Raw genomic sequence first — 120840 nt, 5'->3', positions numbered from 1 at the left:
GTCCCTCATAGATTTATTATACATTTAACCACATATTTTCAAAATCTAACAATTTTTTCGCATTTATGTATTGCCAATTTTTTATTATTAGAAATTAATTATGTTGCACGTTAGTAACGATGTGAGATTGACATGTTGGTTTGATATTCTAATACATATTACACTCACAATGTGTTAACGTGATCAAATTGGATTCTTTGCATTCACGTAGTCATACGATCATCAATCTTAGCTTCCAATATTTTTTCTCAACTTCTATACAATTAATAATATAAAAGAAGAAAAATCTTTAGCCATCGGATCTTGATTGTGTGATCAAATGCGTGAAGCCTCATTGCAATCAATTCAAGTCCTCAGGTGACACTAAAGTATCATAATTGTGCAATTTTGGTTCCTAAGCATAAACATTGTCACAAGCTCTCTCTAACGTCTATGCCTTGGGAATCACCATAATATAATGTCCTTTCATTGTGGATGAAGTATCCTTAAATAGCAAATGGACTTTTCAATGCTGAATTTTCTTGATAGACTCGCTTATGTGAGCCAAACACAACAACTAAAACTCAAAATTCTAACCTTACAAAAGCCATTCAAGCGAGCTCAAATTGACCAGCTTAAAGCAAGTCATGAGCGCTTTGAATCTTTAACTAAGTGACTTGCTTAAGCAGACCAAACATTAATAAGTTAAAGTAACCTTAGAAACTTTTTTAATTTTTTTTATAGCTTCTTAATATAAATATATAATTCCTACATAATAGATAAAACAAAGATCATAAAGATAAAACAATAAAACTAAATTTTTAACTATAAAAAACATTTATTCAATAATTAACCACGTTAGGCTCAAACATATATAATTCAAAAACATAAGAGATATACAATAATTACACAAAAAAATATTACAAAATATAAGTATAGGTGACAATTATCATAAACTTGTACCCTCTTTAGTGGTTTATGACGTGTTTGAACACTTTTAGTTGTCATATTTAACGTTGTTTTTTAATTGTTTTAGAACGATTGTACTGAAATTACAACCTATAGCCCTTTTAATTTATACTATCCAAAGTCCAGTTTTCACATATGATTTGAAGCTACTAATTTTAGCTTTCTCATCTTTTATTGATTTGAACTGATTTCTGATGTTTCCATTGCATTTCAATTCTAAACACGGTAATCAGTTGTGTGTTGTTTTTCTTTTTCATCATAAAATTAAAGGACAAGCTTTTTTCTCTCTAAGAAATACTTTAAAATCCCCAAAAAAATATTGAATATTAATGCATATTTTAAAATAATTCAAAATATTGAATAAGATGCCATTTTGAATCATGCCTTTGTCGCAACTTTTTTTTAAGAGTTTCTGCCACCAAATTAAAAATCTTAATTTTGCTATGAAAAGTAGTTGTAAGCAGCAAATTAATGAAGGGCGTGAAACTGAAACAAGAGGAGCAAGTCATCCCACAAATTGAAAAAGAAGGCCTCGTCAATGGAAATTTGATCATGCATTTAATACATTCATCTAACTCGTTGCCGAATTTCTGTTCTTTAATTTTTGGTATTAGGGCTAACCTGCCCTTACCATAATCTTACGAGTGGAACTGCCTAAAGCTTTGCCTAAAACGATTTTAATCTACCATTCAAGCTTGTTAATTTGTTACATTTTTTTTTCTTTTTTAAGAGTTTAAATGACCGTTTTAAAAATTTCGTTTAATTTGAAAAACTTATTTTATATTTAGACTTTTTTATTCTTTACAAGCCCTAAAGAAGAGTGATCACCTACCTCGTGGCCTAGCAAACTCACGAGAATATGTTGTTCTTGATAAGAATTTTGTTTGATGGAAGATTAATAATAATCATTTTATATAAAAATAAGGTGAACGTCGATTATAATATTAATAATTTATATTATATTTTTACAATATTTTCTATTAGTTTCCTTTATATTTTTTTTTATAAAAAATCAAATACATTTAAATAATTTAATACTACAATAATGTAAATGTTTTTATACTATTATCAACTATAATGAGATTTTTCACCTTTAATTTGTATTAATTAATTACTTAAAAATTCATACATATAAGACATATATTTTTCTAATTAATTACTGTGAAAATTAAACACGAGAAACATTATATAAAATTATTAAAAAATTAATTTAAATACATTAATACTATATAAAACTGGTTTACATTATTATTCAAACACATATACGGTAATGCATTGTATACTTAGATTATCATCTTTTGTATATAATTATTTTAAAAACTATACTTAAAATAATTTTTATTAATTCATTTATAATATAAAACTTTATAAAAATAATATATGAAGACTAAAGTCAATTATTAATCTTAAAATGATACAATTTATTATTACAAAATGCCAAAACAGAGGTTGAAAAAGAAGCAGCAGAAAAGCTGCCTTGGAGGGAAAACTGCATAGGAATTGAAAGGGCACTCATGTTTAATTAGGACCCTATATTTGATCTGACAACAAAACTCATCTCTATAATTAAACAAGTTAGATGGATAAATTAGAAGATTACTTATCCAATTTACCTTTGTTAGATTTTCTCCTATTCATTGGTTGTTACCTAAGTGTACCAGAATCTTCTTCCTTTTTTATTGCTTTCTCTCTCTTAAGTCTTAACCATATTTTTCTTTTGAAATTTTCGTTCACAATTTAAAGTTCAGGTTCTTTTTCTCCATCTGACATGACCCTCGATCTTCCCACATCACATTCACCATTTACGTAATACAAAAATCAATGGGCAGTATTTGTTGGTAAAGATATATTCGTTTTTTCCTTTAAGGTTGCGTTCATACCCAGTTGTTCTTTTGTCCACGCGAGGGACAAGCAGATACGCTATTCAAACTGTTACCACAACATAACATCATCAAAATCCCACGGTTCTGTTCACTCCATTTTAATCGAGTCACAAGGCAACTCGTGATCATGATCATATAAATGTAAAGTTGAATTCCGTTTAATTTGCTTATTTTCATATTTCTTATGATTCATTATGTCCTATTAGTTCTTTTTTATTTGTGTGTTTTTTCTGTACTATTACTCGTGTAGAATGAATCTAACTTGGTAGGTCTTGTATGATTTGATTTGACGTGTTGCATGTGAGTTTTATGGTGTCTGGTTTCGGAGAAATTGTTAGATAGTTCTAAACCACCACTTATCTATGGTTCTGGTCAATCTTTATGTTCGGACTATGATGGTCCCGAACCACCTATAATTTCTCCAGGGATGTTGGTTTTTTGCTTATCCGTGATGGTTGTGTTTGTAGGCATAAACTAGAAATGAAGCTTGTGTTTTTCTGGTGGGCATGACATGAGATGGAGGATGATGATGAAGAGGATCATATCTAAGTGATCTTTCTCTGTCTTCATGATGGAAAGAATAGTTAGAAGGTTTTTCAATGTGGTAACAAGAGAAGAGAAGGGTATGAAGCCTTTGCTCCAGAAATGTGGTTTGGCTTTGGCTCTTACCTTTGCTGGATTTCTCTACTCTCACATCAGAACCAACGCTACTTCTTCCAGAGAGCAGCACCCTTCAGGTTTGCTTATTCAACATATTAACAGTTTTCGGTTTTGTATGTTATAACATACATACACAATTCCTCTAAGTGATGTTTTGTATGTATAATATGTGTTTTCAGGTCATGGAAAGGATGATAATTTTGGAAGAGGTAAAAGGGTTGCATCTAGTTCTTGCAGCACTGTTTCAGAAGAAAATGTTTTGGATAATGTAAGTTGCATGAGAAAGAGTATCTTTCTGGCATGGTTGTTATTTCAACCTTTCCATTTGAATTGTTGATAGGCTGTGTATAATTTTTTCCTTCATTTTTCCCATCTAGAACTGTTAGATAGTATATACTATTGGCTTGTTTATTATCTTGTAGTATTGTTGATTGGATTTTGGAAGTTTAATATCATGATTTTGAGAAATTAAAACCATAAGTTTTTAAATTTTGTTTTTATTTTCATTTACCAAAGAAAAAAAACAAACAAGGATAAGAGAAATATTTCTTTTTTTTGCTGGTTTCCCGTTGAATTCATGTGCTTTATGGAAAACACTTGTGACCTTCTGCGCAGAATGTTGTTTTTCCTTCTGAATATCTGTGTAGAAACTTTTGTGGGGGGAAAAACAGAAATAAACTAGTACAGGGAGTTGAGAAGATTTTTGGAAAGTCAACTGAAATTTAACTTGATGCTTCTCTGTTTTCATTATGCGTCTAAGTTTCTAAGATACTTTTGTTTTGAGCAGGTCAATAGATTTGCAGCTTTAATCTTCTGATGACATATCATCTGCTTGTAATTTTCAATTTACAAATTAAATGGACATAGAAAATTGGTAGAAAATCCCTAATATTCTTTTGTTCAACTAACATAGGATTGTTAAATTTCTTCTCTACCAGGAAGAAACATGCATTGGCAAGGTGATTAGAAAAAATTCCCCATCGGGTCCCTCTCCAAGAACTAGACAAAGCGGAGAGAAAGATGAGTTCCTCCTTCTTGAATTTAATGATCTTACCAAGGAAGCAGACTTTGGAGCCAACATTTCAGGTAGTTCTTTTAAGGAGTTAGATTATCCAAAGAAAAAGAAAGAGGTTGAAACGCCAAGGTCAAAATTAGGATCTCCTATGGCATATGCAAATCTTGACAAAGATGATTGTGAGATAGAAATCAGGAAACTCAGGAGCATGATCATAATGCTTCAAGAGAGGGAAACAAATCTTGAGGTTCAACTGCTTGAGTACTGTGGCATTAAAGAGCAAGAAGCAGCTGTGATGGAGCTCCAAAATAGATTGAAGATAAGTAATATGGAGACAAAGATGTTCAATCTGAAGGTTGAGACCCTGCAGTCTGAGAATCGGAGATTAGAGGCGCAAGTTGTTGATCATGCAAAACTGATGACTGAGCTTGAGACTACAAAAACAAAAGTTAAGTTTTTGAAGAAGAAACTTAAGTATGAAGCTGAACAAAATAGGGAGCATATCATGAATCTTAAACAAAAAGTAGCTAAGTTGCAAGATAACGAATACAATGCTTCTGCTAACGACCAAGAGATTCAGATAAAGCTGAAAAGGCTAAAGGATCTTGAGTGTGAGGCAGAACAGTTGAGGAAATCTAATTTGAGACTGCAGTTGGACAATTCTGACTTAGTTCGAAGATTGGATTCTACTCAGATCCTTGCAAATGCTGTTCTAGAAGACCCCGAGGTAATAAGATTACTTAGGTCATGTTAGGATAAACTTTTTGATAAGCACTTAGCAGAAGAAAATAAGAAGCGAAAATGCATTGAGTTTCTCCATATACTAAAATTAACTTATGCACTTTAACTTTTGGAGAGTCAAATGAAAAAAGCTTCTATAAAAGTTAAGTGCATAAGTTGATTTTAACTGGGCAACAAGCTCAATTCATTTTACCTTCTTATTTTCTTCTCCTATAAGTACTTATAGAAATGTTTATCCAAAAACAATCCACTGTTCTTTAAACTTGAGCACAATTTCACCTTTTTGCTTTTGGATGCAGGCACATGCTTTGAAGGAAGAAGGTGAGCGTCTTCGACGAGAGAATGAAGGGTTGACGAAAGAACTTGAGCAACTACATGCTGATAGATGTTTAGATCTTGAAGAGCTAGTTTATTTGAGGTGGATAAATGCTTGCTTGAGACATGAACTGCGAAGTTATCAACCCCCACCTGGTAAAACAGTTGCAAGGGACTTAAGTAAAAGCCTAAGTCCAACATCTGAGAAGAAAGCCAAGCAACTTATACTTGAATATGCAAGCAACGAAGGGCGAGGGAGCGTTTCTGATATGGACTCTGATCAATGGTCCTCTTCCCAGGCTTCTTTTCTCACAGACCCTGGAGAGCGTGAAGATTATTTTCCTCTTGATAATTCATCTGAGCTCAAAGCAACCAACAACACAAGCAAGTCAAGGATTTTTGGCAAGCTTATGAGGCTAATACGAGGCAAAGAGAGCCAGAATCAACGCGATCGAGCTACATCTAAAGAAAAATCAATGTCTCGAGAAGACAGCAATACCAACTCTCCACATTTCAGCTTGAGTATATCAACTGGAACCGAGGGTCTTAGGAGCGAGAATGCAACTCCCTCTGCCACATCTAGAACTTCCTTTGATTTTAACCAGACAATGAGTATGAAGGAAGAAAGTAGTAGAAATTCAGATAGCCATACCCCAGGAAGCTCCAAGAATCTCAGTCCAAGGAGAACAAGATCAGTAGATTTCAAAAACCACCTTCGTTCTTTCTCAGAATCCTCTGGCTCGGAGAAATCTAATTTGGTCAAATATGCTGAAGCTATAAAAGATTCCAGTGGAACCCTCAAACAAAGAACACATAGAAGATCAGCATCGATTAGTTCATTTTAACTTATTAGCTATATGCAAGGATCTTACCTTATTCTAACAGTTAATATTACAGATTAGCAGGTGATTTAGTAATCAATCCTGATGTGCATTCAACAACAGCGTTAGGAGCTGTTCAAATAACCATGTATTAAATAAGGATGCATTTATAATCATAGGCAAGTATTCATGAACATTTTAACGGCTATTCACTTCAGAGTATGACAACATTTTAATTTCTGGTGATTCATTATGATTCATTCCTCTTACTGTTTGTTGCTTCTTTTCTATTTTGGTAATCTCTTTAGATCAATTAATTATATGCAAAATACAGTTGAAAACTATTGAGCTGTGAGAATTCATATTATTAAGCTCCCTTCATCCTGCTTCTTTGCAAGAAGAAGGGTAAAAATTGAATTAGACTTATGTTGCTTTTTCATCACAGTGCTACTTGGACTTGTTCAAAAGTTGTCGCTGTTGACTATTCAATCTAGTGAGGCAGATTGTGAGGCGGAAACAAATGTTAGTTTTTTTTTCCTCTTAGCAATTTCATGTTATTTTTATTGTACATATTCAGATGGGTTATATAAAGTATAAACTTCTAATCCGAACCCTCAGGATATTATTTAATAGCCTGGTAAGCCACTCTAGTATAAGCACATTAACTAGATTTTTAGTTTGACCAAATTCCTTATATGACAAATTCACCAAAAAAAAAATCCTTATATGGCAATTCTGTGATCTTTGTGTTGCATAAATTTCTCCATGATTGGATTTTCGTTTATGCTAGTCCAAGTCTAACTACCAAAAATAAAAGAATGCAAATCTTCATAAACAGTTTATATGATGATAATAAGCAAACATTTCTCTATTATTATAAAATGGTTTACAAACGAGTTTATCTGAAATTTCTCAAGATCTAAAATACATAGAGCACAGTTTTTTTTTTCCAAACTAAAGAAAAACAGCAAACTTTTGAATCACTTTCACGATGTGTAGTTGTACTTGTACACAATAATAATTTCTAACAACATAAATAATGACGAGTCTTTATGTGACAAGAGATATGCCTTGTAGAATTAATGCATCAGCTAGAACTTGGTTAGCAGCTTGTGAAGGATGGACACTGTCCCAAAACACATACTGTGTGGCATTAGAACAAGTTCCTGGTGATTTTGGATTACACAACAAGGATGTTGTCTCTACAGTCCCGGTACCACAGCATCCTCTGTTTGCCTCCACAAAACCTATAAAGCATCATAAGATTGGTTAGAAAGAAAAACATCATTTTACTGCAAGATATGAATGTTAATGTGGCCATATTTGAATAAACTTCTCTATAAGCACGTACTTGCAAAAAAAAATGAAATAAACTCCTTCATAAACCAAAATTAACTTATGTATAAATTAGAATCAGCTTTTTGGAGAAGCTAAATGATTTTATCTTCTCTAAAAAAATAATTTCAACTTATGCATAAGCTAATTGTAGCTTATAGGAGAAGCTTATTTATTTTTTCTTCTCTTAAAAGTACTTATGAAAAAACTTATCTAAACAAGACCTTATGTTAAATAATTAATTTTAGTCAAAGTATAGTCTACCAGATTTTGAAGGGGATTGAACAAGGTCATAGAGAGGCTTGTAAATGTCGAAAACCGCAATCTTAAGACCAGGAAGTTGCTTTTGAAGACTCGTTGCAGCTGAGTTGAGCTTCTTGTTAAATCCTTGAGCATCAGTGTTGATTCTTGAGACACAACCATTCTCATGGAAACCAAATATAGTCCTTGCAGCAGGTAGGCAACCCAATGGTGGGAGTGAAGTCACTCCAAGTCTCCTGCCTCCCAATCCATACAAGTCCTGCGTCCAAACAAAAAAGCAGCGGAACCATTAATTTCTCAACATTTGAACTATTTTGAATGTGCATTGGGCTAGATCTGTATCAAACATAGGAGGTATATCGCTCAAAAGATTCAAATCTATTGGACTCAACTCCTCCATGCTTATATGGGTCTCAAGTGTTTTTGAGAGTTTCTCTACTAGAAATATAGAATTTTTTTTGGTAAAGACTCTCAAAAACAGTTCTAACCTTATATCCAAACAGACTTATAGACTTATTACTTGTCTTTATAGTTCTCCAACAATATATATATATATAAATAATCACAATAGTTTAATAGAATACCTTAACAAAACTTGAGAATGAACCAATTAAGTAGGACGAATACTGATCAGGAGTGTAGACTTTGTTGATCCAAGGATTGACATAATAATTTTGCACAAAGTCACTGCTTCCAGCACTGAGCACATACAACGCATCCTTGATGATTGAGGCTGCTTTTTTACTGCCAGCTACCTTGGCCAGCTTGCCTTGGTATTCCTTGAAATAACTCAACTGTTGGGACAACGGAATCGCGTGCTGCCAAAAAAGGAATAAAAGAAATTGTTAAAATCAGAATTCTTGTAAAGTAAAACCATATGTTAATTATTCATTCCAAACTTACATTCAAAGTAGCAGCATTTTCATCATAACCAGATGCAGCTGAAGCAAAGTTTGCTCCAATAAGGAGGTTTTTCCCTGATGCATGTGGGCTAAGATATGCTGGAGCATAGGTCTTGAAACCCAATGTGTCAGCTGCAAATTAAGAAAACATTCCAACAAAAATGAAACTTAAATGCATAAGTATATATATGAGCAGTACAACATCTACTACTACTCTATAAACCCACCAGGATCGGTCTAGTGGGAGTTTGAGTAATTATTCTAAGGGTGTTAGGTTAAAATCTCGTTATTGTCATTATACACCCAAAAATATACATATTTTTTTTATTTGTAGGAATCGAAGATAGTGTTAAAGAGTTTATATGAACTCACCCATCCTGCTCAATCAACAGACTACTTTGACAAATAATATACATATACTCCATTGTCATCTAATCTAAATAGTCACAGGTTGGATATTTGATGGTTTAAGTTTGTCTTACCAGTGAAATCAGTAGCTAATTTGCCATTGCAAAACCTCCCAGTAGGTTGGTGGTTAACAAAGTCCCTCCCATAAGGAGGGTAATCAGCCTTGAAAAGGGTGGGAAGATAGTCATTGTTCCCTACATCCACAGCAGAATCACCAAAAGTTATGATTGCAGGCACAAGGGTTGTTGTGTCTTGTGCATACACACAACTGAGGAAGAGAAATGCAAAGAGTAGAACAAGTGCTCCAATAATGTTGATCATCTTAATAATATTTTTGTTCCTTTGGATATGCATTGAGTGCAGCAGAAAGTGAGAACTTATATGGCAACCGAAAATGACGCCTATTGAAGGAGGAGGATGGGAGTTAGGCACGGCCATTAAATGTGAACGCGTAAAGTGGTTATGTGTATACCTTCTCCATTGATACTACTGATTTTGTTCGTTACTTGTCTCTTCTGGTTAATTAACTGACTTAACTCATTTGCTGAAGCTACTTCACTTCACTTGGTTTGTGTGTGATTTGTCTCTTTAACTAATCAATTACTCTCTCAAGTCCATATGATGACTTTTAGTTTCTTTCATTTACTATGGTAGAGCTAAGTAGTTGAGATTTTGTGCGAGGGAGGTGTGTGGTGATGAATGTAATGAGGGAGGATCGACCACATGCGCATGAGTTATTTCGGTTGTTGTACAGAAAAAAGGTCGAGTACGTACTCGCTTCAACTTGCCATGTATAGTGTACCTTTTTTCTATTTTTTTTTCTTGGAATAAAATTGGCTAGATGCATCATGTTAATAGTAAGAGTTATGATATTAGTACATCCATTTTGGGTGCATTAGGATGAGAATAAGAGAGTTAAGAAGAAATGAAAAAAAGTAGAGTGAGAAAATAATTAATGTGATAATGTGATGGATGAGTAATAAAAAGAGAAAGAGAAAAAATAAAATGAGATAAAAGAAATACAAAAGAAAAAAAATGAACATATGAATATGAATAGTATTTTTCTAATAATATTATTTTGATCTTGAATTAAAAAAAAAACACTTGTTTTTACATGTGTTAGACACTCACTTATCTTCATGTAAATGAATGCATTCATCAACTTATTAATAATATAAGGAATGCTAACAATAAACATTTTAATACAATTCTATTATTACTTAAAATTTATTAAAAAAATTATAAAATAAAGAGAGATTCGTTAATGAGAAGTAAAACCATTAAAATTTTAATTTTTCATAAATTTTAATTAACAATAGAAAACATCTTTGAAAAAATGTGTTCTATCAGTGATGAATTCAAAAAAAATTTAATCGTCTATAATATTTTCACACAAAATATATTGTAAGTTTTCACAAAATATATTGTAAGTTTTCACATGATAAAAAATCTAAATATCTAAGTTTCTACAAATCTTAAAAAATAAAGTGGATTTCATTTTCATTCTAAAAGAATCTTTTTATGGGAACAAAAATAATAATTATTTAATATATACAATTAAATAAAATAATTAGTGGGAACAATTGTCCCCTTAATGTACAATATGCATCCGTCCCTACCTTTGATAGCATTTTAAGACACTTTTAAATATTTTCTTTTATTGATTAAAAATTACAAAATCATAAAAGTTATTCATAAAACAAGACGTTAGATACACAATTTAATAGTTTTCAGTAAAATTCAACCTTTCCATAAAAAATATCTTTTAAAGTATAAATAGTGTCATTAAATATAATTTCACTTAAACTATTTATTATTTCTATGACATTTTTTAAACAAAATTTAAATAATATTATCAATTAAAATTAATTAACTAAATTATTTTTTATTGATATTGATAAATTAATTATTTGATTCTTATAAAAGAAAAATATCGAAAGTAGTACTTGATAATAACTGGAGATTAACATATATGCATCTCGTGGACAACAAGCATACGTAACACCTCGCGAGTCACGTACTTATAGATTATGTTTATTAAAATTAGTTTATATGTTAATTCAAAGTTTATAAGTTATAAGTTAGGAGGTGAAAAATTAGAAGATAGTTGAAAATTTATAAATTAATTGATTTAATTAAAAGCATTTAATAAGACTAATCGATAAATATCAAATGACTTAAAATAATATATTTAATTATATGTATAGTTTAGTTAATAAAAAGTGGAAATTTTATGAATCGAATCGATAAAATAAAAATCATATTTTTAGGAAACAAATTAGGTTATATAATTTTTGAGAAAACATAGAATAAATCAACAAATAAACATAAAGTTGATATGTCCAATGAATTTTTAACTTTATATAATTAGGAGCAAGTAATGATAATTGGTTAGTTGATTGCTGTGTGTAAGAGTGTGTAAACTTAGATAATGAAATTTCTTATTGACAGTGAATAAAAAAATATAAAAGGGTTTTAAGTTGAATAAAAGAGTAAAAAATATTTTCAAATAAAATAATAAAAATAAAATTAAGAAGAATAGAAAATTAATAACTTACAAATTAACTTATTTTTCATAAGTTACTTCTGGTAACTTCTAAAAAGTAAATTCATATATCGAGCTTATAAACTCTTGAAAGATAATAATAGAAACTTTATTGGCCTATAAAAGAAGAATACTCTCAAATATCAGATATGAAAAGAAACATTACTTGATATTTATGCTATTCATATGCTATGCAGGGTTATTTTTGTCCTAAAATTTGGAAATTCTGGAATCTAATTATGAAAAAAAATTGTGGAGGTTACAAAGCATAATCACGTGGATTTTAGATCCTTTAAAATATAATGGTGTATTATTTGATAAAATAATAAAATTATTGTTAAAATATAGACCACCCATTCAACAACTTTCAATGGGATATATACATATATATGTATATAAATTAATATTAATATTAGATGTATCATATGAGAATTATCCTTCTTAACTATTAGATTAAAATGAAAAGTTAAGATTAAAATATTTTAAATTAAAATTAAAATTTTATTTAACTATAAAATCTCAAAAAAATTATCAAACAGAAAATAAAATATTTTAAAATTTAATTTATATTATCTTAAAATATCTTAATTCTATCACCATCATAATTTTTTCTGTTATAATTATTATGATATTTACCATCATAATATCATCACTATCGTGATTGTCCTCCCAGCATGACACATTGGTGATAAAAATAATCATGTTGGTGTTGGTGGTAGCAATGATAATCTTGACATAGATTAATTTTTTTTTATAAATGACATAAATTAAATCTTTAAAATGTTTAATTTTTTGCTTAATATTTTTTAAAGATTTTATAGTTAAATAATATTTAAATTTAAATTTAAAATATTTTAATTTAAATTTAAAATCTTTTAATTGAGATAAATTATTTTTATTATATATTTTTAAAATTAAACATGAAAAAATATTTATTTTATCCCGTATCATAATTTTTAACAAGCACCCTTCATGTTTTTTCAGCTCAATCAAGTCCTTGTGACCCTGTCCATCTTAGCTTTTTCTTTTTTTTCTTCTATACACACATTCAAAATTACATTTACTCGAAAAAAGAGAGGCTCTATATATAAATCAAATCATACACAACTCAACTAGACACTAGCTACTATAGTAACAATAATAATACAGACTAGAAAAGCCATATTTTTAATAAATTTCTCACGTTATTACAATCACATAAATATATATTTTTTAATTTAGTAATATATTCCTAAATTCTAATAAAAGCTATTTAATATTAATATATATTTCATGATTAACTTGGTTTGAGAACAAAAATGTAAAGAACTTGCATATAAGATATATAATCCTATCCTTTTCGCTGATAAAACAAGAAAAAAGGTTATTCATGTGCGTTGCTACTCTAATCAACTAACTATCAATAATGCGGGCACAAGTGATAACAGTAAATCATGAAAATATATATTTATCTCACGTATTTTCATAATTTCTAATAAAAATTAATTATCACTTTTAACGAAAATTATTTCATATTAATATTATATTAAAAAAACTCTTACCAACGATGAACTATATGAAAGTATTTGATAAGTCACTTTAGTTAACTTATAATTAGCTACTTATAAGTTTTTTAGAGGAACTAATTTATAAGTTTATTTAATTAAAATAAGGATATTTAATAAATAAAGTTTCTCATTAACTTTATTTTTGGATGCTATTATATTTTTGTGTTCATTTAAACCTTTAATATTCTAATTATTACACTGCTTATTCTATTTATTATAATTTTAAATTCACAAAATATTATAAATTCGAATAAAAATTTATAAGCGATTAAAATTAACTAAAAACAAAAAATACTTTGAAAAATGTTTTTGTCTACAAAAATAAAATGTAATTTATATAAAATAATTAAATCATACAGACATACATATTTTCATATCATTTTATATTTACCGGCCAGCTTAACAATTAATTTTATAAAATAATTTAATTAAATAAACTGATTTAATAACTTTTAATTTTCAATTAAAATTATCTTTAACTAATGAGTCATAATAATATATAGAGTGGTGGACTATATAGGATCAGAGCTCAGAACTTGGATCCTGAACAAATAGAGTTGGCGCCAGTTGCCATCAGCATTTACTAGGTTGCCTTCACCACAGAGATAGGACAATGTTTGGCTCACTCTACCGTTAAATTGGATTCATATCACAGCTACAACACCAACAAACACTCACCAGAAAAATAAAACTTTTTAAATTTCTAGGATTAAATTAAAATAAAACAGATCGAAATGAAAAAAAACCAAAATTATATTTTAAACATTATTCTATATTAAGAAGTAAGAAAATTAATAACAGAGTGTGCAAACTTGTATGAATGAGTAATTCTTAGCTGGGTAGCCCACTTAAATTATTTTATGAGCAAAGACATGCATGCATGTGACCATTTACAGATTTGTAAGTTTTTTTTTTAATGTTATAAGTTTGGTCAACGCCTTACACCAGAGTAGTCCAGCTGGTAATACACGTTCAGCAATAAATACATTAAATTAATATATGCTGGTTGCCCTAGTCCTCAGGCACGAGACATGCATGGATCATGGATGGGAAAGGACTACTCCTTCATTAAGATGTTTGGTGAATTTATGGGGAAATAATGCAGATTAGCACTCGCTATTTATCGGTTTTTATTACCCAATTTTAGTAACCCTTGCCTAAAAGTGCATGTGTGCTGCTGTATAAACAATTACTATTGCCACAGATTCACATGATCGGAATTTTAGTCTCTCTGTAGCCGCATGTACGTTCCTGGTTTAATTTTCATCGAAGAGATTCAAAAAACTTTATCATTTAATTTGTTAGTCGTGCATAAAAAATCACGAGTGTCTTTTAACTTATCGAATCATAATCTCAAATACTAATCCAGCTTGTATGAGATTGCTGCTGACAAAACAAAATTTTGCACACGGATGTCCCATTTTATCTTTAAGCATTTTAATTTTCAAAATATATTGTTTAAATCACATAATTGCTTTTGAGAATTGAGTTCAGCTTTTCTGCAGTAAAATTGTGTAGTATTTAATGGGACAATTTTTGTTTTTTACCAACTACGTGTATCTTTCAAGTAAAGCAATACTACTTGAGCTTAGGGAAACCACCATTAATTCATACAAATAAATTTACATACATTTTATTATATCAGATTTAATTAATTAACGTATTATGTTTAGTGTGGTAAAATAAAATCAAAACAAAATGTCATGGGACAATAAGTTACTACACTTATTTGAGAGAGCCAAACACTGTCGGGCATTGGGTTCAACAAGAATGGCATGATTTTGCAAGGCCATTATTTATCATGGTTTCTTGTCTGCTAAATGCTAGTAATAAAATTATAAACTCTCTTTAAATCTGAGTAATATTTAGCAAGGCGAATTAACTATACAAATTATATTAATAAAAATTAAAATATATAATTAAGTTTAGAAAGTTTGTGCATCTTGAAATTATTTTAATCCCAACCCCCTCTCCTCCGAAAACAAACTTCTTAAGATTCCATCTTGAAAAAGTTTTCACTCAATAGGCTTTTATCATAATATATGTTATTTTAAACAAAAATGTTTATAGAGAAGGTTTCCATGCAGAAAAAGTAAACACTGTACCGGTGTGTGCCATTTTTCAACGGTTGCAAGCTGGGGGAAAAGGGGACGTGGTGGGGAACCAAGACTATGGTGTAGTTGTTAATTAATTTCCACTTCCTCGTTTTTTCAAAATCCTACACTATATATATGGCTACATTACACCATTAACATTGAGCATATGACTTGACTAGTACTAATACGTTCTTCTCATTAATTTGCCTCCTTCAGTTTGATCATTAATAAAAATAATTATTAATTATATTTTATTTATTTATTGTCTTTAAATTTTTTTTCTGATGAATCCGAAAATAATAACCAAAAAATTAATTTGTGTTGAAAACTTTGACTTCTTGTTAACACCACTTTGCAGTCACACGTTTTTGCATCAGCATTTTAATTTCTGACTTGTTACCAGTTAGGACAGTTTTGTTTATCAATAAAATATTAAAGACTCTTAATTAAGTAAACTGTGATAAGATTAAATAATCTGGAATATAAAAGTTAGATAGAAGTATATATGATAAGTTGTTATATTATTCAATATTTGATGTTTATCAGAGAATAATAATACATTAATACCTTAAAAAGTTACTTCCAAGAATCAAAGTTTCAAGTTGTAATTTAATTTATTCGTTAAAAAATTGTAATTTTTAATATAAATCTTAAAAACCTAAAAATAGTTGCAATTACAGTTGTCAACTTTTTAAAACCTTGTTACTACCTCGCTAGAGAACTCTCTCCGCTAATTGATGCCACAGAGAATTCAGTGAATATACATATACTATCATCAATATTCTCCATGGGAAAACATTGTTTTAATTCTTTGACCACTTGATCCATTGTTGGCCTCTTAATAGAACTCGGAGCTAGACAAGCCATTGCAACATGTACAACTTGCGATGCAGTCTCAGAGTCATATATTCCCTGTAACCTTGGATCCATAATACTATCAATTTCTCCTTCATCAGCTAACATGGAATTTACCCACTGAACTATGTGAGTATTCTCGTGGGTTTTCAAGATAGCAGGGTGCCCTGTGATAATCTCTAATAGAACAATTCCAAAACTATAGACGTCACTTTTTTCAGTCAACTTGTTTGTTATTTGATATCTGCATGACAAACAATGAAGCTACTTCAAACAACATTTCTATCATATATATACCAAAGAAAGCTTAAAAGATCGAATAATATTATATTATTGCATGCATGCAAGGGTTTATCTTTTAATCATGAGAAAATATTCACTTTTGTTTTGATTCCTCATAATGATAATTTGTATGATTAAACTTACTATTTTTTCTGTGCGTTGTTCGGGGTACGTTTAAATTTAAGTTAGATCTATAAATAAAAATAAATTTAAAGAGAATAATATATGTTTTTATTATTAACAACGAATATAAGTAAAAATAAATTTAAGAGATAAAACTTTTTAAATCAAGTTCAATTTTATTTTATTTTAACCATCATAGGATTTAGGGTATTTGATTTTCCGATTAAACTTAAGTATTTTCACAAGTTTTTATTTGTTTTAGAAAGTTATAATATTAATCCTTAATTCAAGATGTAATTATAATTAATTAAAAAAACTATCCTCTTTGAAGAATGTATTATGAAAAATTGAACTCATATTTTATCTCACTAAGCTTAATATGTATTGGGCTATTGGCAACTCAGCCACTCATTGGATACTACATATTTTATTGACATAGTATGTCAAAATTTAAAAATCAAAGTCAAATTCGGATTGATTAAGATTAAAATTTATTTTTCTAAAAAATATATCTTTAACTTGATCTAATGTATATCAAGATTTGGAATTTAAATTAGAATTACTTAAATTTATCTAATAATGTTTAAAAAATATAAACAAACAACTTTGTACTCTTATTAATGTCTTTGAATTAGTTGTGCATGCATAAAGCTAAAACTTAAAATTTTGACAACTTACTCAGGGTCCATGTATCCCGGGGTGCCTGCGATTTTTGTTAGTACATGGGTGTCACATTCATTTGAAAAGATCTTTGACAACCCAAAATCAGAAACTTTAGCGTGGAAATCTTCGTCAAGTAAAATGTTGCTAGTCTTGACATCTCTGTGCACAATTGGAGGCTTACAATATTTATGCAGATACTCCAACCCTGCACATAAAATGTACAATAATGTTGTTAACCTTGTAGCTAGCGTAGCGTCAACAGGAAGACCGGTAAAACTTTCCACCCCAATTAATAAGTTCCTCACCTGTTGCTGAATCCAGAGCAATTTGAAGTCTCTGTTTCCAACTTAGCAAAATTTGGTTTTTATCTGCATGAATGGCCATGGAATAAAATTTAGTGATACTGGGAGTTAGTTTTCCATACAGTTATGTTGACAAGCAAAAACATGTGTTATGAAAGGTATATATAGTTTGACAACTACTATAAAATATTTTTTATTTTTCTTAAAACAAGGTATCCCAGAATCAAAAGTCACGAGTTTTTTTAAAATATATGTTTCAGTTTTGCAAAGTAAAATTGTCATCAGTTTTCTAAATTAATTAACCATTTAAAAATCGAGATTAATGATAAATATGAAAAAAATAATCATGATATTACAAGTAAAATCAATTAACATTATAGAGAAAAAATATTTAAGATAACTTACTAGTTTGCATACAATGTTAAGTCATACTTTGAGTGTATTAAGTTAAACTTTTATGGCGCATATCATATCAAATTCGAAACCTGAAAGATGGTTTGCCAAGTCTCCGTAGGCCATGTATTTATATATGAGCGCCGTGGCTTCATTGCAATATCCAATTAGAGGAGTCAAGCATGTATGGTGTACTCTAGTGAGAATTTTTGCCTGCATATCAGATAGAGTCAATATTCTTTCATCTTAAGGGACTTAAAGATATTGTGGGTTAAATTCAGTCGTGACCTATAATACCTCTGTCTGAAATTGCTGAAAACCTTGAGTTGAGGGAGAGAGAATCTTCACTGCTACTTGTGTTTCACCTTTGAAACCATAGTAGACAGTTCCATATGCTCCTTTACCCACAACCTTCTCAAAGTTATTGGTGATGCTTAGAACCTCTGCGTAGGTGAATTCTTGTTTATTTGAGTTCACATACTCAATTTTGTTGAAACAACTCAGCTTCTTCGTACCCATGACACCTGATGAAATAAAGCAGAGTGTATTTGGTTAATACACTTTTATCTTTTATCAATGTTGGAGATCCCACATCAACCTGTCACAAGGACAATATATATAAGTGAATGATAATCTTTATCAACTCATCCCATAAATGGTATCAAAGACTAATTCTAACAAGTGTTCTTATCCATCACCTATAGATGTCAAATCTTGTATATAAGTTTCATGTTTGGTTTTGAGTCTGACTTAATCACTCAATCAGAGAGTCAACTTGTGAGTTGAGAGTTACTTATACACCCTATTTTAATAATATCACTAATTAATGTGAGATCTTCAATTTTCTCATGCCAAGGACTATATATTTGTGAGTGATCCAACAATTACTATGAATTTATTCAAGTTTGAGTCTAACTCAAGTGAAAAATTAACTCATGATTTTGTTAATTTCTGTAATAATTTAAGTTCTTTAAAATTAATATATAGAATAACTTTTTAGAATTTAGATTTGGGGTCTAATTGAACTTTCAAAGCTAGTTCACCGTGAGATTGTTACTGCAATAATTAGTTAAAATTAATATACTTAGTAATTTTTTTAGAATTTAAATTTAAATCTAACTCAATGTTAAAAACTAGGTCGATAAGGATTGCATGGATCATATTATTATTAGTGAATGTAGAATTTATAATACATCCTCTTGCTTCAAAGATGGGACACTGAAGCATCAAGTTCATAAGACTAAATATGTGTGGATAGTTTGATAACAACTGAAAAATAAGTGATATGGCAGACCCAATATAAATTCATTTCACTTTAGAATTTGTATTTGAATTTAACTTATTTTTAAGAGTTCACTTTAGAATTTGTATTTGAATTTAACTTATTTTTAAGAGTTAAATGATAAAGTGAGGATTGTTACTTATTTATATATCCTAAGAGATATAATAATAAATTAACGGGAAAAAATGACTGTGTATGAAAATTAAGTTATGCTCATAATAATAATTATAATTTGGAATTTTTGTACCTCCAAATCAAGTAGAGGAGTTGTTATATCGTACCTTGTAGTCGTCGTCTTCTTAAAAAAGAAAGTGATACTATCGAAAGAATGATGAAGGCTCCCACAAATGTTACTACCAACGGAATTACTACCTTCTTTCTCTTGCGGCACGTACTAGAGGTGCAAAGATATGGATTTCCCTCAACACTAAACATAAAAACTTCTGTGTGAGTTAGTAGTTAAATGAACAAATAAGCAAAAGCAAAAGCAAAAGCGAAGTGAAAAGAAAAAAATTACCAAAAAGAGGAAAAGAAAAAACAATCAGAGAGGACATGCAGGGTAATAAACTAAAATGGTAGACTTAGTCAACGTATGGTCCATATCTTGAGTTGTTGACCGAACATTTTGGAATAAGTACGTGGGTCTTTTCAATCATACAGTCCTCACTTGGGCTGTGTTTAATATAAAGGCCACAAATAAAATAGATAAAAATAAAAAAGAGAGTAAAAATATGTGAGAAATAAAGTGATAAGTAAAATTATTTGATTGAAAAAAAATATACAAGAGATGAGTAAAAATAGAGGAAAAGTACTATAGGTAGACCTTACCATTTTTAAACTTATTTTCATCTTTATCATTTCTACTAAACCAACAACATTCATTTCTATCTTGTCAATATTATTTCCATCCTTAGAAAAACTACTACCTTAACGTCGTACATCACTCATTGTGTCACTAAGAAAGACCTGTAGTTTACATAAAGCTTGGAGAGAAAGGCAAAGGAGTATAAGTTATATGTATCCTGTAAGCTTTTTTTTAATTTTCTCATTCTCAATATATTGCCACAATCATGGATGGAAATTTACATGACTCTGCAACAAACATGTAAGCAACAGGTTTCAACATTCCGGGATTGTTTGAGGAACAATGGGGTACCCTTTAGTAAGATACCTCCACCTAACTAAGTCGTCCTAGCAGGGTAAGATTTTGTCTTTGCTAGTTTAGTGATACTGTGATAGTGATGCTGCTCAAACATAAATTTCATATTTTCAACTTTTCTTTCTTTCTTCATATTTTTATTTTGCTACATATACCATATTTCCATATGATGCATTGTGCTTAACTTTGGTCATTGGTCACTAAATCACAATTCATTATAAAGAGTGGAATAGTCAAACGAAGCAAAAAATGGACAACAAATTAATGGACCAAAAAATATGAAATATTGTATTGAAAACCTTAATTGCAAATCTGCCTTTTCCTTGAGAGCCTTAGGAATTGGACCCGAAAGCTTGTTCCCTGTCACATTACTGCAAAGATTGTGAAATATATATATTGCCTGAGTGTGTAGCAGGCAAAATTATAAAGTTTTTTTTTTTTTCATCGGCGGCAAAATTGTAAAGTTGAAAGGCATTATTAGAAAGATTCCAAGCTTACAGAATTTTTAACTTTGGCAATTGTGCCAGAAATTCTGGTAAAGATCCTTCCAGTTCGTTTTGTGACAAATCCCTGGAATATAGAGAGTAACATTTGGATAAAACTCGTTGTTGTTAAGATTACAGAAATTATATTAGGAGTTGGGCTGCAAACCTAATTAGTCAATATGTTAATAATTGAACAGAGAATCAATGAGCGATAATAATCAGTACTTACAGGATTTCTAGTTCGGTAAGGTATGAGAATGACATATTTATCTGCCCCTTCAGATTGCTTGAGCTCAGGTTCCTGCAGCTCGTTGTTTAAGATTACCATAATATGTGATCAGACTAGTTTTCTAATACTAAGTGTGTGTGTTTGGATTCTTGAATCATCCAGAATCAGGTTCAAATTAATACCAGCTAAATACCGTGATTTCAGCTAAAATGTTCACATGTTTGGTTCCATATTGAATAGTTGATTTCTAGTCAAGAATTGATTGTGTGTGATTGTTTCTACATCCTCAAGATCACATTTGTGTGAATATCATGTTTGGTTTATGTTTGAGTTTAAATGATTTAAGTGACATTTGTTTAATACTAAATTTTATAACTAAATTGTTTTTAGAATAGAAAAATTTCAACAATAAATGATATCACTTGAAAATTAATTTTAACCCAAATTAATTTTACAAAATCAATTTCAGAAATACTCTTCTAAACATATACTAATTATACAATATGTGTCACTGTGATCTTATTAAATACTATTTTTCTTTTCTCTCTAGTGGCATCAATGTGTCCCTTGCATTGCAACCTTGTTGGTGTTTGACTTGCAGTAATTAAAATTGAAGTTTAGTAGAAGGATAATTAATTTGTACTCACAAAGATGTGATTCTTGGAACGGTGTTGTAGGAGCTGCAAATGAGACCATCCCATGCATATTGCTTTGGAACACATGGGTCTCCTTGCCAATTCAATCTAGAGATCTGGTACGCACTTTTGATGTCCACAATAGCACCAACTAATAAAACATGGTGCAAGTAAGTAATATATTTAACACATACATTATTCAAGAAGACACATATGGTATATCTAACATGAGAAAGAGAGTATTAATTTTTAGCAATATAATTATTATTAAGATTTAATGTTAAAAAGTCATATAATTTTTTAAAAATTTCACTTGATTCTAAATCTTGATTATAATGTTTCACATATTCCTCTTATATAATATCTTCTCTACTATTGTAATTATAAGCACATCCTACAAAGATTTCAAACTTATAAGTACGTATGTAACATATTGTTGTATTGATAGATACCATCTCTAGCCTGTGTGGGCAAATCAAGTTGTGTTATCAACTTATAGACCTCGAAGGCGTTGAGGATAGGTGGAGCATCCGATTCTGACGTGGCACTAACATTGAACAAGACAGAACCAGAACTTGTTTTTTGAGGCGCAATGGTGACAGGCTTGAGGTATTCAAGAACCAAAGGTTGTGTGAGAATGGTTTGGTAGTTAAGGGTGATATTAATGATTCTTTTTTTACCAATGGGAAGTTGCTGAATTTCAAGAAAGTGAAAGTAGACGTAGTACTCATAAGGTTTGTCCAGGGGCGCATAAAGATTGTCATAGTCAAATTGTAAAGGGTGCGAGACGTTTGGAGATTGGACTGCAGTTCTTAGTACTTGGGAGGGCAACTTATAAATATCACTGCTTCTTCTTCCACTGTCCAAGTTAAGAGATTCCATAACCAAGGGATACCAACCATTCGTATCATCGAGGTCACACCGCCATATCCGATCATACACGTCATCTTTGTACCTAAAGTAACTTTAATTTTTTGGAACAAGAAACCAAACGATTATTTAATTTATTGGCTATTTTATAGTAAATAAACTGAACCTTTCTATGAGAGTTATTTTTAACTTTGAAACAATGGAGAAAAGGTGATCGAGCAAGAAAACAAATTGAAGTTTGAAATTTCTATTGAATGAAAAGTGGAAGAAAGGAAAATTTACCTAGTCAGCTTTCAGTTTTGGTGAACAAGAATTTTAATTCTAAAAGAAGAGGTTCTAAAAATGGCTAAAATAATTTAACAACAAAATTAAGGACTAAAACTTAGAATTTAAAATTTTCAGGGACTAAAATAAAAAAATGAAAATTTTATAGAAACTAAAATTTAAAATCTTTATGAGAACTAAAAACTGAATTTCAAAATTTTGAATCACTAAAATTGGCATAAAAAACATTGAGTAACATGGCATTACAAGGCCTACCCGTGACACTTTCTTGTGGTGACATATGGTACCTCCATATAAAATGTTAATATGGACATCTATCTGATATATCAACAATTTTTTTTAAAAAAATGTCAATTTAATGTCAAAGAATAAAAATACTGACGAAAAATAACAAAGGACTAAAAGTTATCAAGAAAATATATGAGGAACAAAATTAGAATATCAAAAACTTGAGGGTCAAAAACTTAATTAGTCCAAAAACTGATACCCCTAATGTCAACTTAAGACTTATTTGGACAAATTGCTCCATAAGCAGTTATAGAAGAAAAAATAAGAAAAAAATGAGATAAGTTTCTCTTTAAGTTAAAATTAGATTTTGTATAATTTAAAAAATTAGTTTTGGAGAAGCTAATATAAGAAAACTTTTGGATATTAGCTTATACATAAGTTACTTTTAATTTATGGAAAAATTTATTTCATTTTTCCTAATTGCTTACTTTTTTTCTCCTCTAAGTATTTAAGGAAAAATTCATTCAAATTAAAAAGACCCTTAACCATATATTGGCAACCTCAAGGAGTTGATACTTGATCGAGGAGAACAAGATACTTGAGTTCAAAAAAATTTCTTGCCTTAAATTAAAGCATCATTCCATCCTCCTAAATTTTAAATTACCCCCTAAAAAAAACTAATTCTACTGGTTTAAGTAAAAATTTCTTTTTGGCCGTGAATATTAGGTCATTTCAGTAATCGACTAAGGGAAAACTATTATAATCGGTATCAATTTTTGTTTGGATAAATTTGTTGAAAAGTGAGTTTAAAATAATTAATTTTGTTAGATGCAACAAAAAAGTTAACTTTTATATTAGAAAATAAAGTTGAAAGGAAAAAAAAAAAACTGTTAAGCAATAATCATAAGTTACAAATTTCCAGATTTAAAAAAAAACTTATTTTTTAGAAGAAAAAAAAAGTTTCTTATAAAATTCGAGTTGATGTCCCAAATATTTTTAAGTCACCATGACATGATCCATGGTATCCACGAGATGTCTGAAACATTTAACTTTATTTTATAAAGAACTTATTTTTCATAAAAACAACTGAAATTGAAAAAAAAAAAAAAAGAAGCTTTCTTGGGTTGAAATGGTCTAGGGCATGCAATGCATATAGCTAACCAAGAAAGTTTAAAGAGTGATTACTAGTCTCCATAAGGTGGAGGCAATGCAGAGGAGCCAACGTCAATCCTTAGCTGAAGATATAATAGTGGTTGTGGAGCAGCGGTGGGAGTGTGATAAATGGAAGTGTTCAAAGGTCTCAATTCCAATGAAGCAATGCAAGGGATTGTGGGGCCACTTTTAACAAGGCACACATCTATGCTTTCACTTGACACAGTCTGAATAATCTCCGTGAACCAGTAAGTGTCGGCGTAATCAGTGAGATTAACTTTGTCCACAAGATTGACTCCAATGTACATGTCAAAAGAAGGAGCTTCATTTTTGCCATCATAGTTTCCATATGAAAAGAAAGCCCTTATGAGATACTTGCTACTGTTATTTTTACCATGCTGTGGTTTCAGGGTGTAGCAGTTCCTCTCTCCTTTTGGGAAGCATCTCAGTGTGTTCAACTGTCTCCCATAATCGCGATAGTTTAAGTTCACATTCGATGAAACCATATGATTGCTTCCTGTTCCAACATAATCATTGTCTGTCTCAAACCAAATTCCAGTTTCGGTGTGGGAATAAGCTGCTTCTGATCCACAATCAATGCTTATGAAACCTGATAATTATATATGTTCACTCACATCAGAAAGAATGTAAAGTTAATTAATCTAGGGTGTCACTGATCTTTTTTTTCCCACTAAAATAAAAGATAATGTCAGGAGTTTACAATCATTTACGCATCCTGCTTAATCAACGAAAATTCACTCAAGAGTATTACTGGTCTAGTAAGTAGTAAGTAATAAGTAATATAATCTTTGATATTTTTGTCATGAAGAAGCAAAAACAATAACTTTAAAAAAAGTTCCTTCAAATGGGAACCAGATTAGTAGTTGCGGTAAATACCGGGGTTGTTATTTTCTAGTGCTGAATTGGTATGAATAGTGAAAAGTGAAACCAAGGCAAGCCATGCCCATACGTTTAAGATGACAATCCGTCGTGTTTCTCTTTCCATGTTATCTGCAGTCACGCATATATGGAAGCTTATGTTAGTCACAAACTAGAACAAAAAAGCAGAAAAAATCACAACGAATATCAACTCACCAAAAACTTGATGCACCCTATATATAGTCTTTTTGTATGAGAGTGAAATAAATATTAACCATTAATATTTAGATTTTAGCATATGAATTATCAGAATTATCAAAATGCACAAGGCTTTTGAATTTCTAACAAAATCGCATATATTTTTTTTAATGGTTTCATAATACTAAATTCTAGCATTTCATATAAGGTTGGCATCAATCATAAAAAATAATTTTGTACAAAACTAAAAAAATATTTTTTTACGAAGCACATGTGATTAGAGAGAGACATAATAGCTGGGATGATAAAAAAAATTTTGAGTTCAATCATCTCACTAATATAACATTTCAAAAAAGAAGTCCTCAAATCCTTAAAGAATATTTAATTATATTTAAAATCGTAGCAAATTTATATTTGCATATATAACTGTTTTCCACATTTGTCTCATTTTTTTTTGGAGAGAAAATCTTGCCACAAAAATTTCGTTAGTGATAAGAGCAAAAGAGTATTGAGCATTGACTTCGTCTTGTGTTAGTTGCCAAGTCGCAAGAGTAGGTGCACAACATTTATTGATGTGCTTTAATTTGAAGAACAGGTCAACTGACTTAGTCAAGTCAATCAACAAGAGCAACAGGAAAGAAAAAGAAATTAATTACTCGAGCAATGATTTGACATTTTATTTGATACATTTTCTTTCCTATCAAATTATGTATTCTCTCCTATTCTAAATATAAGAAAACCCATTTTTTTTTTATCTTATCTTCTTTGTCTTAAATATAAAAAAATTAATTAATTTTATCTTATTAATGTTATTATTTTAATTGATATTTTAGTTTCAATAATTCATTTTTATTCTTGATAAATTATTTTTTAATTGAGATTGGTGTGGCTAAATATGATTAATTAATTTTCTTAGTTAGTGTGGATCCATTTTTCTCTCCTTATATTTGAGATGGAAGGAGTAATACATGGATAATGATGAAGGAATTACATTAAATGTGTTTAGTAGGAAATATATCTTCTTATAAATTACCATTAGAGTTAAATATGGATATCTAAAATAGTTTTATACTATCATTTAATTATAAATTATCGTTTGAATTATTTTAAAAGTAAAAAAACTTATTATATATAATAAATTGTAATTAAAGATTGAGTAAAAACTTTTACGCTGTTAATATATAACCCTTTTTCTCTTACTATTATATAAAAAATGTTGTTATCTTAGTTGTTTTTATAAATTTTAAGTTTTATTAACTTTTTTTTTACATGTACCTCTTTAAAACAAGAGTTTAATGGTCATACATGAAAAAATAATTTCACACTATCAATCACAATTTATCAAAGATATGATTTTTAATATAGTTATTATAAAAAAATCAACTAATTTATTATATATACATAATGATTTATAATTAAATGATAATATAGAATTAGTTTAAACTATTAAAATAAATTGATTTGATTTTTTTTTGAGAAATACTATACTTACATTAAAATGTTATTAAAATAAATTGATTTATATTTTAAAAGTAAAAAAACTTATGATGTATAATAAATTGTGATTAAATGATTGTGTAAAACTTTTTAAGTTGTTAATATATAACGCTTACTCTTTTACTATTATATAAAGAATGCTGTTATTTTAGTTGTTTTTATAAATTTTAAGTTTCATTAATTTTTTTTACATATACCTTTTTTTAAAACAAGATTTTAATGATCATACATGAAAAAAATAGTTTTACACTGTTATTTAATCACAATTTATTATGATTTTTAATGTAGTTATTATAAAAAATTAATTAATTTATTATACATAATAATTTATAATTAAATGATAATATAAAATTAGTTTAAATGATTAGTACATATATAACCTTTTTTTCCTTAAAATAAATTGATTTGATTTTTTTATGAGAAATACTATACTTACAATCTATATCAAAAACACTTCAACTAATATAAGCAACTTTAATAAGAATGCTTGGTTATATTCATGGGCGGATCTTTTTTTGATCTACTAACGGATTTTCTTTATAAGAATATTTTGGAATTAATTTTCATTTAGAGATAAGTCATAAAAATAGTTACGATTTTGTAAATTAAAGTAGTATAAAGATTTAATTCCAAAATTGTCCACATTTGATAATTTTGAAAAAAATTTACCCAAAATGATAAAAGAAGTCACATTGCACGTGTAGTATGTTTTGTATCAAGACTTTGGCTTATTTTAATTTGAATCATTGTTTTTTCGAAAATAGAAATTAAAATTATATTATTCTTTATTATATATTCGTACAATATTCATAAAGTGTTTTTTTTGTACTTATTTACATTCTTCAATTTAAATTGTAATTGTAATAATAGTGGGGACATGACGACCCTTGTCATCTAGGGTAGAAAAATTCTTTAGAAAAATCTTATTAATAATGTTGAGTCTAATCTTGAAATTGTCCCTTTAAGAAACGATTTACTTAATTGTCACCCTCAGTTAAAGAATCAAGAGACCGTATAGTTTCACATTATGTGAGAATTCCTTAGATAAGGGAAAGAAAAAACAAAAAAGGAAAAACATTTCCTCTGGTTGCAGGACTTTAGCTACAAATATTATTTCATACAACTTACAAGAATATCTTAAACCACCAAAGCATATAAATTAATTAATGCAACTACAGCTTTATAGCTTATTATTCCCTCTACTCCATACGAAACTAGTTGGCTATCATGGTAAATTATTGGCACTTCATGGCTCCAATTAACTCTTCACCACTTCAGCTTTGCAGGGAAGTACTGCAGCAAATAAATGCACTTTAGTACAAATTACAAATTCGATGATTTAAAAAAAAAAAATTGAAAGAAAAGGATACTAAAGTTTCCAAACGGTGCTGACCTTTTCAATGAGGGACAGATAGTACGGTCTGACCCTTTCAACATCAATTCGAATTTTGCTCTTGCTGTAAAGGTCATATTTGCTGCAGGTATATATGCAGAAGAAAGTTAGAGAAAAAATTGATAAATCTTTGCACACTTAATTAATATCCAATCACCATTCACCAATATATTTAATTAATAAAAAGATGTAGTGTTACTTGAAAATATGGAGCCATTTCAGATTCTCAAAATCCTCATCATTCATCAAGTGCTTATAGGCTCCTTCCTTATGTAATGCTGCAAAACAAATGAATGGAACGAATAAGATTGCAAATGGATCAATTTGATAAGTTATGAACTTATAATTAATTATATGTTGGACAAGGGAGCTTTTGCTTCTAAGTTGTACTTACCATAGAATGAATGGTATCTTATAATGAACAAAGCCGCAGAGGGCAGTGTAGTATCATTCTCCTTTGCCACCTAAGACAGCACCCAAAGTTTTGAGAATTTCCTCCACAATTTATGAAATAATAGCATTAAATAATTCTACGTAAATAAATAAAAAAAATTACTAGGATTTTCCAAGGGCTTACTAGATACATGTAGTCATCGTGTCCCCATGACATCATCACATTGTTAAGTCCACATCTCTCTGAGTAAATCCCATATTTAGTGTTGTATGCTGGATTGTTGTAGTCTGGATTTTCCTTAAAATACTGAAGTGGGAATGCAACACATGTCAGGTGTTTAATTTTAATATTTTTTTTTGTTTTCCACCCAAAAAAGAAAATGAATTGACAGATTTACCTTGTGGTGAACAATGGACTCATCAAATCTGCAACCAACAGGGAATATGTCCCCTGTATGAACATATTAAATATTAAAGATTAGTTCATGCTTTAACTAGAAATTGCGAAGAAGGCATGTAAGATATGACCTTTTAACCATAGGTGTCAATGCTATATAAATATCACACATACCTACTACAGCCCATTGAGGAAGTCCTCCAAAACTAGGCAAATTCAGCACCTTGCCAAGATCTGCATTGAAGCAAATTGGTAAATGCTTGTGGTATAAGTGGAAGTTTTCTTGCAATTTCCTATCTTTCATTTCCAATAGTCCATATTAAAACCAAAAACACAAAAACTATTTCATAGCAAAAGGATCTTCAAACTTTTTCAAGTATAAGGAGCAATGCATGTAAAAGGGTCATTAGAATGTAGAAAGTACCATGGATAAGGCCAGTTAGGTGCAACCAATCTTCATCAGGGTAGTCCCTCCTTATAGCTTCGGCTGTCTGGAGCAAGTGTTCAATCTGAGGTTCATCCAAGTCAGGGTCACTCTCATCCACCACTTCATTAAGGAGTTCACAACATTCCCATATGCTCATCTCTACCCTGTTCAATTTTGCGTACTCCTCTCTCATTTTCTTCACCTGTATAGGTATGTATGTTCAATTTAATACCATGCTTCACCCCTTTTCAATTTTAAAATTACTAGTCAAAATTGTGGCAAACATGAGTTGAAATTTGAGATTTGAGATTTGAGATTTGAGGGGAGGGCATGGTAAATGCAATTTTTGTGGTAGATGCTTACGAAATCAATTGATTGGTAAGTGTGATTTTTTCTGTAGAAGTTCTCCACTCCTTCATGCCTCTCACTTTCAGCATCATTATAAGCCCTGTTTTACAGTAGATTATCACTCATAAGATAATTCTAGCAGCATTTTCACATATGCACACATCTAACCAGTTTTCATTTTGAGAATTTTTAGTGATCCCAAGTTAATCGCAAGTGAAATTACAAGTAGTATCTTGTTCATTTTTTTTTTTACCAAAAATTCTGAGAAAAGACTAATAGCTCTAATCGTTTACTTGCATTTATAATAATGGAAAAAGGTTGTTAACAAACCAAATGTGATTATTTCATCCGTAAAAATAGTTTACCAGTATGAATTTGAGATATTCCCTAACATGTTTTTTTAAAAGTAATATACTGTGGTTTATTTTGCCTCAGTTTTGAAGAAAATTACATTTTTTTTAAAAAAAATTGTAAATATTTTAAAGTTAGAAAATTTCAAAAAATGATGTAAGGTATCTTAAAATTCATCATAAAAACGAGTCACGGTATATTGCTATTAGTTTTGGGGTGGCATAAATGAATTCTATTTTTTTTTTGTTAAATAGTGAAGTCTAAAATTGAATGGCAATACTTCATAATTCCTTTCTTTTTCGTTATTTATATAAATATAAATATAAATTACTTACTTTTTTTCAAAAGGGGTAGAGTTGTTGAAGGGCTTGATGGGCCTAGCCCAAAGGTCAACGATATTTCAAGCCCATAAGGAAAATGGGCAGCAATCCTTTTATTTGACCAAAAAGAAAAAAAGAAAAATAATCAGTTTGTGATAACTGATTAGGATGAATTCCTATGACCAATTGTGAGATGAAAAACTTTTTCCATCCCAAAAGTAAAAATAACACAAAAAGGCTTAAAATCTCTAAGAAAACGAAAGGGAAAGGAAGTACGAGAAATTCAAGTCTAGAATTTGAAGGAGTACTCAATATTTTTGTTTTCACTTTTTCTACTTTAATACTAAATATATATTTTTCTTCGGTTTAGCTAAAAGCCTAAAACACATGGCGCATTATACCAAGACAAGATATTCCATTCGTCATCATTTATCACGGTAATAAGTCAATAACACCCAAATTAACTTAGTCAGTTCTTCAATAAAGATTGCTAATAAGTCCATAAAATGAGTGATATTTCGTAAATAATGATTATAAAAAAATTAACGTTGACAAAATTATTGAAAAAGTTAAAACTGGCGAGTCGCTTTGTCCTTATATATATATATATATATATATATATATATATATATATATATATATATATATAGGTAACAAATAAAATTGGACGAGAATATTAATGGGTGAGAAAATAGGTTATGGAGATTGAAACCTAAACATGTGCCCAAATGAGTTGGTCTGTGTTATCAGAAATCCACCATCCAACACCAGTTCTCTCTCATTTATTGGTTCAGTCTTTGCCTCTACTTCAGCCCCTGCAATTTTTAAAAACCTATTAACTGAAAAAGCACACAATTTGGAGGACATTTTTGCACTTCCAAATCAAAAGTACGTGTGCTTCAGGCCGAAAAAAGACAGATTTTGCACCAATTACTATCACAACACAACGGTACAAAATTCATGGAAAAATACACAGATAAAGCCATTCTTTCTTAAACTATAAATTAAAGGAACGAAACCTCTTTTCACTTTCTTTTTTTTCGGTCATTAACTGATAATTACAAAGATTACACTTTTCTTATGAGAAAAAAGTTTAGCTTAAATGAAGACATGCCCCTTGTAAAGTCAGGAAAAACTACCAAACCTATATTGCCAATATTACACTAAAATATAGAATTTTTTCTATAATTCTCAGAGAATATTAACAATAGTAATAATAATATATTTTGCTTAAAAAAAATAAAGATTACAAACAAACAAACAAAAAAATTTACCAAAGTGATCAGATTGCTCAATGAGGATAGTCATGTTGACTCCAAGGGTTGGCAGAAAGTGAAAGAGAATAATATAACAAAGAAAAGAGTTGGAAGCACAAAAGGAGAAGAATTTTGAGGTGGGTTGGCATGGTTGTGGAAAGGTTGCTTTGCTATTTATAAGTGGCCGGAGTGTCCTTGCCTGAGAATTGGGAGATACCAAGTCCTTCCCTGAAAATCTTGCTTTTTCATTTGATCATTTTCTAGTTTTCCATCTTTGGTACTAACATCATGTTTATCCATCTTTAACCCTCCCTTTAACATAAAATAACTACTATATTTACCACCAAGTTAAAAAGCAATCTAAAAGAGGACAACACACTCCCATCATTCCATGGAAAGAGTGTGATTAATTGGTTGCTGATCGACTTTGGATTTGTTGTGAGTAGTAGGTACATCAATATAGATTCAAATTGACTCTTACCAATGATAACATACTAATTATTATTTCAAAAATATAAATAGGTTTATTTTAATATTTTTGTCTTTCTAATTGGGACTGTGTATTTTTTAAAATTAAATTTTTGTTTCAAAATTTAGTAAATTTGGTTTTCTTTATTAAGTATTTTACTTTAAAAATTTGTATTATTATTTTTCTTCAGGCATGAAATAATTTAAAAAATTAGGTGTAGAAAGTTAAATAATTTTTTTATAAAAAGGTATAAGATGTGAAACTATCTGAATCTAGATCTAGATTAATACTACTACAGTTAACACCAAAACACATTATCATAATAAAATTAATCCAGTCAAATTTCCTATATTTTAAATTTATTTATGAAAATAAATGAGAGAGGATTTCATATGTGGTGGCCCACTTTGGCTGATTTCTTGTCATAACTGAGTCAGCTTGATTTGGATCACATGATATATCCCGGTATGTGGGGCCCAGTGACGTGGCATCCAGTCAAATTTGTATTACACGTGTTGTTTTTATAAGGCGCTTCATAAATCACAAGTTGATACATCGTTGCCATTTTTCACCACCGTTCGTTTTTGTCAGTCCTCAGTAACCGGACACGTGTCCTTCTTCCAATCCAACACGTTGATTACAATGCATTGAAGCCTTACACGTCCGAGGATATAATCTTAACTCTTACGTGCGTGTTTTGTACATCAATATATACAAACTAAATATAATTATATAATGATAATAATATTAATTCAATAAGATAGGATAGATAACAATAAAGATAAATGCTAGCTAGCAATAGTGTACAGAAGTAATGGAACGCATATACATACGCTGTATAAGTTGGAGGAAGAAATGGAATATATCAGAGTTACTTTGTTTTCAATTTGATTTGATTTGATAAGGCACAATGTAGTTGAATATATTACGTGATAAAGACAATCGCGTGAACACAATGAGTAAATGACAAAATGAATAGGATTCTGGCTTTTCCAACTTGTGGACTTATTAATTATCATTTTTTTTAACAAGCGAACCAAGAAGAATGGGGAGAACGGATTTTTTCTTTCTTTTAATCATCTTATCCAAATTAGTAATAATATATCTTATTTTCGATTCTTCTATAAATTTTTCTATTACTCTATAAAAATATTAAATAAAAAATACATTTATTTAACGTCATAAAGATAGTAAAGCATAATAAATATTAGTAGTTACCTTACAAGAGAAATTAAATGAGAAAATTAGTAGCAACAAAGATATTATTAATGGAGAATTTAAAATTATTCTTATCCAAAATTAAGAGCTTTAAATTCTAGAAGTACGATTTCTTTTTGTTGTCAAATTCGATTGTTAAAAGCATTCAAATGTGAGCTATTTACCTCCATTTTTTCTTTTTAGGGTTTTGTTACCGACAGTTTTGTTGATATGGACCAATGCTTTCATTGACACGTGATTTCAACGATTTTTTCTGCCGATTTCAACGTCTTGGTCTGTGATAAGCTTTCCAGGCAAGAAGAGGAGAGTGATTTCAATAGAATAAAGAAAATGTAATTAAAGAGTGGCAAGATATTTTAATAGATAAAAATAATATTATATTATAATTTACAGTAAAATTTTTTGTTATAAACAAAAATATAATTTATATATTGAAAGATATTTATTTATTATATATTTAATTATATACAAATATACATTTATCGATCCAATATACAACATAAGTTAAAATACTAGTTAAATTTAAATATAAATTATGCAATTATCACAAACAAACATTAATGATAGACCAAGTGAATTATAATCCGTTGGCTTATAATTCAATATTTACATATACAAGAGAGCATCCTCGATCTGTGTGCAGCCTACTAGCCTAGCATATGTGTTTCCTTCCCTGCCCTTATCATATATTGATTAAATGGAGTGATCAATCAAGATAAGTATGTATTATGTGTTTTCTTCCCGGCCCTTATCACATATACTAATATTGATTATATATAATAATGAAGTTATAAATCAAGATAAGTATCTATTGAATGATCATTTGTCACTAATGAATTTGGTAAGTAACTCTGTCTCGGGTGAAAAAGTTATCCTCCAGTGACACTTTATTTATTTTATGCTTGATTAACTGACTAAGACATCTCAACTAAGATAATCTTTGGCTACTAATCTATTTTATTTTCCTTCCTACTTCCCACACTGAAAATATTTTGGTATACAATAATCGTAGTAAAGCTAAAATCTATGATCTCATTCATATTATCTACCCACACTAAACCTCCAATTGATAGAAAAAAATATTAAGATACAGAGCTTTGCTTTCAAGAATGATATTCAAAACTATCACAAAATAAAAAATATATCAAGGAAAAAGAAAGAAAGAATAAACCAAGAATTTCATCTTTAGTGTCATAAATAGTTCTTAAGTTGATATATTTCACTAATATTAATTAGACACTAATTTGAAGGACTTTTTAAATACTTAAAAAGTTATTTAACATAATTTCTAATACAAATTATTTGAATAATTTTATCACTTTATAGACTACTGAAGAGAGTGAGTAATATTAAATTAAGAAAACTATATATCGTCAATCGTGGATTTCTTATCAAATAATTTTATGACCAAGTTGACCAAACGCATGAGATATATTAATGTCACTATTTACACTTGCAACGTAAAATATATGACAAGTTGCATGCTATTATATATCCATAAACTCTATCGTTATCACGAAAGACATGGTAATGGATTGGTGGTTCAATGTGCCTTAAAATCCCAGCCATGTGTTGGTTCCACCGTGCATGTTGGCAACAAAACGAGGGGTGGATAAATTAAATTAAGCAGCAAATTACTACAGAAGTACTCCGTATGTAGAAAGAGAGTGTGTAAGTTGCAAATATTAATTAATTGTGTCACTTTCAGCAATCTGTGATGAGGTGCTCAAGAGGTGACAGTGGATATATATATCCGGCACTCCACCTCCTAATACAACAAGTGAAGCTAACTTGTACAGTAATTTCACAAGAGGATCATATATAGTTCCTGCCATCAAAGATACACCACAAAAATTAATATATTGCAGGTTTGGTTTTAGACTATACAGCACAGAAAATAGCTGTCCACAAACACAATAGGTTGCTTTCTCACACTTGTGCCTTTTTTTATATATATATTTTACGACCAGACAGCCAAATATCTTTCATTTTTATGGTGTTTTGTGTAGTCTCCTGGAGAAAATTAATTATCGGTTACATCACCGCCACCAAGTCACCAACATTACATGCAGGGGAAAACATCATTAGACAACAAAAGAACAACACTGCTGTTATTTAATAAAGATCCTCTATTAACTAAGCCATCACGGTCTTAAGGCATAGATAAATTCCTTCCTAATTACTGTTTAACCTCTTCTTACTGGCGCTAGCTTGTCCAATAAACTCGGTTGATATGTTTGATTTCTCTCTAAAGTACGTTTGTCCATTTATATTTAGTCTAAAATCAACTTTGAATTTATTGAAGCATAATATTTTATTTTTTAAATAGGATTTAGTAAATAAGTTGATTTTCTATATTTTAAAAGTAAGTCAGTTTTAATGGATGAACTTAGTCAATAAGTGGTTTCTATTTTTAAGGAGCAAGTTAGTTTTGATATTCTGTTTTACTAATATCTTGTTATCTAATTAGTTTATCTTTTATTATTTATTGTATCGCTGCTGAGAACAATTTGAATTAAAATATAATAATTCTATTTCCTCCACATACGTATTGTCTCTCTTCTCTCCTCTGTTTTTTTATAATTTTCTCCACAAAACCAACAATTGGTATCAGAGCCTTATTCTTACGGGACCTATACCATGGAAGGTGAAGCAAGTTTTTTCCACATAACTCTTCCAATCTTTGATGGAGAGAATTATGATATTTGGGAAGTGAAAATGCAATCCTACATGGAGTCTTTAGATTTGTGGGATGCTGTGGAAGAGGATTATGAAATATATCCGCTGTCTGAAAATCACACCATGGCCCAAATTAAAAATCACAAGGAAAGAAAGATGAAGAAGACAAAGGCGATGTCATGTTTGTTCACTGGCGTTTCACAAATGATATTCATCAGAATCATGACTCTTAAATCACCCAAAACAATTTGGGATTATCTGAAAGAGGAATACGTTGGAGATGATAGAATACAAAGCATGCAAGTGCTTAATTTAAGAAGGGAATTTGAGCTTCAAAGGATGGAAGAGTCAGATACAATCAAAGAATACTCAAACAAATTGTTGGGTATTGCCAACAAGATAAAGTTGTTGGGAAGTGATTTTGCTGATTCGAGAATTGTAGAGAAAATTTTGGTAACGGTGCCGGAGAGGTATGAAGCATCTATAGCTTCATTGGAGAAAACAAAGGATTTGTCGAAAATCACATTGGCAGAAGTGCTACATGCCCTGCAAGCTCAAGAGCAGCAAAGGTTGATGAGGCAAAATCGTGTTGTCGAAGGTGTTTTGCCCCCCAAACATCATGAAGTTGGTGAAAGCAAAAAGGATTTTTTCAAGAAGAATCAACCAGCAAGCAACGAAAATAGTGAAAACAACCAAAACAAAGGTAAGGATAAAAAGAAAAATTATCCACCTTGTCAGCATTGTGGCAAAAATGGTCATGCACCTTTTAGATGTTGGAGGAGACCAAATGCAAAATGTAACAAGTGCAACCAGATAGGACATGAAGCGGTGATCTGCCCCAACAAAAATCACCATGATAAGGGAGCTCAGATTGCTAATCAAGACAAAGAGAACCAATTGTTTGTGGCCACATGCTTCTTGAGTAGTGAATCAAGTGAAAGTTGGTTGATTGATAGTGGTTGTACGAACCACATGACATATGATAAGACTTTATTCAAGGATTTGAAGTCAACTAATGTCTCAAAGGTCAGAATTGGAAATAGTGGCTATATTCCAATAAAAGGAAAAAGAACTATTGCAATTTCAACGTGTTTAGGTATCAAATTAATATCAGATGTTCTTTATGTACCTAACATTGACCAAAACTTGCTAAGTGTAGGTCAGTTGATTAAAAAGGGATTTAAAGTGTCCTTTGAACATCAACATTGATGGCTGAGAAGTTTTAAGGGTTAAAATGAAAGGTAAAAGCTTCTCATTTGATCCAGCAGAAGAGGAGCATACAACCTATTTCACTCAAGTCACACCCACAGAACTCTGGTACAAGAGACTTGGTCATTGTCATCTCGAAAGAATGTTAAACATAAAAAAAAAAAAGAAATATGCAAAAGAAAATTTGAAGAAGTTTCAACTGGAGGAATGCAAATCTGTTAGTACACCAATGAATCAAAAGAAGAAGTTCAACAAGAAAGAAGGTGTTGATAACATTGATGAAAGATATTATAGGAGTTTAATGGGATGTCTAATGTATCTCACTACAACAAGGCCAAACATTCTATTTGCTCAAAAGAACAAAACTGGAATTTTTGTTGACAATCAAGTAGTCATTGCTATTGCAAACAATCCAGTGTGTCATGGGAAGACTAAACATTTCAATATCAAGGTCTATTATTTGATAAAGATGCAACAAAGTGGAGAAGTAAACTTAATTTGCTGCAAGTCTAAAGATGAACTCCAGTTTTAATGTTTACAAAGTCACTACCTATCAACAAACTTGAACTCTTAAGGCAAAGAATTAGAGTTTGCAGTTCCAAAAGTAAGGAAGAGTGTTGAAGATATACTTTTGTAACTGCATAATATTTTATTTTTCAGTTTCTAAATAGGATTTAGTAAATAAGTTGATTTCCTATATTTTAGGAGTAAGTCAGTTTTAATGGATTAACCTAATCAATAAGTGGTTCCTATCTTTAAGGAGCAAGTTAGTTTTAATATTCTGTTTTGCTAATATCTTGTTATCTAATTAGTTTATCTTTTGCTATTTATTGTATCGTTGCTGAGAACAATTTGAATTAGAATACAATAATTATATTTCCTCCAGATACGTATTGTCTCTCTTCTCTCCTCTGTTTTTTATAATTTCCTCCACAAAACCAACAGAATTGAAAACAATACCAAGAGGCAGCTGCTATATCACTTCCCCTCTTTACTTATTCACTCTCCTTTTCAATTTGTTTTCCAAAAAATGTTCTCATCATTCCCTCTTAGCTGCTTATAATAACAAACAAAAATTTTGTCAGCGACCTGTATTCTTCTGGCAATCGATACCCTGACATACATAATGAGAAAGAAACTCTTAGCTTCATCTGTATTCCTCTGGCAATCAATACCCTGGTATGACTATTTTGTCAGCGAACATTTGAAGAGTTTTGTACCTGATCGATCAATGAAGCGGGACTTATTGGATGTATGAATCCATAACTTAGCATGACTTTTGAAGGAATTATACCATCCCACAACGATATCTATAAATTGGCATCTTAAAAGCATAAGCAACAACCACGAGATCCAATATACAGGGAATGATGCAAATATGTTAATAGGAGAGTGTATTTTTTTTTCTTCTAAAAAGGACAATTTTTTGAAAACAAATTAAAGAGGAGAGTGAATAAGCTAAGAGGGGAAGTGAATATAACAACTGCCTACCAAGATCACTTTTGCAAGACCAAATTAATTTAAACTTAATTTTACAAATTTTAATCCAAAAATGTATACATTAAAATAACTCATGAAAATCACTTATGACATGCTCATAAGTTATCTTCAAATAAATTCTCTAAAATAGCTTATAAATTAAAACAATTTAACCTTTTTTTTATTATTATAATAAGAACTTATACAGAAATCCTTATTCAATACCATCTCTAGTCTTTGATTGGGACAAATAGCATCTCAATTCTAATTATAAAAAATAAGTTATTAGGTTCACTTTCAATCCTTAATTTATCATTAATGCACATCCACTCATTGTACATGAAAATATATGCATTTATTGAGTTATTATCCATATAAATTCTTTAGTTAAAAAAAAGTCTTTAAATATGAATAGTATTATTAAATATAATTATTACTTATATATTTAATTTTATGAGTATTTCTAATATAAGATTTAAATTTATGACATTATTAATTTAAATTAATTATTTAAACTACTTTTATAGATGTTAATAAACTATACAGAACGAAACCGAAAGTAATATGTCTTTAACTAAATTCACTGTCAAGTCTTAGATTAAGTTAATAAAAATTAAAAAAAAAAAGCGACAAAATCATTCCTCTAGAAAAGAAAAACGATTACTCGTTCAATAACATACCCCCAAATTGTTCCAAATTCAACTCCTTTTTCTTCAATAATATATTTTGAATGGATCACTACTACCCTATTGCTTCCGTTCCGTCTTTAATATATTAAACTTTTGGAGTCAAAACAAGCTTAACATGTTTCTACTATATCAAGAATAAAGAATAAAGAATCTATAAGACAATTCAATCTATTCCCTAGTTGACGTACGCAATATTTATACACTCAATTGATCAGCAATTCAATTTCCCGAGGTGTTCAGGGAAAACTAGGATCAATGCAAGTCCCTGCGTCAACGTAAAATACAGAAAATGTTCAATGCGAAAAGGACACTAGTTTCGTTTACCCTTACAAGTTACAATTGCTCAATACATTGTCTAGAATGAAAAAACAGGAGAACTTAATCCTATTTCAGTGATAATATCTACATTTATGGTGAAGACAGGAAAAGAGCAACGCATTTTAGACCAGAGAATAACATTAAGTTAATCATGTTTTAGCAACGGCCGCTTGTTAAGGAATAATATAATTTTCCTCCACCTGTATAAGTATTAATAGCCGTTGCAGTATGTCTTTTATATCAAAATTTCATTCTTTTTGCTGGTCCTTGATCAATTATCGGATCAGCAGTAGGAGCTTGCGTTTCTGCTGCTTCTTGAGTTTCAGTGCCTTTCTCCGTTTCTGCAGTTGGAGGTGGAACATAACCTTCTGGAAATGGTGGTGGAGGAGGAGCTGGTGGTAACTGCAGCAGCAAGATAATACTCATTTCTCACCAATAATAAAGGATGAGAGCTTAAAAGTTGAGAGAAGAATGTCATAAAATTCCAATAATGTGAACAGTTCATATTTATCAATCAAAACACAACTATTTGTTCAATTGGGGACTTGGGCCTGTTAGGAAAAACCTCTTGTGCATCATCACAAAAGAGCAAAAAGGACAACATCTCTTAAAGCATGCTTCTACCGGCAAAATAAAATTATGACAACACAGCAAGGAGAAAAAAAATAATCTTAGATCCTCCTAGCAAATTATCCAAGTTATTTATTAGTCAAAATATTTTTCTTATGGCCAGATCCAATCTCATCCCTATGGAAAGGAAAAAAGAATTTCATGTTCTTCGGCCTTTTGGGAAGAAATAATTAGGAAAACCCTATTGATTGCACTTTTCTCCAGCCCCTATTGAAAAGCAAGAAAAAAAGACTCTAATAATATGATCCGGACGATTCTCTTGGTTCTTTGTGAAGTTAATACTTCTCCTAATTATTCAAATTATTAAATGCATTTTGGCTTCTCAATATATTAAATGCTTCTGTTTTTCATGTAATGCAGTCTGTTTCAAATAATTAGGTTTAGGATAATTTAATAGGAAAATAAAGAATTATTCAAAAGATGAAAGAAGATTTTTTAGATAGTAAAGAAGCCCAGTATTCACAACTGAGTGCACAGATATTCAAGATACAACTTATAGTTCAACCCCTGTACCCCTCTCTTTTATATAAAAATAGTTGTAATTTTAATAATGTGCACACAATTGTTTAATAGGGAAACATGGGAAGGATATGTTTTTCAACTTACCTTGCGTTGCAAGGATGCAAGAATATGATCAACTCGCTTAACTTCCTTTATGTCAATTGTCTCCTTAGCAGTCTTTGATTCCAACAATGCAGTCTCATTTTCAGAATCAGCTGACCCAGCTAAAAGAATCACAATTCAGTTAATGTGCACAGAAATATGAAATGCAACAGTTCGGTGTTTAAAAACCTCCAAAAACATGGCTTACAGCAGGCAGAACCAACGTGTAAGGGGAATAAAATGGGTATAAAAAATAGATGGTAAAATAACAGCAGCAGAGTTCCCTTCTGTTTTCAAGTTGCAAAAGTGACATACTGACATTACAAATGGCTTAAATAATACAAGGGATGATAAAAACTGAAAATTGAACCGAACTGAATTAAACCAGAAATAACTGAACCTATTATAAAAGTGATGAAATGTAGACAAAGGAGACAATAAATGCCAAAAGTTCTGGCAAGACTACAAGGTTGGTCGCCTCCATAAGCTATATTAATAGTTAATGAAGTCTTTAACTATTGATAAAGGGCATAAAAGAGAGTACGAAATCTGGGAGGAAATGAGTGTAACATGCTTTAAGTGTAGCTTGACATTTTGATGTTTAGTATATGATAATTAAAATCTATTGACTCATTAAGTTGATTTTTAAAGAGGAGTGTATGAAGTAGCCCCGGAAACAGCCTCTTTGCATATGCAAGGGTAAGGCTACGTACAATATCCCTCCCTCATACCTTCGCATAGCGAAGAGCCTCTGGGCAATGGGGTACGCTAGTAGTAGTGTATGAAGTAGCCATTAAGAACAATGCAGTGTGCATGGATTTGAACTAAGCTGAATCAGTTTGGGGGTTCAAACCCAATTCTGAACTGTTTAGAAACTAGAAACCACTTTGGGAGTTTAAACACCACCTTTGAGTTAAAACTGGTTCTGAACTGTTTTAAAACAGTTTTGAACCAAACTGGTTTCAAACCCGTTTTGAAACTGCTTTCTAAACTGAACTAACTTAATGGAAAATGAACCAGTTCGTGAACCACTAAAATCAGTTCAATTCTAAAAACCAAACCACATTTATGGTTTGGTAAGGTTTTCCAGCCCGAAACAAACCATGTCCACCCCTAAATGATATATCATAAACCTGAGACTAAGATTTCTAGCAATTAAAAAACAAAATTTAGCCCATCTCACTATCCACTTTGAAAGGTTATTCTCTTTAAAAGGACAAAAGGAAGGAGGCTACAAAGACTGTATAGCAGCTTGCCTTAATCAGAAATTAAGAACAAAATACTACAGCTATAAAACTTTCATAACATCATTTTTCAAACTCTATCCAGTTTCTGTAACATTTCTGGGAGCAACAGTGTCTTACTTTTCCAAAACATAAAACACAACTATAATCTCCACTTACCATATCCAATCTTCTCCAACTTTGAGGCAGCTGTAGTAAAAGCCTTTTGTATGTAATAAAGGGCCCTTCCCTGCAAAATCAATGACAAAACCAGTATATTGAACAAAACCTTCTCTCCCATAATAAAAAAGCACTGGCTAAAAGCAAAACACAAAGTTTGTGGAATAAAGCCTTTTAAGTATAAAAACTAATCATAAAATATCTTGATGTAGTGCAGCTGGAAATTCAAAATGGTGAGCCTCAACACTTCAAATTTCAAAACAGTTAAAACCTAATACAGTTTGGGTACAGAAAACAAGATGTTAAATTTCGGGATTGAAAAGGCTTTTCTCTAATTTTCACAATAATGTAGGATAGGCAAACAGAAATACTCCTTAAATTAACAGATACCAAGAATAATATGACTCCTCTTGGCAGGATAATCCCTAAACAAAATGCTCCTCCTCTGTTCTACATCACACGATCACCAACATCCATATCTGATTCTCAAGTCTCATGCAAGCAAGTTTATATATAAAATTCCCACAAAATAATGAAAGATCTCTTAAGTTTCTACTTATAATAATATAACAATCCCTAAATAACACACACAATAGCCCTGCAACATGCTTTTATCTTCTATGGTTCTACATCACACAATCACCAACAACCATATCTCAAGTTTCATGCAAGTAAATCATTCCAAACAAAAAAAAAACCCTACCTAACCTAAAAACAATGAAGAAATGTAACATAAATAGAGCATGATCTCACAATTCTGGCGGCAAAAACATTGCACAGTTGCGGTGCCTGGTAAATGGAACCATCGAGGACGTAATACGCGAGCATAGGTGTAACTTTGTCGGGGCTATCTCTCTTCTGCTTGCGAATGACAAACAGGTGCGGCTCCATAACTTCGCTGAGCATATACTCCGTCCCCGTCATTTTCCTGAACAACAGAAAATTACTCAAACTACAATCCACAAAACCGAAAAGAGAGGAAATTAGGGTTTTTTATTTACTCACGAGAGTTGAGAGATGTCGAGGGGGTGAACGGAGCGCATGCGGAGCTGCTCGTTGTTGCAGGTCCAGTCGTAGAAAGGGGAGAGTGCGAAGTAATCGAAGACCAAGTTGCGATCCAGAGGGAAGCTATTGAGCCAGAGCTGATCCCGGAAGCATATTCCGGTCATGTCTGTACCCGGAGGCTGCGGCGCTCCTCCTCCGCCCTCCAACATTTGATTTCCCGGCGCCGTCGCCATCTTCCACTCCCGAGTAACGGACACAGCCTTTTCTTTTACTCGGTTGGGGAACAAATACAAATACCTTCACTGCATCACAATATAACTACTCAAACTGAAAGGGGAAACAAATAAAAAAAACCCGCAAGATTTGGGCCCAACTTTTTTTTCTTTTACTAATTTCACCTCCTGAATATTTTATGAACATTCAAATTGTTCCCGTGTCTTAAAAGAGCCCTCATATAGGGCTTCCCGATATTCTTGAAACGATTCATCGTGCATAAATATATGTAAAAACTATGAACGAAAACAATGATCAGTTGATGACCCAAGGAGATCACAATCTCATAGGCTTCACTGTGTAAACACAAAGAATAAGAATTGATTTGCTTAAACTTAAAAAAATAAAATAATTTTAAAATAAGTATTTTTTTGAAAAAATATTTTTCATAAACAAATAAAAAATATTTTTTAAAGTAAACATAAAAAACTTTTTTTAATAAACACACACACCCAAAAAAATATTTTATTAAAATAAATGCTTATTTTGAAATAAATTTAGGCAGACTCATCGGCCCACGGCTAACGTGGGAGACCTCTTTAGGTCTCTCTCTCGTTGTGGGAAACTTTCTTTAACACCATTGGATTTATTATTATTATTATTTAAATAAAAAGGGCTATAATTTTTTTAGCTTTTATCTTTTTTATTTTTTTTTAACTTTCCCATATTCTCCTTGAGCTTCTCCTTCTCTCTAACCTAATTTCTGCTCCGACGACAACACCAACACCGAAGCCAATGACGGCGGCGGCGACACCACCGCAACCTCCTTTCATTCCCACCAAAGGATTGGGAAGTGTAGTTTGAGTTGATTTCAGCTTCTCCTGAGCAACAATGCGAAACATTCAGCCTCATCGATTTTCCACTCTTATCGAACCACCCAACAAAACCCCAACCTCGAAGCCATTCTTCCTTCCCATACCTCACCGAACCATTCCCGAGCCTCGAGGCCAGGACCTTGACTTCATCTGCGTCGCACACCGCCACGTCATCAACTCTCACTGGGAAAAGCTTCTCCCTTTATCCACCTCCCTCACACCCTTCCGTCTCAAACACCTCCTCCTCGCCCTCCAAAACGACCACGTTTCGTCTCTAAAACTCTCCACTTGGGTTCTCAAACACAACCCCTCCTCCCACACCCTCGACACCCACTCCATCCTCCTCCACACCCTCTCCAAACACCGCCAGTTCAAAACCACCCAAAAGTTCCTCACGCAAACCCTCTCTTCACACCCCCCTCACACCCTCTTTGATGCTCTGTTGTTCTCCTATCGTCTCTGCAACTCTTCTTCCCCTCTCGTCTTCGACTCCCTCTTCAAAACCCTCGCCCACACCAACAAGTTCCGCCACGCCACCCACATTTACACCCTAATGAAAGAACACGGCTTTTCCCCCACCGTCCAATCCTGCAACGCTTTTCTAAGTTCCCTTCTTCGCCTTCGCAGGGCCGACATTGCTTTAGCATTCTACCGCGAAATACGTCGTCGTTCTTGCGTTTCGCCTAATGTCTACACCCTCAACATGATCATTCGTGCTTATTGTATGTTAGGGGAAGTGCAGAAGGGTTTTGATATGTTAGAGAAAATGATGGACATGGGTTTGAGTCCTAATGTTGTGTCTTTCAATACTTTAATTTCGGGGTATTGTAACAAGGGGCTGTTTGGATTGGCGTTAAAGGTTAAGTCTTTGATGGTGGAGAATGGAGTGCAGCCTAATGTGGTTACTTTTAACACTCTTATTAATGGGTTTTGTAAAGAGAGGAAGCTGCATGAGGCTAATAGGGTTTTCAATGAGATGAAGGTTGCCAATGTGGATCCCAGTGTTGTGACTTATAATACTTTGTTGAATGGGTATGGTCAGGTTGGGGACAGTGAAATGGGGGTTAGGGTTTATGAGGAGATGATGAGGAATGGGCTTAAGGCCGATATATTGACTTATAATGCTTTGATTTTGGGACTGTGTAAGGATGGGAAGACAAAGAAGGCTGCAGGGTTTGTTAGAGAGCTTGATAAGGAGAACTTGGTACCCAATGCAAGTACGTTTTCTGCACTTATTACTGGGCAGTGTGTGAGGAACAACTCGGAGCGTGCTTTTCTTATTTACAGGAGCATGGTGAGGAGTGGTTGTAGTCCAAATGGGCAGACTTTCCAGATGTTGATATCTGCTTTTTGCAAGAATGAGGACTTTGATGGGGCTGTGCAGGTTTTGAGGGACATGTTGGGAAGATTAATGAGTCCAGATTTGAGTACCATGTCTGAGCTCTGTGATGGACTTTGCAGGTGTGGGAAAAATCAGTTGGCGCTGGCACTTTGTAGTGAGATGGAAGTGAGGCGTCTATTGCCAGATGGGTTTGACAAAGAAAAAATAGCCATCACCCATCCAGAAAATGAGACAAGTAACTGAACTCCGGTATCCTCTTTCAGAGGTAATTCTGTTAGAGACACTTCGGATGGTAGATGTGGACAATGGATACCTCTCTCAACGGAGATTTTAACTTAAGTTTGCTACGTTATGGGGGATAAGTTCCTTCCACTGAATTTAACTCCTATTGGTGGTACTCATCAGGTTGCTTGAAGCTGTACATAGTACTTTCTTAACTTGTTGGTTGTACTTGTTTGTATCATTCATATGCTAAACTCTAGAAGTTTCACTGTAAAGAATGTTCCATTAAATCAACCACAAAAGATACAGATTTTGAGGTTGAGCTGCATTTGCTCCAATTGACGATGCTTCAGATGTGGACAATGGATACCTCTCTCAACGGAGATTTTAACTTAAGTTTGCTACGTTATGGGGGATAAGTTCCTTCCACTGAATTTAACTCCTATTGGTGGTACTCATCAGGTTGCTTGAAGCTGTACATAGTACTTTCTTAACTTGTTGGTTGTACTTGTTTGTATCATTCATATGCTAAACTCTAGAAGTTTCACTGTAAAGAATGTTCCATTAAATCAACCACAAAAGATACAGATTTTGAGGTTGAGCTGCATTTGCTCCAATTGACGATGCTTCAGATGTGGACAATGGATACCTCTCTCAACGGAGATTTTAACTCAAGTTTGCTACGTTATGGGGATAAGTTCCTTCCACTGAATTTAACTCCTATTGGTGGTACTCATCAGGTTGCTTGAAGCTGTACATAGTACTTTCTTAACTTGTTGGTTGTACTTGTTTGTATCATTCATATGCTAAACTCTAGAAGTTTCACTGTAAAGAATGTTCCATTAAATCAACCACAAAAGATACAGATTTTGAGGTTGAGCTGCATTTGCTCCAATTGACGATGCTTCAGTTGTTCTTCATTACTAATTTTATGATAGGTCAGTTAGTTATTTAAGGGATAGAGGCCTGTATCTCTTGAATATCCAAGGGATTTGTTTGTAGAGATACACTCAATCAATAAGAAATTTTGTCTTTCTTCCTTTTCTGATCCAGTTTCTATCATACTATGCAATAGTTATTATTTTAAATCAACTTGCCATCAGTGTGGAAAGCACAGGCTATCGTATATAAAAAAGTATGCTATCATTCTATATGAAACTTCCTCTTTCCAACCGAGGCGAGGTAAGCACGGAGCTGTCCTGTAATGTGATGGAAAAGAAACTGATAATGAATGTGCTTGATCACAAAAAAGTCCTGCCATTTATTAGTCTTCTCCGAGATCTCCCCATCTTACATTGTGCCTTGCAGCAAGGTAATGTGCTCCAACTGGTCCTCTGCTACCGTAGGGGTAGAGCTCTGGAGCAATCTTCTTGTTTTCAATTTCTTTTAGCAAAGGAGTGAATAGTGCCCAAGCTGCATCTAGCTCATCGCTTCTAATGAACAGCCTTCGCTCACCTTCAATGGCATCTAAGAGTAACCTTTCATATGCATCTGGTATTTCTCTTGGATACCTATACAGAAATTGAAAGTTGTATATTAATGCCCTTATCAAAACATGATTGTATTTCGTCCAATACTATGACCATTCTTAGCTGATGGAATTTTATAAGATTCTTAATCTATATTTCACAAGCAAGAGGTATCTCCGAGGATAGTTATGAAGAAGGAAATGCCGAAACAGACAAATTATTAACAAATAACAAGGGTCAGAACAATAACTTCTATGGGAAAACCTAACTCCAATATTGCAGGGAAGTGTAACTTCATATGCATCTAGTATTTTATAAGATACCTTCATTGAGAAAAAAACAATTTTGACTTAAAATTTTCAATTTAAATTGAATTTAATTCAGTCAACTCTATGCAGAACATGTCTAATAGATCTTATACCTTGCCCGGAAAAGCAAATTCAGGTCACTTCTGTCTAGTCTCATTCCAAGACCAGGAACTTTATTGTTGATCTTCAAATATATAGCTTCGTCGGGTTGTACACGAAGCACAAGCTCATTTGTAGCTTTGTCCAGATCAGTTCCAAAATTCCTCTTGTACAAGTTACCTGGGACGTGTCTGAATTGTACTCTGATTTCTGCACTGGATACATTTTTTTTTGGGAGTTTTTTTGTTCGTAATAATTCCAAAGAATGCACAGCAAATTCAAAGACATAATTTACCTAAAGAAAGAAGAAATATTGCATACCGTTTAGTATGGAGAGCCTTGCCAGCTTTCATAAGAAAAGGAACCCCATCCCATCTGGCATTGTCAATAAAAAGAGCTGCTGCTGCAAATGTTGGAGTAAGACTACCCTTTGGAACAGTTGGATCATCTGTATAAGCAGGATGTGATTTACCACCCTTGCTGTGGCCCTTATATTGACCAACAACAACATTTTCAAGCTCGAGTGGTCTCATTGATCTCAGAACCTTAACCTGAGTTGAGACCATTCTCAGTAATCACTGAACATCATTATATTGGCTGAAATCTTTCCATAAGATTATAGGACATTTAGGAGGACTGAATTGAAACAGTAACGAAATATTATTATCTAGGTATACTATGAATCGACAAAAGGGATGTACCTTTTCATTTCTGATGTCCTCAGCAGCCAAGCTGACAGGTGTTTCCATTGCAAACAATGCTAGTATTTGCAGAAGATGATTTTGCATTATATCACGAATGATTCCATAGTGATCAAAATAACTAAAGAAAAGCAAAAATACTGTTCAATTAGTTGTGTGAATTATCATTTCTCTGGAACATCATCAAGAAACATGTATGACATAAAATTGCTCAGTACTCACCCTCCTCTTCCTTCAGTTCCAAAATCTTCAGAAAATATTATCTGCACATTGCGAATGTAATTCCGGGACCATAGAGGCTCAAAAACAAGATTTGAAAAGCGAAGCACTGATAGATTCTCCACGAGCTCCTTACCCAAGTAATGGTCAATCCTAAAGAATTTCCAATGAGTCCAAGCTTTTGACTTTAGCTTGTTAAAAAAAAAAAAAAACCAAATGCACCTGAATATTTGGTCTTCAGTGAGGTGCTGCTTCAAACTCTTTGTTAGCTCACTAGATGATTCAGAGTCACGACCAAATGGCTTTTCAACAATAACCCTTGTCCATCCATCTTTTGAAGAAGCTTTAAGACTAGCGCATCTCACCACATCCACAAATATGTTTGGAGGTATTGACAAATAAAACAATCTGTTTGATAGTTTTCCACCCTAGAAAAGGCCATTGTCAAATATATCTAAGCATAGTTTCAAGAGCAATTATTCGTATAAATTTAATTCTGGGAATATAAGATGCCTTAAATTTTATGATTGATAATATCACCCTTTTGTAGCACTACGGTTTTAATTTTCAAATCACCATCTGCTCTAAAGGTTTGTGCACTCTATTCTACACAGAAGAAAGATCTCCTAAACTTAGGACTCAGGCTTTGAAGCAATATTGAATTGTTTTCTGAAGCCAGTTCGACTTCCAGGGACTACTTTCAGAAAGTAGTTGTGACACACCCTAGTAGAAGAGATTCATGTTTAGATTAGGGGTGTTTCGGTTTTTTGAACATTTATATTAAATTTTAAAAAAAAATAGCATACAAGATCAGATAACATGATTTATCTAATTATCTTCCATTTTTTTCTAGTGTTTGCTTCTGGTGGAAAATGTCTTCCAATTTTTTTTTTCATTTTCTGATCTAAGGAGAAGAAGATGGTAAATATATTACCTCTTTCTCTCTCAGCTTGCTACCCAATTCAGAAAAGTGGTCCTCGGAGTTGTATTGACCAGAATGGTAAAAGCATCTTTTTAAGAACTGATCCATTTTATCTTGGCAATTTTCCCTGCATGTTAAACTTGTATCAACATGCATAAAATGAAAGGAAGCATGGAAAAAGCATAAGGTGAGGTTTTACATCATGTTAGCATAATAACATAAAGGCTAAACTGTACACATGTTTCAATGATAGACTCGAGAAAAGATAAAAAAAAAATGAAAAGAAGTTCATTGCACTTTATCAGTTACCCATTTACTTAAGCCTTAATCTTCTTTCTCTTCAACCATGATTGGTTACAAGATTGTATCAAATAGTATTGCTGCAATGACATTTACCTCGTATCAATTCTGCATGTTAATGTCTTGCTAATCATGTTCCTTAATTCTTCATCGGTCATTTTAGTTCGAGCAAATCCAAACACAAGAAAATTCTGCATAAAGATTACAACCATGCAGACCCAAACTTAATGTTCCAAAACATTTAAATCATCTAAAATATCTCGAGGAGTGCTAGTGACACACTCTCTAATACACTTCTAACACACTCACTATTATTGGTTAAAATTTATTGAAAACTAGAAAATCAGAAGGAAGACTCATTAAATAAGAAGTGAGATTCACATAGATTTATAATTTCTAATAAATTTCTACTAACAAACCAATAATAAAAAGTGAGTTTAAAAGAGTATCTTAGACAGTGTGTCGCTAGCATTTCTCAATTCCCCAATGTTTGAAGTGTCATTGCCAAATGAAACTAAATACTACGACAATCGGACCTTAGGTAGCCAATCTTCATAAAAAAGAGCAAAGAGTGCTGGAAAAATCTTCTTTTTAGCAAGGTCTCCAGAAGCTCCAACAACAGTTATACTAAGGTTGGATCCGGTACATTCTGAGTCTGGAAAGGGAAAAGGTCCTTCAAGTGGTTGGGGCTTGCCATCTTCTTTGGCTGTTGAACTTCCAGCTAAACCTACTTAATATGTGAATATGTGAATATATGATATATGACTTTAGCTAAGCGAAACAACTTTGATTAAATACAAATGCAGAAGTTGTCAACAGTCATATAAACACTTAAAGCAAACAACTAAATGGGCCTGCAACATAAGATGTGAGTTCAGTGCAATAGGATGAAATAAAAAATATACTTTACAAAAAAGTACAGTATGATTATTGGAATCATTATGACTCATAGATCCAATCTTGAACTGAAGCTTTAATCACAATGGCACTTTATTACATAGGGGCCGCAAGATGCCAAGAAGCTAAGGGAGAGAGAAGACCACAACATGTTGTGACCCCTTGGCAATAAGGAATATGGATTTTCCTAACTAGAGAAATATTAAAATTATAAAAATTGATGAAAATAACAACACATTTTCTCTCAACATGAAGTCAAGCCCAACTCTAGTCAAAATTTTCAGTATGATTTTATTTTTGCATTGGTAGAGGCAAATAGTATACCTAGTTTAAGTATGAGGATCGAAAATGATAGGTTAAAATGTTGTCCGTAGAGCAAGGGAAGAAGCTTCCACATAAAGACTATATATAGTCTGAAGTCTTTTTCTGAATAACACTGTGATTATCAAATCCAGGCAATTCAACAATAAAGCTTATTGTTTGTCAATGTGATATCAGCTGGCTTACAAACAGAACATGTTATGCAATTGAAGAATAGATGTTCTCTAGATAAAATTAAATTTTACTACAAGGATAACGAGGACACTAAGAAATTTCTTAATCCTAACTCTACTTCAACCAATTTGACACAATTTTAATTGAGAAGGCTAATCAAGCACCACAGGGAAGAACAATTGCTAGATCAAGCAACAAGGCAACACTATAACAAATATTAATAAAACAAAATGAACCAGATCATGTAAAAATGAGGATGAAGAACAAACCATCATTAGAAGAAACAGCATTTAGCGGAAGCCCATTTGAGGATTTGAGCAGAAAATGGTTTCTAGCTGAGTTTCCAGGGCGAGTGCAAGAAAACCATAGTGGTGAATGAGAGTTTCCTGTCACTGCAGTGAGTTTACAGACAAGTTTTGGTTCATTCCTGGATGCATAGGACGTGACTATGGTTAAAGAAGGACACAGAATACTGGCCATGCTAATTGGTCTTCAAGATTTCACAAGAAAACCATAAGAACGAAGTGAAAATCCTAGGCCAGAAACAGGTAAGTTGAGTTCAGTTTATATAGTTAATCGTTGAATTAAAAAAAGAAAAAAGGATAAATATCTTCTAAGTGTTATGATTTATGAATGTGACATTATTCCAAAATTGCCCTTTGGGCTCGTGAAACGACCACATCATCAAATGAAAGCGGGTGACAAAATATCATGAACGAGAGGCCCAAGTTTTTCTTACAATTTTTAATTTTAGTTTTTCAAATATCCAAAATAACAATGTAAACCTTTTCAATCATCGGCAATAAAAGAACCAGAGGGTCCATAAAATTAAATGAATGATATGTATTCGGTGATATGGACCCAAAAACAAATGTCTTAGAAAGATGGGCTAGAATTGCTTTTGATTGTACTCGGAGATTTTCTTCCTACATCTAATATTTTTTTCAATACACCCACTAAGCCTCGTATTATATTAAAAATATTTTACGAGATAATTTAAAGTTAATGATTCATGTAAGTCTTGAACGTATGATTTTAGGTTATTGACATAATGTTCTAATCAACTAAGTTAATAGATTAATTATATTAAAAAATAATTAACATCGATATATATATACCATTAAAATTTCTAATATATATTTAATACACATATAAATTTACATAATAAATTTTGTAATGATTAATTTTGATATAATAATATTTTTTTACATATATAAATTTTAAATATAATTTTATATATAGATTTAATAAAAATTTATATATATAAAAAAATATATTATTAGATCATAATCAATTATTTCAAAATTTATTATGTAAACTTATATATATATATATATATATATATATATATATATATATATTAAATATACATTAAAAATTTTATTATTATATATATCGATGTTAATTATTTTTTAACATGATTAACTCAGTTAGTTAGAATATCATGTTAATCAATATAGATATATATAACTTGTCAATCCATATGGCCTCACATGAATTACATACGAAGAAGAAGTAAAAAAGATAAAATCAATTTTTTTTAAAATATGTTACATGTAGAAAAAATAATCTTATAGTCTAGGTATTTAGCCCATACTCAATTTTGAAAAATCTCTCTTCATCATAGTTATAAATTATAAATGCAATATTTTTTAGTTGTACATAACATATATGTTTTTTGCTTGAGAGAATCTTGTTTTGTTTGAGTAAATCATTATTATTAATGATAAAATTATTCTTTTAAGTATTTAAAAAATAATAATTTGAACTGAGCAAAAAAAAAATATTCGAATTCATATTTATGTAGGAAATTTAAAAAAAAATAGTATGACACGTAATAATTATGAAGGGTTTGACATGTGGCACTAATTTTGACAGATTTATGTTACAAAATGAGGAAAAATAGTTAAAAATGAGAATCATCATTTTTTTTTACATGATATACTTATATCCAGAACATAACAGTAAGACTAGAGCGGAGATATACTTGTATCTATAAATGTAAATATAAAGAATAAATAATTGGATTAATTGTTTATGTATTTTTTTTGACAGATGGATTATTTGTTCTTCTAAGTCTAGATACACATTTTTTCTTTAAGGATAAAGTGTTATAGGAAGATAAATTATGCGTATGATTCATCATTCATCGGAAATCTTATAGATAACATATCATACATAATTTAATATCATATATGTTGGTACAAAGTAAAAAGTATCTGATAATTTATGTAACTATAAATTAAAGTTTTACCTGTCCAAATTTGATGAAAGGAATTTTCTCTCAGAAAACATAGAACAAATCTTTATAAATATAAAAATAATCATTCAACTTCAATTTCAAACATTGAATTATTTATAAATATAAAAATAATCATTTCCATTGCTTTTCTTATTTCCTATTACAATAGAAAAAAGGAAAATCAAATAATACTGTATTGATCATCTTTATTTTTTTATGCATTATTCATCTTTAATTTGTTTTGCATTTACTTCTTAAGTTTTCAATCAATGCAAATCAACGACACAATCCATATATTGAATTAATTAATCTTTCATCACAACAATATTAAAAACGGTTAACAAAATATCCGATGGTTTGTGAGCTTCAATTCAACCGATTGGAGGTTACAAAAGAACTTAAAGTTTTTGTCAACTATAAAAGTATTGTGGTCTTGATTTATATAGTTTTATATGGATAAATATGAAGAAACACGAGGAAGCAAAATATACACACACAAAATATGTCGCACAAAAGAAAAATGACACAAATACATTAAAAACGAGTCTTTAAAATTTACCTGAAAATTAATTAGAACAACATCTTTAATTTAAATCAAACACAGTCAAACTGTTAACAATAGTTCTTTCTCTGATCCATCGCGAAGCAGCAATGAATTTGCAGCAAATTTATTTAATCACAAATCTCTCGCTAATTAGCGAGGGATTTGCTAGGAAACTTTTCTCTAACTATTTTTTCTTGTTAAGTTGCGATTTTCTGGTAGTGGTTGAAGCTCATACTTAATGCTTTGATCGGGACAAACTTATTCCTTGCAAAGGGACATCAGGATAGTTTGAAGAATGTAGGTCTAAAGCTATTTTCCTATAAACATATATTTTCTTTAGTTTGTGTAGCTTTGCTGAAAAAATGGCACATGCAATGATACAAAGCCAAATGACTTGTGTAAAAGAAGAACATTGAAGTCGCTAACTTTTGGCTTTTTCTTCATTCATTTTTAAGCAACAAAAAGACGCAAACATAGGGATCTTTGTTTGAGAGCGAAAGACCAAGTTGGCGTCAGTTGTGGTTCATTTTGTGCACTACTTTCTTTGCATCCACAGAATTAGGGAATTTCGGTTCAGTGGCTTGCATCCATCTAAAGAAATTGCTTATTGTAATGTTAACTTATACTACAAGTTCTTTGAATTGGTCTTTGCCACTGAGTGCATCCCATGTTCATATTATAGAAGTTGACTTGGAAAAGCTTATATCTTTAAGAGTTTTTTTTAGTAATGATATATAAATGTTTCATTATTTTAAATAGGTTTCATTATTCATTTGGTCTCTATAATTTTATTATTTATACCTTTTAGTCCTTATAATTCAAAAGTAATTTTTTAATTCCTATAATTTACATTTTAATTTTTTTAGTCCACGAACTTAATTTGAAAGTGATTGTTTTAGTTCTTATATTTTATATTTTTATTTTCTTTCAGTCTTTACCATCAAAATATAAGTAGTATTATCAATTACAATTAACTACAAAAATATTAATAAATAATTTATAACTAATTTATTATAAAATAATTTGTAATAAAAAATAGTTGATAATTTATAATTAATTTGTAACTAGTTATTTTTTATATTTTTTTATAGTAAGGACAAAAATTAAAGGTAATTAAAATACAAATTATAAGGACTAAAAAGATCACTTTCAAACTATAAAAATTAAAATATAAATTATAAGAACTAAAAAGACTAATTTAAAATTATAGGGACTAAAAAAAATTAAAATGTAAATTATAGGGACTAAAACAATCACTTTCAAACTATAAGAACAACAGATACAAATCGTAAAACTATAAGAGCTAAATGTGTAATTTAACCTTTTAAATATTTTACCAATATCTTTCATTTTTTTTATCTCTTTTTTTCTATCACATTATATAACCTATCATATTTATATATATTTTTTTCTATGATTAGGTGTTAACACAATGAGTGTCTATGTAACATTATTGTAAGTAGCTATGACGTTACTTCGGTCATTGTAGGCTAGGAATTAAGAGCCGGGTGTAATTTCAATCTTAGAGAAAATTCAATGTACAACTTGCTTTTCCTTTTTTCTTATTATATTTCCTCTTTGAAACTGATTTAGTATTCCAATTTCCAAGGTCTCTAGATTTCAAGGCAAAACTACTAGGTAGAATTGGCATGCTTATGGTTAAATGGTTGAAACATCTCGAAGATAGGTTTCTAAACAATTATTAGTTACTACCTTTCTTTTGTGTAGATATGCTCACTGCTAGGTATGACTAGATCACAAATGAGATCTTACGACAATCACAATATATACAAATACAGAATAGCTCCCCATGCATCTCACAGATGATATTGATCGATAAAATTTGCAGCAATTATTTTTAGATGTGCGGGAATTATTATGGCTAGAATATCATATCCGTGTGGACTCAATGACAAATTTGACTGGAGGAGTCGCTAGCATATTGCTTTGTTCACATTCTATAGTTTTGTTGGAATAATGGCACAAACAAACCCTAAGGTATTATTTATAAGCATCTGACTTTTTTCGAGCCTTTGTTTCGAAAGAGATGGAATCTTTAATTCCAATCATTGATAAAATTCAATCTACAACCTTGCTTTCCATTTGTTCCTTGTCTATTTGCTCCTAGAAAATCAAAGTAAATGTGTTTTAAAATATAAATCTTCCAATGTATGAACTTGCATGAGTGATAGAGAAATCGATCTCTTGATAGCTTTCTAAGCACTTATAATATCTTTTACGTGCACATGTGTATGTGCTAGCTCACCGCTAATCGTGATTAATTTTACACATTTCCCCCCTTAATTATATATATTGTAATTGAGTTTGTAAATTATCATTCATTTTAATTCTTTCTCATTACACTTTTCTACTAATATTAACTGCTAAAGTGAATGTTTTAATGGAAAGGACTAATTATAACGATGTTTTATACTAATTTTTTTTTTTGTAAAATTAGACACTAAAATAATAAATATTTATGATTTTAGGAATTAAAGTTTAAATAATACCAAAATGACATATAAATATAGTATCAAAGTCTTCTATAATCTTTTTAAACCCGTTTACTTTGACTCAACTCGAGCACATAGTTGTACCCCGCGCGTAATCTTGACATATAAAAAGCTTAATTACTCTGCTGGTCAACTATAGAGAAATTCTTGCCGACGTGTCTTTTTAATTTTTAGGCATTTCTTTAATTAGTTGACCTATATAAAAGTATTACATCTATATTTTAAAATAGTTTTCATTTAATTTTTTTTATAGAAATTAAAAGTATTAAATATTTTAAAATTTATTTTTAACTATATTATATTTTTAGTTTATTAACATTATTTTATTTTACTTAATGACAACATCAAAAAATAAAAAATAATATTTTTGTATTTTTAATTATTTAGAATAATATATAATTTAAAATAAAGTAAAAATATAAAATATGAATTATCTTAACACAAAAAATATCATTTTTTAATGAGAAAAAATCATTTAAATATTAATATGTTTATTACAAACACTTCAACTTAATATATTTTTAGTTATTATTTATTATTAAATAAAGATTTTTTTATACTCCTTTTGCATTAAACCCAAATTTACACTTGTATTGGAGACTATTAATAAACACGTACCGAGACATATAATTGAAAGAGAGATAAAAAAGAATAATAAACAATAAAGTATATAATAAGTCTTCTATTCAATTGCAAAGTGAAAGTGTGATGTATCCTATTTTTATTAACTTTTATTCAATTAGTAAGCACATTTATACAGTACATGCATACTATAAAGTAAAAAAGAAATGCTAAGTATTAAAATATAGTGTGAAAAAAATATGACTCTATTACCGGCACTGTTCAATAAACATAGTGTAAGTTGTGGGTCTCATATACTAAAAATACATTTTTTTAAAAATAAAGTTTATATTAACGCAATGCCCAAGAAAGGTTGTGTAAGACAGTATCTTCCAAAGAATTTCTAAACCAACAATTACTCTCACAAACTACATTGCCGGGTAAACTACTGCGGCATGACTTTAGCAGTATAAAATGATTATATGACACTCATCTTTCTCTTCCTAAGCAAAACACGATACATCAAACAATGATGGGAATGTTATTGCAGTTTCTTTATGTATTGTTTGGGGTACTTATTTCTGTGGTTCTGGTTCAAGCACAGGATCAATCAGGTTTGGTTATTAAAATTTGAAAACTAGCTTAACTATAGTTACATTATCATGTCTTCAAAAAATAATACAACTTAAACCTTTTCTTTGTTTCTTTCTCTCAGGATTCATTAGCATTGATTGTGGTCTACCTGAATCCTCAAGCTATACTGAGAAGACCACAAGCATATTTTACATTTCAGATGCCAAATTTATAGATGCTGGTGTAAGCAAGAGTATTTCACCAGCAGAGAAGAGTACTCATCTACAACAGCTAGCATATGTGAGGAGTTTTCCTAGTGGAGAGAGAAACTGTTACAGAATAAATGTAACCAGTGGTACTAAATATTTGATCAGAGCTACTTTCTTTTATGGAAACTATGATGGCCTCAATCAGCCACCACAATTTGATCTTCATCTTGGACCTAATTTATGGGACACAGTGAGCTTCCCCAATGCATCACTCAGCGAAATCAGTGAAATCATTTACACCCCATCACTAGATTACATACATCCATGTCTTGTTAACAAAGGTCAAGGGGCTCCATTCATTTCAACCATAGAATTGAGGACTTTGAAAAATGCTTCCTATGTCACAGCGTCAGCTGAATCATTGGCATACTATCGGCGATATGATTTAGGTTCCATCACCAACTTAGTATACAGGTGAGTCCATTGTGTTGAGTCTGATTCATTAGCTCATTTATATTGTGTTACAATTTCATTCATTATAAATTCAGAAAGAAGGCCACTGGATCTATCTGCGTCAATAGTAAATTGCATGATTTTTAGTCATATGAAAAAGAGGAAAGGGAGACAAAAATAAAGACATTAGAGGAAGTTGTTAAGAGGGATCTCATAGTGAATAATATATATGAGGATTTGGTCTCTCACCAACCTACTAGTGTCATTTGATCCATATAGCTGATCTCACCTAATGAAATAAGGCTTTTGTTGTTGTTGTTCATTTATTATAAATAAATATATCACACACTGATTAAAATATATTGTGGTATACAGGTACAACTATGATGTTTATGACCGCATCTGGGTGCCACATGGATTCAACCAGTGGACACAATTAAGCAGCACACTTAATCATGATATATTCCAGAATGATTACAAATTACCAGAAGTTGTCATGAGCACTGCTGCTACACCAATAAATGCTAGTGCTCCATTTCAGTTCTATTGGGATCCAGATAATGTGAATGAGAAATTCTACATCTACATGCACTTTAACGAGGTTAAAATTCTGGCAGAAAATGAAACTAGAACATTCAATATCTTCATGAATGGCAAGTTATTCTATGGACCTCTGACTCCTGGATATCTGACGAAAAATATCATATATAGTACATCAGCTTTGACCGGAGCTACAAGGTATCTATTTTCTCTTGCTAAGACAGGGACTTCTACCCTTCCACCCATCATGAATGCCATGGAGATTTATAAAGTAATAGATTTTGCTCAATCAGAAACTGAACAAGATGATGGTATGCTCTAAATCTGGACATATGCTTTTTATTGTCACTTGAATTTCAACTATATGCATAAATTGACTTCAAATTATTTTGAATTATTTTTTAATATCAAATACAAGTTGATGCTATCACAAACATCAAAAACGCTTATGGGGTGGATAGAAATTGGCAAGGAGATCCATGTGGCCCAGTAGCATACATTTGGGAAGGTCTAAATTGTAGTTATGATAACACCCCAAGAATCACATCCTTGTAAGTTAATGATTCATAAAATAAATCATGCATAAATTCATAAACTCAAACCATCAAATGATAATATATTTGGAAATGCAATCAGGAATTTGTCTTCAAGTGGACTGACCGGACAGATATTATCTTTCATCTCCGAGCTCACTATGTTACAGTATTTGTGAGTACCTCATCTCATTTGGTTAGCAAATGATGGAACCAAATCCATTCAATTTGTAACTTTTTCTCCCCTTGGAGTTTTATAATTGTAATGTTTGCATTTTCTTCTTTCAGGGATTTATCAAACAATAGTTTAAGCGGGTCAGTACCTGATTTTCTGACACAACTGCAATCACTTAAAGTCTTGTAAGTTTAATCCCATATCCTTCATCAGTTCATTTTCGTTCCTTGTGGAAGAGAAAGGGGTGTCATATTCGTCCTCTTTGCACAGAAACTTGGCGAAAAACAACCTTACTGGTCCAGTTCCCGGAGGACTTGTTGAAAGATCAAAGCAAGGTTCACTATCATTGAGGTTTGCATCCAAAATATATTTGATATTGAATATTGTAAATTAATTTCTCTATCATAGCATTATATTGTTAGACTCAAGAATTTGAAATTAGGAACTGGAAGGTTTAATTGAAAGAATTCTAGAATTAATATAGAATTTGTAGTACAAAACACGGCCTTAGCTGCAACAGGGAGTCTCCTCCTTTGGACAAACTTCAGCAATTTAACACATAATGAATCTATTTAATAAATGTACACGTGACTGTCATACTTCACTTCATAAGTGTCAGTGGGTTACTAAACAGTACACATATAACTGTCTTATCATGTATATAGTGAAGACTGTTAATCATTTGAGTTTTTTTCTTTCCCCTGATCTTATATTAATGCAGAATGAACTTGAATTCAGATTATTAACATTGCAATTTCTTCACTCATCTTCGCAAAATTATTTTCTTAGAAACTTTAAATAAGAAGTACCAGCAAAAGTTATTTCTCTGATTTTATTCTTGTATGAATGATGCTAGCCTGGATCAAAATCCAAATCTATGTGAATCTGATCCATGCATCCAGCAGACAAATAACAAGCAGCCAGATGGTGATCAACAGAAGAACAAAAATAATATAGTTATCCCGGTAGTAGCATCAGTTGCTGGGGTTTTGGTGCTCCTAATAATTGTAGCAGCAGCTATAATCTGTGGCCTTAAAAGGAAAAAACCACAAGGTAAAGCTGTTGCTAACTACCTTTTTTGGTTTGTTTCCATGTTCTGATTTCATTATACTTTGTAAAAAACTAAAACCTATATCCATGTAATTAGCATCTGATGTAAACATTTATGTTGAGACGAACACTCCAAATGGATCACAATTTGCATCCAAGCAACGGCAATATACATTCAATGAGCTTGTTAAGATCACCAACAACTTTACCAGAATTCTTGGTAGAGGTGGATTTGGAAAAGTTTATCATGGATTTATTGATGACACTCAAGTAGCTGTAAAGATGCTTTCTCCGTCAGCAGTACGAGGATATGAACAATTCCTAGCAGAGGCAAGTGGTTATTACTAGCACCAAAATTTCTGTGTGAACTCAACCAAATTCATGACATAAAAGAGGCTATTAAATTGCAGGTTAAACTTCTGATGAGAGTTCATCATAGAAATCTGACTTCTCTTGTTGGGTATTGCAATGAAGAAAACAACATAGGGCTCATCTATGAATATATGGCAAATGGAAACTTGGATGAAATTGTTTCAGGTATGCTTATGCAAGTTCAAAACCTTATTCTTTTTCATTCAATCAACTTACCCCCAAAAGCTTTCATGAGTACTAAACATTATTGATTTGGTTTTGCAGGAAAAAGTAGTAGGGCAAAGTTCTTGACATGGGAAGACAGACTCCAAATAGCATTGGATGCAGCCCAAGGTTAGAAAGGAAACTAAATATGTAAATTTCTCCATCAATTTTTTTATTCTTCCCATCTATTTGTGTTGAGAATTTGATATGATGGCATTAGGACTGGAATATCTGCATAACGGTTGTAAGCCACCAATAATCCACAGAGATGTGAAATGTGCAAATATTTTATTAAATGAAAACTTCCAAGCAAAATTGGCTGATTTTGGGCTATCCAAAAGCTTTCCCACAGATGGGGGATCTTATATGTCCACTGTTGTTGCTGGAACTCCCGGTTATTTGGATCCCGAGTAAGTATTTCAATTATAATATATGGTTATGTATCATTTTTGTTGGAAAAATATTCTAGACATACTAAGAAACATAACTCAAGAGTCAAGACAAAATTTAGATACTTTTCTTAACTGTGGTTGGTACTGCTCTCCAATCAGAATTGAAGTTTTACCCTGGTAATCTATGTAATCCTTCAATGCATACCTTCATTACGTGATTACTCAACACCTAAGGAAGTGTATCTAAGTTTTGTTCAAACATTAATTTTCAATCGAAAAATTATGAATGAGAAATGAATTAAAATATATGATCTGGCTGGCAGGTACAGCATATCAAGCAGATTGACAGAGAAAAGTGATGTTTACAGCTTCGGAGTTGTTCTTTTGGAGATGGTCACAGGTCAGCCAGCTATTGCAAAAACACCTGATAAGACTCACATAAGTCAGTGGGTTAAATCCATGCTTTCCAATGGGGATATAAAAAATATTGCTGACTCAAGGTTTAAGGAAGATTTTGACACTAGCTCAGTCTGGAGAATTGTTGAAATCGGAATGGCTTCTGTGTCCATTAGTCCTTTCAAAAGGCCAAGTATGAGCTATATAGTGAACGAGCTAAAGGAGTGTTTGACGACAGAATTAGCTCGAAAATATAGTGGTCGTGACACTGAAAACAGTGACTCAATTGAGTTGGTCACTCTGAATTTCACAACTGAACTTGGTCCCCCAGCTAGGTAATACATTCACTGATACCAAAAAAATGTTCCTGAAAGCAGTGGTGTGTTTCAATTTCTGTTTGCTGTACCTGAATTTATTGCAGTTTTGCATGCTCAATTCTTGTAGTCTTTTATTCAATGGATTAATTTTTCTGCTATTTTATTCTGATGTTCTGTAACCAAGCATAAGCAACTGTACTATGATCATGTTATACGTTATACATATTTTTAGGAAGATAAAAAAAATATGGTTCCTCAGTCATATTTATACTTTATCTTCCTAATATCTCATCCTTAAAGAAAAAATGTGTATAGATTAGTTAGAATAAAAAAATCCAATTAATATGATTAAAAAAAAACATGCTGGTTTGTGAGCTTCAATTCAACCGACCATTAATCCATATATTTAATTAATTATTCATCACAATAATATGAAAAATGATTTAAAAATTCCGATGGTTTGTGAGCTTCAACGCAACCGATTGGGAAGTTATAAAGAACTTAAAGTTTTCGTCAATTTTAATAGTATCATGATAAAGTATTCATTTATTGTTTTGTATATAGAGAAAAGAGAAAAGAGAAAAAAAAAATATACTAACAATAAACACCTTTATATGTCATTCAATTATAATTTATTATGATAAAATTAATTAATTTTTAAAATAATTCAAATGATGATATATGATTGGATGATAATGCAAAATTGTTTTTATCAAATACTAGATAAAAATATTAGGAAATTCAAATGCATTAAAAATGAGTTTTTTAAATACACCTAAAAAATAATTAGAACCACTTTAATTTAAATTAAACACAGTCAAACTGTTAAAGCTCATGAACATGCACTTAACGCTTCGATCGGGACAAACTTATTTCCGGCAAAGGGTTGTCTAGATAGTTTGATGAATGTAGCTCAAAATAAGTCATAAAATATTATTTGAAAGCGAACAAATTAAAACAAAAATTATTTACGTTCAGCTAAATTATAAAATGTAAAAAGAGGAATAAGTCATAAAAAACAATAAAAATTAAAATTTGTCTAAAACATGATACTCTCAAGACCGGTCCCGAGACCGATCTTTGGTGTCATGAGTAAAAATTACGCATTCATAATTATTAAAATATTATTTATCTTATTTTTTTTTTGTAAATCTTATTAATAATCTGATTGACATTATAAAATGAATAGTTAATAAAAATCCTTACAAAATTATTTAAAGTAAAACAAAATTAATTAATCTTCCTTATGATATAGTAGATCACAAATATAATTTTAACCTTTTAAATTTTGATAAACTCTTTTAAGATAAGTAAAAATGTTAAAATTTAATTAACCATATACTATGTCGCAAGTATATTAAATAATTTAATCTTGTTTTAAATAATTTTGTATAGATTATTAACTATGCTATCATTAATAACGATTTTTAAAATAATATTAATTATCAATATTTTTTACTTTAAATAATTTTGATTGATTACGGATGAATTATTAATAAATTTTACAATAAAACATGCGGGTAATATTTCAACAATTATGACGACTGTGTAAAAGAACATCTCCAATGTTTTGGAAAGACAAGCCAATTTAGCTGCCTCGTACATATTGGGTTTGGCTTTAGTGATAATCACATGAGCTAAATGATCGGACAGGTCGAAAAAGTAATCTTACATCTCCATGTTCTTGTGGGGCGTAACAAACGGAGATAATGAAAGAAAGTGGACTCTTAAGAGGAAACAAGAGAACAAGAAGAACTTTCAGGAATGAAAATAATTAATGGAAGAGACTAAATATAAAAACAGACTTATAAAAACATCATCTACTATCTTTTGCCAAAATTTGTCTTCTTTTGCAACAAAGAACACACAAATATAATCACTGCAATTCATCTTTGCATAATGTTTGATTTGACACCAACAATATTTTGGGAAATAATGACTATGGGGATTATACCAAATAAACAAAAGATTGATAATTAGAGTATATTATAAAACCATAAGAACTAAGTGAAAATCCTAGGCCAGAAACAGGTAAGTTGAGTTCAGTTTATATAGTTAATCGTTGAATTAAAAAAAAAAAAGGATAAATATATTCTAAGTGTTATGATTTATGAATGTGACATTATTCCAAAATTACCCTTTGGGCTCGTGAAACACCACATCATCAAATGAAAGCGGGTGAGGGGTTGCTTTGTAAGCTGGTGACAAAATAGGGAGTTGCTACGTGCACCCAGCATTATTGCTGGGACACCCAGCAAACAGTGAAGTGGCAAAATTGCCCTTCAATAATTCTTCTTTCCGAAGAAGTATTTCCGGAAACTTTTCGGAAAAAGCTTTTCCGAAAAGTTTCCGGAAAAAAACATCTTCCGGAAGAAGAATTTGTGAATTTCGGAAGTACCCACAAACCACTTCCGGAAGAACGTCATCCAGAAGTTTCCGGAAGAACCTTCTTCCGGAAGTTAACTTTTTTTTAAAAAAAAATTATTTGATAATATAATTTACTTTTAATGGATAAATTAAATTATAAAATAATTAATATTATTATACATAAATAATTAAATAATTAGTGAACGTATGTAACGAAATAAGAATTTTCATTTTATAATAATAAGTAAAAATAAAATAATATTTAATGCGTATGTAATGACGATTTTGCCCTTGTGTAATTTTCTTTAAATTAACGCGTACACGCTTCTTTCTACTGCGCTTTCGCTTTCTTCGCTTCTTTTTACTGCCTTTCGCTTTCTTTTGTTTTGTTTCTTCCGGTTGCTTGGTGTTCTTTCGGTGGTCCCTTTTGCAGTTTCAATTGGTGGTCCCGTGAAGTATTTAGAGATTCGGTGGTCCCGTGTTCGGTATTTGAAGTTTTGTTAGTGGCTGTTCTTCCTATTTTGTCGGAGGTACGCTTTTATGGGTATTTTTTTTCTTTTCCGGCTAGTTTTTAGAGAAGAAAAACAGTAAAAAAAAGTGTATCCGGAAGAAATTTTAGGCACTGAGGCCTATTCCGGAAGAAGTGTTTCCGGAAAACACTTCCGGAATGGGTAACTTCCGGAAGAAGGTCTTCCGGAAGTTACTGAGGCCCATTCCGGAAGCACTTCTTCCAGAATAGGCCTCAGTAACTTCCGGAACCTCAGTAACTTCCGGAAGAAGGTATTCTGGAAGTTACTGAGTCCCATTCCGGAAGAAGTGCTTCCGGAAGTGTTTTCCGGAAGCACTTCTTTCGGAATAGGCCTCAGTAACTTCCGGAAGACATTCTTCCGGAATGTTTAATTATTAGCATTTTTTTTATTTCTGTTTTATAATTTATATATATATATATATATATATATATATATATATATTTCTGTTAGTTAATAATGGATTATTTGTTTAATTAGGTATAATGGTATATATTGTGGACATTAAAATTTATAACAATAAAATTCATTTAATAATTTTTTTGTTTTATAATGGTATATATATATATATATATATTTCTGTTTTATAATTTTTTTTTATTTTTGTTTTATATATGTTGTGGATTATTGATTTAATTAGGTATAATGGTATAATATTAAATGATTTAGGTAACTTAAATGTATAATGGTACAAAAATGTTTTATTAGTTGTTTATTATAGTGATAAGTTTAGTTTAAGTAAATAATGTAGTTATAAATTTAGAATATATTTGTATTAGTTGTTAGTTAATAAGTAGTCAATTTATCGATGTGGTTATATGATAATTTTAATATAGTCGTGTATGATGCATATGTGCTATTAATATGTTTGTTATTTAAGGTGTAGTAAATTTTTGGATGTGGTTATATGATAATTTGAATGTACTTGTGTATGATGCATATGTCCTTAAGATGGACGAAGATCAATGGAGGTATGACTTTGCGATGTCACAAGAAGTTCATATGGATTATGATTATGATAATCAAGAAGAATGTGGAGTGAATGAACCACATGTCGATTGTTCAAATGCTTTTAATACATCTCAGGTAATCATAGATAATTTGAGTCATTGGTTGAATTAATGGTTTGTATGAAAATTAATATGTTAGGGTTGCGTTGTAGGTATTCGCTACTCGAGATGATGTTTTGCAATGGGCTCGAACAGTTGCCCATGAAAATGAATTTGTTGCAGTGATTATGAGATCTGATACAGAGACCGGTAGCAGAGGAAGAAGTTCATTTGTGTTAATTGGGTGTGAAAGGAGTGATACGTACAAGTGTAGAAATAAAGAATTCATTAGAAAAGACACCGGGAATAGGAAATGTGGTTGTCCCTTCAGGCTTCGTAGGAAACTAGTGCGTGGAGGGGAAGGTTGGATGGTGAAGTTGATCTGTGGGATTCATAATCATGAATTGGCGAAGTCCTTAGTTGGGCATCCATACGCCGGGCGATTGACTAAGGAAGAAAAGAAAATTATTGCTGATATGACAAAGTCGATGGTGAAACCGAAAAACATCTTGCTAACGTTGAAGGAACACAATGCCGACAGTTACACCACGATAAAGCAAATTTACAATGCAAGAAGTGCATATCGTTCTTCAATAAGAGGAGCTGATACTGAAATGCAGCATCTGATGAAGCTTCTCGAACGTGATCAATACATTCATTGGCATAGATTGAAGGATGAAGTTGTGGTGCGTGATCTGTTTTGGTGTCACCCAGATGCAGTAAAGTTATGCAATGCATGTCATCTGGTGTTTTTTATAGACAGTACCTACAAAACAAACAGGTACAGACTCCCACTACTTGACTTTGTTGGAGTGACACCAACGGCGATGACATTCTATGCTGGGTTTGCATATCTAGAGGCTGAGCGTGTTAATAATATTGTATGGGCTTTGGAACGATTTCGAGGCCTATTTTTAAGACACGATCGCCTCCCTCTTGTTATTGTCACTGACAGAGACCTAGCACTGATGAATGCAGTGAAAACTGTGTTTCCCGAGTCTACTAATTTGTTGTGCAGGTTTCATATCGATAAGAATGTGAAGGCGAAGTGCAAATCTTTAATCGGGGAAAAAAATGCGTGGGACTATGTAATGGATAGCTGGGGTACTTTGGTTGATTGTCCGTCCGAATACGAGTTCCATGAGTCACATCAGAAGTTTCAAGTTGCTTGTTCGCCTTGGCCGATGTTCGTTGACTATGTTAACGACACATGAATTATCCCCCACAAAGAAAAATTTATTACAGAATGGACAAATAAGGTCATGCACCTAGGCAACACAACAACAAACAGGTATTAACAACTGATTTTATTTGTTAGTAACGATTAATATTAAATGGTATTTAATTGTTGTATATTTTCATGTTTGTTGTGTATTTTAAATGTAGGGTTGAATCAGCTCATTGGGCTCTCAAAAGAGTACTACAAAATAGCATTGGAGACCTATGTAGTGTTTGGGATGCCATGAACAACATGATCACGCTGCAACACGTCGAAATTAAAGCATCCTTTGAAACCAGTACGCATGTGGTTGGCCATGTATATAAAAAAACCTTATACAAGAGGCTTCTTGGGATGGTTTCGAGGGATGCTTTAAATCAGATTGCTTCTGAGATTGACCGTCTACGTTATCTCGGCAACAATCTCTCTTCTTGTGGTTGTGTGATGAGAAGCACACACGGGCTTCCTTGTGCATGTGAGCTTTCTAGGTATACTGCTAGCAGCATCCCATTGGAGTCAGTCCATCTTTTTTGGAGGAGACTTTGCTTTTCAGACCAAGGGTTATGTGAGACGGAAGTCATCATCAAGGAAGAAATAGAGGTCATATCTAAAAGGTTTGATGAACTTGATGTGGCTGGCAAAGTAAATCTGAAGAGTAAACTTCGAGAAATCGCATACCCTGATCATAACTCTATGTGCCCTCCTCCATCAAAGGTGAACACTAAAGGTGCACCGAAGAAACCGATGAAAAGAAGTCAAACATCCACAAAGCGTGATCCGTCTTACTGGGAGTATGTTGATGCTTTTCATTCTGTTCAAAGCAGCAACTCTCCAGTGAAACGAAGTGCATCATGTTCTCAACTGCGTCAGTCAACAAGGATCATCCCGATGTTGGATCAATTTGCGTCATTCTTTCAAGGTTTCATTCGTGACGTTGTGGATGTGAAAGCGGACGGTAACTGTGGATATCGGTCCATTGCCGCTTTATTAGGTATGGGGGAAGATTCGTGGCGTTAGTGCGTAATGAATTGCTTAAAGAACTTGGCAGGTGGTCGCATGAGTACATGAACCTTTTCGGTGGCACAGAGAGATTTGAACAATTAAAGTTGTCCCTACTTGTTGATGGCTTTTCAAAGGTATGTTTTTAGGTTAATTTTTTTTAATAACAATGTTTAAATTACTTACATGTGTATGTTTGGTTCATTCAGGTTAGTGTGGACAAGTGGATGGATATAACAGACATGGGATATGTGATTGCTTCACGGTATAACGTAATCCTTGTATCGTTGTCCCAACAACAAAACATGACATTTTTCTCTCTTAGAAGTCAACCACCACCTGACTCTTCTGGCCACCGCATCATATGTGTCGGTCACGTGTTTGGAAATCATTTTGTTCAGGTACATTGAATATAGTTAGTGTAACAATTATGCAATGACTTCGCTGGTTCGTTTGGCACGGTCAGCGCATGATATAATGTTTGTTCATGTACAAAAGGTTTATTTGAAAGACCATTGTCTGTTGCCGCCTCCAGCGCTGTTGTGGTCAACCAATTGTTATTCTCAGGCAAAGCAATGGGCAATTCAATATATTAGTAGAATGCAACAATACACAAGCTTGATGTCATTCAAAACACACTATGTAGACCTAAATGAAGACTAAACATACATTGTTTATTTAATTGTATTCATTATGCGATATAATTTGTTGTAACCCGTTACTAACCAATTAATATTATCAACTACTCGTTTGGTTAAGCAAGGAAATTGTTGGTCCAACAAAAATCATTTACGCGTGCAGCATACATCATTGTCATAATTGACAACACATAATGACATGCATGCGTATTACAGTTTGAGCGTGACAACACATTGGCTGACTTCAGTACACATTTTGAAACTAGCAGTCGCTCGACAACACATTGGTTGACTTGACTACACATTAGCGACAACACATTGGCTGACTTGACTACACATTTACGCGTGTCTATTTTTTTGTAAACAAAGTTAAACAAAGGCTCGGTCACAACCATCTATATATATGGCAGACTAGGCTACTAAATCACACATTATCTTGCTTTCAAATAATCTCCCAACTGATACACAAACTATGGCATTTCTAGGAGAAACTAGCAGTCAGACGATTGTCAACTCAAGGTTGGCTTTCATTTATCCAAATGGATCGATTATTCACAATGATACTGGGGTTTACTTCCAAACTTCAACTCCGGTGCCCATTCGAGTACCAAATAGGTGTGATTTTGCAAGCCTAAAAACCAGAATACACAATACCATTCAGCTATCCGACAAACAATTTTTGGATGAAATTCACTACCGGAAGCCATTCACCGATACAGGTAACCAAATTCGCTTTGAGTGTATCAAATTGATAAATGATGACGATGTCAACACAATGTTAATGTGTAATGATCAATTTTCTTGTGTTGGTCCGATTGAGTTATTATGCACCGTTGGAAGAACACCAGATGGAATAATAAACTTACTTGAACGCACTATGCCTCGTATTCATGACGCGATCCTGTATTACAACGACAAATGGAACATGCCACCACAGAACAAATTTGTTGGATGCGCGTTCACAGGAAAAAATCCTAAGAAATTTCAAATTCCTTCAACATGTACCATCGATGAACTGAAGAATTTAATCAAGCAAGTTGCACCTAAAGGGATTCCCCCTCTTGGAATTCACGAATCACAAATGGTAAGACGATTGTTTTTCCGCCAACCAGCTCGGTTTGAGTATTCAGATACGGTTATAAAATATGAAATAAATGTGCTGATCACCAACGAAGAACTGCTGAAGGTGTTAGTACAATCTAACTACTGGAAAAAATATGGACCAATAGAAATTTTAGCTGTCTTTACTAAATATGTTGAAGACGAGGTCAGTGGGACGTCGCTAAACAACTGAATGTGATGTTTAATTTTTTGTTTTTTCGTTGATGTAACCTTTATATGTTTACGGCGTGTTTAATTCCCATAATAAAGTTGAATGCGTTGTTTCAGTGGTCCAAAAAATTAATTGTTAAAAGGGTTCATTTCCTATTTTTTTGGATTTTGAGGCTTTGTTTTGACGTGTTAGTTGATGGAACCGGGGAACGGGACTATTTTTTTTGGGTTCTTTGACGTCCAAACATGAGAAATGGCCGCCCTCCATTGTCTCAGGGCACTGGCACACCCACGCAAAAAAATCCCAAACATGGGTACTTGAACATGGAAAAAGGGTTCATTTCCTATTTTTTTGGATTTTGAGGCTTTGTTTTGACGTGTTAGTTGATGGAACTGGGGAACGGGACTATTTTTTTTGGATTCTTTGACGTCCAAACATGAGAAATGCCCGCCCTCCATTGTCTCAGGGCACTGACACACCCACGCAAAAAAATCCCAAACATGGGTACTTGAACATGGAAAAAGGGTTCATTTCCTATTTTTTTGGATTTTGAGGCTTTGTTTTGACGTGTTAGTTGACGGAACTGGGGAACGAGACTATTTTTTTTGGATTCTTTGACGTCCAAACATGAGAAATGGCCGCCCTCCATTGTCTCAGGGCACTGGCACACCCACGCAAAAAAAAATCCCAAACATGGGTACTTGAACATGAAAAAAAGGTTCATTTATGTAATTCTTACAAACAAAACTCATGATTCTAAAAACTTATGTTTTTTATGTAATTCTTACAAACATGGAAAAAGGGTTCATTTATGTAATTCTTACAAACATGGGTACTTGAACATGGAAAAATGGTTCACTTATGAATTATTAATCATTTTAAAAACTTTTATTTTTTATGTAATTCTTACAAACAAAACTCATGATTCTAGGTTCCCTTTTTTTAAAAATAAATTTAAAACAATCGTAAACTTCGCTTAAGGACCACAAACAATCGGAATAACAAATTATATTATAAAATAATAAACTGTGCAAAACACGTCAACTATATTAAACAAAAACTGTAATAATTACAAATATTCATGTCAACTACAACACAATAAAATAAATACAATGATCAATGGTCCGTGCGGCGTCTCTGACGAGCCCTGACCGTCCCATCAGCACTGGGTCCCCCTCTCGCAATCGTCAGGCAGTCCTGCATAATGTCATATAACTCTGTGCCTGCAGTGACTATCCTAAGGTTGAGCACACACTCCAACCTCTGTGCAATCGCCTCATATCCCTCGTAATCATCCTGTCAAAGTCAGTAAAAACATTTATTATTAAATTCAAAATAAACAACAACTCATAAAACATTAAACGCGCAAATAATCTTACCACATATGGAGGGGGGTCAAATGCCACTGGAACCTGGGGGCTGGGCGGCTGTATGTAGTCCTCAGGGTCTGCAGCTGGTGCATCCCTCTGCTGGTCAGCTGCCTGGGTCGGTGCCATGAAAGGGTGAGATATGCGGAAAAACCACTCAATGTAATTCGCAGATACCTGCCCAGGCACTAGACAAGGCTGACCCGCAGGTAGTAAGTGATCCGCAAACTCCATCCACCTGTCATCTATCTGATCGTGTGACAATCGTGCACTAACAGGCGGCGGAGGGATGCTCTGGATGTAACCGAACTGGCGTACCACCCTCTCCGGTCGAACTGTGACGATCATAGGACCCCATCTGAGCTGACCCTGGAACGATGAAATCTCCTGAAACGCCCTAACACCCCGATGCTCCGTGTACGGCAACCAGGACACATCTGTGACGGTCAAACCATCACAACGTGCCCTGTAGGGTGCTCCTGTGATGCCCTTCATGTGCGCCTTCGACGTCAACCACCGGGAAGCACGTGGGGACGTCTCCTGGTATGTATCGTCAGTCACGCACTGATGCACACTAGGGAAGTGCTCATAGATCCAGCACTACACAATAATTGAGGTTAACATAACATAAAAACATGTTTAAATCATAATCGAACCTAACATATTAATAAACACAAAATTTACCTGAATTAGCGTCAAGTACCCCGCAAGCTGTCGGGTGGTGGTCCTACAAGCCTCATCTAACTGGTCATACATATGAACCAGCGCGGCAACCCCCCAAGCGTAACCACCACTATGAGCGAGGTCCCGGAAAGCGTCAAGGTGGACCACATGCACGTATGTTGCACTCTTATTAGCAAAAAGAGTGCAACCGACAAGGTGCAGCAGATAAGCGCGAGCTGCGACAATCCACCGCCGAGCCTGACATCTGGTCTCATAAATGTCACGAACCCATCCTAATCGTACATATGCTCCACGTGTGAGTGTTGTCTCGGCTCTGGCCTCCTCCTCAGACACTTCCAGCAACTCCGTAAGCAAGAATCTGGCCTCCTCCGTAGAAAGAGCGTGGAAACTGTGCAAGGCGCCAGTGATAGGCAAATGTAGGATGGACGACACATCATCCAATGTGATCGTCAGCTCTCCTACAGGAAGGTGGAAGGTGCTAGTCTCACTGTGCCACCTCTCCACAAATGCGGATATAAGTCCAGGATCGCCAGTAATAACTGAACAATCTATTAGTGGACTTAATCCTGTGGCAGCCACCAGGCCTTCAATCTTAGGCACTGGCCTCCCAATCAGTGTCACCTTCCTCCCATGTGACATTAACTTCAAATCAGGACGTTCCTGATTTGAAGTACAAATTATACAATTATTAAAAAAATTTATCATAAACAAATAAATAAACAATGACAAATAATTAACAAATTAAAATACATGTCCACTCCACACGGCATGTGCAACATGCTCGGCAAATGATGTGAGCACTGACGGGTCTCGTGGACCACCAGGGAATCCCTCTACAGCATCATCACCATCTGACCCCTCACCACTATCAGCACCCTGTGCATCCACACGCATCTCAGGTGCCTCCGTAGGCTGCTCAGGGACATCATCAGTCATGTTAGCGACGTCCTCAGCCATATCACGTCCCTCCGCAGTCACCTAATGAACGCGTAGCCTACGGGCTGAGGCAGTAGGCCTACGCCTCTCAGGAACATCAGCAGCATCCTCATCAGCAGGTCTATCTCTGCCTACAACTCTACCTATCGCACGACCTAAACCTCGTATTCTGACCATGATCTGCAAATCATGTCGAACACGTATTTTTTTCGGTCAAAATATACACAATTTTCTTTATAAAAAAACAACTTTATTTATAAACAAATAAGACTAACTTAAATCAAATTATTTTAAAACATACACAACATAATTTTTTTAAAAAAATTAAACTTCATTTATAAAAAAAACACTACTAATGTAAAAAAAATTTATTAATAAACATCCACAACTTAATTTTAAAAACAAAATTAAACAACTTCATTAAAAAAAACACAACTAAATTATTTAGTAAACATCCACAAGTTAATTTTTTTTTAAAAAATAAACAACTTCATTTATAAAAAAACACAACTAATATAAAAATAATTCATTACTAAACATCCACAACTTAATTTTAAAAAAAAAAAATTAAACAACATCATTTATAAAAAAAATACAACTAATGTAAAAAAAATTAATTAGTAAACATCCAACTCTTAATTTTAAAAAAAAATAAGAAACTTTATTACTTAAAAAAACACAACTAAATTACTTAGTAAACATCCACAAGTTAATTTTTTTTTAAAAAAATTAAACAACTTCATTTATAAAAAAAAACACAACTAATATAAAAATAATTCATTACTAAATATCCACAACTTAATTTTTTTTAAAAAATTAAACAACTAATGTAAAAAAAATTATTTAGTTTACATCCACAATTTTTTTAGAAAATAAAATACTTCATTTATAATAAAAAAAACTAATTAATTAAAAAAAATAGTATTTTTATAAAACTTCCAAAACACAGAACTTTAATTATAAAAATAGACGACTTCATTTTTAAAGAAAAAACACTAATTTAAAAAAAATCAACAATAAACAAAAACAAACACAACCATTTTTATAAAAAAAAATAATTTACAAATTAATATTTAATAAAAATACACAATGTAAATTATAAAAAAAAACATGACATAAAAAATCCAAACCTGATTTTTCATAAAATCTATAAAACAAAATAATCAACAGAAATATAATAATTCATTTAAAAAAAACAAAAATAATTTTTGTTTAAAAAAAAAAAGAAAAAAAACCACTTTCCGGAAGAAGTGTTCTTCCAGAATAATTCCGGAAGAACACTTCTTCCGGAAATCCCAAACGTTTCCGGAAGAACCTTTCTTCCGGAATGTTTCCGGAAGAAGGGTTCTTCCGGAAAACGTTTGGTTTCTTCCGGAAGAACACTTCTTCCGGAAAGTTTCCGGAAAATGTTCTTCCGGAAGTTCCGGAAGAACCCATAACGGGTGTTCCGGAAGCCTCGCCGTCAGCCCCCTTTCCCCATTTTTTTCAGCACCTCCTGCTCTCGTCTTCTACCCTATGGTTCTGCTAACCTAAGGTTCTTTTAACCTAGCCTAATGCTACAACTACACAGTGCATAATAAAACCAAATGGAAGGTTAACGAAACTTACCTCGAACGGTAATGGCGTCCAGGCGAAAGAAGCAGCAGCTGGGCTCGCGGTGGCTTGTGGTGGAAGAGAATGCTCCCGGAAGAGGAAAGAAAAGAAACAAAAGCAGAAGCAGAAAGTGAATCCGGGAGAAAAGAGGAAGTGTTTTAAAAATTTTTAATGAAGGGCAAACTTGACCTTTCAATAAATTGTTGGGTGCACCAGCAATAATGCTGGGTGCACCTAGCATATCCCGACAAAATATCCTGAACGAGAGGCCCAAGTTTTTCTTACAATTTTTAATTTTAGTTTTTCAAATATCCAAAATAACAATGTAAACCTTTTCAATCATCGGCAATAAAAGAACCAGAGGGTCCATAAAATTAAATGAATGATATGTATAGTAATCATTCGGTGATATGGACCCAAAAACAAATGTCTTAAAAGGATGGGCAAGAATTGCTTTTGATTGGGGGATTTTTTTGCTACATCTAATATTTTTTCCAATACACCTACTAATAAAAGAAAAAAATTAAAGATATACTTACAAATTCATGCCTTATTTATAAGTTTAGGTAATAAATTTGAAAACAATTGATTTTAATCTAATGTATTTTTTTTATATATATGAATTTTTATTATATGTAAACTTATATTTAAATTTTATATATGTAAAAAAAATATTATTAAATCAAAATTAATTGTTACAAAATTTATTATGTAAATTTATATGTGTATTAAATATATATTAAAAAATTTAGTAATGTTAATTATTTTTTAACATAATTGGTCTATTAATTTAGCTGGTTAGAATATTGTGCTAATTCATATGATTCGATTGTCAATCCATATAAATTTATACGAATTATATATTGACATAAAAAAAAAGTAAAAAAGAATAAAATTAATTTTTTTTAAATATGTTCCTTGTTGTTCGGGTAATTAGCCCATACTCAACTTTAGAAAATCTCTCTTTGTCATAGTTATAAATTATTTAGTTATATATAACATATATCTTTTTGCTTGAGAGAATCTTGTTTAGTTTGAGTTAATCATTATTAATGATAAAAATATTCTTTTAAGTATTTAAAAAATAATAATTTGAACGGAGAAAACAAAAGAAAATATTATACACGTAATGAATATGAAGGATTTGACATGTGACACTAATTTTGACAGATTTATGTTACAAAATGTGGAAAAATAGTTAAAAATGGGAATGCTCATTTTTTTTTTTACATGATATACTTGTATCCAGAACATGCATAACAGTAAGACTAGAGCGGAGATATACTTCTATCCATAAATGTGAATGTAAAGAATAAATAATTGGATTATTTATTTATTTATTTATTTTGACAGATGAATTCTTCATTCTTCTAAGTCTATATACACAATTTTTCTTTAAGGATAAAGTGTTATAGGAAGATAAATTATGCGTATGATTCATCATTCATCGGAAATCTTATAGATAACATATCATACATAATTTAATATCATATATGTTGGCCCACAAAGTAAAAAGTATCAGACAATTTATGCAACTATAAATTAAAGTTTTACCTGTCCAAATTTGATGAAAGGAATTTTCTCTCAGAAAACATAGAACAAATCTTTATAAATATAAAAATAATCATTCAACTTCAATTTCAAACATTGAATTATTTATAAATATAAAAACAATCATTTCCATTGCTTTTCTTATTTCCTATTACAATAGAAAAAAGGAAAATCAAATAATACTGTATTGATCATCTTTATTTTTTTATGCATTATTCATCTTTATTTTGCATTTACTTCTTAAGTTTTCAATCAATGCAAATCAACGACACAATCCATATATTGAATTAATTAATCTTTCATCACAACAATATTAAAAACGGCTAACAAAATATCCGATGGTTTGTGAGCTTAATTCAATTTAACCGATTGGAGGTTACAAAAGAACTTAAAGTTTTTGTCAACTATAAAAGTATTGTGGTCTTGATTTATATAGTTTTATATGGATAAATATGAAGAAACATGAGGAAGCAAAATATATACGCACAAAATATGTCGCACAAAAGAAAAATGACACAAATACATAAAAAACCAGTCTTTAATTAAAATTTACCTGAAAAATAATTAGAACCACATCTTTAATTTAAATCAAACACAGTCAAACTGTTAACAATAGTTCTTTCTCTGATCCATCGCTAAGCAGCAATGAATTTGCAGCAAATTTATTTAATCACAATTCTCTCGCTAATTAGTGAGGGATTTGCTAGGAAACCTTTCTCTATCTATTTTTTCCTTTTAAGTTGCGATTTTCTGGTAGTGGTTGAAGCTCATACTTAATGCTTTGATCGGGACAAACTTATTCCTTGCAAAGGGACATCAGGATAGTTTGAAGAATGTACGTCAAAAGCTATTTTCCTATAAACATATATTTTCTTTAGTTTGTGTAGCTTTGTTCAAAAAATGGCACATGCAATGATACAAAGCCAAATGACTTGTGTAAAAGAAGAACAATGAAGTCTCTAACTTTTGGCTGTTTCTTCATTCATTTTTAAGCAACAAAAAGACGCAAACATAGGGATCTTTGTTTGAGAGCGAAAGACCAAGTTGGCGTCAGTTGTGGTTCATTTTGTGCACTACTTTCTTTGAATCCACAGAATTAGGGGATTTCGGTTCAGTGGCTTGCATCCATCTAAAGAAATTGCTTATTGTACCGTTAACTTATACTACAAGTTCTTTGAATTGGTCTTTGGCACTCAGTGCATCTCATGTTCATATTATAGAAGTTGACTTGGAAAAGCTTATATCTTTAAGAGTTTTTTTTAGTAATGATATATAAATATTTCATTATTTTAAATAAGTTTAAGTGTTCATTTGATTTCTATAATTTTATTATTTATATTTTTAGTTCTTATAGTTTGAAAGTGATTTTTTAGTTTTTATAATTTATATTTTAATTTTTTTAGTCCATCTAATTTAAAAGTGATTGTTTTAGTTCCTATATTTTATATTTTTATTTCCTTTTAATTCTTACCATCCAAATATGAGTACTATTATTAATTAAAATTAACTATAAAAATATTAGTAAGTAATTTGTAACTAATTTATTGTAAAATAATTTGTAATAAAAATAGTTGATAATTTATAACTAATTTGTAACTAATTTGTAACTAATTATTTTTTATATTTTTTGTAGTAAGGATTAAAATTAAAGTTAATTAAAATACAAATTATAAGAACTAAAACGATAACTTTCAAATATAAAAATTAAAAGAATTAAAATACAAATGATATAGACTAAAAATACTACTTTTAAACTACATAGATTACAAAAGAATTAAAATATAAATTATATGGACTAAAAATACCACTTCAAATCATACGAACTAAAAGATACTAATCGTAAAACTATAAGAACCAAATGACTAATTTAACCTTTTAAATATTTTATCAACACCTTCATTTTTTGTATCTCTTTTTTTCTATCACATTATATAACCTATCATATTTATATTATTTTTTTCTCTCTAACCAGGTGTTAACACAATGAGTGTCCATGTAACATGATTGTAAGTAGCTATGACATTACTTCGGTCATTGTAAGCTAGGAATTAAGAGCCGGGTGTAGTTTCAATATTAGAGAAAATTCAATGTACAACTTACTTTTTCTTTTCTCTTATTATATTTCTTCATTTTTTTAGGGTTTTTTAAATAAAATATAAAAAACATTTTTTCCTCATTTTGTGACACATGTTTGGAGAAAAATGTTCCCACACAAATTACGTTAGTGATAAGGACAAGGCTATTGACTTGGTCTTTTGTAAGCTTGTTAACTCGTTGGTAAGTGTATCAAATTTGTCACAAGTAGTAAATTACTCAGAAATCCGAGTGTCGAATCTACAAGGACTTTGTTTGTACTTAGATTAATACAAAGTCAATTTAAAAGCAATAGATAAAGAATTTAAAATAAAGATAAGAAAATATAGTAAACAAGATAAAGATTTAAAGATGAAAATCAAAATAGAAGATAGAGAAGATAAAGTATTTAAATTAAGATACGATAAAGATAAAAGAAAATAAAAGATAAATGATAAGATAAGAAAAGTAAAAGATAAAAATAGAAGATAAAAATAAAATAAAATCAGAATTTGATAAGGTTCGGACCTGGCCTACCTTGTTTGTCTAGGATGTATGAGTTTATGATTTTTTTTTTTTATGAATTTAGGTGATTCTATTCTACCCACATCTGTTTAATTACTTGCCTTTGATTCCTCAGAATGACAAACCTATTTTATTTATCTATCTTTCAAATTTCCTTTGCAAAGACTCAACAAATAAAATGCATGAAGTATAAATTCTAGATGTTTGCAAGAATGCATAGACATAAAATAATCATTCTATGTCTAGCAATTACTTTCCAATGAAATCCTTTCTTTTTGTTCTATTAGAAGTTACCTTCTTCCAAGTGTCTAACCCCTAAATCAATGCATGCATATCCTCTTTAAATCTTATTTAGAAGTTACCCTCTCCCGAACGTTTAACCCCTAACAGAATATAAAGATAAATAATGCAAGATAAAAACAGAAAAGATAATAGAATAGAAAACACATTTGCATTGATAATTAGTGAATACATCATACATCGCTTGACTTTTAGGTCTGTCAGATCTTAACTAGGGTTTAGTCACTCATGGTCATCGAGGACTTTACAATGGATGGGGTATAAGAACTGAGATGGGATAAGAGGAGTGAAAGAAAGAGAGTAAATTAAACCCTAGTAGAGGGGTTATGTGGTGTTTGTCTTTTTCTACTTGACTTGACTCCCTATTTATAGTTGTTGTAGTGGACTTGGGTCTGGTGGTGTAAATCTTTCTTTTTAATATCTTTTGGGTTTGTTTTGCTTTTAATCATATATAAGATTTCAATATACTTGAGACTTCATGATATTTTCATAAATAAGAAAAATATAAATTCTTATCAATTAATACAAAAATAACTATTAGATAAACTTTCAAATATATTTTTAATATATTTTTATTATAAAAATTACTCATATTTAATCGTGATCAAAACTGCAAAAGAATAGGTAGGTGTACAGTTATCGGCTACCTAGTAGATTTGTTAGCTCTGGTAATGCAACCAACGTGACTCATACTCGTATAGGACATGACTGTTAGCGCACGGCAATTTCTGGTCTCTAATGCGAAATCTCTCAGACCAAACGTAATTTGTGGTGTTCCAAACAAACTAAAGCGAAACGTGCGTTGTGAGTAGAAATAATGGTAATCTGGCTTAATTAGTCAAGTCAATAAAGGGGGAAAAAAATTCCAACACAAGTTCTTTACTAAAGTGCAGAGAGCATGAGCTAGCATCTATATATGCTATAATAGACTTAAGGAAAGTGTGTCAGGTCATTGTGTTGTACATGCATACAGATAGTATGAGGAGCGCACTGGTATGGATTTTTACCTTGAACGTTTGCCTTCAAATTTTATTTATTCCTGGTGGTGACTCAAAGCCGCATCCACGTTTCAGAGAGAAAATCACTGAGGATTACAATCCCGGTAAGCCCATAAATTTTATTCCACATATATTAACTAATGCATGGGGCATGTTTAATTTGTTCAAGATTCTCTCAACTACAAATCCACATATGCATGAGAGAAGGAGAGAAAGTATTTATTAGGTAATATTTGGCTGCACATTTTTCATTCTCTTTTTTTATAAACAAAATTGTTCACTCAAAATATATTTAGAAAGCTCACTAAGATCGGTCTAGTGGGAGGATTTTTTTTATAACTAATATAAGTATCTACTGATTTTTGCGATAACTAATCTAATCGAAGGATTTGAATAATTTTTTTTAGGTTTAAGATTTGTTATTAGCAATACACACAAAACCCTCCTTTTTCATGATGAACAAATAATGCAAGTGATCAATTGATATGGTATAATAAAATGGAGTTTTTAGCTTAATATTTTTTTAGGCTAAAATTATCAAATAGTTTCTAATTTATTTTTAAAACTAGTAGTTTAGTTTGTATTATTTTCGTCCCCAAACATTATTTTTTTTACTAATTCACACTATGGATAACTAATTCCACATATATATATATATAAGTTTATTTAACTATTAATAATTTCTTTAAAAAAATTATTAAAATTTAATATAGAGATATAAATAAAATATGGTAGCTAGTTTAAAAGGAATAGATGGTTGAGTGAATTTTTTTTCCTTTTTCTAGATGCAAGATATACTGTGTACTGTATATCTGAATAAATTTTAAGAGTAAAGATGCAGTGAGAGTCTCCCCGTCCAAGTAGTAAATTTTAATTTATTTAGAGTATAAAAATAAATTTTTATTATAAACTTAAACTTTAAAATACATTTTAAAGAAGAAAAAATAAAGTTGAATGAAACATAACTTTTTTGCTTATTTTTCTTTTCTTATCAATATTATCATTTAAATATTTCGGCAGTAATCTTTACAAACAGTATCCATTTAACTCAATTATTTTCAACATTATTTTTATTCTTAACACATCTATATATTATTTTAAAAAATTAAGTAAAATTATTATTAATATTTCAATTGAAAGAAAATTGTACTTATGTATTTATTATTTATTAATGTCTTTAATTACTGTAAGATGTTTTTTGTTGTGCTGTAACTTTACCTACACTCGTTTGACCTACGAGGATATTGTGTTATCATGACTATATATATTTTGCTTACAATTTAGGCTTTAGTGTTTGTGTGGTCTCATCAAATGTTGCATCTAGCTCAATTAGCTAATTAAAAAAAAAATTGTAGGATTTATAAGCATTGACTGTGGAGCAAGTAACGATTACTTGGACGAGGAAACAAGTATCTTTTTTAAGACAGACACAGATTTCATAGAAACGGGAGAAAACTTCTTGACGTCTTCCCAATTTATTCAGACAAATGACCCTGATTTGGGAAGACAGCTACACACACTCAGAAGCTTCCCTGAGGGAAATAGGAACTGTTATACTCTGAAGCCTGAGTATAAGCAAGGTGAACAGAAAAGTTATCTGATTCGGGCAATGTTCGGATATGGAAACTACGATGGAAAAAATCATGCCCCTACGTTCGATCTCTATCTTGGGGTCAACTACTGGATAAATGTTAACACGGCAACAAATTCCTATATTTGGACGGAGATTATTCATGCTCCCACAACAGACACCATACAAGTGTGTCTCGTAAATATTGACACTGGTACACCTTTCATTTCGTCATTAGAGTTACGACCTTTAAGCACTTCCATTTACCAAATCATGTCACAATCATATCTACACCTCAAGGGGCGGTTTGATGTCGGTGGCCCTGTTGTAAACTTTTATAAAAGGTGAACTCTATCTTGTTTCAATAATCTCTACTTATTTTTTTTAACTTAGGAATACTATGGATAGACACCCAAAATCTAGAGTTAACATTTAGTGCTATTGAGACTTTGTTGCATTGTGGAATTAATAAATTAACATTTTTCTATGGAATTAATTAATTGAGACTTTTTGTTGTTTAAGTTAGCTTTTTAAAAATTGTATGTCCAAGTAGATATACAAAAAATGGAAGCTTACGTACGTAAATTAGTTGGCCTGTTAAGAATTGGAAATGTTAAGAGATAAAAGCTTAGGTGATCCGTTTTTGCTACGAGTAATATCTTTGAAAAACAATACCCATATATGCATGTATGATCTTTTATTTATTTACCAATTCTAATTAACAGAGGAACACTTAACAAAGCACAAAAGGTGGTGATATATATTTTAAGGGATCGACAATGTTTCCTATAGGTACAAGGACGATATCTATGATCGCAGGTGGTACTGGCGCGATGTTAAAGATTGGTATAAGATCAATACAACCATAGATGTTAATAAATCTGGCAATGATATTTATCAAGTACCAGCTGAAATCTTGAAAACCGCAGTGCAGTCCTTCAATCGCTCATATGACTTGTACCATGACTATGAAATTGAATGGAATGTTCACTTGAACAAGTATTCCAGATATTATGTCTACTTTCACTTTGCTGAAATTCAAAAGCTTGCTCCAGGGCTCAGAAGGATAATCAACATCACTCTCAATGATGAAAACATACTCTCTGAGCCTATAACTCTCGAATATATGAAGCCTGTCACTATTAGTAACAAAAATGCAACTCAAGGTTTCGTTCGCTTTTCAATTAGAGCAACTGCAGAATCGGATGCTCCCCCAATTCTCAATGCTTTTGAGGTTTATGAATTAATAACAGATCTAAATTCACCAACAGATATTAAAGATGGTATGTACGTATTCCACTTATATATATATATATATATATATATATATATATATATATATATATATATATATATATATATATATATATATATATATATATATATATATATATATATATACCTGTCTATCCTGCTGTTTAACTCACCAGGAAATTTGTTTCCATCAATTTCTCGGCTCTTACACGGTTACGCATAATTGTATTTGGAAACTATAGTTGATGCCATGGAGAACATCAAACGCTACTATGGGATATCCAGAATAGATTGGCAAGGGGACCCATGCGTTCCAGAAATATTCAGATGGAGTGGCCTGGACTGCAGCTACGGCATCAATCCTAGAATCATATCATTGTGAGTGCTGATAATTAATTAAGTTACATTCTTAATTCTTGAAATTTTTAGGAGTATATATATACCGCATTTTTTATCCCAATAATACAAATAAAATATATATTTATCTAAATAATACAAGATAATTATTATTTATACCTATTATAGAAATTACTGTTCATAGGTGCACTTCTCTTTTAATTATTTTTTCCAATTTTATGTTATGAAAAATTATTTTTTATTAAATGTGTTATTTTACAGTTATTGGAGTAAAAAATTTGTATATATACTTACATGTATTTTATGTCTGTCTAAGCTGACATGTGTACGTACCACCATCGCTGCCAACTTTCATTTTCTCAATTAATATCGTTAATTGTATGATTGTATCAATGACAAATAGGAACCTTAGCTCAAGCAAACTAGGAGGGCAGATAGCCGCTTCAGTCTCAGATCTTTCAGAACTACAGTCCCTGTAAGTAGCCACTGAATTATATGTACAGATTTTTCGCATTAAATTACATGCATATGCAGAGTAAATTCTACGTACGCATGCGTTATGTTTTTTGCATCCTAGTCATTTCAAAATTGATTAAAATACTTTTATTTATTTATTTGGCTTAATTGTAAATTTAGTCTTCTTATTTATTTCAAATTTAGTCTTCTTATTTGCACTTAATTAATTTCCAATAAAAGTGCCACGTAACAGTAAAGTTCAATAAATGTACAACATGTGACCGTTAATGTTGACAAATAACACTCAACGTCCAATTTCAAAATTAAAAACTAAAATAATGAGATTGTAAAAAAAATGAGACTAAATTCATAAATTAAATTATTAGGAGATCAAAATCAAAATTTGAGACAGATAGAAGGACTAAATTTATAAATTAAGGCGATTTATTTTAAGTTTAGTTTATGACCGATCATAATCATAAAATTGTCACATAAAAGTGTAACTAAATCTATATTTTTTCCCCATTATAACTATATAAATCTATATACAATTAGTCAATTATTTTAATCAAAGGTTACACAAATAATTAAAAAACACAAACCCATAATAATTAATTCAGTTACTATGTCTACACATATTTTTTGGAACATCACCCGTGGAATTGTTACATGCTATGGTCTTCTCACTTACTCAATTAACAGGGATGTCTCAGATAACAGTTTAAATGGTTTTGTGCCCGAGTCATTATCTCAACTTGAGTACCTGAGGATTTTGTAAGTTGTATTTTGAGCAAAACTATATATTATGTTTTAAGTAATTTTGATATTTTTATTTCTGAGAATATAGAGGATCATATGATTGTCTTTCGATTGAAGAAATATAGGAGGGAATAAGCTATCGGGGTCAATTCCTGCAAAACTAATTGAGAGATCAAAGAATGGGTCACTAATATTAAGGTAAGCTTGTTATGCTTTATCTGGTAATTTGTTGGTTTATGTCATATTTTCTATTTCATTAAATCACATTTAGATTTAATTATTTATTGGTTTCGGACCTGTTTAATTGTTTTGACCTTGTACGTAAAAATTGTAAGTTTTAGTTCCTAAACAAACAAATTTAATGCGCTTTAGTCCCTAGTAATTGTCAGACATTAAATTCATACCAGTTGTTAAACCATTGGAAGAATTTCCATGTAGGATGAGAAAAATAAGATGCAAATGCAAAATATTAAGTAACTAATTTGTTTATGGATTTTCGGCTTTGGCTTGATTATACATTTTTACCACCAAATTAATATGATTTAGCGAATTTTATTACTTGATTCTTACAAATTTATTATAATATTATTCAATTTTCTAGAGTTTTATCATTTCGTTAAGTATCTGTCACATATTAAATAGAACAATGATAAAATTCGAGAAAATGAATAACATGATCCAGATAAAATTTGAAAGAAAAAAAAATTGATGCATGCTAAGATAGTACGAAAAACTATATAAGTGAAAAGAGTCACATATATACTTATAAGGTTTAAAATTATAAAATTTTGGGTGAAAATACGGTATTAGGCTTTAAGATTTAAAATTTAACTGATGTAAAATATCTTTTAAAACTTCTTTAAAATGTTTAAAGTGGAATAATGTTTAAGTCTGCAACTGTTATTGTGTAGTTTATTACCCAGCATGTTCTCTCTAATCGTTTTTTGCTTTTGGCAGGCATAATATTTCGTTATAGCTCGCTTTAGCTTTTGCTTATTTGTTCATTAACTAATCTAATTGAAATACATAAAAAATTTATACGTTTGTCGAATTTAAATGAGAGAGGTCTCAAATGCAAAATCAGAAAATTGATTCAGACCTAATCCATATTAAGTTCTTAATCATTTTTTATTAGTTCAATTAATTACTAAATCACGGAAGTTTTGTGTTAGTGTTGATGGAAATCAAAATCTTTGCACCTCGACTCAATGCCACAAGAGAAACAGGGTTGTAATTCCGTTGGTAGTAACACTTGTGGGAGCCTTCATCCTTTCGGCAGTATCACTATTTGTTTTTAGAAGAGTACAAGGTACGATAACAATTCGTATAATTGATTTGAAGGTATAAAATTGTATGATAAGGCAGGAGTACTTGGCGAAATGTTTACAAATTATTGTTATTATTATTAACTTAAGAGAGAGAACGATAAAGTAATTACGGGAAAGAAAACTTTTGAATAACCTCCTTGTCCTCACTATATATTGTTTAATATGTTCTTACTAACTGAATGTAAAGTAGTAACCAAATAGTATTGTGCTTTCTTCCATATCAGTTGTTGTGAGTATGACGAAGTTGAAGTTTTCCAACAAAATGGAATATGTAGACTCGAAGAAACAAGAGTTCAGCTACTCAGAGGTTCAAAGTATTACGAATAATTTTGAGAGGGTTGTGGGTAAAGGAGGATTTGGAACTGTCTACTATGGTTGCATAGGTGAAACACAAGTAGCCGTGAAGATGCTCTCTCATTCTTCAACTCAAGGTGTTCAGCAATTTCAGACAGAGGTATATATATATAATCCTATTTATAAAACATAATTGTCTAATTCATCATAAAGAAAAGTGATTAATTAAATTAATAATAATAAATATATCTTAATTTTTTTAAACTATCATTTTATCTCTTCTAATTGTTTGTGGTTATAACTTTGATCTTTTTTTCACTATTAAAAAAAGAACTTTTTACGACAGTTAATAAGTGCATTTAACGACGGTTAATAAATGTCATTGTTTAAAATATCATTAAAACGAAACTGATTTTTACGATGATTATTATAACAATCTTTGAATGTAGGAACCTTTCAAAAACGGTTATTAACTAATAATCGTCTTTAAATTCTCTGTTAGTGTTTACATTCAAAGACGGTTATTAGCTAATAACCGTCTTTGAATGCTGTGTTGGAGTTTACATTCAAAGACGGTTATAAGCTAATAACCGTCTTTAAATGTTGTATCAGAGGTGACTTTCAAAGACGATTATTTACTAATAACCGTCTTTGAACGATGTGTCAGAATAGACATCCAAAGATAATTATTAGTTAATAATCATCTTTGAATGAAGTGTCAGAGTTGACTTTCAAAGACGATTATCAGCATTGTACAACACTACAACTAAGCAAAATAAGTAGAGGGAGTTTATAGAGTTCAGAGAAGAAATTTGAAGAGAAAAAAAAAATAATCTAGAGGAAAAAATAAAGAAATCAGTTAGACTGAGTCAATTGGCTAGATAATTTTATAAGTGATATATGTATCAAATTTAATACATTATGTGCCCAAGACAATATTTACTTGACATGCACAAACACTAATAATTAAAGCACAACCTTTAGAAATAAAGGTCAACTTAAAATAGAGGAAACATGAGATTACAGACACAGACAGATTTAGGCATTTGATACGGAGTGGATATAGCAAATGCTTAGATTTAATTTATCTGGACCAAAAGAGTTAAGAAGCAGCCCAATTTATTGAGAACCCACTTAATCTAATTAATCCCAACCAAAAATCAACAACTAACTGAAGCTTACTAACTAATTAGATCAACCCAACTAAGTTTAACAAAATAAACCCAAAAGTAAAAATATCACAAAATAAGAAAATCCCTAATATTTAGCGGGATAAAATTTCCTAAAGCATTAACACGTGTCTTATTAAAACTCAGAAATATTAAGTTAAATAATTTAGTAACAAAAATATGTTTTTTTCTCACAAAAAATAGTTTTAATTCTTAAAATTAGTAAAAATAAATTATTTTAATTCTTATTTTTCACTTCCCTAAGAATTTAAATGAAATTTTCGTAATTTTGAGTATTAAATGAATTGACTTTCGTATTTTTAGAATTTGATATAATATGATGTGCTGCTACTCTTTTAATGATGGTATGGTTTTACTTTATTTGTGATAGCAACCTGGATAATTCTCTTCCAATAAGGAGTGATGACAGGTAAAGCTAAATATAACTGTAGCCAAGAACTTCTTTCAATAATAATAATAATAAAATAAAATAAAATAAAAACTCATACCTGCATTCATTAAGCCAAGACCTATTTTTGACTGATAAATGGCTCTCATGGACAATACAATTTTTTTGTCAATTATTTCTTCAACAAGCCTTTGAGACTTCCGATCATATACCTAATGTCAGAAATAAATAAATATTAAAATACAAGATTGATGGGCAGATAAACCTCTCATTAGCTAATAAAAAATAAAAATAAAAAAAGCTTTTTTTGATTTTCCAAACCATCGATTCTTATTTTACACTTCATTAAATAGAGGAGTTAAAAAAAGGAGTATAAAGTATGTTCAATCACGAGAAAAAAGGGATCATTCAGTCCATTATGAAGATAAACGGTGCAGTTTTAATTCAGGGCTCAAAAAACAATTATCCCTTAGCTTATAGGGGAATAATTACCTCAAGAAGAGCATTTCCTGGATTAGCTTCTCTTAGTTTATTCTACAGTCCAAACACTATTTGTCATGCCAAACAAACAAGAGCAAGAGAAGCTACAACAATCAAGACAAATATAAATAGCAGCTTCTATATACCTGACCTTCAGCAGTCAAATAGAAATAATTAATATAAATAATAATATGGATTTAACTTAAGGATCAACTTCCAATTTGGATTTTATGTATAAATAGAAATTGAAGACTTATTGCTTTTAACCCTCAATATTCTCAAGTCACTTAAGATGATGGCATGGACTCTATCTGATCTGCAGGCAAATATTCTCACAAGAGTACACCATAGATGCTTGACTCCACTTATTGGATATTGCAATGAAGGCACCAGAACAGCACTCATCTATGAATACATGACCAACGGAGACCTAGCTGAGAAGCTATCAGGTTTTAAATATGTTTATATGTAGTGCAAAAGTTTTATTTCATGCGCTTTTTGTAGGGATTAGTGCATATTTAAATTAAGTAATTTTAGCCTTTAAATAAATTGAGTTATTTTAAACTTAATTTTTTTTTCTATTAGAAATTTTTGAGAGATTTTTTTTTTAAAAAATAAAGTAATATTTCTTCTGATTAATAAACTCTAAACAAGCATGCACTAATTAATATTGTGTCCAAAATATTAGTAATTCATTTTATATTCTCCTTTTTGTCCATTATAATTGTCTTCGGTTGACCAAAAATATATATTTTAACCGTAGATATGAATATCCATGTTATAATAACTTAAGCACGGGAGGAAATCCTAACCTAAAAGTATAGGGAAAAAATCTTTTAGCTTAAGTATCATATTAAGCTTTTTATTCTATTTAATATGAGAATCATGACATTGTATGTCACCTCCTTTATTAATAGCTAACTTTCGTGTGACAACTTCATGCTATATATCAACTTGAACCTTATGGTAGCCTAGCTTTTTCCCTAAATGACTTCGGTTACATATCAATATTTTGTATATTTCACTTTAATCTACCCTATATATAGCCTATTTATTGTGTCAAGAAAAAGATAGCCTTTTATAATTCAACTTTTAATGAAAATATCAATTCTTATAACTACTTGATTATAAGAGAAGAATCAAACCAAAAGACTAATCTATTAAATTAGCTAAGAGTGCAAAAGGCTTATAATTTGAGCAGAACATATATATAAATCGTTTTATTCTAATCAAGAGGGACTCATACAATGTGGTAAGAGTATGTTAACTTCTTATAAGTATTTATAGGAGAAAAAAACAATAAACATCACTATAAATTAAAATTAATTTATGTATAAGTTAAAAATTATTTTTTGAAAAAGTTAATTTTAATTTATGAGAAAAATATCTAAACATACTTAAATGTATATTTTGGGGACATACTGGGGATGTTAATACTTTTTTTTCCATCGCTTGGATGCAGGTCAAAGTCAAACATTCTTAGGTTGGGAACAGAGATTTCAAATTGCTTTGGATTCTGCAATAGGTGAGGATAAAGGGAGACACAAAAGAAAAAATAAAATTACCTACTTTAATTCTACTATGCTACACTAAACTTGCATTACTACTACCACTTCAATTATCTGCAGGCTTGGAGTACCTTCATAATGGTTGCAAGCCCCCAATTATTCACAGAGATGTTAAGACTAGAAATATTTTACTCGACGAGAATCTCCGCGCCAAAATATCTGATTTTGGATTGTCAAGAATCTTTTCAGATGATGGTGACACCCATGTATCAACAGCAATTGCAGGCACCCCAGGATACCTTGACCCAGAGTATGTATTGTTCTCATGTCAATTACCATTTTAAATTTAATATATAACAATCCAACTTAATAATATACTTAAGGATAAATCACTCTTTTGCTTCCTGAAAGTTTAACCGTTATTACATGGGTTTCCAAAACTAAGGAAATTATAAATAAATCCCTAAATTGTCAATCATATCTATTTTTTTAAAAAAAATCAATCATATAATCTAAGCCCCTTAATTTAACTAATTAATTAGTGTTGTTTTAGTCTCTAAACATAGGTTAATATTACTACCATCACTTAAGTCATATGTTGTACATTGTCAAAAAAAGAAGTTATATGTTGTATGTAACAAATGGACTACTTGATTGAGACAGTTCTAAAGATTTTTTATTTATTTTTAATTTAGTTAGTTTCAAAAACTAAGTGATAACACCTAACACTTTTAAAGGTGAATAGGTGTTTTTCTCTGCATTTTGTTATACAAGATTGTTACTTGAAGGAATCAGAAGTGTATAAATTCTTACGAAATTAGAAAAGAACTTATAAGTGGTTGTTGTGCTTATTATCAACTTGTCATACAGATACAACACAACAAACAGGTTGAATGAAAAAAGTGACGTGTATAGTTTTGGGATTGTTCTTCTAGAGATAATCACGGGGAGGACAGTCATACTCAAAGCCCAGGTGAGAACTCACATAATCAAATGGGTAAGTTCCATGCTGGCTGATGATGGTGAAATTGATGGTGTTGTGGATACAAGGTTACAAGGAGAATATGACAGTGAGGCTGCAAGGAAAGTAATAGATGTTGCAATGGCCTGTGTTGCTCCGAGTTCTGTTAATAGGCCAACAATGAATCAAGTGGTCATGGAACTAAAACAATGTTTCCCCGTGGGGAAACTTGGGACTACGTCCACTGGATCCAGTGAAATTGTCTCTGCGGGTGAAATTAGCGGACTTAGTTCTCTAGCCAGGTAAAAAAAGGATTAAAAATTTGAAAGAAATGTATGCATTTCTATTCCTTGTTGCATTTAAGATACTTTTTACACGAACAAGGGAAATGGTGAACATATGCTATCGGTTTTTGTTGTATTGTAGAATTGGCTTGTGTGTTTATGGGTCTTTAATTTATTAGTTTTACATATGTTTGAGAAGGGAGTTTTCATTGTAATCCCAACTAATTATTCATAGAGGAGGATGCTAGTACACTTATCTGCATATCCAAGTTTGGAATGTTTGACAGTCAGTAATAACAGCTTTAACTATATTCTTGAGAGACATATCTAGCTTAGAATTTGTATGTAATTGATCATCTTGGTCGGAATTTATGGAAATTTTGTGGTCCTACTCCAATTGCATTTGCTTGTTTTTGTGTCCTTCTTGAAGCGATGGACAAGCACCAATGGAGTGATCTGGATCGATTCAAATCCCACAAACTCTAGATGGTTCCGTTTGGTTCATAGCAAACTGTTGAAAAACAAGAGGTTAGTGTTGGTTCTTTGTATAAGTTCTGTTACTCTTAAACCCACAAGATAAAAAAATAAGAAAACACAGCAAACAAGCACAACAAAGCAAGACCCAAAGATTTACGTGGTTCGACAATGTGCCTACATCCACAGGAAAGTGCAACTCCTCATCATCACATTGATCATAAAATTACAAGTTTAATACAAGTAGCAACTAGTTTTGATCTTTCTTGGTTTCTCTTTTCAAAACCTCTCTCAATCACCTAGCTCACTACCTCCTTTAAGAACTCTCTGAATTTCCTGCAACTCCTCTATTTTGCAGCCTCCAAAAACGCTCTCTCAGCATTACATGATCAAGAGTATATATACACTCTAAAAGCTAGTCCTAGGAACAAAGGCTATACTTTGGTGCCAAAACCAATTCAATTATAATAATTGAAAATAGTTATGACAACACCACTTTAAAGCCTTCTCACTTGTGTCAATTGTGATTTTGAGTCACACACCACAAATTTTCACCTTGACTCCAAATCAGCAAGTGTCTACCTTGTGATTCAGAGTTGCACTCCTACCAATTTGCTTTAGGCATCTTCAAAATTTATCAAGTCCAGGTAGTGTTTGAACTTGACACTAGAGAGGGACTTTGTGAACATATTAGCCGGGTTTTCTTCTGTTGAAACCTTCTCCACCTTCACCTTCTTGTTAACTCGTTGGAAAGTGTACCAAATTTGTCACAAGTAGTAAAGTACTCGGAAGTCCGAGTGTCGAATCCACAGAAACTTTGTTTGTACTTAGATTAATACAAACCCCATTTTACAAGCAAGAGATAAGCAATTTAAAATAAAAGATAAAGAAAGATAATAGATAAGATAAATATTTGAAGATAAAATAGAAGATAGAAAAAGAGATAAAAGATTTAAATTACAAGATGATAAATAAAAAATAGAAGATAAAAAAAGATAAGATAAGAAAAGTAAAAGATAAGATAAATAAAAGATTAAGATAAAGATAAGAAAAGATAAGATAAGAAAAAGAAAAGATAAGTGATACTGTTGGGACTTGACCTGCCTTGTTTGCCTAGGATGTATGAGTTTATGATTTTTCTTTATTAATCTAGGTGATTCTATTCTACCCACATCTGTTCAATTACTTACCCCTGATTCCTTAGGATGACAAGCCTATTTTATTTATCTATCTTCCAATTTCCTTTACAAAGACTCAACAAATAAAATGCATGAAGTATGATCTAGATGTTTGCAAGAATGCATGGACATAAAATAATCATTCTATTCCTAGCAATGATTTTCTTATGAAATCCTTTCTTTTTGTTCTATTAGAAGTTACCTTCTTTTGAAGGTGTAACCCCTATCCCCAATGTATGCATACCTTCTTTTTAAATCTTATTTAGAAGTTACCATCTTCCGAACGTCTAACCCCTAACAGAATATAAAGAATGAATAATGCAAGATAAAACCAGAAAAGATAATAAAATAGAAAACACCTTTACATTGATAAATAGTGAGTACATCATACATCGCTTGCCTTTTAGGCCTGTCAGACCCTAACTAGGGGTTTAGCCACTCATGGTCATTGAGGGCTTTACAATGGATGGGGTATAAGAATTGATAGGGTAAGAGGTGTGAAAGAAAGAAAGGAAGTAAATGATAATTGTTGGAGTGGACTTGTGTCTGATGCTAAAAATCTTCCTTTTTGATATTTTTGATATCTTTTGGATTTGTTTTTCTTGTAATCATATCTTCTTAAGATTTCTTGATATTTTAGATATTTTCTCTATCTTTTTCTCTTTTAATGTCTCATTTTCATATCTGCAAGTCATAAATAAGAAAACTATCAAATATTAATATTTAAGCCAAAGATAATTGCTAAATAAATATTTTTAAAGATATTTTTAATATATTTTTATTATTAAAATAACTCATATTTAGCAGTTATCACTTCTCAGATTCAATCATATCTCTGATGAAGTGTAGTTTCACATTTATGTGCTTTGTCCTTTCATGGTACATTTGGTGATTTGCTAAGTGAATGACACTTTGACTGTCACAGTGAATTGTGACACAAGCTTGTGCTATTCCAAGTTCATTAATCATACCTTTAAGCCAGATTGCTCCCTTCACTCCTTCAACTAGAGCCATGTATTCTGCTTCAGTAGTTGAAAGAGCAACAACTGATTGTTGATTTGCTTTTCAACTAATTGTTGTACCAAACTAAGTAAACACATATCCAGTTAAGGACTTTCTTGTATCTACATTTCTTGCAAAATCTGCATCTATATAGCATGTGATTGCTGCCTCATATGCTATCTTCTTATACCTTAATCCAGCTTTCAAAGATCCATTTAGATACCTTAGTGTCCACTTCACTAAGGTATCTAAATGTGTACTGCCAGGATCTCCCATGAATCTGCTTATAATACTTACAACATGAGCTAAATATGTAACTTTTAGATAATTAACACAATGCTCTAACTATCTAAACAAAATAATTAATGTCCCTATATATAATACTAAAATTTTTAATGTATATTTAGTGTACATGTAAATTTACATAATAAATTTTGTAACAATTAATTTTTGATCTAATAATTAATTGATTTACACATATAATTTTTTATCAAACCTATCATTTTTAAAACCTGTAATTAAGTCACAACAACTATAAACTTTGCAAGAGAGGCTTTTCTTATTGTATTATATTTTAACTATAACTAGATTTCAAACATGTGTGATTCACGGGTTCGTTCAAATTATAATTTTTATCTTTATACTTTGTATTATTTGTATTTATTATTATATTTTTAAATATATATATAAAAATAAAATTAACAATTTTAAAATATTAAGTATCATATTGAATATATCTATATTAAAACTGAGTAGAATCATTAATTAAATTTTTAATTAAGCAGATATTATCTTGAAAATATTTAGTTTATTAAAGTTTATCATGAATTGTATTTTCTCCAAAATATAAATTTTTAAATCTTTACAATAATCATAAAAAATGTATAAATTCGAAAACAAAATAGTAAGTGTAAATTTATAATTATTTGAATTTTTTAGTATTCATTTTTTTTATTATTGCGAACAATGTTTTCATGCACTTGATTTTTTGTGTTTATAAAAATTAATTTCTAAATTTTATCCTTATAAAATTATAATTTATTTTAAAATAACATTTTTTTTTATCATTTTGAAGATATTTTTTTATAGTTTATCTATGAAATTTATTTTAAATTATTACTTTTTAACTAAATATATATAAATAAGATTTGATTTGATTTAATCAGAAGATAATTTATTACATATGATTGATTGATAGAATATTAGATTAGATATGTATTTTATGTAAGGTAACATTTAAATGAGTTATCTTTATCTTTATATCAATAAATTTTGGAAAAAAATCCTTATACATTTGAGTGGAAAATTTTTAGATAATTTATTTCGTCAAAACATTATTTAATATGTAAATTATCATCCAACTCAATTATATGTCAGAATTGATCTTAATAAAATAAAATTTTGATGAATAATTTATGTTAAGAAAAGAAATCATTCAAAGTTATTGCTTTTGTGCACTTCGGTTGTTGCTTTCTGCACTTTCATTATTGTTTATGCAATTTTCGTTGCATTCTTAAAAGCATGTTCTGAAATATAATGAGAAATGCAGGAAATAATAGTGAAAATGCAAAAAGTTTTTCCAGGCACATGAAGCTATAAAACTCCTTACATGGTAATAGTCCAAGAAAGAATTGAACTTGTTCGGTATTTGTAAAGTCCTAGTCGCTTAGGAGTTAAGACCAAGAGTCATATAAATATTCTAGTCTCTCAACCTAATCAGACACATTTTATAAGGATAAAATCGTGACGGTCATTCAAGTACCTAAGTAGATAATAATTCAAATATGAAGACCTCAACGTTATTTATGGATTTGAGGTTGAAACAAGACCCATTATCAATCTATTGTAGGCTTTCCTTAATGTATTTCAATTATAATTAATTACTCTTTTCTATAAATTTTTAGGATATTTAAATATATTATTTTAGAAAATTATATATATATATATATATATATATATATATATATATATATATATATATATATATATCTTATTTGGTTTAGTCTACTATCTTATATATATTTTCAGTGACCGAAAAATTATGACATCATTGGGCACCATGTAGCAACCGAAACAACGAATGATATTAATTTGTGGAATAATAATTAAAAGTAATTAAATTTAAATTTAACGGTCGAATTTGCCACATCCTTTTCGGTCGCTGTATTAGTCCCAGTAGGAAAAGCAATCAAACCCCCCGAGGCCATCGAATACTGGAACCACAGAGTCTTATACCAACATCCATCAACCACCACAAAGTTTGCTCCTGGCGCACCCAACCACAGGTCTCCTCCGACATCCTTTTTTTCTGCGGCTGATTCACCTCTCGAAACCGACACGACCCACCCGCGTAAGCCCGTCAACCGTGTTATCCAAGTTAGGAGTGACAAATGGAATAATAAGATCAATCCTAACTTGTATGCTAATGGATTAGATCAAAATAATTTATTAATTTATTTTAATTCATTAAAAATCATTTAATAAATCTGATCCATTTGATAAAAAAATCCACCAATTAATACTATTTTTATGGATATCCATTCAATCCATCCACAAAAATTTTAAAATTTAATTGTTTTTAGTTTAAAAATTTAAAACATAATTAGTTTGACTCACCTTGATTGAGACTATTTTTTTTTATATTAGTTGAGATTATTTTTTGGCCGATGTCGATCAATAATATTTTTTGTCTGACATCAACTAAATTTTTTTGGTTGACATTGACTTTAGTTGTTTTTTGTCGATTTCTGCCAAGAACATTTTTTGGTTGAGGTTAATTAGGTTTTTTTTGTCAATGTCAATCAATGATATTTTTTGGTGGATATTAGTTAGATTTTTTTTTGAAGACGTTGGTCAAGATTATTTTTGGACTGATGTTAGCTAGGTTTGTTTTTGCCAACATCAATCATAATTTTTTTTGCTAGCATAAACTATGATTTTTTTTATTGACGTTAGTTGATGCTATTCTTTGTCAACATCAGCCTTGACTATTTTTTTGGCGGCATTTGTCATGACTTTTTTTGTTTTTGTTGACTAAGGTTTTCTTGGTCAACGTCAGCTAAGACTAATTTTTTGCAGACATGAACCAATGATATTTTTGGCAAACATCAGCCACTGACATCAATTGGGATTTTTTTGGTTTACATCAACCAATGCTATTTTTGATTGACATAGGCTAGTATTTTTCATTCAATTGATAGTTGAGACAATTTTTTGGATGATGTCAACTAGGTTTTTTACGATGTCAATCAGTGATATTTTTTAGTTGACGCCAGACAAAAAATAACCCCAACTAATGTTGATCAAAAACCCTAGTTGATGTCAATAATAAAAAAGCCTCATTTGATATCAACGAAAAAAAACCTTGTTAATATCAACAAAAAAATAATCATGATCGATGTCGACCAAAAGCCCTAATCAACACCGGCCAAAAAATGGCCACGAAAGACATCAACTGAAATAAAATCCTAACTCATGTTGATAAAAAATAGTCTCAACCAATGTTAGCTGAAAAAATGTCATCAACTGACGTTGGGCAAAGAAACTCTAGAAAACATTGACCAAAAAATTGTCCCGACCAAAGTCAACAAAGAAAACCCTAACCGATATCATCTAAAAATAGCATCAATTGACATTGGCTAAAAAACATCTTCAGCTGAAGTTAACCAAAAAAACTTTAAACAGCATCAACCAAAAAATAACCTTAACCAAAGTAGACAAAATAAAATCCTAATCGACATTGTTGAAAAATAACATCAATGCCAGCTAAAAAAAACATTTTCAGCTAATGTTTATAGAAAAATAACTTCACTCGACGTGAGTTGAAAATAGTCTCAATCATTATCAGGCAAAAAATATTATTGGTCATTCTCACTGAGCGTGTCATATTCTTTAATATTTTATGTGTATAATAAAAACTGTTTTTGCCTGTTTATAAAGTCCTTGATTTGGTCAAAGAAGAAAGCTATGTTTTTAAATATAATCTATCTTATTCCAAAGAAATTAACTAAATGATGAATGAACCACGCGTATACTGCACTCCAGTCTTAGACAAAGTCCTTAAAAGCTTTATAAAACACAGGGTTGTAGGACTTATAGAGAAATGGCTAAACATTTTGTGTTAGCAATCTATCAATTGTGTTTGACTCTTGCAGCTTTAATTCATGCCCAGGATCAATGCAATCAGGTTTGGTCCTTAGTTTCATCTAGTACTCTCCCTTTAATTCTTTGGATTAACATCTTAATTATTATATATACTTTCTATTTTTTATTTTCTTCACTGACTATGCAGTATCTCTTTTTCAGGCTTCATTAGCATTGACTGTGGACTCATGGATGAAACAAGCTACAAAGATGAAACTACTGGTATTCACTTCAATTCAGATGGCAAAATGCCACGGATACAGGTATAAGCCAAAGCTTACCGTCTGAATACAAGGTCAATTCCTTAGAGAAACAGTTTTGGAATGTTAGAAGCTTCCCTGAAGGCACAAGGAACTGCTACACCTTGTATCTTCTTCCTCGAGTAAATAGCAATAAATGTCTCGTAAGGGCAAGATTCATGTATGGAAACTATGATGGGAAAGATTCCCTGCCAAAATTTGATTTGTACCTTGGACCCAATTGGTGGAACTCTGTGGAGTTTGAAAATGCTTCTAGTGTGACAACCAAGGAAATTGTCCAAGTTGCCACCTCAGATTATATTCAAATTTGCCTTGTTAACACAAATAATGGGACACCCTTCATATCAATCTTGGAGATCAGAGTTCTCAATGATGGTACCTATGTATCTGAGTCAATACAGCTCCTGGAACGGTTTGATATAGGCTTACAAGAGGGTCAAAATGTCAAGTAACTAATGATTTAAAATCATAGCTAGATATTAGATCTGCCAAATTAGCGTAGAACAAAATACACTTGGCTCAATGTATCTGAAAAAAAATGCACTTGGCTCAAATAATGGTGCGTTGACTGAAATTTGCTTTAATTACTTTTATTTTGGATAACACTAAAAGTTTCACATTTTTTTATTTTAAAATTTTTCATCATAACTTATATCATAAAAAAGAAAGCCAATTAAAAAAATAGATAGGTGAAACCATAAAGCAAGATAAACTTAACTTGGAACAATTCAATGATAATTAAGTATTTGTTTATCAAATTGTGAATGTAACTTTTACCTACTTATTTTTCAAAAAGAGTATTTTAATTAACAAGTTACAATTTAAATATATTTTAAAGAAAGTGAAGTTATATTTCACTAAAAATATTCTCTTTCTAAAGAATAAGAGAATGTACCTTAGTAAACTATAGTATTTTCCAACATAAACGTGCTCTTTAAAAAAAATTAGCAAATCATAATTTTAATTTAATTGCTTAAAATATACATGCAGTTTGAGTAATTTGCTAAAATACTTTTATCTGCCAAACAAGAGTACATGAACAAATTGCACTCCGAAGTATCCAGGTTATGAAAATATTATACGATATTGTTACATCATTCTTCTTCCTATATAAGCGTAATTTTTTTGTCAAATAGTATTTCATTTATATATGTGTACGTTATGCGTCGACTCATTTTAACTATCTTTCACTTCCTTTTGATTTTAGGTACCCCGATGATATATATGATCGAATTTGGAGACCCTACAATCCAAATGGCTGGAAACAGATAAGTACTTCCCTTTCTGTGGCTAATGGAGGACCTTTCTCTTATGGGGTACCCTCGATATATTGTCCTTAAAACAGCAACAACAACAGAAAATGCGAGTGATAATTTGGAATTTTCCTACCAGCTAATAAGTAGTGGTGCCATCACATTTTATGTGTACATGTACTTTGCCGAGATAGAGAAGCTTCTAACTAATCAAACTAGAGAATTCGATGTTTATGTGAATGGGGGGCTCCTTCAGAAAAACGCCAGTGTACCTTTCCTGGGTCACGGTACTTTGATGTATTTATCCCCTGAACCTGAAACCAATATACAAATTTGGATGAACAGAACAAATGAATCAACTATGTCCCCTATTCTAAATGGAATTGAGGTTTATGGAAGGAAGACCCTCGATCTACCAGAAACAGATCAAAATGCATGATGGTACTTACATATCCTTTATTTTTTGTTATATATTGGCTATTTAAACATATTCTTATTGTCTCAGAACTCAAGTTTGTGGGATTCTAAGCATCCCAACAAAAAAAATAAAAAATCCTAATTACAATAGTTTTAAAAAAAAACATATATTCTCAGTATCATATAATACACGAGAGACTCTAACTAGGTGCCTCTTCAAGTTTAGTTACAATAAAGATTATCCAACAAAGAATAATTAGAATAAATATTTGAGATCAATTGATGGTTTTAATGTAGTTTATTTAATTAGTATTGGCATGCAAAATTCATAAGGTAGGCAATATATATAGTCCGTCCCATTTCTAATCCATGTAATTTTAGTTTTCTATAAACAAAAATTATGATTTTGATATTTATTTAATAATTTTAGTTATTGCCCGGCCTGTTATATATGAATGATGTGACAATCATTTATTGGAGAAGACACGAGAAGGGTTAAGAATATACTTAATTAATTTATAACATAGTTTAATCTTTTAGATCAGTTAAAATATTTTAAAAATAACAAAATTGATACAGAAAAAAATTATTAAATATGATGAGATCTATAACTTTTTGTATTTTTAATTAATATAAAAATAAATGTTTCATAAAAATATTTCAGAAAATATGCTTCAAACTTTTTGATCTCTTATGACATTTTCTAAACAATAAAGACTAAAATAAATAGAAAACACAATTAAAATTGGAAAACAAAACTGTAAATATCAAACTACAAATATGTTTAAGTGCTCTTGTTTTATTACTTTTCTATTCATGTTGAGTAGAGAAAGAATTAACCATATTCTTCAACTTCTTATAACTTGTCTTTCTAATATTATGATGTATATGCATGCTACTAATTACTTTTATATATATATATATATATATAGTTGGTGCCATCATGCAAATAAAGTCAACGTACGGCATCAAGCAAAAATGGCAAGGAGATCCTTGTAGCCCTAAAGACTTACATATGGAAGGGTGTCAACTGCAGCTACAATGGACACAACCAACCTAGAATCACATCTTTGTACGTTGGTCTGCCACAAATTAAGCCCTGTATCAACAACTCATCAATTATATATATCCATTTGAGTACTAGTTTTAACTTAATTTGTGATCAATCAAATTTTCAGGAACCTGTCCTCTGGTGGGTTGACCGGAAACATAGTTCTGGCCATATCCAAACAGAAATTAATACAATATTTGTAAGCATATATATATATATATATATATATATATATATATATATATATATATATATATATATATATAAATCTTTTATACACAAGGATTGCTAGTTTCTCATGCATTAATTCCTCACTAATTGAGTCACTTCATCTTCAATTTGCAGGGATTTGTCGAATAACAGTTTAACTGGTTCTATACCTGATTCATTATCTGAACTCAAGTCCCTGAGGATTTTGTAAGTCATATAATATATTGAGCATGATTAAATTGGTGGATATTTTCGTTTTGTTTTGAGAATATAGAAAATCATATGATTGTCTTTCACTGCAGAAATATAGGAGGGAATAAGCTATCAGGCTCAATTCCTGCAACACTCTCTGAGAGAACAAGGAATGGGTCGCTGCTTATATTAAGGTATGCATGCTTTATCTATTAAGCTATGCTTTAGTTTTATCTATTAATATATCGATCTATGTCACATATTATGCATTCTTGTAATTAGTTTTGGTAAAACTTAAGAGAAAAGTTAATAGAAGGAGGTGAAATAATTAATTAAACAGTTCACACGTCAAATATATTATTAAAAATTAAAATGACAAAAATCTTAAAATGGTAAGAATAAAATTGAAAAATAAGTACAAACTTATAAATTAACTAAAATAAAATAATTCATAATTTAATTATAAGTTAGCGAAATAAATTTGTTTATTAAACAGTAAACACTTTCATTTGGTCAGCTTCTTATATCTTGACATGTAGAGCACCCATTTAATAAATTTTTTAAGTTTACATTTTTTTATATTGTTGTATATATGCAAGTGTTGGTGGAAATCCGCATCTTTGCATCTCAAGTCCATGCCACAACCACGAGGAATAAGATAGTAATTCCGTTGTTAGTAACAGCTCTTGCAGCCCTCATCCTTTCAACAACGCTATCGTTTATTTTTAGAAGAAGACTACAAGGTATATATATATATATATATATATATATCAACTCCTCACCTTGATTTTGAAACGTTGAAATTCCATCATGAGGGAAGTGCTGGTTAAGCAGTTATAAATATACACATTAGAGGCATTAACGAATCTTTATCATAAGAAAAAATACATATATATTATCCACAGATTTTTTCATTCATAAGTTGAGTTGTTTCAACAAAATTGTGAGCGTGGACTCGAAGAAACAAGAGTTCAGCTACTCGGAGGTTCAAAGTATTACGAATAATTTTGAGAGGATTGTGGGTAAAGGAGGATTTGGAACTGTCTACTATGGTTGCATAGGTGAAACACAAGTAGCAGTCAAGATGCTCTCTCCCTCAACTCAAGGGTATCAGCAATTTCTGACAGAGGTATTAATTAATGATAGTAATTGTAATTGCTTTTAAGTACCCTCATTAATATTTTCAAGGAACTTAAGATGAATAGGAATATTGACTCTGATCTGCAGGCAAAAATTCTGACAAGAGTACACCATAGATGCTTGACTCCACTCATTGGATATTGCAATGAAGGCACCGGAACAGCACTCATCTATGAATACATGACCAACGGAGACTTAGCTGAGCAACTATCAGGTTTCAAATATGTCTTACATAAACATGCATGACCAATTAACTCTCAATATATAAAAGCATCAATTGTTATAACTTAAGCACAAGACAGAATCAATCCCAAAAACTAGTCCATTAAGTAAGAGTGAAATAGCCTTATAATGAAGTTATAACTCAAGTAGAACATTAAGCCATACAACTTAAGTAGAACATGAAGCCTTATAAATAACTTAAATTGGGGTCAAGATTTCCGTTGCTAACATTCTTTCCCATGGCCTTGGATGCAGGTGAAAGTCAAACGTTGATAGGTTGGGAACAGAGACTTCAAATTGCTCTAGATTCTGCTGTAGGTGAGGATTACGGAAGATTACAAAATAAAATTACCTACCTTAATTATGTTATGCAACAAAGTTGAACACTAGAACTTAAAGTTACTAGCACTTTAATTATATATCTGCAGGCTTAGAGTACCTTCACAATGGTTGCAAGCCCCCAATTGTTCACAGAGATGTTAAGACTAGAAACATTTTACTCAACGAAAATCGCCACGGTAAAATATCTGATTTTGGATTGTCAAGGATCTTTTCAGAGAAGGTGACACCCATGTATCAACAGTAATTGCAGGCACCCCAGGATACCTTGACCCTGAGTATGTTCTCATGTCAATTACCATTTCAAATTTAGTATATAATTAATTACTAACTTAATAATACATTATATATTATACAACATTGTCATTAAAATATTATATGAAAAAAAAAAGTTATATATAAGAGGTTGTTGGGCTTGTCGGGCAGATACTACATAACAAATAGGTTGAATGAAAAAGTGACGTGTTTAGTTTTGGAGTTGTTCTGCTAGAGATAATCACGGGGAGGGCAGCAATAATGAAAACCCATGAGAAAACTCACATAATTAAATGGGTAGGTTCCATGCTGTTGGCTGATGATGGTGAAATTGATGGTGTTGTGGATACAAGGTTACAAGGAGAATATGACAGTGAGGCTGCAAGGAAAGTAGTAGATGTTGCAATGGCCTGTGTAGCTCCGAGTTCTGTTAATAGGCCAACAATGAATCAAGTGGTCATAGAATTAAAACAATGTTTATGCAAGGCAAAAACTGAGAATACTTCCACTGGATCCATTGAACTTGTCTCTGTGGGTGCAATTAGTGGAGTTAGTTCTCTAGCGAGATAAAAGGATTAAAAATTTGAAAGAAATGTATGCATTTCTATTCCTTGTTGCATTTAAGATACTTTTACACGGACAAGGGAAATTGTGAACATGTGCTGACGGTTTTGGTTGTATTGATTATTATTGAAGTAGTTGGTTTGTGTGCTTGTGGATCTTTTGTTTGTTTTACGAATGATTGAAAGGGTATTCTCAATATTGTAATTCCAACTTATTCATAGAGGCCAGATGCATGCTAGCTAGTTCACTCATGTCTTCCTAAGTTTTTAATGTTTGACGTACGTGATTTACTTTTTGAATTGTTAATTAAGAGTTTGTAATTGTAAGTTTTGTGGCACAAAAAATATAATAAACAAAGGAGAAGAGAAACAATACCTATGCGGAGGAAATAGAATGATTTCATTCCGAATCAAATTGTTCTCGGCAGCAATATAATAAATAGCAAAAGAGAAACTAATTACATAACAAGATTTCAGCAAAACAAAAAAATAAAACTGACTTGCTCTTAAAGTATAGGAACCACTTATTGACTAGACTAATCCATTAAACATGACTTGCTCCTAAAATATAGGAACCACTTATTGACTACGTTAATATATAATTGAAATAAAACAAACAAACAAAATATGTCATTACAAAAGTAATTTAAACAAATTTAAACACTCCTCCTTGTTTTAGGAAATGGAAACTTCAATTCTTTGTCTTAAGAATTCAAATTTGTTGATAGGCAGTGACTTTGTAAATATGCCAGCCAGTTGATCTTCAGACTTGCAGTAAATTAAGTTCACTTCTCCACTTTGCTGCATCTCTCTCAAAAAATAGAGCTTTATGTTGAAATGTTTAGTCTTCCCATGACACATTGGATTGTCTGCAAGAGCAATGGTTGCCTGGTTGTCAACAAAAATTCTAGTTTTGTTCTTCTGCTGCAAAAATAAATCACATAAAATCTTCTTCAACCATAAAGCTTGATTTACCGTTGTTGTTGTTGCTATGAATTCAGCTTCAGCAGTGGATTGTGCTACAATCTCTTGCTTCATTGTGCACCATGAGAAAACTCCTACGCCTAGGCTGAAACAGTATCGTGAAGTGTTCTTCATGTCATCAATGGATCCAGCTCAATCACTATCATAGAATCCATACAACTTGAATTCTTGACACTTCTTAAATTTGACACCATAATCAATAGTGCCCTTAACATACCTCAATATTCTCTTTGCTGCTTTTAAATGTATTTCACTTGCACAATGCATAAAACGAGACAAGAGACTTACAACAAATAGAATGGTTGGCCTTGTTGCAGTGAGATACATTAGACATCCAATCAAGCTCCTATAATATCATTCATCAATTTTATCAGCACTATCTTCCTTGTTGAACTTCTCCTTTTGATTCATTGGTGTGCTAATAGATTTCCATTCCTCCATTTGAAACTTCTTCAAAATTTCTTTTGCATATTTCCTTTGACAGATTAACACTTTAAGAAAAGTTAGTGAAGACTTATAGCCATACCAGGCCTCAAATGGAGTTTTATCCTTCAAGACTTTGGTTGGAAGACAATTTTGCAGAAAAACTGCCATGTTAGCTGCCTCCGCCCCAAATGTTTTAGGTAACTCCTTCTCATGCAACATGCATCTAGCTATCTCCATCATCGATCTGTTTCTCCTTTCATTAACCCCATTTTGCTTTGGAGTGGAAGGGGTTGTGTGTTGATGTACAATTTAGGCTTCTTCACAAAATTGATTAAATTTTGCTGATGTATACTCTTTCCCGTTGTCAAATCTTAGACATTTAATCTTACAACCACTTTGAGTTTCCACCATTTTCTTGAACTTCACAAATACTTCAACCACTTCGTGCTTGAATTTCAAGAAAAAAATCCAACACATTCTTGTAAAGTCATCTATGAAAAGAATAAAGTAGAGACTAGCTTGTAGTGATGGTGTTCTTTGAGGTCCTGCCACATCAGTGTGAATTAGCTGCAACTTTTAAGAAGCTCTCCAAGCTGATTTGGGGAATGATTTTCTGTTTTGTTTACCAAATTGACAAGCATTACAATTTGGCAAACTATCAGAAAGTATTGGTAGACCTTTTGACATGTCCCTTTTTTTTCATGTTTAGCATTCTTTCAAGATGGCAATGACCAAGTCTCTTATGCTAGAGTTTCGTAGGTGTGACTTAAGTGAAATAGGTTGCATGCTCATCCTTTGTTGGATCAAATGAGAAGCTTTTAACTCTCATTTTAACCCTTAGAACTTCCTGTTGGACCTTGTGGCCTCAATAACTTACAAAGGGATAAATTAATTTTCCACTAACAAACTTTCAACCCCCTTCTAAAAGAGATAGACTTAGAATGCAGAAGAAGCAACACTCAATTTAATAATGTTCTTTAAACATGAAAGACAAAATTGATTGCAACAAAATAAATGAGACAAGGGAAGAGAGAATGCAAATACAGTTTTATACTGGTTCGACAAATTCCGTGCCTACGTCCAGTACTCAAGCAACCCACTTGAGATTTCCACTATCTTTGTAAAATCCTTTAAAACTTCTTAACCACACAGAGACAACCCATCCCTTGTGTTCAGGAATCCTTACAACTCAATAGACCCTCAGTCCCTTAATCAATTTCATTGAGTAAGAAGAATGGAAGAAGAATTCTCTCTTCAAGAGAAGAATATTACAATGAAGATCCATGGATGAACTCTTAATGGATTTGCAAGTGTTTGTCCAAGAGTTATTGAGAGAGCATTTGACAATAAAATTCTCTTGGAATCTCTCTCATTTTCTTTTGAGAGGATAAGACATTCTGGACCAGCAAAACTCTCTCTTTTTTGCAAAATTCGTGCCCAAGTCACCTATTTATAGGCCTTTGATGGCCATTGACAAATCAAATCAAAAGATGTGACTGTTGGCAGATTTTCTGAAAACTCTCCACTAGTAATCGATTACAATGTTTGTGTAATCGATTACACAGTTATAATTTGAAGGGTCATGACTTTTGAATTTGAATTTCAGGAGTTTCCTTGATGGTAATCGATTATAGCCATATAGTAATCGATTACATGTTCAAAATTCAAATTCAAAACCCTTTTCAACAACTCATTTTCATTCTTCCCTTCTGGTAATCGATTACCAGAGCCTTGCATGACTTTGAAACCCTTTATTTTCAGGCAAGGCTTGATCTTTAGTGAATCTTGAAACAAGACTTTGTTTGTTGAAGCAATCTTGAATTAATCTTGAAGCAAATACTTATCCTTTGAAGAGGCCTTGTTTTATTCTTCTTTGGCATCATCAAAATTCATATATTCATACATTCACATTCTCCCCCCTTTTGATGATGACAAACATGTGATTTCTTCTTAACAGCATCAAAGCTTGCATGATTTACATTCTCCCTCTTTCTTAAGCAAATTCTTCTTAACATTATCAAAATTGTCATGATTTACACTTCTCGGCCAGCAATGTCATCGATAAAGCATTGTTGATGTTCGAAGGACACTTTAAATCCCTTTTTAGTCAACTGACCTACACTTAGCAAGTTTTGGTCAATGTCAGATACATAACGAACATCTGATATTAATTTGGTACCTGAATAGTTTGAAATTGCAATGGTTCCTTTTCCTTTTGCAGAAATATAGCCACCATTCCCAATTTTGACCTTTGAGACATTAGTTGGCTTCAAATCCTTGAAAAGAGTCTTATCATATGTCATGTGGTTTGCACAACCACTATCAATCAACCAACATTTAGAACTACTCCTCATCGAATAACATGTTGCAGCAAAAATATAATCTTCTTCCTCCTTCTCAACAACTTGGGCATTGACTTCATGCTGCTGAATTTTGCTTCTACAAATTATAGTTTCGTGTCCAAATTGATTGCACTTACTGCACTTTGCGTCTGCACTTTGCGTCTGGTTGTTTCCAACATTTGTATGGTGGGTGACCCAATTTTTCGCAATACTGACAAGGTGGATAATTTTTCTTTTTACCCTTACCTTTGTTTTATTTGTTTGCACTATTTTTGTTGCTTGCTGGCTGGTTCTTCTTCACATATTTCTTTCTACTGGACTTAGCATGATGGTGCTTGGCTGGTAAAGCACCTTCAACTGCACCGTCTTGTCTCATCAACCTTTGTTGCTCTTGGGACTGCATAGCACTTACAAGTTTTGCAAATGTAACCTTTGACAGATCCTTAGTATTTTTCAATGAAGCAATAAAAGCTTCAAATTTTTCAGGGGCAGTCACCAGTATTTTTTGAACTATTCTTGAATAAGAAAATTCATAACCTAGCAACCTTACCTTGTTAACAATGCTAAGAAGTTTGTTTGCATACTCCTTGATTGTTTCAGACTCTTTCATTTTTTGCATCTCAAATTCTCTAATGAGATTCATGGCTTGTATTCCCTTGATCCTTTCATCTCCTTCATATTCATCCTTGAGGAAATTCCAGACTTCAAATGCTGATTTGATTGTCATGATTCTGGTGAAAATGTCCCGTGAAACAGCAACAAACAAGGTAGCCTTTGCCTTTGCCTTTCTAGCTTTCCTCTTATTTTGATTTTTAATTTGAGCCATAATTGGATTGGCTGGTAAAGGAAAAACTTTGTAGTCTTCCTCAACAACTTCCCAGAGATCATTTGCCTCCAGATGAGCCTCCATTCTTGCTGCCCAGATGTGATAATTATCACCATCAAACACAAATGGTGCTAGTGCTATGTAAGGAATTTCAAAATCCATCTATTTGATGAATTGAAGCAAAGTTTATAGGCTTTTTTTGTGTGGGTTGTACTGGTTCACTCACAAGTCCCTTTAAGAAAAAAACTCTTAATACCAATTGTAAGTTTTATGGTAGAAAAAATATAATAAACAAAGGAGAAGAGAGACAATATGTATGCGGAGGAAATAAAATGATTTTATTCTGAATCACATTGTTCTCAACAGCAATACAATAAATAGCAAAAGAGAAACTAATCACATAACAAGATTTCAACAAAACAGAAAATTAAAATTGACTTGCTCCTGAAGTATAAGAACCACTCATTGATTAGACTAATCCATTAAAATTGACTTGCTCCTAAAATATAGAAATCACTTATTGACTAGGTTAATCTATGACTGAAAAAAAAAACAAACAAAATATATAGTTACAAAAGTAATTTAAACAAATTTAAACAGTAATAATAGTTTTAGCCCTATTATCCAGAGACATACATATCTGGGTCAAAAATTGTTCTCATGCAAACTAGTATTTATAAGGGAGTTATTTTAGATATGTCCAGGACCACAAAATTTCCCAAACTTCCACCCAAGATCAACTAGGCCACCAACAAGACCTAGTTAGAGAATCCTCCGATTGCATATGGTTGTTCCTGTGTCCTTCTTGAATCGTTGAGCAAGCATATCAATAGAGTGAGAGTTAATTAATTATAGCGTTCCATCATTTCACCATCAAGAGGTTGATATAGTTCTTCTGTACAATATAATACTTCAGTGATTTTATAAATGATCAATCACTGCCTCCCATAAGTTAAACTTTTAACGAAACTGTGCAACAAGATCAACCAATTGTTAAACGTGGACAACCCCTTCAAATTAATCCTAGACGTTAGAGCGCTCAGGCACAATTATTTGGTTACAATGTTAATTATTTGGTTCTATTACTGTAATTTTTATATGAATTCATTGGATTAGATTTTTTAATTAAAATTGTCAAATATTACGTTATTATTTGTGTTAATTAAGTGTAGTTAACACAAAAAATAATAACTTAACTAAATTATTATATTTTTATTCTTTGGTTGTAATTTATGTAAATTACAATGAATAAAGAATAATGTTATAGTTTTTAATCATAATCATATTTCTTATTCAAATTAAACTTGATTAACACATAAAATTAAAAAATTAAAAACACATTGAAAAGTCAGAAAAAAATTAAGCAAACCCATTTAATTTTTTTAGGGTTTTTTTAAATAAAATATTAAAAAAAACATTTTTTCCTCATTTTTGGACACATGTTTGGAAAAAAATGTTCCCACACAAATTACGTTAGTGATAAGGACAAGGCTATTGACTTGGTCTTTTGTAAGCTGCAAGCATAGGTGTACAGTTATTGGCTACCTAGTAGATTTTTTAGCTATGGTAATGCAACCAACTTGACTCATACTCGTATAAGGACACTAAACATGCGGTTCAGACTTGGATAGATATGGATATGGACATGACTGTTAGCGCACGGCAATTTCTGGTCTCTAATGCGAAATCTCTCAGACCAAACGTAATTTGTGGTGTTCCAAACAAACTAAAGCGAAACGTGCGTTGTGAGTAGAAATAATGGTAATCCGGCTTAATTAGTCAAGTCAATAAAGGGGGAAAAAAATTCCAACACAAGTTCTATACTAAAGTGCAGAGAGCATGAGCTAGCATCTATATATGCTATGATAGACTTAAGGAAAGTGTGTCTGGTCATTGTGTTGTACATGCATACAGATAGTATGAGGAGCGCACTGGTATGGATTTTTACCTTGAACGTTTGCCTTCACATTTTATTTATTCCTGGTGGTGACTCAAAGCCGCATCCGCGTTTCAGAGAGAAAATCACTGAGGATTACAATCGCGGTAAGCCCTTAAATTTTATTCCACATATATAAACTAATGCATGGGGCATGTTTAATTTGTTCAAGATTCTCTCAACTACAAATCCACATATGCATGAGAGAAGGAGAGAAAGTATTTATTAGGTAATATTTGGCTGCACATTTTTCATTCTCTTTTTTTATAAACAAAATTGTTCACTCAAAATATATTTAGAAAGCTCACTAAGATCGGTCTAGTGGGAGGATTTTTTTTTATAACTAATATAAGTATCTACTGATTTTTGCGATAACTAATCTAATCGAAGGATTTGAATAATTTTTTTTAGGTTTAAGATTTGTTATTAGCAATACACACAAAAACCCTCCTTTTTTCATGATGAACAAATAATGCAAGTGATCAATTGATATGGTATGATAAAATTAAATGGAGTTTTTAGCTTAATATTTTTTTAGGCTAAAATTATCAAATAGTTTCTAATTTATTTTTAAAACTAGTAGTTTAGTTTGTATTATTTTCGTCCCCAAACATTATTTTTTTACTAATTCACACTATGGATAACTAATTCCACATATATAAGTTTATTTAACTATTAATAATTTCTTTAAAAAACTTATTAAAATTTAATATAGAGATATAAATAAAATATGGTAGCTAGTTTAAAAGGAATAGATGGTTGAGTGAATTTTTTTTCCTTTTCCTAGATGCAAGATATACTGTGTACTGTATATCTGAATAAATTTTAAAAGTAAAGATGCAGTGAGAGTCTCCCCGTCCAAGTATTAAATTTTAATTTATTTAGAGTATAAAAATAAATTTTTATTTTTAACTTAAACTTTAAAATACATTGTAAAGAAGAAAAAATAAAGTTGAACGAAACATAACTTTTTTGCTTATTTTTCTTTTCTTATCAATCTTATCATTTAAATATTTCGGCAGTAATCTTTACAATCAGTATCCATTTAACTCAATTATTTTCAACATTATTTTTATTCTTAACACATCTATATATTATTTTAAAAAATTAAGTAAAATTATTATTAATATTTCAATTGAAAGAAAATTGTACTTATGTATTTATTATTTATTAATGTCTTTAATTACTGTAAGATGTTTTTTGTTGTGCTGTAATTTTACCTACACTCATTTGACCTACGAGGATATTGTGTTATCATGACTATTTTGCTTACAATTTAGGCTTTAGTGTTTGTGTGGTCTCATCAAATGTTGCATCTAGCTCAATTAGCTAATTAAAAAAAATTGTAGGATTTATAAGCATTGACTGTGGAGCAAGTAACGATTACTTGGACGAGGAAACAAGTACATTTTATAAGACAGACACAGATTTCATAGAAACGGGAGAAAACTTGTTGGCGTCTTCCCAATTTATTGACATAAATATCCCTGGTTTTGGAAGACAACTACGCACATTGAGAAGCTTCCCTGAGGGAAATAGGAACTGTTATACTCTGAAGCCCGAGTATAAGCAAGGTGAACAGCAAAGTTATCTGATTCGGGCTATGTTCGGATATGGAAACTACGATGGAAAAAATCATCCCCCTACGTTCGATCTCTATCTTGGGGTCTACTACTGGATAAATGTTAACCCGGCAAAATATTCCTATCTTTGGACCGAGATTATTCATGCTCCCACAACAGACACCATACAAGTGTGTCTGGTTAATATTGACACTGGTACACCTTTCATTTCGTCATTAGAGTTACGACCTTTAAGCACTTCCATTTACCAAATCATGTCACAATCATATCTACACCTCTGGGGGCGGTTTGATGTCGGTGGCCCTGTTGAAACCTATTATAAAAGGTGAACTCTATCTTGTTTCAATAATCTCTACTTTTTTTTTTAACTTAGGAATACTATGGATAGACACCCAAAATCTAGAGTTAACATTTAGTGCTATTGAGACTTTGTTGCATTGTGGAGATATAAGTTGATCAGTGATTGGAAAGGGAGAATGAAGAGGGAAAAAGTTCGTGAGTTGAAATTTCTCACTCATATTTTTAACAAAAGTTAATAAATTAACATTTTTCTATGGAATTAATTAATTGAGACTTTTTGTTGTTTAAGTTAGCTTTTTAAAAATCGTTTGTCCAAGTAGATATACAAAAAGTGGAAGCTTACATACGTAAATTAGTTGGCCTGTTAAGAATTGGAAATGTTAAGTGATAAAAGCTTAGGTGATCCGTTTTTGCTACGAGTAATATCTTTGAAAAACAATACCCACATATGCATGTATGATCTTTTATTTATTTACCCATTCTAATTAACAGAGGAACACTTAACAAAGCACAAAAGGTGGTCATATATATTTTAAGGGATCGACAATGTTTCCTATAGGTACAAGGACGATATCTACGATCGCAGGTGGTACTCGCCCGATGTTAAAGATTGGTATAAGATCAATACAACCATAGATGTTAATAAATCTGGCAATGATATTTATAAAGTACCAGCTGAAGTCTTGAAAACCGCAGTGCAGTCCTTCAATCGCTCATATGACTTGTACTATGACTATGAAATTGAATGGAATGTTCACTTGAACAAGTATTCCAGATATTATGTCTACTTTCACTTTGCTGAAATTCAAAAGCTTGCTCCAGGGCTCAGAAGGATAATCAACATCACTCTCAATGATGAAAACATACTCTCTGAGCCTATAACTCTCGAATATATGAAGCCTGTCACTATTAGTAACAAAAATGCAACTCAAGGTTTCGTTCGCTTTTCAATTAGAGCAACTGCAGAATCGGATGCTCCCCCAATTCTCAATGCTTTTGAAGTTTATGAATTAATAACAGATCTAAATTCACCAACAGATATTAAAGATGGTATGTACGTATTCCACTTATATATATATACACACCTGTCTATCCTGCTGTTTAACTCACCAGCAAATTTGTTTCCATCAATTTCTCGGCTCTTACACGGTTACGCATAATTGTATTTGGAAACTATAGTTGATGCCATGGAGAACATCAAACGCTACTATGGGATATCCAGAATAGATTGGCAAGGGGACCCATGTCTTCCAGAAAAGTTCAGATGGAGTGGCCTGGACTGCAGCTACGGCATCAATCCTAGAATCATATCATTGTGAGTGCTGATAATTAATTAAGTTACATTCTTAATTCTTGAAATTTTTAGGAGTATATACATACGGAATTTTTTATCCCAATAATATAAATAAAATATATATTTATCTAAATAATACAAGACAATTATTATCTATACCTATTATACAAATTACTATTTCATACGTGCACTTCTCTTTTAATTATTTTTTTCAATTTTGTTATGAAAAATTATTTTTTATTTAATGTTATTTTACAGTTATTGGAGTAAAAAATTTGTATATATACTTACATGTATTTTATGTCTGTCTAAGCTGACATGTGTACGTACCACCATCGCTGCCAACTTTCATTTTAATAACGTTAATTGTATGATTGTATCAATGACAAATAGGAACCTTAGCTCAAGCAAACTAGGAGGGCAGATAGCCGCTTCAGTCTCAGATCTTTCAGAACTACAGTCCCTGTAAGTAGCCACTGAATTATATGTACAGATTTTTCGCATTAAATTACATGCATATACAGAGTAAATTCTAGGTACGCATGCGTTATGTTTTTGCATCCTAGTCATTTTAAAATTGATTAAAATACTTTTATTTATTTATTTAGTTTAATTGTAAATTTAATTTTCTTATTTATCTCATATTTCAATTTTGGTGTTCATATAATTTAATTCACGAATTTAACCTACAGATATTTTTTGAAATTCCATTGTTTCAATCCACAACTCCAAACTTGTTAATTGACTGTTATTTGTTAACGTTGACCGTTACGTGTCGCATTTTTATTAGACGTTAATATTGTGCACCTAATTAACGTTAATTTCTAACAAAAATGCGACACCTAACAATCAACGTGGACAAGTAACAGTTAACGTCTAATTTCAAGATTGATGACTAAAATAAAGAGATTGTAAAAAACTAGAAGACTAGATTTCGTGAACTAAATTATAAGGAGACTAAAATCGAAATTTAAGACAAATAGAAGGACTAAAATTGTAATTAAGCGTATTTATTTTAAGTTTAGCTTATGGCTGATCATAATCTTAAAATTACCACATAAAAGTGTAACCAAATCTATAATTTTTTCCCATTATAACTATATAAATCTATATACAATTAGTCAATTATTTTAATCAAAGCTTACACATAATAATTAATACAGTTAGTATGTCTACACATATTTTTTGGAACATCACCAGTGGAATTGTTACATGCTATGGTCTTCTCACTTACTCAATTAACAGGGATGTCTCAGATAACAGTTTAAATGGTTTTGTGCCCGAGTCATTATCTCAACTTGAGTACCTGAGGATTTTGTAAGTTGTATTTTGAGCAGAACTATATATTATATTTTAAATGATTTTGATATTTTTATTTCTGAGAATAGAGAGGATCATATGATTGTCTTTCGATTGAAGAAATATAGGAGGGAATAAGCTATCGGGGTCAATTCCTGCAAAACTAATTGAGAGATCAAAGAATGGGTCACTAATATTAAGGTAAGCTTGTTAAGCTTTATCTGGTAATTTGTTGGCTTATGTCATATTTTCTATTTCATTAAATCACGTTTATGTCATATTATTGTTTTGACCTTGTACGTAAAAATTGTAAGTTTTAGTTCCTAAACAAGCAAATTTAATGCGCTTTAGTCCTTAGTAATTGTCAGGCATTAAATTCATACCAGTTGTTAAACCATTGTAAGAATTTCCATGTAGGATGAGAAAAATAAGATGCAAATGCAAAATATTAAGTAACTAATTTGTTTGTGGGTTTTCGGCTTTGGCTTGATTACACTTTTTACCACCAAATTAATATGATTTAGCGAATTTTATTATGATATTATTCAATTTTCTAGAGTTTTATCATTTCGTTAAGTATCTGTCAAATATTAAATAGAAGAATGATAAAATTCGAGAAAATTGAATAACATGATCCGGATAAAATTTGAAAGAAAAAAAAATTGATGCATGCTAAGATAGTAAGAAAAACTATATAAGTGAAAAGAGTGACATACTTATAAGGTTTAAAATTATAAAATTTTGGGTGAAAATACGGTATTAGGCTTTAAGATTTAAAATTTAACCGATGTAAAATATCTTTTAAAACTTCTTTAAAATGTTTAAAGTGGAATAATGTTTAAGTCTGCAGCTGTTATTGTGTAGTTTACTACCCAGCATGTCCTCCCTAATCGTTTTTTGCTTTTGGCAGGCATAATATTTCGTTATAGCTCGCTTTTGCTTTTGCTTATTTGTTCATTAACTAATCTAATTGAAATACATAAAAAATTTATACCTTTGTCAAATTTAAATGAGAGAGGTCTCAAATGCAAAATCAGAAAATTGATTCAGACCTAATCCATTTTAAGTTCTTAATCATTTTTTATTAGTTCAATTAATTACTAAATCACGGAAGTTTTGTGTTAGTGTTGATGGAAATCAAAATCTTTGCACCTCGACTCCATGCCACAAGAGAAACAGGGTTGTAATTCCGTTGGTAGCAACACTTGCGGGAGCCTTCATCCTTTTGGCAGTATCATTATTTGTTTTTAGAAGAGTACAAGGTACGATAACAATTCGTATAATTGATTTGAAGGTATAAAATTGTATGATAAGGCAGGAGTTGGCGAAATGTTTATAAATTATTATTATTATTATTAACTTAAGAGAGAGAACGATAAAGTAATTACGGGAAAGAAAACTTTTGAATAACCTCCTTGTCCTCACTCTATATACTGTTTAATATGTTCATACTAACTGAATGTAAAGTAGTAACCAAATTGTACTGTGCTTTCTTCAATATCAGTTGTTGTGAGTATGAAGAAGTTGAAGTTTTCCAACAAAATGGAATATGTAGACTCGAAGAAACAAGAGTTCAGCTACTCAGAGGTTCAAATGATTACGAATAATTTTGAGAGGGTTGTGGGTAAAGGAGGATTTGGAACTGTCTACTATGGTTGCATAGGTGAAACACGAGTAGCCGTGAAGATGCTCTCTCATTCAACTCAAGGTGTTCGGCAATTTCAGACAGAGGTATATATATATAATCCTATTTATAAAACATAATTATCTAATTCATCAAAATTAAGAAAAATGATTAATTTAATTCATAACAATAAATATATCTTGAATTTTTTTAAACTATCATTTTCTGTCTTCTAATTGTTTGTGGTTATAGCTTTGATCTTTTTTTATTAAATATATTTAATGTAAAAATAATTAATACAAACAATAATATGGATTTAACTTAAGGATCAACTTCCAATTTGGATTTTATGTATAAATAGAAATTGAAGACTTATTGCTTTTAACCCTCAATATTCTCAAGTCACTTAAGATGATGGCATGGACTCTATCTGATCTGCAGGCAAATATTCTCACAAGAGTACACCATAGATGCTTTACTCCACTTATTGGATATTGCAATGAAGGCACCAGAACAGCACTCATCTATGAATACATGACCAACGGAGACCTAGCTGAGAAGCTATCAGGTTTTAAATATGTTTATATGTAGTGCAAAAGTTTTATTTCATGCGCTTTTTGTAGGGATTGGTGCATATTTAAATTAAGTAATTTTAGCCATTAAATAAATTGAGTTATTTTAAACTTAATTTTTTTTTCTATTAGAAATTTTTGAGATTTTTTTTTGAAAAAAATAAAGTAATACTTCTTCTGATTAATAAACACTAAACAAGCATGGACTAATTAATATTGTGTCCAAAATATTAGTAATTCATTTTATATACTACTTTTTGTCCATTATAATTGTCTTCGGTTGACCAAGAATATATATTTTAACCGTAGATATGAATATCCATGTTATAATAACTTAAACACGAGAGGAAATCCTAACCTAAAAGTATAGTGAAAAAGTCTTTTAGCTTAAGTATCATATTAAGCTTTTTATTCTATTTAATATGAGAATCATGACATTGTATGTCACCTCCTTTATTAATAGCTAACTTTCGTGTGACAACTTCATGCTATATATCAACTTGAACCTTACGGTAGCCTAGCTTTTTCCCTAAATGACTTTGGTTACATATCAATATTTTTTATATTTCACTTTAATCTAGCCTATATATAGCCTATTTATTGTGTCAAGAAAAAGATAGCCTTTTTATAATTCAACTTTTAATGAAAATATCAATTGTTATAACGTGAGTATAAGAGAAGAATCAAACCAAAAGACTTATTTATTAAATTAGCTAAGAGTGCAAAAGGCTTATAATTTGAGCATAACATATAAATGGTTTTATTCTAATCAAGTGGGACTCATACAATGTACTAAGGGTATGTTAACTTCTTATAAGTATTTATAGGAGAAAAAACAATAAACTTCACTATAAATTAAAATTAATTTATGTATAAATAAAAAATTAATTTTTGAAAAAGTTAATTTTAATTTATGAAAAAAAATATCCAAACATACTTAAATGTATATTTTGGGGACATATTTAAGATGTTAATACTTTTTTTGTTGGAGAATTGAATGAGAGAACGGAAAGAAGTCATAGATAATCATATAAAAAAATTTGACATTACACGTTAATCTAAAATTTTAAGATTCAGATTTATAAGTTTTCTCTTTACTTATATGATACTCAATTATTTTACTTCTATTCAATATATGACTTTACCTCACACTTGTATTCCAACTTTTTTAACATTCCTTGGATGCAGGTGAAAGTCAAACATTCTTAGGTTGGGAACAGAGATTTCAAATTGCTTTGGATTCCACAATAGGTGAGGATTAAGGGAGGCACAAAAGCAAAATTAAAATTACCTACTTTAATTCTATTATGCTACAGTAAACTTGAAGTTACTACTACCACTTCAATTATCTGCAGGCTTGGAGTACCTTCATAATGGTTGCAAGCCCCCAATTATTCACAGAGATGTTAAGACTAGAAATATTTTACTCGACGAGAATCTCCGCGCCAAAATATCTGATTTTGGATTGTCAAGAATCTTTTCAGATGATGGTGACACCCATATATCAACAGCAATTATTGCAGGCACCCCAGGATAACTATATTACTTTTGTTCTTCTGTTGATCACCATCTGGCTGCTTGTTATTTGTCTGCTGGATGCACGGATCAGATTCACATAGATTTGGATTTTGATCCAGGCTAGCATCATTCATACAAGAATAAAATCAGAGAAATAGTTGCATTTACTATCACATATTTGTTCCAGCTATCAATAACTTTTGCTGGTACTTCTTATTTAAAGTTTCTAAGAAAATAATTTTGCGAAGATGAGTGAAGAAATTGCAATGTTAATAATCTGAATTCAAGTTCATTCTGCATTAATATAAGATCAGGGGAAAGAAAAAAACTCAAATGATTAACAGTCTTCACTATATACATGATAAGACAGTTATATGTGTACTGTTTAGTAACCCACTGACACTTATGAAGTGAAGTATGACAGTCACGTGTACATTTATTAAATAGATTCATTATGTGTTAAATTGCTGAAGTTTGTCCAAAGGAGGAGACTCCCTGTTGCAGCTAAGGCCGTGTTTTGTACTACAAATTCTATATTAATTCTAGAATTCTTTCAATTAAACCTTCCAGTTCCTAATTTCAAATTCTTGAGTCTAACAATATAATGCTATGATAGAGAAATTAATTTACAATATTCAATATCAAATATATTTTGGATGCAAACCTCAATGATAGTGAACCTTGCTTTGATCTTTCAACAAGTCCTCCGGGAACTGGACCAGTAAGGTTGTTTTTCGCCAAGTTTCTGTGCAAAGAGGACGAATATGACACCCCTTTCTCTTCCACAAGGAACGAAAATGAACTGATGAAGGATATGGGATTAAACTTACAAGACTTTAAGTGATTGCAGTTGTGTCAGAAAATCAGGTACTGACCCGCTTAAACTATTGTTTGATAAATCCCTGAAAGAAGAAAATGCAAACATTACAATTATAAAACTCCAAGGGGAGAAAAAGTTACAAATTGAATGGATTTGGTTCCATCATTTGCTAACCAAATGAGATGAGGTACTCACAAATACTGTAACATAGTGAGCTCGGAGATGAAAGATAATATCTGTCCGGTCAGTCCACTTGAAGACAAATTCCTGATTGCATTTCCAAATATATTATCATTTGATGGTTTGAGTTTATGAATTTATGCATGATTTATTTTATGAATCATTAACTTACAAGGATGTGATTCTTGGGGTGTTATCATAACTACAATTTAGACCTTCCCAAATGTATGCTACTGGGCCACATGGATCTCCTTGCCAATTTCTATCCACCCCATAAGCGTTTTTGATGTTTGTGATAGCATCAACTTGTATTTGATATTAAAAAATAATTCAAAATAATTTGAAGTCAATTTATGCATATAGTTGAAATTCAAGTGACAATAAAAAGCATATGTCCAGATTTAGAGCATACCATCATCTTGTTCAGTTTCTGATTGAGCAAAATCTATTACTTTATAAATCTCCATGGCATTCATGATGGGTGGAAGGGTAGAAGTCCCTGTCTTAGCAAGAGAAAATAGATACCTTGTAGCTCCGGTCAAAGCTGATGTACTATATATGATATTTTTCGTCAGATATCCAGGAGTCAGAGGTCCATAGAATAACTTGCCATTCATGAAGATATTGAATGTTCTAGTTTCATTTTCTGCCAGAATTTTAACCTCGTTAAAGTGCATGTAGATGTAGAATTTCTCATTCACATTATCTGGATCCCAATAGAACTGAAATGGAGCACTAGCATTTATTGGTGTAGCAGCAGTGCTCATGACAACTTCTGGTAATTTGTAATCA

At 31.3% G+C, this 120840-nt stretch overlaps 11 protein-coding genes and 1 pseudogene across 15 annotated transcripts in view; 6 read left to right on the top strand and 6 right to left on the bottom strand.

Moving 5' to 3' along the window:
- The first annotated feature begins 2733 nt into the window (after positions 1 to 2733).
- Positions 2734 to 6633, top strand: LOC114422361 (protein CHUP1, chloroplastic). Of its 2 annotated transcripts, XM_028388675.1 has the most exons (5): positions 2734 to 2972; positions 3299 to 3568; positions 3671 to 3759; positions 4430 to 5233; positions 5547 to 6633. In XM_028388675.1, the coding sequence occupies exons 2-5, from the start codon at positions 3400 to 3402 to the stop codon at positions 6405 to 6407; spliced, it is 1923 nt and encodes a 640-aa protein (XP_028244476.1). In that variant the 5' UTR covers positions 2734 to 2972; positions 3299 to 3399; the 3' UTR covers positions 6408 to 6633. The 2 variants fall into 2 exon arrangements, with proteins under 2 accessions (XP_028244476.1, XP_028244477.1); XM_028388676.1 differs by lacking the exon at positions 2734 to 2972 and having other exon boundaries at positions 3009 to 3568.
- A 594-nt stretch (positions 6634 to 7227) lies between these two features.
- Positions 7228 to 9650, bottom strand: LOC114422362 (GDSL esterase/lipase APG-like). Its single transcript, XM_028388677.1, has 5 exons — positions 9364 to 9650; positions 8883 to 9013; positions 8564 to 8797; positions 7983 to 8238; positions 7228 to 7630 (listed from the first exon to the last, which is right to left on the bottom strand). Exons 1-5 carry the CDS (start codon positions 9641 to 9643, stop codon positions 7434 to 7436), a joined length of 1098 nt encoding a protein of 365 aa, XP_028244478.1. The 5' UTR covers positions 9644 to 9650; the 3' UTR covers positions 7228 to 7433.
- Positions 9651 to 16030: 6380 nt separating this feature from the next.
- LOC114422343 (probable LRR receptor-like serine/threonine-protein kinase At1g05700) lies at positions 16031 to 25514 on the bottom strand. Its single transcript, XM_028388657.1, has 13 exons — positions 25318 to 25514; positions 24454 to 25030; positions 22338 to 22849; positions 21898 to 22036; positions 21251 to 21322; positions 21035 to 21106; positions 20836 to 20907; positions 19659 to 19804; positions 18393 to 18619; positions 18188 to 18308; positions 17706 to 17768; positions 17416 to 17605; positions 16031 to 16576 (listed from the first exon to the last, which is right to left on the bottom strand). Exons 1-13 carry the CDS (start codon positions 25424 to 25426, stop codon positions 16183 to 16185), a joined length of 2694 nt encoding a protein of 897 aa, XP_028244458.1. The 5' UTR covers positions 25427 to 25514; the 3' UTR covers positions 16031 to 16182.
- Positions 25515 to 27988: 2474 nt separating this feature from the next.
- On the bottom strand, positions 27989 to 32367 carry LOC114422354 (inositol oxygenase 1-like). The gene is made up of 11 exons (XM_028388670.1): positions 31898 to 32367; positions 31336 to 31438; positions 29968 to 30052; positions 29602 to 29806; positions 29352 to 29411; positions 29179 to 29231; positions 28965 to 29087; positions 28782 to 28851; positions 28587 to 28665; positions 28388 to 28469; positions 27989 to 28287 (listed from the first exon to the last, which is right to left on the bottom strand). The coding sequence occupies exons 1-11, from the start codon at positions 31929 to 31931 to the stop codon at positions 28261 to 28263; spliced, it is 921 nt and encodes a 306-aa protein (XP_028244471.1). The 5' UTR covers positions 31932 to 32367; the 3' UTR covers positions 27989 to 28260.
- Positions 32368 to 39774: 7407 nt separating this feature from the next.
- On the bottom strand, positions 39775 to 44125 carry LOC114422355 (mediator of RNA polymerase II transcription subunit 6). 2 transcript variants are annotated; one of them, XM_028388671.1, is made up of 5 exons: positions 43582 to 44125; positions 43330 to 43504; positions 42577 to 42646; positions 41177 to 41295; positions 39775 to 40342 (listed from the first exon to the last, which is right to left on the bottom strand). In XM_028388671.1, exons 1-5 carry the CDS (start codon positions 43812 to 43814, stop codon positions 40181 to 40183), a joined length of 759 nt encoding a protein of 252 aa, XP_028244472.1. In that variant the 5' UTR covers positions 43815 to 44125; the 3' UTR covers positions 39775 to 40180. The 2 variants fall into 2 exon arrangements, with proteins under 2 accessions (XP_028244472.1, XP_028244473.1); XM_028388672.1 differs by having other exon boundaries at positions 41177 to 41286.
- Positions 44126 to 44488: 363 nt separating this feature from the next.
- LOC114422350 (pentatricopeptide repeat-containing protein At4g26680, mitochondrial) lies at positions 44489 to 46555 on the top strand. The gene has a single exon (XM_028388666.1). It carries the CDS (start codon positions 44686 to 44688, stop codon positions 46252 to 46254), a length of 1569 nt encoding a protein of 522 aa, XP_028244467.1. The 5' UTR covers positions 44489 to 44685; the 3' UTR covers positions 46255 to 46555.
- A 649-nt stretch (positions 46556 to 47204) lies between these two features.
- Positions 47205 to 52203, bottom strand: LOC114422349 (glucose-6-phosphate 1-dehydrogenase, chloroplastic-like). 2 transcript variants are annotated; one of them, XM_028388663.1, is made up of 10 exons: positions 51913 to 52203; positions 50788 to 50981; positions 50348 to 50442; positions 49964 to 50078; positions 49252 to 49457; positions 49033 to 49182; positions 48811 to 48931; positions 48431 to 48660; positions 48124 to 48324; positions 47205 to 47744 (listed from the first exon to the last, which is right to left on the bottom strand). In XM_028388663.1, exons 1-10 carry the CDS (start codon positions 52121 to 52123, stop codon positions 47498 to 47500), a joined length of 1770 nt encoding a protein of 589 aa, XP_028244464.1. In that variant the 5' UTR covers positions 52124 to 52203; the 3' UTR covers positions 47205 to 47497. The 2 variants fall into 2 exon arrangements, with proteins under 2 accessions (XP_028244464.1, XP_028244465.1); XM_028388664.1 differs by having other exon boundaries at positions 47498 to 47744; positions 50788 to 50978.
- A 5783-nt stretch (positions 52204 to 57986) lies between these two features.
- On the top strand, positions 57987 to 62896 carry LOC114422344 (LRR receptor-like serine/threonine-protein kinase IOS1). The gene is made up of 13 exons (XM_028388658.1): positions 57987 to 58117; positions 58219 to 58759; positions 59114 to 59589; positions 59697 to 59829; positions 59915 to 59986; positions 60100 to 60171; positions 60257 to 60337; positions 60843 to 61039; positions 61134 to 61366; positions 61447 to 61573; positions 61673 to 61741; positions 61833 to 62022; positions 62328 to 62896. Exons 1-13 carry the CDS (start codon positions 58033 to 58035, stop codon positions 62737 to 62739), a joined length of 2688 nt encoding a protein of 895 aa, XP_028244459.1. The 5' UTR covers positions 57987 to 58032; the 3' UTR covers positions 62740 to 62896.
- A 17657-nt stretch (positions 62897 to 80553) lies between these two features.
- LOC114422342 (putative leucine-rich repeat receptor-like protein kinase At2g19210) lies at positions 80554 to 91969 on the top strand. Of its 2 annotated transcripts, none has more exons than XM_028388656.1 (13): positions 80554 to 80920; positions 82172 to 82730; positions 83179 to 83669; positions 83883 to 84018; positions 84401 to 84472; positions 85156 to 85227; positions 85330 to 85410; positions 86385 to 86521; positions 86765 to 86994; positions 89215 to 89341; positions 90355 to 90417; positions 90521 to 90710; positions 91336 to 91532. In XM_028388656.1, the coding sequence occupies exons 1-13, from the start codon at positions 80782 to 80784 to the stop codon at positions 91415 to 91417; spliced, it is 2379 nt and encodes a 792-aa protein (XP_028244457.1). In that variant the 5' UTR covers positions 80554 to 80781; the 3' UTR covers positions 91418 to 91532. The 2 variants fall into 2 exon arrangements, with proteins under 2 accessions (XP_028244457.1, XP_028244456.1); XM_028388655.1 differs by having other exon boundaries at positions 80556 to 80920; positions 91271 to 91969.
- A 6506-nt stretch (positions 91970 to 98475) lies between these two features.
- Positions 98476 to 104351, top strand: LOC114423953 (annotated as a pseudogene).
- Positions 104352 to 110624: 6273 nt separating this feature from the next.
- On the top strand, positions 110625 to 119389 carry LOC114422345 (putative leucine-rich repeat receptor-like protein kinase At2g19210). The gene is made up of 12 exons (XM_028388659.1): positions 110625 to 110965; positions 112208 to 112766; positions 113301 to 113791; positions 113921 to 114056; positions 114429 to 114500; positions 115281 to 115352; positions 115455 to 115535; positions 116460 to 116596; positions 116839 to 117065; positions 117400 to 117526; positions 118719 to 118781; positions 118886 to 119389. Exons 1-12 carry the CDS (start codon positions 110785 to 110787, stop codon positions 119065 to 119067), a joined length of 2328 nt encoding a protein of 775 aa, XP_028244460.1. The 5' UTR covers positions 110625 to 110784; the 3' UTR covers positions 119068 to 119389.
- A 1060-nt stretch (positions 119390 to 120449) lies between these two features.
- Positions 120450 to 120840, bottom strand: part of LOC114423952 (LRR receptor-like serine/threonine-protein kinase IOS1) — a 1526-nt gene continuing 1135 nt past the window's right edge. The window contains exon 3 of the mRNA XM_028390850.1: positions 120450 to 120840. This exon is cut by the window's right edge and continues 96 nt beyond it. Within this exon, the coding sequence (XP_028246651.1) occupies positions 120450 to 120840 (391 nt within the window).

The sequence above is a fragment of the Glycine soja genome, chromosome 8, assembly GCF_004193775.1.
Source record: "Glycine soja cultivar W05 chromosome 8, ASM419377v2, whole genome shotgun sequence".
In the NCBI taxonomy this organism is placed as follows: domain Eukaryota; kingdom Viridiplantae; phylum Streptophyta; class Magnoliopsida; order Fabales; family Fabaceae; genus Glycine; species Glycine soja.
This window is presented reverse-complemented; position numbering and strand designations above follow the sequence as displayed.

Excerpts from the sequence above, each read along its gene's own strand:
- LOC114422361 (XM_028388675.1), top strand. The coding sequence starts at position 3,400 with ATGATGGAAAGAATAGTTAGAAGGTTTTTCAATGTGGTAACAAGAGAA. Across the intron at positions 3,760-4,429 it reads AAGAAAATGTTTTGGATAAT|GAAGAAACATGCATTGGCAA; the intron begins GTAAGTTGCATG and ends CTTCTCTACCAG. Across the intron at positions 5,234-5,546 it reads CTGTTCTAGAAGACCCCGAG|GCACATGCTTTGAAGGAAGA; the intron begins GTAATAAGATTA and ends TTTTGGATGCAG.
- LOC114422362 (XM_028388677.1), bottom strand. The coding sequence starts at position 9,643 with ATGCATATCCAAAGGAACAAAAATATTATTAAGATGATCAACATTATT. Across the intron at positions 8,798-8,882 it reads AAAATGCTGCTACTTTGAAT|CACGCGATTCCGTTGTCCCA; the intron begins GTAAGTTTGGAA and ends CTTTTTTGGCAG. Across the intron at positions 8,239-8,563 it reads CATTCTCAAGTTTTGTTAAG|GACTTGTATGGATTGGGAGG; the intron begins GTATTCTATTAA and ends GTTTGGACGCAG.
- LOC114422343 (XM_028388657.1), bottom strand. The coding sequence starts at position 25,426 with ATGGAAAGAGAAACACGACGGATTGTCATCTTAAACGTATGGGCATGG. Across the intron at positions 20,908-21,034 it reads TTGCCAAAGTTAAAAATTCT|TAATGTGACAGGGAACAAGC; the intron begins GTAAGCTTGGAA and ends CAATCTTTGCAG. Across the intron at positions 17,769-18,187 it reads CTTGGCAAACCATCTTTCAG|ATAAAAACCAAATTTTGCTA; the intron begins GTTTCGAATTTG and ends CCATTCATGCAG.
- LOC114422354 (XM_028388670.1), bottom strand. The coding sequence starts at position 31,931 with ATGACTATCCTCATTGAGCAATCTGATCACTTTG. Across the intron at positions 29,807-29,967 it reads CTTACCAATCAATTGATTTC|GTGAAGAAAATGAGAGAGGA; the intron begins GTAAGCATCTAC and ends ATACCTATACAG. Across the intron at positions 29,412-29,601 it reads CCTAACTGGCCTTATCCATG|ATCTTGGCAAGGTGCTGAAT; the intron begins GTACTTTCTACA and ends GCTTCAATGCAG.
- LOC114422355 (XM_028388671.1), bottom strand. The coding sequence starts at position 43,814 with ATGGCGACGGCGCCGGGAAATCAAATGTTGGAGGGCGGAGGAGGAGCG. Across the intron at positions 43,505-43,581 it reads CTCGACATCTCTCAACTCTC|GAAAATGACGGGGACGGAGT; the intron begins GTGAGTAAATAA and ends TCTGTTGTTCAG. Across the intron at positions 41,296-42,576 it reads GTTGGAGAAGATTGGATATG|CTGGGTCAGCTGATTCTGAA; the intron begins GTAAGTGGAGAT and ends TGATTCTTTTAG.
- LOC114422350 (XM_028388666.1), top strand. The coding sequence starts at position 44,686 with ATGCGAAACATTCAGCCTCATCGATTTTCCACTCTTATCGAACCACCC.
- LOC114422349 (XM_028388663.1), bottom strand. The coding sequence starts at position 52,123 with ATGGCCAGTATTCTGTGTCCTTCTTTAACCATAGTCACGTCCTATGCA. Across the intron at positions 50,982-51,912 it reads TGCTGTTTCTTCTAATGATG|TAGGTTTAGCTGGAAGTTCA; the intron begins GTTTGTTCTTCA and ends TCACATATTAAG. Across the intron at positions 48,325-48,430 it reads AAGGCTCTCCATACTAAACG|TGCAGAAATCAGAGTACAAT; the intron begins GTATGCAATATT and ends AAATGTATCCAG.
- LOC114422344 (XM_028388658.1), top strand. The coding sequence starts at position 58,033 with ATGATGGGAATGTTATTGCAGTTTCTTTATGTATTGTTTGGGGTACTT. Across the intron at positions 58,118-58,218 it reads TCAAGCACAGGATCAATCAG|GATTCATTAGCATTGATTGT; the intron begins GTTTGGTTATTA and ends TCTTTCTCTCAG. Across the intron at positions 58,760-59,113 it reads ATCACCAACTTAGTATACAG|GTACAACTATGATGTTTATG; the intron begins GTGAGTCCATTG and ends TGTGGTATACAG.
- LOC114422342 (XM_028388655.1), top strand. The coding sequence starts at position 80,782 with ATGCATACAGATAGTATGAGGAGCGCACTGGTATGGATTTTTACCTTG. Across the intron at positions 85,411-86,384 it reads AATGGGTCACTAATATTAAG|TGTTGATGGAAATCAAAATC; the intron begins GTAAGCTTGTTA and ends GTTTTGTGTTAG. Across the intron at positions 86,522-86,764 it reads TGTTTTTAGAAGAGTACAAG|TTGTTGTGAGTATGACGAAG; the intron begins GTACGATAACAA and ends CTTCCATATCAG.
- LOC114422345 (XM_028388659.1), top strand. The coding sequence starts at position 110,785 with ATGATAGACTTAAGGAAAGTGTGTCTGGTCATTGTGTTGTACATGCAT. Across the intron at positions 115,536-116,459 it reads AATGGGTCACTAATATTAAG|TGTTGATGGAAATCAAAATC; the intron begins GTAAGCTTGTTA and ends GTTTTGTGTTAG. Across the intron at positions 117,527-118,718 it reads CCTAGCTGAGAAGCTATCAG|GTGAAAGTCAAACATTCTTA; the intron begins GTTTTAAATATG and ends CCTTGGATGCAG.